This window comes from Anomalospiza imberbis, chromosome Z (assembly GCF_031753505.1).
Source record: "Anomalospiza imberbis isolate Cuckoo-Finch-1a 21T00152 chromosome Z, ASM3175350v1, whole genome shotgun sequence".
In the NCBI taxonomy this organism is placed as follows: Eukaryota; Metazoa; Chordata; class Aves; order Passeriformes; family Viduidae; genus Anomalospiza; species Anomalospiza imberbis.
This window is the reverse complement of record NC_089721.1, coordinates 19675625-19819803: the sequence shown is the minus strand read 5'-3', so window position 1 is coordinate 19819803 and position 144179 is coordinate 19675625. Positions and strand designations below refer to the sequence as shown.

Genomic DNA, 144179 nt, shown 5'->3' with positions numbered 1-144179 from the left:
TTGGGAATTACAGCATGTCTCCAATTTTAATCAGTAGGATAATACAAAAGGCTTCAGGTAAGATGCTAGATTGCTTAGAATTATAGAAAGGCTTCAAAATGAACAAAGACTGCAATTTTAGTAGGCTTCAGAGGAAGAAGAAACACTGCTAAAGTTTCCAGAATAACAAAAGGTACAAGGATGCATATTACTGTACACTTCAATATACAGCAACCTCAAAGGGCTTTGAAGACAGCATGTTCAAGTCTTATCACAGAATGTGCTGAAGTCAGGGAACTCCCTGTGATATGACTGATGTCAAAAGCTTTGTAATATTAGGATGTTTATAAATTTATCTTATTAATGTATATTCCATTGTAATAGCTATGGTTAAAACACAGAGATATAAGCTGTCATGTAACTTGGCATATGAAATTCCTTGTGATGATATGTGGGCAGGTAATGAATTAGACAAGGTCAGTGCTTTATCTGCCCATCTGATTCTCTGTGTATACCAAAAAAACAGGACTTTTAAAGATATCTTGTGTGAAATTTTCTTCCCCCTTTCTTTCTTATGGCATCACTATACGTTCAGTCTTGAATTCATACTCTTATTTTGGCATTAATGTCTTTCTTTTTCACTTACGCTGAACAAAAATTAATTGGTTAATTGTAACCACTGATCAATTTTGCAGACAATATTTTTAATAGCTATTAGACACCAGGAGGTGTTTTTACAAAGTTTTAACAGTTGCAAAATCTAGTGTATCTGTGGGGATGGAATCAGAGTGAGTCTATTGCTTTGAGACTTCTAATGAAAACATGTCAGTGCTGAGCATTACGGACAACAGCTCTGATTAGTGAGCACAAGGTTCATGAGAAATGTGCAGAAAACTTTAAATAATTGGAAAAAACATTGTGCTGTGGACTTTGATTCCATTCTTCTTAAAAATGTTGTTTGCTCTCACAAGCACACAGTTTTGTAGAGATCTCCCCATTTCAGATGCTTTGGAATATATATGCCTAAGAATAGTTCATGACCTGAAATCTTCAAACATGTTGAAATTACCTTTTTTGTGCTATTTAAAGAATTTATTCATGCATATTTTTTAATCTGTTTTCGTAAATATACTTGTTGAAATGGAATTATTGCCACAAATTTGTGTAGTACTCTGACAACAAAATTAGAAAAAATACATAGGCAATACAACTAGAAACAAGACAACATTTAATTTAAATAAAAAACTTTATTAACAATGTAAAACGTTTAGTATCTTACAGTCTGAGATAATTTTGGCATGCCTTATAAGATGAATACTTGATATGTAGATGCCATGCTTTGAATTCTATTGGCAACAAAATGGGTTTGGCATTGTGTTTTACATTGTTTATTTTAATACACCTTCTTTTAATAAATTATTTATTTTTTCCAAAAGCTTGTAGATATACTATTGGCTTAAAAGGAAATTTGTTGCTTCTAATCATTGTACAGTTTGTAGATATTATGATTTCTCTGTATTTACAAGTCCTACCTATTTTCATATATGGTTTTTTCATCATAAATTAAGATATTTTTCTGTAAAGCTTTGAAGTTGAGATACAGTGGAAGACTAAATATGAATGAGAGCACAAAAAGCAACTGGAGATTTTGTACAAATTCTGTTACAATATTGTTTGAATGTGTTAGAACTTTAATAGTTTTGCTCTTAAATAGTTCCCTCTTCTTAAAGACTGTGAGTGAATGATCAAATATTCTTCTATGCTTAAAGACTGTTAAGAGTATGATTTTAATATGATACTATTAAGAGTACTGTACTACACACAAACTTTCAGCTGCAGCTCAAACAATTAAAAATACCCTCTAAAATTATGAATCATAATTCACATGTCTTCTTTGAATGATTGAAAGTAAGCATGCAAAACATACTTTAAAAAGTTTTAAATACTCTAGATCTATTCCACAGCCATTTTTTGACCACCATAATTTGAAAGTATTAAAACCCTTATTTGAAAAGAAGGATGGAGCAGAAGACAAAAATGAATAGCCTAATGTAGAAAATATGCTGTATAATCAAGATTAGCCATTTTTATCTTTTCAGTGTTCAAATAATAGTGGTTAATTAAAGTCATTATTTCCTTGGTGCTTCTGTGCCTAAACTTCTAACTTGAGACAAGACAACACAATCCAAAGAATCTTCGCTTCCGTCTTCTTACCAGTGGATATGGAGTCAAGTTTAGGAGGCTGCTATCATCTGTGATGAAAAACCCCACATTTTAACACAAGCGTGTACACATATGCACAGAAAAGAGATTTTATCATTTATATGTCCTAGCAGCACCTACATGATCAAAGAATCACAGAATCATTTATGAGTCTAAGACTGAGTCCAACCTACAACTGATCAGCACCACATTGACCAGACAATGGCACCAAGTGCCAGGTCCAGTCCTTTCGTGAACACTTCCACCACCTCTCTGGGCATTCATTCCAATGCTTGACAACCCTTTCTGTGATATGGTAGATCCCATAGAACACAGAAAAAATAATAACCTAAATTTTGCATTTGAGAGTCTTACAATGCTAATTAACAGGATCTCCATAATAATGATGATTACCTGATCCTGGGGCATATCTCTGAGTTTTAAAACCCTGGGATGCTTCCTATCCTGCTGCACAGGGGGTCAGTGGTTTTCTGGTCATTGTTAAAGGGCAGTGTAGACACCAGGCAACAAAGAAGAATTCTGTATGCCTGTTCTGAATTCAAGTTTCTCTATGCATTATATCCCTCCAATTTGTCTTTCCCTTCCTTATTTCCAGCACACTCTTTTGTTCTAGACTAAGCCTAGACCTTTCATCATTCTTCCAGTCTTCCAATGGTACATCTGTATCACAAGTGATTCCTTTTTTCCTTTCAACATAGTTTTCAATCAAGCTATCCTGCCATGAAATCTTACTTGTATAATGAATACAATCATTCTATATTCATATCTTAGTGTATTATGAATGCTGGGCTGCTTAGTTACTTGGGATAAGACCTAGGACACATTCAGTACATTTCATCAGTTGCCACTGTGCAAAGACTGCACCACATTTAAGGAACACCCATTATCAAGAAGAAATCAAAAAGAAAAATTATTATCTTTTTAATGCTGTTCTCACAAACAAAGAGAGTGCCTGTAGATGTGGAATATTTAACATGCCAACAAAAAGAAGGCCCATTACTAAATACATGCCTAGGATGGAGATACTGCCCAACTGTGTGTTTCTATGGGGTGCCTGATAGCTGTCTATGGGAAAAGCAGCCTAGTGGCAGTCTCAAGGCAAGTAGCTTTTCTGCAGAGTCAATGTCAGGTCACAAAAGCTACAAGCCTTTTAGGGGTAAAGCAAACCTCATCACTCAGAAGGATCCCTGTCATAGCCTGTGCAATTTACACCTTCATTGCCTTTGATAAAGAAGTACTCTAGATACTGGAAAGTAGTTCTGCTTCTGCCTTTGTATCACCAGGAAAAGTCTATTATTTTATCTATAGATACTGTATCTATAAATTCCAGAATACCTCATGTGAAAGTCAAGAGGCCGAAGATCTAGATCCTGGCTCCACTGAATCAGCAGGGAAGAGGTTTTGCCTAGATTTTTCTTTTTGTAGTTTCCATTAAAGGACCCTAGATTTTTTTGTATATAAAGGAAGGGAAACCCCTCAATTATCTTAATTTTTATTAAATAAAGAAAATTCAAAACTTACCTTGATTTTTCAGTGGTAAAGGCATAGTCTCCCTGAGTTTACTTAAAAGATTTTTCATTTCTCTCATATCTCTGTGGATACAACAGTTAAAAAAATACAATGGAACAACAGTTGAAGACTGCATGGGGTGTGACTCACAGTTTAGCTTTATATGCAAAAACAATGGAGCAATAAATACAAAAATCTATTGAGCAAGCATTTGGTTTATATACATGTATCAGAAGATGCATACCAAAAGAAAGAGCAATAAAACTAATAGGGGAGCACTTTTATGAAAGTCTCATGCTAACTTTTCCTTTTCAAATTTATGACCTATTCTGGCACTTGAGTATTTCATATAAAAGCCTCTGGGGGCACAATGTGATCCTAGTGGCAAAATACACAATATATCTTAAAATTAATATTAGCTAATACTAATATAATCTTCATACCCCTTATCAGCTTTTTGTAGCTTGTGCCATGAATGTGTTTCACCGTTCAGAAGAAAATTATAACATATGCAACTAACCCTTGATACTTGACACTGCACATTAAGCGAAAATTTTAGGAACAGGGCTATCATTCTCACCTGCCTTCGGAGGACTCTGGCATTAGATTTTCTGAAAGGCAGATGATGGAAAATATGATAACAACACATCATCTCCAAAAGCAAATCACACTTTGATATGTTTTGAAAGAGGCCAGAAATTTCCAAATAGTTTCTGTTTTGCACAGAGATGGCAGATCTACAGGCTTGTAATGTCTCAATGCTTTCAGCATTTAAATCCAATATGGTCTTGCTTCATTCATCTACACATAAAATGGTTCTCAGAAATGCAGCAGCATGATTAATAAAAAATTGCGCTGTTTATTCTCCACATTATGGCCCAGTAGAACAGAACTTGGCTTTATATATGACATGATATACATGATATCAATGATCATGATATCATGTCATATCATGACATGATCATGATCATGATATCATGATCAATGATATCATATCATATCATATCATGACATGATCAATGATCATGATATCATGTCATATCATGACATATCATGATCATGATATCATGATATCATGATATAGCATGATAACAATTCAATTCTCAGCTGCAACTTAGTATACAAAGCCTCAAAATAGGAATTTTTGCAAAAAAATGTTGGCCATCAGGACTAGTCTCTAGAAAAGGGTCTCATTTTTGTCTGTCAATTGCATAGTTAAGAGAGTAAAATAATACCGCTGCCACATTCCCCTCCTCTCCTAAAACTTCCAAATTTAAAACCATGTGCAGAACTAACTGAAATTCTGTGGTTTTGATTTTGAAATGCATAATTGGAGTCTGGCATATTTCAGGCGTATTTCACAATATCAGAAACTCTGTTAAATGTACCAGAGAAGTTAACAGGATATAATTTTCATAGTAGCAACACTGGCTGTCAAATTAAAAAAGACTAAATAAATCCTAGAAAGAAATTTGTTTGTTTAAGAATGAAGTACTACACATACCTTTCAGTGTTTTCAATATCTGTGGAAACCTGCCATAGATGCTGCTGAATATCTGTTGGTGATAATGACGTGTCTTCTAAAATAGGTACTTCAGAACTCTCCTCCACTTTAGTATCTAAGATCTTGGGTGGGCCACAAGGTTCTTTTCCTTTAAAATATTTAAACAAAACATGTATCCCTATTATTTATTGATTAAAACAGATACTCAAATTATCTAATCGATGCTTTGAACTTGACTTTGCACAATACAAATGGAGAAAAAGACTGCTTAGATGCAAACGCCAAGTAAGAACTGTTCAGAAGCAGAGCAGACAATGCCAAGCTAGAAATCAAGAGTGCTGCCATATGTTACTCTTACCAATTTAAAAGGATTCAATTAAACTCCAGTGGCTCTCATGGAACACAAACTAACAGCCAGAAGACAAAACAGAACAAACTAAGTGAGGAAACTACAATACACATTCTGGAAACAACTCTCTGACAACTCTGACAACTACAGAACACTGCAATCCATGTCTCCGAGTATACAGCAATACTGAGGGAAAACCAAAGACAAACGTGAAATTTTGTACTTTATGATTTAATAGCAATATAAAGCTGCCACCACCCACAGCCCAAATGCATTACATTCTGAATTTCTGTGTTGACACCTACCTAATTCATGTTCCCTATATGAAAATTAAATATAGTGTTGAAATTGAAGGGGTGGGGGGCTTCATGACAGATCTTCCAGGGCTTTTTGTGAGGAAGAGAATGCGATAAAAGGATTGGATCATGATAATGGAGCATTCAAGAGAGTTAACCATTGGAAGAATATTTTGGTAAAACTGCAAATCTCCTTTCTGACTTCTGACAGAATTCCTTTTCTGTAGTGGCAAGTACAATTCTGGCACCAAATACAGAAGAAAATTCACAGTGGAGTGCATCCCAGACAACTGTCATTTAAACCATAAAAAACGTTGCATAGGACGTGTTTTTTTCTTTAGCAATTTTTGCAACTGGAAAAGTTTTGACATCAGTACAAATCTGTGTAGTTCCTGTAAGGTTTGACAAAGTACATGAAGAACAAAACCAGCTAATACAGGTCATTCAGGCCATTTTTCTGGGACACTAGAGGCCAAAACTGTAGACCATGGTATACTGCTCTTCCATGTCACAAATATATATCCCAGCTGTCAGGCAGGTAACCTTGTTTTTTAAAATCTAGAATTTCCTGAATCATAATATTTTTGGGTAAGTTATCTAAACAGTTTCATTCTGGTAAATTATTCCCTTGAAAAAAACTAAGAAAAAAAGTTATTCTTAGCTACCTGTCTCAAATTAGATGTTGCCTATGCTACAGAAGATACCTGTTTATGTTTTAATGCTCTTCAAAGCCACTAGGAAGCCCACAGTTACCTAAATGAATCCTAAAGAGTGCATGACATGACCATAACAAATTTAGCCTCTATGACTATCTCCTGTGTCCTTTCTTTGCTGCTTACTGGCATCCACTCCTAACTTGTGCTTTGTCAAATCCTTCTGTGATCCACTTTAGCCATTGAAATGATAGATTACCCCAACAAAAGGAAAAAATAAATAATGTGATATTTTCTGATGAAGTGGTTTAAGTAAGGTCAGTCAAAAACCCTACATGTCCAGGAGCAAGTTCCAGAGAAGGAGGATCATATTACTCTTTTTCCAAAAGCAGAGGAAATGAAGAAGTGAAGGCATTATAAGGGAGGGGAAACAGAGACAAAGAGACCAAAACCTTTCTGTTGGTTACGAGCTGTTATGCTGAAAGATTACTCAATTGCTTGTGGAACAGCAGACTAAGCCTGCTTCACAGATTACATGTTTTAAACTCTGTAGGTTTAACTTTCAAAATTTTCTTGTCCTTAACTGCAGCTTATGCTGTTATTTTAAGGGGATTCATATGGTACAGTTTTCATTGTTCAGTCATATAAGCTTCATTATTTTTTCCCATCACAAGAAGTCCATAACACAACATAATGTTACCAATATCTCACACATTAGTTTTTCACTAAAAAGGTTTCAGGTAAACCATCTAATGTGTCACTGATATCACAAAGCATTACTTATGAAACAGGGTATTAGTGGATTGTTCCATTATCTTTAAGTGTTATGGTGGAACCCTGACCTGACCTTTGGTGACATGCTGTAGAGATGCATCCTTCAGGGATGTGAAAGTTTTTTCAATGGAAATAGTAACAGCACTAGATTAAATAATAGTAAAGGTTCTTTTTCTCAGCTTGAGAACAGAAGCAGAGACTGTAATGTTCTTTTCATCAGCACAAAGACAAGCTCTTGCTGATTTGGCAGAATGAACCACACAGATCTCTTTTCACCTGGAAAAAGGTCTTTACCAGTAATTCTGTTGTATTGTGAACAATTCATGAAACCTTTCTTGAATTTCAGATCATTTGCTCAGTCTCTTGAAAGCAGTTAAAGAGTCGGCTAATAATAAAGGCTTTGATTGAATAATGTATGACTCAACCTTAACATTTCTACCATGGTCACAACCTATAGGGAAACAGAAGCTTCTAAATCTTTTCATCCTTACAGTCACTGGTACGGATATCTTCTGTTATAGATACTTCAAAAAATGGATATGAACCCTTAATTTTACTTTCAATGTAGTCAGCGGAAAGATTTTAATAATTTTAGTTGCAATGATTGCATTCTTTCTTTTCTCATCAGTAATTCAGTTTGGATTTTTTTTTTTTACTGTAAGAAGCATAAAATGCTTTTCATATGAAATAAAATCAATTTAGTTAAATAATGCTGAGGATCAAACTTGAGTGAGGATAAATAAGAGGGCAGAAAATTGTCAGTTCAGTAAGGTCACTTACATCATGTAGTTTTATGTGTCTCACCCGTTGTGCCCCTGATTGTTTCTGTGCTGATCTCTGTGTTTGCTTCCTTCATGAAATCCTAGGTACCTACTCTTAGACATTTGCACAGAAACTGTGATGAATGAAAAAAAAGAAAAGACAAAAGAAATATGTCCCTCAGTGCTAGTTATATTTCACTGCAGAGGAACTAGACATCTTTCAGTAGATACCAGACTAACAAAACTGAGAGAATCCCTCTCTCAAAAAGAGAGCAGTGTTTACATCAGGTTTCTAACCTGCCGATTAAGAATAAATGCACAAGCTATGTATTACAGCTAAAGTACACAAGCAGGAAAACCTAGAAAGGGGAATAGGAAAGATTTGTGCAGGAAGCAATAAAGGTATTTGATAAATATGGCTAACGGCCTGAAGAATTTAATTCTGCATTTACACTCAGGACCTGCCAAACTTGGATGGAGACTGTCTCACTGGAAGTACTATTATTAAAGAAAATGGAATAGGAACAACAATTTTGTAGTGAAAGTTGTTACCCTCCTTCCATGGCTGTTCTTATCTGATTCCTTTGCTTCTTCATTGTGTCCATGTAAGAATGGCTCTACTAATTCTCTCTCTTCCTATTTTGTAGACTTGTTTTTGACTTGAGAAAATAATTGAGAACCAGAGTTAAGCATTTACAAATCTCCCATTCTTACTTTCATAATAAAAATATCCCTGACTTTACCAGTATTCTACAGGTAGATATGAAAAGTACGCAACAGAACCTTTTAGCATGACAGGAAATGCAACAGGTTCATTACAAGATCTTTATTACAATTAATTACAGAAATTTTCCTTGCTTTTCCTAGTTTTTTACTGATGAGATACTGTCTGGGGAAAGAGTAGTTACAATCAACACAGATACAGCCCTAATAAGCCTGTATCATCACTGAGCAATGAGGTTACTAAGTAAATTATTCAGTAAATTATCAGCATTTCTACATCTTCCTTTCAGCAGGCACCTAATAACGTATGAAATTATTAGAGAGCTGCATTTTCACTGAAGTGAGGACATCTCCTTTCAGTTCCAAGTCTAGTATTTGCTTTTATAAGGGTGGGCATTTTTTGAACCATATTTATCTACCTTTTGCTATGGTAGTGTTTTAGGAATGATACTCCCCAGTTTAGTGCTATCACTGACATTCTACCAAACCACAGGCCACTCTCTCTCTCCCCCTCCTCTTTCTGTTGGGGCAGGCTGGAGCTGAGAATTGAAGGCACAAAAGGTAAAGATCACAGGTTAAGATAACAATTTACTGGAACCAGTAAGAGGTAAGCAGCAGTGAGATAAGAAAACTAATAGTAACAGCAACACTATTAAAAACATATCTTGCCCGACAAATATGTCTAATAACATTACTAAGTTTGCCCACTCCTCTGACTAATGACAGCTAAAACTTAAGGAACGACTCTTTTTAAAAAAGAATCAGACTTTTAAATGGCGAGGACATTAGTGCTACATACCTGATAAGACACACTTCTGTAAGAATGATGATAAACAGAAATAGAGCTCCTTTTTAGTAACTGAAAACCTATATATCTCTATATATATATATATACATATATAATTTATTTTACAGTTTGGTGCTTGTTGTGATTTAACCTTGGACATCAATGAAGCCCCACAGAGCTGATAACTTGCTCACCCTGGTGGGATGAGGGAGACTACTGAAAGGGTGAAAATGAGAAAACTCCTGGGTTGAGGTACAGACACTTTAATAAAGCAAAAATGATGCATGCAAACAAAGCAACACAAGGAATTTATTTACCACTCCCAATGGGTAGACAGATGTTCAGCCATCCCCAGGAAAACAAGGCTACCTCAGGATGACTTGGGAAGACAAATGCCATCACTTTTATATCCTCACCTTCCTACATCTTCCCCCTCTTTATATGCTAAGCATGATGCCATATAGTCTGGGATATATCTCTTGGGTCAGCTGGAGTCAGCTGTCCTCTCACAATTCCTTGGGCCCTCTCAGCATCCTTGCTGGTGGGATGGGGTGAGGAGAAGAAACAGTCTTGACCTCATGTGGGTTTAGCAATGACTAAAACACCCCTGTATTATCAACGCTGCTTCTAGTGCAAATTCAAAACATCGCTCCATGATGGGTACTATGAAGAAAATTAACTCCACCCCAGCTAAAACCAGGACAGTGTTTTGTCTTTCATGAATACCCAGACATGTCCCAAAAGATTGTTTTTTTCTAAAATAAGTATCTGCATATTTGTGCAATTCAGTACCTTTCCGATGAAACTGCAGTGATCCTAGCAGACATATGGACTTTAGCATTTCTGTTGTGTACATTTCTAAGCAACATTGCAACTGGATATATAGTCTACAGATTTCAGGATGGATTTCACCATCTTCTGGGCTGCAATAAAAGAGAAAAAAAAAACGTAGTTAGGAATGAGACTAGAAGAATGTGAGCGTCAAAAAATCCACTTCCTTACTGTGGCAAGCAACCACATCACACTCTGCTTCACAAACTATTATGCTTTTTCTACCTAAAAGTATTTACAAACAAGTAATTAGATCTATCAAATTCTAGGCTTAACATAGCTGAACTTGGGCTGTCTTTGGTAAAACTGCATGTCCTTATTATCTCCTCAGCAAGGTTTTGGGAAATGGGTAAGTAAGTGACTGAGGTATCTTCTCTTTAAATACTTTGGATAAGTATTTTCTGTGAGACTGAAGCCTTCTTTTGCTATCCAGTTTCAGTTACCCTTGGTCTTGACACACATGCAGGAGATTACTGGGCCACTTCAACAGTCCCTGTTCAGATTACAAATTCTGTATCAAGTACAATCAACCCTACTTTGAAGATGCTCTCATCAGAAACAAGTAAGTTTTAGCCTACTCATTCTATACATTCTGCCTGAACTTGTTTCCCCCCATATTTAAATTAGTAGTGATATGAAACTGCACTGTGAGGAGAATGGGATGCACAAGACTTTTTCCAGGAAAGCAGTAACAATTTTGGAAACAAAAATTGAAATCCTACACCTCCATTTAATTGCTTAGGAATTATTACCAAGAAAATAATTTACCCAGACTCGGGAACCAATTCTCACGCCTGGTTGTAAAATCAGACATTAAATATCACTTTTCTAGGCTGGAATCACAGAAGTGGAAAGCAGTACAATCACAAATGTGATTAAACAAGAAAAAAATTAGGCTAAAAAATAAAAAAAAACCCAAAACACACTAAAGATTCAAGAGAAATTATGCTGGAATTGGAAGAGACAAAGAACTATTGGTTCCACCTGCCAATCCATTACAAAGTAGACATCATCAAAAAGGCAGGAAATTACTGGAGCATAAATTACCATTGCTGTGGTCTGTTACTATAGGAGCTACACCAAACACATGGCAATAAACCTGCCCATCCTAGGATGTTTATTTCTTTTGGTCAGACTGTTCTCCTAAGCCACATCTTCTTTTCTACTTCCGAAGTGAAGTCTTGATTTGTTGAAAAATTATCACGCACAATAATTTCTGCATCTTATCATAAATAAAGAATAAAGCTATTGTACAGAACAAAAAGTGTTCAACCACAATTCTGCTTCCCTTCCCACAATGTGTGCATCACTTACTGTTGCAGCCCTTTTCTCAATGAGCACATAGTTACTTCCTTTAAAGGAAAAAACTTTAGAGTTCAATTTACTTTCCATATTTAGGATGTACATCCAAAATTTAGGTCTTCAAACTTACTGCTTATTTCATGCAATACCTAAGTTCTGAAGACCCACCAACAGACACACAGGCTTATTCAGTTTCTGCATAAGTTTCCTAGATGTCTGAACATTTCTCTGTGACCAAGGATTTCTTCTGCCCTGAAGACACTGACTTCTCTATTCCACCTGAAGGGGATTTGCCCATACATGTTGTGTAAAGTAGAACCCCTAAAAAATTTAAGTCACTAGAGATGGTAATGATTACCTTTTTCTGCTCAATGATGAAAGCTCTTTTGATTGGGAGATAGTTTTACACCTCTTTCTCATGCAAAACAAGCTGAATCTGTCTAGCTCGTCTGAAAACTAGCATTATTTAACCACAAGTCTATCCCTAAGAGAAACAGACACTATATTGTGACAAGATAATTTCCTTGTAGCAGACTTAGATAAAACATAACTATGGCTGTTCTATTTTTCTCTGCACTATTTCAGATAGTCAGAAATCTTCAGACCCTCTCAGAAGTCATGGCTACTACAGGAACATTGTTTGCAATGTTTATTTCTAATTTACAACATTCCTTTCCAGCTGTCACTGACAAAAAGATTTCAGGGTCTGCACACAGGTGTAAGGAAACAGTGTTTTCCTTATACAGCTATTAAATTCCAATAAAGCAAAAATGGTGAAAACTTTTCTTTAAAACATTTTTGCTTTTAGTGATAGAATTTTTAATTGTGAAGACTAGGAAGGTGGCAATTATAAATAAGATGCTTGACTCATGAGCCAATTCAGATTTACCACATCATCAGAAATCTAGTGTGGTTTTTTTTTGCAAACTATATTTAAGAACAGTGTAAGAGTAAGAACTAGAAATATCAACAATATATGCATGTTCTGACCCATTCTTGTTTTCTCAAGAATATAAAACATTTCTAACTGGACTATGGGCAAAATTCTTCTCTCACTTGCATATCCAGAGTAACAGCAGCAATACCCAAGAAAAATATTATACAGAGATTATATAATGAGAATAATTTCCAGCCCAGTATGCTCACTAATTGTCTCAAACTATTTAATTGCTGTTTAGTTGTAATAATGACCACAACAATTCCATTGGTTTGCAACCAAACAATTTGTTTCTCTGCATGTATATAGGCCTCATTTTCATCTCTGAAAGCCAAACACTCTGATATGAATGCCTACAAAGATTTCTTTTATAATCCCTTAATTCTGTGTACAGGGGGTTAACATTTCCTTTTAAAGTATTATCAATTTTTCTATTTCTATTTTCTAATGCCATGCAATGAGAAATGCTGAATAGGGGACTAGTACAAACATAAATTTCAGAATGCTGGGGATGATACATTTATTATTAACTATTATTAAATATTACTTAATAGTTTTATACCAAATCAGTAATTATATACAAAGTTCATACAAACTTCTAATATTATCCCCCATGTCAGTTGTTCAGTTAGTCCAGCTCATTTTTTTATGAAGACCACTGAAGTTATTCAAGAGAAGCCTCATATAACACAATCTTATACAATGCGGTGATAAAGTGTGTTTGCAACAGAGCTATTTAATAGTTTATGTGCATCTGGGTATATGAGAGCTAACGCAGCACTGAGCACCTGCCCATGAGACGCAGACCAGCAACTGATTGTTGACGGTATAAAATGTAGTTACAAAAGGGAAAATGCTGTATTACTCCTACATAAAACAGCAACTTAAGTTATGCAGTTTATCAGCCTGCTATTAATAGTATAATTTTTTGTAAAGACAAAAAGTAAATCTAGAAAACCTTTAATAAATCTATTACATTCTCTTACTTTAACCATTGGTAAAATAGATGGCTTTCCTTCCATAAAATCCTGCTGTTTAAAAATCATGTAATGTTGATCAACTGAGTATGTTTATAAAGCACTGCCAAGAAGTGGAATTTCCTTTCATTTTCCTAAGCTGAGATTTAAAATAAAACCTATAGAGGGAGCTCTTACACCAACCATATAGTACCCAGTATCATTATGAGATAAAATGCAGCTATTATGGTAATTATTTTAAAATAAAATAAAAAAAATTAAATACTCCTCCTTAAATGCAAAGGAAAACAGTAAAAACTAATTAAAAAATATTTCCCCTCTAAAATAGTTGACAGATGATTTTACTGTACTGCCAGAATGTTGGTTACAATTGAGAAGCACCTTGAGATTTTCCTGAATTCCCACAGGTGCCCAACATAAGACTACTAAAACTGAAAAATTATTACGGTCTAACTCTCAATCTAACTTAAAAATTTTAGTCACGCATTTACAACAGAATAGCATTTTACTTTTAGTATCAACAACATTAAAAAAATAGATGTACTATCTCTGGTTAAAAGAGTAGCTAAGCTACATGAAGGGTTTGATAAACCTTTTTGTAAGAGCATTGTTTTGACAAATTCTATGCTTAAATCTAAATAAAAGTATTAATAATTCCAAAATACTATAAGCCAAAAGAACTATCTAGACATATAATGAAGTTTGTTAGTCTTCAAAGTCAAAGGAAAATAAACTTTTGTGCAACCAGAAGTGAAAATTGAATAATCAAATTCTGTCTTATGCTCCATATGTGTACTTCCCTTGAAAAATAATGTAAGTTGGCTTGATGAGCTGTGAAAAATTACTGTCCACAAATATTACCCAGTAGATTGTATTTTAAGTTACTGTCTGAAACACTGTAGTTAAGACACATAAAGCAGTAGGATAAAAAAGATGAAAACCAAAACTTACCTCAGACATATGGTGCTCTGTTCGGATACAAAGTGTGACAAATACTGCAGAGGAGATACACTTAATCCCCTTATATACCAAGTACCAGAAGCACCTCTGATTACAGCTCAGTTCCACAGTCTACTAAACTTGCCCCTGCTTTTGTATCTTAAACAGATTGCTTATATCTTTATCATGTAACCATACATGATAACCATAATGTTCTCATTTGTATTCCTTCCATTTACTGGGGTTATTTTTATAAAAATGTACACAAACTGCTGTCAGCTTCAGTGCCATGTGTTGGTTTGCTGTTCTCTACTTATGCAATACTGCGATACAATTGCTATTCCCCATCCAGTCCAGCCGGGAAAAAAGCAAGGCTTGTTCTCCCTAGCAGACCCATAAATGACTGCAGTGCTGCTCTTATTAAATCAGATTGTTGTTTTGAAGCAGTTACAACAGCAACTCTGTAACTCTGATAAGGCTGATGGAGTCAATCTGAGTATATGATACAACCAGCAGAACAAAACCACAGTGCAGTGACTCATATTGTAGACATTGCTAACTCCTAGGCTGATAATATTTTAGATATTTCCGTGCTAGAACAATTTAGATACAACTGTAATATTAAAAAAAGAAAAAAAAAAAGAGGGTTTGAAACTATCAGCATCACAGACCAGAATTTTCCAGACTTCTTCCCTCAAAATTCAGTTTCAATGGCTGAACTAACTCAAGGATGGGCAATAGGTAAAATTACCAGAGCATTATCCAAACTATTCCACTAGAGGACAAACCCAATCATAAATCACTCAGTAGATGAGTAAAACAGCACTGAAACAAGAGATTTCACGTAAACTCCACTCTAGGTAATACTAGGTGTGCTGGATGCAGGAGTAAGGTTTTGGTAGTGATGGTGGCAACAGGGTGCCCTTTGTAGGATGAGGTGAGAGTCCTCCCTGTGCTGGACACAGCCAGTTCCTACAGCTCTGCAAGGGATCCTTGGCAGGACACACCTGAACCTATCTGCCGAGCAAAAAACTTATTTTTAAAAAGGGCAAAAATAGCCACAGGGAGGAGTGTGGGGAAAAAAAGGAGTAAGAAACAAAGAGGGAATATCAGGGTAAGAGAAAGGAGGAGGCTCTCTATGGCAGAGCAGATCTTCCCTGCAGCCCACAGAGTACACCAGAGCAGATGGATGTTCCTGAAGGAACTGCCACCTGTGGAGAACTTATGCGCTAGAGCAGATTCTCCTAGAGCAGGATTGCTGCTTGTGGAGAAGCCCACACTACAGCTGAGGAGATGTGTGAGGAGGAAGGAGAAACAAAGCAGATTGGTTATGGACTGTAACCCCATATTCCCATCCCACCTACACTGCTCAGGAGGGTGGGGGTGGGTAGAGGAGTCGGGAGTGAAGTTTAGCATGGAAGCCAGGCAGAAAAGGTGCTAGCTTGATGCTTCTTTTCTCTTCCCATTACTTGAATTAGTAATTATTTTTATTTTAATTGGCAATAAATTAGGGTAGTATTTCCCAAATCACGCCTGCTCTACAGACAATGTCCCTACCTTTATTTCCACTTAATCTTTCTCATTCCTGTTCTTCCTGTCTTCTCATATTCTGCTGAGGAATGAGTGAGCAAGCAACTGCGTGTGAGTTTGGCTGTTGTCTCAAAATAAGCTAAGCTTAAAATCCCCAGCAGGATATTTTAAAGTACTCAGAATTCCAAATGAAATTGCATGTGTGTTTTCAATTACACTTTTGAGTTCTCATAAATTAAAAAAAAAAACAAACAAAACAAAATGCAGGGCTTGACCACCACACCCTAACCCCATTGTTCCATTCTTTAGCTGTCCAACCCTTACTTCTACTTTAGACAAATCCAGGAGACTTCTCCACTAGTCAAATATTTGCTGGATAGGGCCTTTTTCTCTGCAGGTTATTAGACAACTTGATGAGAAGGTGGTGTCCAGTTAGATGAAAGAAAACTTTGGGTGAGCTCTCAAGCCAGCCTTGTTAGCTTTAGCTTCAGCTGAACAAAAAATCTCACAGCCTCAAATGATATGATACCAAAGAACAGATAAATCGAAACCATTACATGGACGTTCCAGAAAAGATCTGTGCTAACCAAGAAGGAGACAGTGACATTAGCTGTATATGCAATAACTCGTAAGCTTATCAAAGAAATTCCTATTCAGAACACGGCCTTGTCAGCATCAACAAGTTGTTCTCAAATGAATTTGATAAAAATGTAGAGAAAGCACAGATAAGTTTTTGCTGTCCAACAGGCTCAAGCCCAACCTCTTTTAAATTCCCTGCAGGCAGCTGATAGTCATGCTGCCCGCGGATTTGCCCTTTGACTTTAGTTAAGCTTCTGTGTTAAAATGTCCGTTAATCACTCACCATTTGTTAATGAATTATTTATAAACTCTACCTTTCAAAAGTCTGCAAAATATATATGGATTCATACGTACACTCCCATCTAGTTCCTTTGATTAACAATTGTACAGAAATTTTATAAAAACTAGTATCTGATGTGAGGTCATTCATGAAATTGGTTCTGATGTGTGTGCACAAATAGGGTCAAACTTTCCAGAGAGCCTGAAGGAAAGTCAGATGCTTCAGGTATTTGATGCTGTAGGATCTAGGTCACAATGAGATGGAAACATACTGGATTTAGAAGGAATTCTGCTGCAGGCAAGTGATGCCATCTGCTGTTAACCATTCACAGGACACTAAACCAGATGATTCCTCAGATTTGTGACACTTCCTTTTTCCATTTTATTTCTGTCATTAGTACCTTCTTTGAATATAAATTTCAATATATTTTTTTCTAAAAGGCATTCTATAAAGCATTAGAGTGATCTGGATATCTGTTATCTGTTTGTAACTCAGATTTCTGGTTTTCCATATTTCAAAATGAGAAAACCAGAGTGGTTGTGAAGTTATGTTAAAATGAAAAGAGGCAAGGAACAATATATTTGCTTTTCCTCAAAAATATTACAAACTACCTATTTAACTCTTTAAATTGCATTAACAGTTACTGAAAAAGCTATACATTTTTATAATTTTTTTTCTTGTCTGTTGGTCAGATAGATCAATACTGTGACTGCTACAATTCTAAACTGGAAAGAAAACAGCACATCTAGTAGATATTACTACTTTGTTCAGAATAAGGTAGTGTTAGGGATTTTTTATGTATCAAATGCTTCTAGGAGTGCCTTGAATATGTCATGCTTATAGCTCAGAGTATTTTTTATCTTTAAGAAAAAGAATGTTCAAATACCTCCATATAGAAGTATTCCAAGTGAAAAAGAAATTGTGTTATAGAATCAATAGAAGAATCTCACACAGCTCCACCAGATACTTCACAGATCAAATCTGTAAGAGTAGTTAGAAATCACAGCTGAGAGACTGAGAAAACTTGAATGTGTCAAAAAAAGAAAAAAAATAGAAGGAAATAGAAGGAAAAAAGAAATAGATTAGCTTCCTGAATTTAAATTCATATATGGAGAAAGAAATTTTTAAAACCATCTGTTGATAAAATGTGTTCAGGAAGCAGTATTCTAGCAAAAAGAACTTTGTAATTTTTTCACTTCAGATTTTTAATCCTGCTTTGGTCTCCACTTGACTTTATGAACTGGCATTACTTTTGTTTTTTTGCCTCTTTGGAAAGCCCTTTTTTCTGCTTGGGAAACAAGGATATCTCCATGAAGCCTTCCTCAGGCATTCAGTATTGTATATTAGCAGCTGCACAGACGTGCTACTTGTTTCTGAGTCTTGAATTATGCAAAATGAATTGCAAAAGGCTGTACACACACTACTTTGGGTAGGTCTGCAGCTAAATTATATCCCCAGACTTTGGAATGTCCACAACTTTGCTGCACTGGGGCTCTTCGCTCTGCATGAAGAGACTGTTTCTTCAGCACACAGCCTCACCCAGTGCTCAGTCTTACATACTGTGGTTGCAGCTGTTATAATATTCCCAAGCACCAAAATGCTTTGTTGGTGTTGGGGCTTTTTTTGGGGAGGGCTTGTAAACGCATATGGGTGGATAGTGCTGTTTCACCACAATAACAACTCCAGAACTGTTGGAAATAATTGGAAGCTGCTGCATAAACATGGCACTTTTAAATATTTTGCCACTCAACCATTTGCCATGCTGCCAAGGTTACCAACAGTACATTTGCAATGATCTGTCTTGTCGTGACAGACAGAGATATGAAGTGTCAGCTTCTCTTTGCTCAGACAATAAATGCAAACTTGTTTTCTTCTGAAATAGTAAAGCAGTTTCTTCAACATCTTTGAGCACAGAATTTAATATGCCAGTATTTGAATTCCTATGCCAGATCTGTGCTGCCAGGGAATGTTCATGACAAAAGTATTTTTATGAAAGATAAAAACAGCAAGATAAAAAATGGAATATAAGAGAAAAGAAGACCTCCTATGTTAATATACAAATAATTAAGTATATTATTTCTCCAATAGTTAAAAATTATGTGGAAAATGTAAATGTAGATCTATAAATATTCCCATCAAGGAGAAAATTCTATCAAATAACAGCCAATGCTTCAGTATATTTTAATTTTAAACATTAATTTGAACAGCATTTAACTGGTAATACTGGAAGGATTCTGGATTAAGGAATGATTCATTTAATGATGTGTTGAGATCTTAATGCCTAGATAATGGCTTCAAATATTTAATTAATTGTTCAGAAACAGAGTGATAAAGCAATTAGAAAAACTACAACAGATTTTGTACACCTTGTTGAAACTGGTTGGAATTTTTCCAGTGGAAGACTGACAGAACTGGTACCTCCAATGGCTGGAGATTGATCTTGCAAAGTACTGATGATGCTGTTAAGAATAGCTACTGTTTGGTACTCTTACTAGAACAAGCCTCCATGTACCATGCAGCTCATAGTAAGTGTAAAGTTTTTCTTTAATTGACTATGCAGAAGTGCAGCACTTGAAAGAGCATGATTAAACATGGGTTGTGAGAAGGACGTGCTCTTAATTACATGGCCCTGCACAATAAAATTGGCAACACCATTGGCAGATTTCAGTGAGGGACAGAGAATCAAAATGGTTCCTTTCTAACTAGAAAGCAGTGTTACAGAATGTTGAAAAATACTGAACATTAGTAAAAGCATTTCCATTAACCAGCAATTCTCAGTCCAAGACTTACAAAAAAAGATGCAAGAAATCAGAAGCAAAATCCCAGTATATGTGGAATTCTAAGAGCTCATGCTGAAGCCTTTCTAATGCATAACTCCATTATCTCATGTTTTCACTTCTCTTAAGATATATGAACATATTGTCAACATAGACTGGCTTTTTAAGAGTCAGTGAGAATCAGAAGTAATTTCTGAGAAAAATATTAAGCCAAGCTAAACAGAACAAAGATAGGCAAAGTGTCTATCACCCAAAATTGCAGTCATGTGGGATTTCTTAATCAAACAGTATTTAGGAAAATCATCAGGAAAGAAGCACTTAAAACTCATCACTAAATTCTTAGCTTTAGCTGTGTTTCATTAGAAACCTACAGAAGAGAAATACTGAAATATGCTATTGAAACAGGTCTCAAAGCAGTGGGCCTAATGGGGACAATGAAGGCACTCCTCTTGGCCATCTTGGTTACAGATTAGCACAAGCGCAACTTTTATTTACATCTGTGAAGATAGGTATGAAGTGTATATTATTTTTTTCAGAAATACTGCAATGAAAAAGTTTTTTTGGATTGGTCTAACATTAATTTTGAACCATGCAGGCTTCTCTGGTACTCCTAATTTTTGTGGGCATAGAAATTAGCATAACTTGAAAGGCTCATTATCAGCTACGCTTCTATCTTCAAATACCTTCTAAAATTTATCTCCAGATCCCCTTGTGAAGCACTATTTACTAACATAAATTAATAACACTCTGGTTTTTGCTTAAGAAGATCTTATTAAATGATTCCACTTGTAACATGACATGATAAGACATAGCAACAGGAGTTGCTATGTGCTGTTACATGTTAGGACTCAGAATTCCAGCAAACTGACATTTAAAAATCAATTTCAAAAAAAATTAATTATGAAAACAATTATAAAAATGTAATATCTACATGTGTTATTTAGAAAGCACTATAGCAATAATAAAACAGACTATTTGAAAACAATGCTTTTCCTTGAAAGACTCAAATATGTTGTAAAATTACTAAGTATTTTTCAGAGATAGTAAGTACTGGTGCACCTATTTAATAAGTGATTCATCTGAAACATCAGAGGTTGAATGAGATTTTCCACACTTTTCCCAAAACACAGGAGTTTGAAAAATTTATTTTTGTTAGCCATATTTACTACAGTAATGCCACAGATCTAAAATATCAGTGGATTCCAGGGGGCTTGTTATATGTACATTCAAGACTGCCGTGAGGAGTTGCCAAATAGTTAATGTGGCAGTAGCAAATCACATGTTAATGTCATTACTATTTGGAGACAAGTTATAAGGAAAAAAGTAAGAAACAAAAACACTGAAAAAAAGGAATGACAAAGGAGAAAAGGGCATGAGAAAATCTGGAGTGAAGCAAAGGTAACAGCAACTGTCAAAACAGAGTCCATGCTTAAGTTCTGTGGACTTCTCAAAATCCCCACAGTTCCTGCTTCTAAAGATGTACCCAACTGCTGGATCCTCTGGCTGATTACTCCCTGAGAAAATCACTTGCAAAGTAAAGGTGTGAAAAGCTTTTTATGTTCAACAATGAGAGCAGATCTTCTGAAAGACAAAATGGGGCAAGAGAAGAGCACAAAGTTACGGATTGCTGGCAGAGAAAAGGAATTTTCTGCAAAAGGTCAGCTCTGATTCTGCAGCATTTCTAAAGAGACCCAATGTAATTCAGTCCTCAAATCTCCCTGGTAACATATGTTGTTTTCCTTCTCTTAAATTTCTCCTGTAAAGGTTTGTATACCTCAGAACAGGAATGTGGAACAGGTTGGTTATTTCAATCATTGCTGCAGATAGTCTTACCTGTAACTGGAATATTCCATTATTAATGAGTAAGAGCTTGAGAAACAATCCTTCTAAAATCTAACTGTAGTGGAATGCTGCTTATGCACAGGAGAGAACAGGCCATTGAAGGACTTGAATTACAGTAGTATCTTAGTTTTTGGTATTTCTTTCCAGGAATCCGCAATGGGAGTGGTGAATCACAGAATAATGAGGTTGGAGGAGACCTCTAAGATCATCAAGTCCAACCTATGCCCTAACACCTCAACTAGACTATAGCACCAAGTGCCATGTCCAGTGTTTTTTTAAACACATCCAGAGATGGTGATTCTACCACCTCCCTGGGAAGACAATTCCAGTACTTTATTATTCTTTCGGTGAAAAATTTTTTCCTAATATCCAATCTGTACCTTCCCTGACGTAGCCTGAGACTGTGTCCTCTTGTTCTGTCAGTTACTGCCTGGTGAAAGAGACCAACCCCCACCTGTCTACAACCTCCCTTCAGGGAGTTGAAGAGAGCAATAAGGTCACCTCTAAGCCTCCTCTTCTCCAGGCTAAACAACCCCAGTTCCTTCAAACGTTGCTTATAGGGCTTGTATTCCAAGCCCCACACCAGCCTCGTTGCCTTCCTCTGGATGCGCTCAAGCGTCTCAATGTCCTTCCTAAACTGAGGGGCCAGAACTGGACACAGCATTCAAGATGCAGTCTCTCCAGTGCCAAGTACAGGGGAAGAATGACCTCCCTGCTCCTGCTGGTCACACAATTCCTAATGAAGGCCAGGATGCCATTGGCTTTCTTGGCCACCAGGACACACTGCTGGCTCATGTTCAACTGGTTGTCAACCAGCACCCCCAGGTCCCTTTCTGCCTGAACACTGTCCAGCCACACTGTCCCCAGCTTGTAATGTTGTAGGGGATTTTTGGGGCCAAAATGTAGAACTCAGCACTTAGACTTATTAAACTTCATGCTGCTGGACTCTGCCCATCCATCCAACCGATCTAAGTCTCTCTGCAGAGCCCTCCTTCCGTCCAACAGATCAACACAAGCTCCCAGTTTAATTTACTAATGAAGGACTCGATGCCATCAATAAAGATATTAAACAGGACTGACCCCAGCACAGACCCCTGAGGAACACCACTGGTGACTGGCCCCAGCTGGATGCAGCACTGCTCACCACCACCCTCTGGGCCTGCCCATCCAGCCAGTTCCTAACCCATCAAAGAGTGTCCCTGTCCAAGCCGTGGGCTGCCAGCTTCTCCAGGAGTGTGCTGTGGGAGACAGTGTCAAAGGCCTTGCTGAAGTCCAGGTATGCAACATCCACAGCCCTTCCTGCATCCACCAGGGGGGTCACCTGGTCATAGAAGGAGACCAGGTTGGTCAGACATGACCTACCCTTCGTAAACCCATGCTGCCTGGGTCTGATACCCTGGCCATTCTGTAAGTGCTGTGTGATAGCACTCAGTATGAACTGTTCCATTATCTCACCTGGTACTGAGGTCAGGCTAACTGGCCTGTAATTACCAGGATCCTCCTTCCTACCTTTTTTTGTAAATGGGTGTCACATTGGCAAGTTTCCAATCATCTGGAACCTTGCCAGTGAGCCACAACTCTTGATAAATCATGGAGAGTGGCTTTGCAAGCTCATCTGCCATCTCCTCATCACCCTAGGGTGGATCCCATCTGGCCCCATTGATTTATAAATATCCAGGTGCCCCAGCAGTTCTCTGACTGCCTCTTCTCGGATAATAAGAGGACCACCCTGCTCCCTGGCACCATCTACCAACCCCTGAGGACAGTCGTCTTGAGGACAAACTGCCTTACCACTAAAGACTGAGGTGAAGAAGGCATTTAACATTTCTGCCTTTTCCTCATCTTTAGTTACTAGGTTGCCTGCCTCATCCCATAAGGAACAGAGGTTGGTTATACCCTTCCTTTTAATATATTTGTAAAAACTTTTATTATTAAAAGAAGTTGCCAAGTTAAGTTCAAACTGAGCTTTGGCTTCCCTAATTTTTTTCTACATGACCTAGCAGCTCCCTTAAATACTTCCTGAGAAATCAGTCCCTCCTTAAAAAGGTGATACATCTTTTTTTTATTTCTAAGTTCTTTCAAAACCCCATTGCTAATCCAGCCTGGCCGTTTGTCCCGTCGACTCGTCTTTCGGCACACAGGGACAGTCTGTTCTTGCACCCTCAAGATCTCTGTTTTGAAGCTTGCACATGAATGCAGAAGGCATGTTAAAATGGCAGGTAAACCATTTAACCTGCACGATACTCTGATCCTAGACCAAGGTACTGTGCAGGTGAATTTACAGTTTGCCAGGTTGAAGATATAATATACTGAGAAACAGTCAGCCTTTACCCGAGTTCTGAATCTCTGCTTCCCTGTGTCTTTATGTGCTTTATCTGCTTAAAACATAGGGAAAAAAAAGGGAGCAAGGATTAGAATATCACAAAACAAGTTCCCTAATAGTTTCCAGTGTTTACCTGCAATGGCACTGCTTGAAGTCCAAGTAAAGAGCAGACCTCAACATTGTTTTGCTTCCCCATGCAAAATACTCTTTCCACCGGGTTAGATGATGACAATGTGCCCCCTAATTCTCCAGAACTACCTCACAGCTTCAGGTCATGTCACAGAGGAAAAGCTATGCTGCTTTATGTTTCCCAGGGAGAATACTGCTATTTGTGGTGATCCTCAAGCATGGGCAGCATCCCTGGCTGCTGGGCTGGGACATGGCTTCCCTGCCATTAGACAGACCCTTCATGCAAGTGACTGGCTTACCTAGCTGGCTTACCCAGCAGTCCTAGAGCTTCTCAGCAGTGGCAGCACTGCCCTGGAAGGGGCTATGAATGTGTTAATTGAGCGTCAGATGGAAGAAAGGGGCAAATAACTGACAAAAACAATGTCTGTTCTAATTTTAGCACTCATTTTCCCCTTTTCTCACTTTCATCCCCTTTCTGGGACTCAGGTGTTAGTGGTCTAGAAATTAAGTTTGACTCACCTTCAGCTTTGGCTAAAAGAAAGTGGCAGGGGCCACTGTGTTTTCTGAAGAGCCCAAAGTTGTCAGTGTCTGCCAGGCTCTGAGGATGCTCTGCCAGCACCTCTGGGAACAATGTTGTCAGAGCTTGGACAAGCAAGAATGTTGTCCTTCTGACTGCTAGTGAGGTTTATCATTAAGCAAGATGCTATAAGCTCTTCCACTTTGTCAAAACTAACTTACGCTGTGTTACTGTAGAACTTCCAGAATTTTCAGAATGCTGTTCTGAACATAGAAAAATAATAGAGTAATAAATCCACTTTTAGGTCTGTTTGCCCTTTACTAAATCTGGCCTCCAGTTATGAAAGAGAGATCTATAAAGGGAGATATTAATACCTTTTATCTTCAAGTCCCGAACACCTATTAAAGCACCTCCAAAGACAGAGTTACAAAGAAAAAGTCAGTCTATAGAGGTCAGCTATTTTGAGAATTCTAGCCTTAGTAAATAACCTTGTTTTTCTTCCATTATTTGCTTTCTGAACTTGAGGTAACTGACTTAAACGGTTTCATTTTCAACTTGCAACTTAAATTGAGTAATCACATTTTATTCTTAACAAGCAAACGTACCTTAACTCAGTTCCACAGAAAATAGTTTTATCTTTTTGCTCTCCCTTGCCATCATTTCAGATGGATGTGGATTGTATAATCAGAGAATTTTTTTTACAAGCATTCAGAATAATACATGTGCATCTTACCCTCTTGTGAAAGGAGTAAGGTACATGGATGATAAGGTGGTCCCTTAAGGGGACCCTTAAGGGGTATGTTAAATTATCCACATCTGAGCTTGTTTATTGAAACATTCCCATTCCCATTCCCATGCAGATCAACTCCCATTAGTTAAAATAGGATTTTGAGTCACTGGAACAGGTGTAGTTTCTGATACACAGTACTGAATTTGCAACCACTTCAGGATGTAGAAATCAGTGAATATATGACAGTCAAACAAAGTGGAATAAACACTGTCATAATTTGCTTCTAGAATCTGATATGCTTAAAAATACAAGAAAATTTTAAGCATGTAAGAAAATTCCAGTAAATGTTTACAGAAGCTGAATGTCAAAGTGAAAGAAAATGAGACTTTATATGATAAGAATGTTCAGTAATCCTGAAAAGCTCTTCTTTGAAGGGAGACAAAGCTCTCCCTGACTTTACTCATTTCAGACAGTCATAGTTAAATCATCAGGACAATTTCCTAAGTAAAGTACTATTAAATGATTGTAAGAATTGCGAGCTCTAGGATGCCACATTGAAACAATTTACTGAGATGCTTTCAGTATAGCCTGTGAGAGCAAAATAATGTTTTATATTTCCAAGAGTTTTCTGAAGTGAAGGATCTCAATGTTTTTTTACTTGACAGGATTTTTAAGGTCACAACTTAAAGCTGCTACTGTTTAAAACATCTGCAACATTTTAGCAAGAAATCACAAAACCTTGCATGGATTCAGAGGGCATTAAACTACTGGTATTATAAAGCATAACAGTATTGATTCTTGCAGTGAGTATTGACTGCTTTCCTTGTTTTCTTACATATCATAACATTATTTTTGATATTTAACTATACTTTAATCAGGCCACATTCTGGTTATCATGCTACAATCTCTGTGAAGCACTTACCTTTTTTCTTAACTTTCATCTGACAGTTGAAAACAACAGTAACAACTCCAACTGAGTTGAGTACAGCCAGCAGTGCCTGTGATTCAGAGCCCCATGATCGACATTATCACTCTCCCCACCTCTGATACATACACTGAAAGGAGTACCATGACAGTGACTGCAAAGATGCCTAGGAAGGACAGAGATCTCCATAAATGCTGCTCAACTGGTATCTAGCTGGGGCAGACCTCTGGTTTGTTGCTCCCACTGCTGGCATAAAGTTGGTTTTGAATTATGATTATAAAAATTCTTCCCTGTTGAGCTAAGTGTTGCTGTGCTTGGTTTCTGCTCAGCTAATACTGATTGCCAGCAGAGCTTTATTTAACATATGCAGTTAAACAGTTAAAAGGATTTCTGTTATACCTATCTTAATACAGCCTTCATTAACTTACAGCTCTGGAGTCTTCTCTTCACTTTATCTGTAAAATATTTTGAGGCAGTCTTTTTTTTGTGTGTGCTTTAGAAAGCAGATAATAATTTTGTAGGGTTGTAATTGAGGGAAAATTCAAACAGTTCGGTAAAAAACTTGCCACAATTGGGTATGAGTAGAATGTTTTAAAACAGCCTTAGGAAACAGTCTAATATTAATTAGGTCTGAGAAATTACCATTTGGTGCTTACTGAAAACGTGAAATTCCTACTGTAGACTGCAAAGAAAAACAAAAATAGAAATTACATAAAATTAAAAACTTAAAGCAAGACTATGATAGTCTTTCTCTGCAAATGATTGCAATCGGGATGTGATTTTTAGCTGACTTTCTCAACCTTCCATGAACTTAGGGGAACTTAAAATTACCAATTATAAAAGTAACAGATGCACATGGGTCTCAAATAAGGAAACTTTTTTTGAATTTTCCCAGGGAGATCTATGATGACTTCGTCACAGGCTGGAAGGGACACCTAGAACTAATTTGGTCCAAGCCTCCTGCTCAAAGCAGTGTCAGCTACAGAGGGCTATGCAGGGCCATGACCAGTTGAATTCTCAGTATCTCCAAAGACAGAGACTCCAGAACCTCTCAGTGCACCTGTTCTAATATTCTACCTGTCTCACAGTAAAAAAGGAGTTTAAAAATTTTTAAGTCCATTTTTATTTGTATTTCAATTTTTACCTGCTGTCGTATCACTGTATATCACTGAGAATAGTTTGATTGTATCTTTTTTACACTAGTTCATCAGGTAGTTTTTATGCATATGGATAATATCCTCCTCTCATCCTTCTCTTCTCCAAGCTAAACAATCTAGGTCTAGCAGCCTTGCTTTGTATGTGGGATGCTGCCTAACCATCTTTAGGTAGCTGATTAGACCTGCTTTGGATGCCCCTTCCTCCTTGCTACTAGGGAGCCCATTGCTGGACTCAATATTCCAGATATGGTCTCAACAGCCCTCATTCTTGAGTAGACAGGAATGGTGAACTCCGTCGACCTGCTGGCAACGTGTCCCAAAGAAGCATAGGAGGCTGCTGGCCCTCTTTGCACAAGGGCACAGCACTGGCTCATGTTCAACCTGATGTTCACCAGAACCCCCAAGATCCTCTTCTGCAAAGCTGCTGCCCCACTGTGTACTAGTGTAGAGGTTTATTCCTCCTTAGATTTTGGACTTTGCAACACCAGTCAGAAAAACAGAGAAAAATTGCTTTTAGAGCTATGCTCTCACAGATGTACATTGCCATGCACCCCTGAGCTCCTCACACAAGTTTTGTTTCATGCAAAAAAAGTCACTGCCAACATATATATCAGACTGTCACAGAGATACTGCCAGTTCTGGTCTCAGTGTGCCAAGTGCACACATTATGTAAGCATATCAAGTGCTTGAGAATATGTAAGGACGTTTACAAAAGTGTGCGCACAGTTGTGCAGACCTGTATCTTAAAATACAGTTCTGAGTTATCTTTCTGTTGACATCCCAGACTCAGTGGACTCCACTTATAAAGCCAGCTGATGAAACCCTGTTTGATGAACTCTAACAGATCATCACTCTATCATTCCATAAAGCAGACTCCCTTCCATAACAGAAATCTGCATCTTTCCGCCCCATCTTCCTACTGTTACAAATACTTTTTCCTTTCTTTTTCTTTGGAAAAAATCATACTGACTCATTTTCTTGTTGCTGTGCTTTCTCCAGTTTTGACCATGACAACTAATACTATAAGGATGCACAATGTAAACACTTAGAGATTTTTAATTTCTGCTGCATTATACAGCAGATAATGTGATGAAAGGACCAAACCTTACTCACCTTCTTCAGAAGACAGCTCATTAAAAATCACTAACAACTTTTAGTATAAAAGCAGGAATTGACCTAAGTCCTGAGAAAACCAACACTGAAAGGAGGGTTTACTTTGATTTGCATTCCAAAAGGAACATTAATTAAAATTAGGGTATTTCAATTTAGATTATTTTTATTTCTAATATTTATTCCCCATTGCTAATATCTCACTACTTCTATAATAAAAAGATATCAGAGCAAGTAAAGAAGAGGATGTAATATCTATGAGGCCCTATTAAGTTGGAGAATTAATTTGAAGTTTACTTTTTCAGTAATATTTTTTTAGTAAATAGGTTTTTAAACACATCACAGTGTAAAGATGTCTTTATTCAACCTCAGCTTTTTTTGAGTAAAAGATCTTCATATTTAGAGAAATCACATTTGTCAGACACGGATTGTTCATATGCAGTCTTTGCTTACTGAGTGCTGGGTAGCAGCCGAGAGAAGCCATTGCTCTAAGCACAACTTATATTTTGTATCTTTGCGTATTTTTTAACAAAATCTCTGCTACCAGCCATTAGGTTTGAGCTATATGGGGTGATATGGTCTACTCCAGTGTGCACTTTATAACTTTTTATGTTTCCTTTCTACTTCATCGTCTTTATCTTTCTTTCTCTCAGTTTTTAAAACATAAGCATGACTTTCACTTCCCCTGCTTCTATAGCTGAATCTGCTTTTGTTGGCATATCAGTGTAGCCTTTTTCTACAGGTACACTTGCAGCTTTCTCTTGTTCACATTACATCACTGTCCTACACTGATGTATGCCTAATACAAAAAATGTATTTTTTTTTGTCCTCATGACTTCTATCCTGCTCAGTTCCTAATGCATTATCTCCACTTCAGCATTTCCTTCCCTTCCCATAATTTCCAGATTTCTTCCCAGAGCTGCCTTCTGCAGCACTAGAGGATTTGCTTTTGTTTCTTTCTTTCCAAGTCTCTGCATTTTTCCTCCTTGTTACCTTGCTTAGTCTTGTAGAACAAGTGAATTAGGAAAGGAAATAGGTGCCTCTTCTAATTGTCCAAGTCAGGTGTGTATTTAAGAGTCTCAAATGCACTAGTGCCAACAGGAGTTGGACTAGGTGATCTCCAGATGATCGCCAGAGGTCCTTCTAATCTTAACAATTCCATGATTCTGTGAAATCTCGATATATTCAAAAAGGAACAGCACAACATTAAGATGTCTGCTAGTTTTCCAAGGAAAACACAGCACAAACAAGACAAATGAACTTTGTATTCTCTTGGACAGTGACACCAACTTCTCGAAAGTAAGAGAGCCATGCAACACCTCAGGTAGATCACTTAGAGACGAACTAAACATTACTGATTGCCTTAATTAATAGAATGTTGCTCCCTCGTGAAATGTTATAGTCTGGTGACATAAACAGCTACTTGCTATTATTATTTTTAGGTGAAAAAGCAACACATTTTCTTTAATAAGTTTTGGAAGATAGAACTTGTCATGCTACTCACTGCAGAATTATGCATTTTGAACTAAAGCAGTGAACTAAGTAAGCCTTCATCCCATATGCTGAATAACAGTGGATTCTGAGCAGCACACTACCCTCCTGACTATCCAATACTAAGGATGATTGAATGCATTCCTGTCCCTAAGCATTTTTCTTCCTGATACTTTTTCTTCTTATCCAATTAGATTCCTATGCCACATCCTATTTCATATGTACTACATCAGTCTTTTTGCTGAAACAAAGACTAAATTTCTGAGACTATTTATTACTCCTCTCCTTCTATTTATTTTTGCTTTTTTTAAATCTTCATTTCCCACCTTTCCTCACAAATATACCAAAAAAGTTAATGTCTCGCATGGCTTTCCTCAGCTACAGAAGGGTGGGGATGCAAAGCATATCTTGTAAAATGTGTGTCAAACCAAACAATTTCCAGAGAGTTTCTAACACCTACCAGTTGTTATGGATATCACAGTATTATCAGAGTTATTTAAAACAGTTTTAGATTAGCCAAATGTCAATCTCGCAGCAAACAACCTTCAGGACATTTGTGTATATGACAGACTTCCAGCTGCAAAATAATTGCTTAAAAAACCCATGTACCTTCTAAATGAGCATGTACCAATTGTTTTCTTTACAGGGGAAAAATATTTAAAAGTTACAAAATAGGTTCAGCTACTCAAATGTATTATTTTGGTTTATATTAGTTTTTCTTTTGAGTCTGAAAGCACAAAAGATAAATTTCACTATTGTTTGTTTTCACATTTTCAATGTACTGGTTAAAAAGAACTGTGTCTATTCATTGCTGGTGTTTTTAAAAGTTCCTATCGACGTTAGTATTTTAAAAGCATGTATTTTGTTTGAGGAACAAATCAGAGGTCACAAAACCAACTTAAGTGACTTTGCATGAAGTCTTACTTGAAAATGATGACAATTCTACTAAAATATCCAACCAGTATCCTCTTCTGTTTGGTTTGTAAGTTTGGGCTCCCGTTATATTCCAAGCCTATACCAGATTTCTTTTATATATTACAGTGATGAAAAGAAATTAAATGGGGATTAGGCAGAGCTACAAAAAAATAAGGTGTTTTCTTTTTCTAGTGGTGCAAAATAGCTTATGGTAGGTAAGACATATGCAGAAAGTTCTGACAAAGTGTAATCAGAAAGACATGACTCAGGGGGTACATGTATAAATACAAATGTCCCAGTCACCATACTGTGAAGAACCCACATGGAATTAGCTGCACGAATTCCCATTTTTCAGGAAACAGCTATTTATGCTGGTTGATCTTGCACTGAGGCATAGTCTCAAGTATGCAGTAATACATTCTGTCACCATGGAAAGCAATGTACATAATGTAATACTAAAGAATAAATTAAAACATTATATGCTGGCCAAGCTTTCGTTCTTATTTCAACACAAACAAGGGTTTAAAAGCATGCAGAAGGTAAACACAAGTTATTACAGTAGTTTTTGTATTCCACTCACTCATTTTGCACCTAATTTTGGTTTAATTTTGTTGAGTCTCTAGTTGAGCTGAGCTAGTTGTCTCTTAACTATTTAATTAGGCATACTCAATGAAAGACTGGACAGAAAGCTACTGCTACTTCACCCTTGAAGGGCATGACTTCCCCCTTGATCTGTAGTGATATGCAGTAAAATCCTGTTTGTCTGACATAAAAGCATTCAGTGAAATCAGAAAGATATGTTCTTGGTAAGGGGACCAGGATTTATCTAAAATTGCATAAGGATATAGACATTCTGCAAAATTTGTGGTCATACACCTCTACGCCTAAAACAGAAAAACACAAGGTAATGCTTTTCCTGAAAGTTTCCATAATGAGTACTTAGCAAAGATTTGCACATGAATATGACTTTAATTAAACATAAGTTGCCTCCTACCCAGAAATTGCTGCTAGTTTTTGATGAGCCTGATAGGCCATCTCACATCCTCGGGTTCGAGTTTTGTGCAATTCTGCATGCAGAGAAGGACAGGTGACGGAGACATCCCCAATAGAAATGACCAGCTCCCGATAGAGAGCCACCTGGGTATTGAACTCCTGGACAAGCTGAAAAACAAAAATGAGTTATATGCATGAGAATTTTTAACTACATTGGTAAAAACAATCATTTTTTTTAAAAATGTGCCCAGTCTAGGGCTTGTTCCTGCTTCTCACAATTTCATAGCACACAGGATCAAGAGCACACGATTCAGTAAACAACTAGAGACTCCATGGCAGCTGCTTCTTCTGTGAGCTATAAATGTTCATCTGTAGGAAAGTAGTGTTTCTGCTTTTAATATCTGAATGTGTTTGAGTTATTAGTATTAAATATTAAGCAGACAAAAAAACATCTGTTTTACTAGTAGCATGAGGTTATTTTTTGCTATCATGAAAGGCGAAAATATCTCCAGAAATTACTGCCTTTGCTTCTCCTGCTTCCTGATTAACAGCATCTACAGGGACTAGAATGTAGCATTTGCTTTTGAATCGGCAATTTTTCTAATTTATTTTGTAATGATTTCTGTTCTGTCACTTTCCTTCAACCCAGATTTCTGCCTTAAAACTCATCTGCTGTTACTGAGAAGATGTACCAGATAGGCACTTTCCTGTTAAAATTCCAGAAAGCACCTTTTCTACAGTGCATGTGGGAAAAAGAAACAAATGAGAAAATAAACACTACAACCTGTACAGAAATCAAATATCCAGCAGATATACACAGATATTATTGGATAAATGGGTAATTTCAGCATAATGGAAAGATCATTACTGTTTAGTTCCACTGATCATGTACATGGAATGATATTTTAAGGAAATGAAGCATTTGCTGTCTTCTGAAAGAATGCATATAAGATCATTTGCTCCACATGGTGGTGGGGGTGGAAGGATTGGAGTAATAGAACAGAATATTTATTTATCTGTGTTTTGACCTCAATTTCCAAAGTACATAAAAACAGACAAGAGTAATTGCTCATAATTCTGCAGTCATCATTACCACCAGAAGTTCAACATATCCTAACATAAAAACATACTAATAACCTAGAGATACCAATCTTTAAAGTCAAGTCCTCAAATTCTCATGCTCAGGAAATAAACGAGTCACTTCTGAAGTATTATATTCATACCCTTCATGCATCCCACTGCAATTGACTGTATAGATGAGAACTGGTATCAAAAATAGTCCTGACCATGCTTTCTTAAATTTCATTTTAAGAACAGCAAATAAGTTCCTCTGCTTCAGGAGCAGCAAGTCAACCCAAGTACATTTCAGTACATCTGCACCCTCCCACACCCAGATCCCAAACAAACCCAAAAGCACACACCAAACAAAGCCCTAGGCACAATGTTTGCTAAACAAGTCCTCAACTCTTAACATTCTGTAGTTTAAGAGAATGCAATGGAGGCAATGGAGAGGAAAAAAAATTGTACTGTGTTGTGTCATAGTGTGATTATTCTGCATTAGGAAGAAAAGTGCTGCATCCTGCAACTGGTAACTGGTTGCACCAGATACACTTTGCCAGTTCTCACCTGACATTCCTTGTTTAAACAGACCATCCAGCCACCTTAGCATTGCCCAGGAAAACAAAACCACACACATGCTGCTGAATTGAGACATAGAAAAAGAAAAAAACCACATTGATTTTACCTCCCGGATCCTATCATAACTTGATAATCCACCAATAAAACATATTTTATTTCTAATCACTTAATTCTAAAAACTTCTCTGTAACTAATCACATTATGGTGTTGGGAATGAGAAAAAAAGGAGAACCTAGTAAGATCCACTTGTTGGGTATATTTATAGAGCTACTGTGGCAGCTTTTGTTCCTTCATACACTGGGAATTGCTCCCAGTCTTGAAGCATCAGAGTGGATAATCTCCCAGCACATTTTTCAGCACTAGAGTAAAAAGAATTGCCAGAATCCAGCAGATTAGAAGTAGCAGCTCCATTGCTACTGGACAGAGCTTTAGCCAGGTACAGATTTGTCCAGAAAAGTAGCAGCGACTTCATTTTTTCTCTACATCTGTCACTAGCTAGAGGGGTCATTTTGAGGCCCAGTGTCAGGCTGACTGTAGCTCAAGGAGCCTGAAAGGGGGAATACGGTGCTGATATGGAGGAAAGTGTAAGGATGCAAGCATTTTGAACATGACTGGAGAAAAATTTCATACCAGAATGTGACAGTCCACAAATAACACAGACGGAGGTGTTTCACCTGAGGTTTTACAATTGCAACCAGCTACTCTGGGAAGACTGGTAACAGGTACCATATATATCAGGGACAGAAATTCAGGGCCTCTAATTCTGTGTCTCCTTATTTAGAATGATACTAGAGCAAGCATGCGGCTGCTGCACAAGACAGCAAGTAGTGCAGTAATTCATTGGAGGCAACTATTCTACCCATTTATTCTTCAGTACACCCAAGCCTGGGTACAGATTTGGACGGATCTACTAAAAAGCAACTCCAGCTGCTTTGCGGTGTGTGTACGAGGGTGAGAACTCCTGCTCTCGCAGAATTGTCCAAGCGCCCGGCTCCGTTCCCTGTTCCGCAGGTCTCTTCGTACCTCCCGGCTCCCGCTTTGGAACCGCGGCGAGTTGGGGTGCAGGGCAGCACCCTGGAGGGGACTGCGGTTTTGAAAACAGTGCAACTGCACGTGATGGGAATAGCCAAGGTGGCGAGAGGAATGGCACCGCTGCCTGCGCCGGGAGAGCCCGGAAAAGGTAAAAAACTATGGCAAGCCCGCCCGAGGTACCTACCATTTTACAGTCGTCCAGGGTTCTCTGGGTCTGATAGGCACTATCGGAGCCGCTGCCCCGGCGTTCGCTGTCGCGGCCGTGCGGCGAGGTCCTGCTGCCCTGGAAGATGGAGGCGGCGGAGCGGGGGCGCTTCCTGCGCCCGCTCGGTGCAGCGCTCATGCACACGCATCCGCCGCGCGGAGCCGCCCGCGGGCGCGGGCAGCGCCTTCCCCCCCGCCGCCGCCGCCGCTGCCCCGGGCACGGGGGCAGGCCCGCGCCGCTCGTCGCCTCGGCCGGACCGGAGCCGCGCCGCTCACGGCAGCGAGCGCGGCTGCTGTGGGCGATAGCCTGGCGGCTGCGGGAAAGCCCGGGGAGCGCCCTGCAGCATCGCCTCCGCTACCGCGGGGAGAGGCGGAGGGACTGGCGCCTGCCCTCCTTCAGCAGCATGTCAGTCCCCGCGGAACCGCCCCGCCGGTGGCATGCTCCGCCGTCCTCCTTCGCGCAGCCGGCGGGTGGAGGAGGGGGGAGCGCGACCGTGCCCGCTGGGGAACAGCTCCCATGCGGCGCCCAGTGCTCCCGGCGGGGAAGCCCGACCCGCTGCGTGTGGCCGGGCGCCCGCCGGGAGCGGCGCGGAAGGTCCGGAAGGGCTGGAACTGTCACCGGCACCGCCCCCGCGGGGCGGGCGCGCAGCGTCCGCGCCCGCCGCGCCCCGAGCCCGCCCGCGCCGTGAGGGGGCAGGGGCAGGGCCGCGCGGCGCCGGGCCCAGCCCGGGGAGCCGCCGCCGCCTTGCCGGGAGTCGCCCCGGCGCACCCCGGGATCGTAGGCCACCGCCCGCTTCGCGTTCGCCGAAGTTGATACCGATCTTCAAGAGGGGTGCTTAGGCGTCGCTTTTCTTTTTAAAAAAATTTGGTTCGCTGCTCAATGTTTATCAAATTTAGTCAAATGTTAGAGAGTGCCCCAATGAGGGACACAGGGATGGTTGAGGATCTGGAGGGAAAGCCTTATGAGGAGCAGCTGAGGTCACTGGTTTGTTCGGCCTGGAGAAGAAGACCCTGAGGAGAGACCTCATTGTGGTCATCAGCATCGTCGTGAGGGGAAGCAAAGGGGCAGGTGCCAATCCCATCACTCTCACAACCAGTGCCAGGACTTGAGGAAATGGCATGAAGCCGAGTCAGGGGAAGTTTATGTTGGATATCAGAAAATTTATCACCCAGAGGGCGGTGAACACTGGAGCAGGCTTGCCAGGGAAGTGTCACAGAACCAAGCCTGACAGAGTTCAAGAAGTGTTCGGAAAACATTCCCATTCATATGGTGATATTATTGAGGTGTCCTGCACAGGGACAGGAGCAGATTCAGTGGTCCTGAGAGGTTCCTTCCAACTCAGCATATTCTGTGATACTATGACTTACTTTATGTCTGTAAAAAAAACTTCATATTTTGGGGCTCTAACAAAAAGTTTGGTGTTTGTGATACAAGAAGATTGTATTTGTTAATTGTAGGAAAGATTAAATAATAATTGAGTGGAGAAACTCCTCTGTGCACCAGCAGCACAGTGCAGTTGCAGTTCACCAGGCTGATGCTCACAGTCCTCCCAGGCCGTGGGCACCAGCCCCTCCAATGCAGAGGGCTGTGGGGCTGTGCCCGTTCTCTGTCTGTAGCTCCCTGGGGGCTCTTGGGGACTGCACTGCCTCAGCACGAGCTATGGCTGGAGCCGGCTTCAGCTTCTGCTGGTCCTGTTCCTTTCTGTACCCAGTGAGCTATGGCTGTTTAGCTCCCTTCGGGTATAATTGTATTTTTTCAGACCGCTGAATAAGAGCTTTTTTGTGTTTCGGTAATGTTCTTGAATGCAAAGCAACATCAAATACATCACACAGAGAAACCTAGTCTTGCCAGGGAGCTTGAATATGCCATCAATGGCACTCTGGCAGCTTGCTTGAGGAACTCTTTTCAGGCTGTACTGAACATTACTGTAACACAGACAATCTACTATCCACTTTAATCTGGATATGGCCTATGAATCTACTTTGAAACTCTTTAGACTTTTCCTGCTATTTTCACAAAAATGTTAGTTACTGTATATGTGGTTGTATGGATGCATTTGCAGCACTTGCAAAAGCTGTCATCACATTAGTTAAAGCTAAAAGGACCTTGCAATTGTAACTTTACCTTTGTAAACATACTACTAGATTTTCAGAAATCTGTGCAGAAGAACTTGCAGTTTGCTGGTTCTATTTTAAGGACATCACTTTTTTTTTTATAGTTAATTTAATTCTTTTATAGGAAGTAAATGCATGATTATGCTTTGGGCCAGGACATCATACTGCTACAATATAGAGAAAAGACATTTCCTAATGACAAGAAAAATATTTTTAATATTGGTAAAAAGCAAAATGAATACATCCTCTCCTCACATCTATATAGGTAAAAAAAAAAAATTTGTAAAGGGAAATAAAATATAACACTATGCTATACCAGTGCTAGTATTTTATTTGTTGCTTAAGGATCATTTTAGTCAAATGTTGTAGTCTTTTTTCAGTCTATTTCTAGTCTTATTAAGAGCTACTCTAATAGCAGTAATGAAATAATGCTAATACTAAACCCAACAACAATAACAATAAATCTATCAAAGAGTACAGCATGTTTGCTTTTACGTTACCTGTCTTGGCTGAAGCTCTGGTGCCTTGCAATCAGCACCAAAGTCCCACTGACTTTTAAGAAAGATTATAATTTAGTTCTGGTGATATATCTGCCCTATATAAAGCTGAGTCATAGCTGAGTTTTGTCCATCAGCCAGCATCTGGAACAGTTTTGAAGTTCTAGTGACTTCTTTCACTTCACGTGGTGTTTTCAGTATGTCCACATTTGGAAGTCTATATGGTGATTCTTTCTGTAATATGTAAGACTCCATGTTTTCATAATTGTTCTGGCTGACCTCTGAAATCATCACGGAATGTGGTGAATTTGATGGCACTTCATCAGCATAACCCAGGGTTATGTTGGAGAAACATGTGAGTGACAGATGCCTGAAGTGACAGTTATCAACTCAGTCTGGAATATATAAGAAACAATGATTTTTGTAGGCATCCCAGGAATGGGGATAGGGAAAACAGCTCCAAGCTAAGCCACCAAAGATTGTTGCAGGGTGGGCAGTGGAAGCAACAAAACTTGAAAATACCAACGTTTGAAAATATATATCGCCAGGAAGCAAAGCTCTCTTTTGAAAACAGATGTATGTAAGTATGTTGAAAACTTTCCTGAAGAGAGAGACATGATTCTTTCTTCTTGTCTGAGCTAGTGTTTCCGTCAACTTTTCCTTACTCTAGCCATCTCCTGATGTTTAATGGATTGCAGGAAGCAGGGGCTTGTTGCTCCCTCCAATGACATCCTCTCAAGACCACAGGCAGGTGACCTTCAAATAAGTTCAGAAAGTACATGGCCTGTTACAGTCAAATTCTTTGCAGCTCTGTAACTCATAATGAACCAAAAGTGTATATGTGGGCTTTCCTCTGCCTAGCCAGAATGCTAATTTCAAAAAATCAACTGAGATGAAGTTTTTTTTTTTTAACTTGTGGGTTTCTCTTGTTCCATTTTGTTGTAATCTTTGTCTGTTGTAATCTTTGCTTTGGTTGTTGGCTTCTGATGATATTTCTCAAGGGTGTGTAGAATGTAATGGACTGGATAAGTTATGAAAGAGAGACTAATTTCCCAAGAAATGTGAAGAGAAGTCCTTGTAGGTAAAAAAAGAGGAAGAGATATGTAAAATTTAAGAGGAAAAAAGGCCATTTCTCTAGAGACAGATACATAGAGAGAAGAGGAAACCAAGAAGCGGGTACTGAAGGAAAAAAGAAAGTATTTCTGCATGATCTTCATAAGACAGAAAAATAAACTATATGTTTTAAAGTTAAATTGAAAATGAAAACAAAAAAAATATAGACTTTTCTAAATTTTTATAAAATATGTATTATAAAGAAATTGAAGTGATGTAAAGACAGATTTAAGACAGCGCACAGATTTATACCCTGAAAATGTGGGGTGAGATCAGTGTCTGGAGATAAAGCACTTGAATTTTTGCACCAGGCTTCCTGTGGAGTAAAACTGTTTAACTATCATGAATAATAATGTAATAATGCATTTGAAAGTCACAACTTTAATGGCCATTTCTTTTTCATAAATAATTTCATAAGACTGGGAAGTTAGGGAAAGGAATGCCACAAGAGGGACTGTTCCATACTGATTCCATAAAATCTTTTATGTATCCAAAGTGTCAGTCTTCCTGACTTCAGAGGTTCTCCAGCAGAGACATCTCCCAGCACCCTTTCACTTCAGCCTGTGCTCAGTGCAGTGCTTACCAAGTCAAATTATTTTGTAGCAAAGATTACATACATTAGTGTATTTTCAGTATGTACCAGTTTAATAGCAAGATATATAAAAATATAATATTCAGTTTCTTTAGAAGTCAGTGCTTTTAACTGCAGGTGCATTCTGAATCTAAAAAAAATTTACATAGATACCCTTCAAATCAAAGAAACACATTTGTGTTGAGAAATTTATAGTCAGTCAATTCCACAAACACAGGCAGTCTATCAGTTAAACTTTTGAAGAAGACAGGAACACTTTCCTAAGTTCTGTAGTCTTAGAAGTCCCAATAATTTCTAAGTTAATTTAGGAAGTTAAGTGTATTAGTGAAGTGTCCATGAAGTGTATTAGCAGCGGAGATGCTGATGAAAAGGCTTACTTTGCTTGCTGTCAAATTTAAAAAAAATGTAATCACTAGAGAGACTGTAGCTGTCAGCCCAGTACAGGCATATTGCCCTTGGTTAGGAATGCATGAAACAACATGCTTAAGCTAGCAAAAATGTAAAAATGGCTAAGTATGCTATACTTGCCTTCTCTGTAAGTGTTGCAAAAGATTGTAATATTTAAGTAATGTCTTGAGGATTCTAGAAATTATTATGGTTAAGATATTTGGCACTTAATAACCATTGCATTCTTTAAACCAGAGAATGAAGGAAATCCTAAATCAGATAACCCAGGATATGTTCCCACCTTCTCTAGTTCTTTACCACATATATTTACAACATGAATTTACACAGAAATATCTGTGGGAACACTCAGGAAGATAGCCAACTAATTTTTTCAAATTTATCTGCATTTGCCCAGCACAAGATAGGATTTAATGGCAAGGAGGTCTAAGAAAATGTTCCATAGAATCATATACCTATTGCTTTCACCTCTATATTTTTTTAAACACAGTATCATTAATACCATAATATTAAAGCCATCAGCACTTCTGTTATTAAGTGGGGGGGAAAAAAGCCTTCTTTAAAAACCCAAACATTATTACAGAAAGTCTTCAAACTGCAGAAATGAAGAATTATTACTGAAATGAACAAGGTTAAGATGAGTTTCTCATTATGAAAGTATGAAAGTGGATGATTTACTTTTAGCTCTAGTGTATTCAATACAATAGAGAATGACTATAAATAGTGTAGACAATGCAATAAATTAATACAATTTTTCCTTAATATGACCTAAATTTTTTATTATCATAAAAAATCTGACATAAAGCCACCCAAGAAATGGAAGATAATAGAGACCACTGATTAATCTTCCTGTTAAATTCTGTAAAAAAACCAAGAAAAAATATCATTAGTGTCATAAAACACAAAGCCCAAAATTATTAAAAGATATGTGTAAGAACTAACAATTAAAAACTAAGTTTAATGATATTATTAAAATTCCTTAAGAGACACAACTCTCATGACAATTTAATAAAAGACTGCAGAATAAAATATTTTAATAAAGTCTTACAATGAATCTGTACATTATTAATTGACTGGTAAGATTAAACTCGAAGTAAAAGATTACTGTTATTAAGGAAGAATAGGAAGAGCTATGGAAAAGAAAACACAATGCATTTGTGAGGAGCTCTTAGAGAGACGACTAAGAGAATAGAGCTTTAGGCAAATGGATGTTTAAGTAATTAAAGTCTTTAGATGTATCAGTGCTCTACTACTTAGAAAATGCAATGTTTGGCATATATATAATGCAATGTTTGGCATCAAGCACTTTAGAGAGTGCTTGATGGATGCAATAAGATAAATATGCGAATTTTCTGGTTTTGTATTAAATGTATAAACTGCAGTAATTTATGCATTCAGGGAACACATACTTAATTCAAAAAACAAGTATGGTCTTTCAAGAATCCAAGATTATTAACACCAGACCCAAGTACTTTTCATCTTGCTTATGTCTGCAGGAAAAAAGCCTGGATCAATACAGAGGCCTCGACTGCATCTTCAGAAGCATAAAAAGTCCTGTACTTTATAAAAGTGGAGAGATGGCAAAATTTGCGTTCATTGTCATGTTCATGGCTGTTCTGTAGTGGTGACTAGAAATAAAAGGCCTATACAAAATCTCTGGTTTATTCAGTATAAGAAACGGTTTTGCCACTGTCTATACTGCCTCCTGGTCACGCAGTCCCAGAGCTCAGGAATGGAACAGAACACAGCATAAACTATGCCAACAAAAGGAATCTTGCTGGTAGGCTACGTGTTTACATTTTTTAAATAAATAGTATTTTTATAAACTTTTTACTGCTCTCTTTCAAGATTTTTAAAAGCAAAGGTCAAATAACATTTAAAAAAGGACGAATCTTTTCAGACAGCAAAGGCAAGTCAAGGATAGTAAAACTTGCTACTGTATCTAATGTAAATATAGCACAAGAATTGTGCTGTTACAAGGAATAATCTAAATGTATCTATGTTTCAGAAAAAGTGACCTAATGAAAGTGTGGATGCTAAATCAGACTGGACACTCAGTAATTTTGACAAATTTCTATTTATGTTATTCAAAGATGAGAATACAACTCAAAATAGGTAAACTCATTGGAAGTAGGAGTGCTCTGAAACCTCTTCTACTTGTCATCCAAATTTCACCTGGTGAAACAGCCTTTCTGGTCTAGTTTGTATCTCTGCTCCTCTGGTCTCCTTGATAACTATTCACTAGCTACATGTTAAAGATCTTGTAGCCCTACAAACTATTTTCTTACATCAATTTCAGTTACTCTGTTGTGTCTGTTATCTGATTGGAAGAGATTTTTGAAATGATCATTACTGGACTTTAGAATTGACATGGTATTGAAATGAACAGAAATGGATCATATCCTGTTAAGAACTATCATCTGGATTGTTACACTTCAGGTTAAATACCCATTTGAAAGATGTATTTCAATAACCATATTTTCATAATTTCTTTAAATGAAAGCCTAGATCTCATGAGAAGTGATGTTGTTTCTATGTAAGTGTCATTACAGCACACCACCATGACTTAATCTACTTTTGGTACATGGTAAGTACAGCATAGTTCATTTTTACATGAAAAAGCAGTTTGGATTGAATCAAATGCCCAGTGGGGATTCCAGGGGGGGAAGCTGAGCTCTTACTCTGCCTTACAAGATTTTTGGCCTTGTTGCTCTTAGTAACTGCCCTGAAATCAAGACATTCTTGGTAGGAATACATATTGCCAAACGTGTTTGTTGTACTTGTCCTTAATGAGTCATCAACCTTCTTTCCTTAAGCTCATCAAGCTGCAGAATTGACATTTTTTAATTAATGGGTAAAATTTTCAACAGGCAGAGCAAAACCTGTAATTGTTCTTGATGAGCACTATGTATTTCCAAGAATCTGGCTGTGCATTGTGACAGACAAGGACAGTAATGAGGATGATTTTTTCTTGTTTGCCTAACTTTTGAATATTACTATACTCTTTCAAAAATCTAGAAAATGCTTGAGGGACAATGATGGTGTTACCTGGTGTTAATCCAATGACATTCACTTGAAGCAGGGAGAATTTTAAGGAAAACTAGAACTGAATAAACCAGGGAATTTCAGAAAAATAGAATATGAAAATAAAATAAAATTTTAAAAAACCCAAATCCAGCCAACCAACCAAAACCCCCAAACCAAGAACAACAAAAAAACCCACCCAATCCAAAAGAAACAAACAACCCAAACCATACATATCATCCATGTGAAAGCAAATGAAAGATTCCCTCTGTGCCCCCACTCCACATTATCTTAGTATAGTGGAATGGTGGCTTCTCAGAAAATACTCTCCAGAATTTCCAGTTTTGTTGCCTCATTATATGCACAATTCTCCAAACTTTACTTAGGTGAAGATTGCTTTGATTTTATCCCTTTACCTGTGTAGAAAGGTTGGTAATCATTATTGAGATGTGCTGGTTTGCTGGTATAGGCTTCTAGATTTACCTTGTTGGTTGGTTATTGAGGTGTGGAGAAATTCATAATGAAAAAAGTGTCCTTCTGTTTGTGGTGGCAGGTGCATTGCTTGGAAACTGAGAAACGTGGATGAAGGCTCTGCCTGGCAATTTCCTTCTATAATTCTTCCTCCTCCTTTCTTCTTTGCAGGTGAAACAAGAAGAACCCTTTCTAATGATTCTTCACTGGGCTTTGTATGATAATGATAAAGAATCAAGAAGTTAAACACAAGTATGAATTCAGAATAGGTAGGGTTTAGGGAGACATATTCACAAAGACCAGTGTTTCTGACAATGTATTTCAAAAGAGAAAAAAGAAAAAGCAAAGCATCTTAAGTTTTAATGAATCTTCCTTCTTGAAATTTGTTTGTAATATCCTGAATGAGCCTGTTGTGCTGTCAGTAAAGAGCTAAAGATCTGAGAATGTATGACTATTTTCCTAAAAATATAGGACTGAATTACTTTGTAGGGGCAAGGAATTTGGTTCCAATGTTATTTTATGGACTTGCATTTTCTTTTTTTGTCTTTTTTTTCCAGTTCTTTTTAAACTTTGTCCTGTTGTTTCTTTGCTTTATGTTCTTCACAGTTTATGTCATATATTTTTAATTGGCTAATTCTTGTCTTCTCTTTTTTCTTGTAGTCTTGTATTATCCTTCTTTGAAATGTTTTGTACTTAATTTTTCTGGTATTGTTTCTCACTCATTTCTCTGTTGTCCATACTCACATTTGTTTTTTCTGTGTGATCAAAGAACAGTTTTGTATTTTGTTCTTTTAAATAACAAGTGAAACTATAGCTGTGAGGTTAGCATGTCACACCTCCAAATATGAGCAAAATTCAAAGCTTATCCTACACAGGCTAAAACTTATGATGAGAAAGGAAGATTTATTATACAAATGAACTTTAGAAACTACATTAAAAATTAATATATAGAACCAGACTACACTATATGATAGATTTATAGGGCCAGAACCTTAGTCCCGTGTTTGTCTACCACACATAACCACAGAGGACTGGAGAAATCCAGTGAAATTCATGTAGGATGTATATAATATAGATTAGTATTTGCCTATATATTATTTCTTCGCCTTGTCTCTGGGGAGAGCTACAGTTGAGGGAGGAAAAAATAGTTTGAACAACAGCTCCATATGTAATCAGTGGGTTACTATTAACATGGGGCTAGTGTGAGTGGAGCTCAGCAGATACCTGCTGAGATTCCAGCTCTCAGTGTTCAATGTTTTCTGTGTTCTCCAGATGGTGGTATTGGGAATATACTTATTAATTTAGATGGCACAAATGTGAAAAGACACTGCTGGAACTCAGCTGAGAATTCATTGTGATCCTGACAAGCTGAAGATACCATCTTTATAAAAGTTGTGAAATCTTGTAAAGAAATGTGTAAGTTACTGCAATTTGGTAGAAGTTATCCATCATGGGGTAGGTAAAGCCCTGCAGAAAAAGAACAAATTCATATTTTTGCCTGTAGCCTTTTTCTATTTTACCTTCCATTTCTATTTATAGAACACCTGCTATTGACATTTGAAAGAGAATGTAGTGTTCTAAACATTGTTCGTCTGTTTTGTTTGTAAATATTTTCAGCTATTTTGAGGAAATGCCAAATGAAATCTTTACCAAACATCAATCAAGAGGATGCTACACATATAGATAAGCAGCATAAAGAGTATGAAAAATGGCCATGGTGGGTTTTTTTTTTTTTGTTGTTTTTCTCAGAGACTTGCAATAGATATAAAAAGTTTGCTTCCCTGAATGCACTTACTGGTTTTAGAGGAGATTGCTTAAATTCATCCGCTTTATGTGTAGCAATAGCACGATTCCTGCAGATGTACTTCCCATTTGCTGTCTTCAATAAGGAAATCTAAGTTGAATTTCCTAATACCTGTGGTTTGTTGGTTTATTCCAGGTGTGTGAATTCATCTGTGGCTTTCATAAGTTGTCTCAGACATATTTTTACATTCTTACTTTTAATGCAGCCTGTGGTATTTTCTCTGTCAATACAGCATAATTACTTCACATAATGGGTAGAAAAGATATTCTTTTTAACTAGTGGCCTCTCAAAATAGCCCTTGTCACAGCAGGACAAGCATACCATTTGTATAGTAGCAACATCTTGGTAGCTCTTCCAATCCTCAGGAACAATTACTTCAGGCAAGATGTAAATCCAAGACCATTTGAACCTATGCAAGATCTCTGGTTTGGCTTATAATCTTCTTTGAAATTAACAAGGAAACCATATAAAGTATGCTTTTGTACAGAAATACTTTTTAATAAACAGAGTAATTAAGTCTTAGTTAAAGCAGACTTTGCTTTTATTTTAGGCAGAAAGTGTTCAGATTCCCAAATGAAAATGTGACAAATAGTAACCAACAGAACTGGCTGTTGAGAATAGCAGTGCAGTAACCCAGGAAATGATAAAGCACAAGTTAGTTTGGCAACGACATTTATATGTAAAATAATCTTTAGAGTTGTGAAAACACATAAGTCCATTTCAATAATACTGGGACAGTCTCCCCAGGGAAGTGGTCACAGCATCAAGCCTGACAGTTCAAGAAGTGTTTCAACAATGCTGCCAGGCACAGGTGTTACTCCTGGGGTTTCCTGTGCAGGGCCAGGAGTTGAACTCGGTTGTCCTGATGGATCCCTTCCAACTCAGCATATTCTATGATTCTGAGAACACTGGACCACAAAGCAGCTCCATATTCTTGGATGTAGAGTTTTATGAGTTCTGCATCTTGACTTCACATCTGATAATGCATTTAGTTGGTGGGAAGCTGTAAGTACTCTCTGCTATATTCTGTATTATTCTAGTTGTGATTAACTATACTGTGTTACCATTGTAGTCCTGGGATTCTCCTGCTTTTTTAAAATAAAGTTTACATTTATTTTTAGCAGGAATTTTTGAATTAGTTTACCTGTCTATCTTGGAATGAGATTTATACTTTCTCCTAATACAACTTGACTTACTTCAGTAAACTTGGACCACAGAGGAATGTAGTCTATTTTTTATGTATTTGTTTCAGTCTAATTCTTAATGGGACATTACTCTAGTGGATCTATGAATTGATTATGCTTAACAACCATAGAATCATCGAATATCTTTAGCTGGAAGGGGCCCACAAGATCTCACAATGATCACTGAGTCCAATTCCTGACCCTGCACAACACAATCCCAAAAATAACACCTTTTGTGATCATGCCTGAGAGCCTTGTCCAAATGCTTAAGTTCTGGCAGGTTTGTGGATGTGATCACTTCCTTGAGGAGCCTATTCCACTGCCTGAATATCACCTGGATGAAGAACCTTTTCCTGATATCTAACCTAAACCTCCCCTGACACAGCTTGGTGACATTCCCTCAGCTCCTGTCACTGCTCACCAGAGATAAGAAATCAGTGCCTGCCCCTCCTCTTGCCCTCATGAGGAAGTTGCAGACACCAGTGAGGTCTCCCCTCAGTCTCCTCCAGGCTGAACAGACCAGGTGACCTCAGCCTCTCCTCATACAGCTTCCCCTCAAGGCCCTTCACCGCCTCCATGCCCTCGCTGGACACTCTCCAGTACCGTCCTTCTTATGCTGTAGCACCCAGAACTGCCCCCAGCACTCGAGGTGAGGCTGCCCCAGAGCAGAGCAGAGCAGGACAATCCCCTCCCTTGCCTGGTTGTGATGCTGTCCCTGATGCCCCAAGGACACGCTTGGCCCTCCTGGTTGCCAGGGCACTGCTGGCCCATGTTCATCTTGCCATGGACCAGAACCCCAGGGCCCTTTCCATGGCACTGCTCTCCAGCCTCTCATTCCCCAGTCTGTCTGTACATCCAGGGTTGCCCCATTCCAGGTGCAAGACCTGGTCCATGTCCTTGGTAAGCTTCATATAGTTTGTGATTGCCCAGCCAACATCACATCATCAAACTTAGTCTTAAGCTCAACTATGAAAATGAGATTTAGAAATCTTGCAATTTATGCAGTTTGATTCTAAAATATTACTTTATCTGCATAATATATGAAAGCAGATACTAATAAAACAGTACTCTGTTGAGTACTGTTGCTGACTTCTCGAGAGAATTTGTTGATAAAAGGATATGAATTATGTAGCATAGGAGTTATATGAATAGTATATGAATTAATAAGAGGAAATTTATTCTTGACAGCTACTCATTTAACAGTTGGAAACTGTTGTTTGGCAGAGTGAAAGAATGCAGCATCCAATAACATTTGTTTTATAGATATTGGGACTTTTTATTAGAAAGACTGACATTTATAAGGACTTATTTTATTATATTTATTATTTCTTTTATTACACGTATTAGTAGTACATAATGCAATCCCTAGACCTTTATACTTGAATTACCTATGTGGTTATTGCTTTTGAGTTTCATTGTGCATTCTTACTGTGAATAAAATATTTCTTACAAAATATTACTTTAAAATAATCTAATTTCTCTGATATACAGCACTCCTACCATTCACAGTCAACTGCAGGTGCATTCCTGTAAGGCCTATGTCTAAAACATACTGGACTGGCATGTCAAATGCTCTATACAGAGACTATATCTCTCAGAAATATTAGATAGTCTCAGAGGGGACTCTGGAGAACATAAGACAATTTAAATTAGATCATAGGTACTCACAAGGGATGCTAAAAAACAGCAAGCATTACAGTAAAACTTTGAGATTGACTGTGAAGTTGTCAGCAGTCCCTGATCTTAAACTAGCAGAAGTGTTTCTGTTGTTTACCACAGGTGAATTTGTTTTGAACCTTTAACTGGGAGAATAGTTAAGAAAATTGTTCAGGAAATGCTTGTGGGTGAGAATGGTTCCAAGAATGGATTTAAGAACCAAGCTTAAAATCTGTTAATTTGATGTACGTGACTATGAGCTGTTTTCATATATTCTCAAGTTCTGTCTAAATTTTTCAGTCTTCTCTATAGGAGTCATATAGTGTAATTAGAATCCTTTTACCTTCCTTTTGAAGAGGAAGCATGAAACAAACAAAAAAAAAGAGTGATTTTGACTTTTCAAAGCTTGTAAGTAAAATCCCACATACTCTTTGCAGGTTAGAACTGATTCCTGCATGAGAACAAATTCCCCTAGTTCATTCATCTTCCAAATTGTCTCTTGCCATCCAATCAATCTTTCTTCCTAAGTACAACGATGGATAAAACTTTATTTTTTACTCTTGGGGAAATACCTTGGGTTTCTCATCTTACAATAGGTCTTCATCATTTCTACTGTCTACTATTATTACTGCAAATCACATATATGTGATACAATAAAGGAAATGCTAGACTGGAAGTCCCCCTGCTTAGATAAACTTGAGTGATATATTTTGTGGCTTTGCTGGTTTTGTTAAATTTCTCAAAAGCATGAGCATAAACTAGGTAGCTTCAGAAGTGTTGGCACTACTGAAGGGCAAAACTAATTATGCTCTGTATGGTTATTCAGATTTGTGGGACTAAAGAGATAATACATATTTTTCATATTTTTTTTTCTGCTGAAACTTACAAAACTAATCTGTTTTTTAAAAAAGATTTCTAGAATTAAGGAATGTTTGCTGTAAATATATGTCATAATGATTTAGTTTGGAGTAGTTCTTCCAAAATATCTGAGTAAGAGCAAATCCAGAAGTCAGGGATTTGTAACACAAAAGGAAGCATTACAATACAGTACTATTAAAAGAAATTGCTGAAGAAATTAGGAATTTAAAATTAGCAAAAAAAAAAAAAGTAAATATTAATGTTTTATCTATCAGTATGCATACTGAAAATATCAGCATGTTAACACATGAACTAATCACATAGGCTAACAGCTACAGGTTATTATTGAAGTACAACAATATATTGGTGCATAAATGAACACATAGTCTTAAAATAAATAATTTAAACATTGGTATATATAGGTTCTAGTGTATTGGTGAGTCCTATACATTAAATATCTACTTTTCTGTACATGTTGTTTTGTTGTTGTTGTTTACTGCAACAACAGTATGCAGTTTTTACTGCACATAAATATGTGTATACGTCTTTGTGGTATTGACTCCAACATCACTGTTAATTGAATGGCTTTTTAATACATATTGCCTCTCATTCAGGATAACCTCAAACCACAGCTGACTTGATATCTTTCAACAAGATAAGGTAATATTTAGCCAAATATTTATGGAAGAGAAATCGTACTAGAAATGTCATAATTATCTGTTTTGATTTTGTACATTCCCTTTGTTTAAACTGAGCATAACCTGCCAAAGATTTTACAATGTGTGGTTTTTTTGCTATCTTTGCTGTTTTAGATCCCCTGCTAGGAGTTGGAAATCCACTGAAGAAAACTATTGCAAGTTTTTTTAAAGGTGTTTTACAGTTATTGAGCTCTTGATGGAAAGTCTGTAGAGTGATCATCTAGTCTGTTTGACCTGTGTATAATAAAATTTGTTTTCTTATATACTTAAAATATTTCACACAGTTTAATTTAATCGTGATAATGGTATAACAAAACTTATATTACACTTTTGCAAAGGATGATTATTACTTCCCTATAATAAACATTTCTAACATTATTACTAAATAATATAAATATAAAAATGTAGACACTTTCCATTTGGTAGTGTCTTAACACAGATATCAGTTACAGACTGCTGGCAAAAAAGGTTACAGCTACTGCTTCAAATAACCTTATGATACTGAATATTTGGTGCAAGTATGATCATTCATCTTATGTTAAGAGTAATGTCTTTTTTGCTCTGAGTCTGGCTCTTACACTGTTGTTCTGAATAGTTCATTAATTTGATTTATTCCTATCCAGTATTTGTGGATAGGAAAACTTCTTAGCTTCCAGATTTCCTTAAGTGGCAGGAATAGAATCTGTGTTCCATCCAGATGCAGAACTAGGATGTAGAACTGTTGAAGACTCAGGGACTACATTTGAAGGAGAGCAACATCTAACAACATGTTATTAAGAAATATTTGGCTAATGTAAGTTTTGATATGCTTATTATTGTTATTATTTATGATTGTGAAGCAAGTAAAATATGATTGAGTGCTAAATCATGACAATATATTGGATTATAATTTGATGTTTTCAATTTTTTTTCCATCAGTTTTAAAATTTGTTGATTTCCTGACACTCCTATCTGTGCCTTTAGTTTGATAAATATTCATCTTGCAGACGATTAAAAAACATTACATTGTTTTTAAAACTCTTCTACTTGCCTTCTAGTAAAGTTCACACATGCAAGTACTATTTTTGCATATTCAAATCAAGTATAGCTATTTGTAGTCACAGTCTCACTATCTTATCTGCAGGCAAAATGTACATGTTCAATCTGGAAGTTATTTAAGAAGGTAGCTCAAAGCAATTTCAACTCACTTTTCAAAGGAATAAATTAAAAAAATACACTAAATCAAAATTGCATACTTTTATTACTAAGGCTTTGTTTTTTAGAACCTTACAATTTAATGTAATTTTGAAATAGGCATTTAAATGTGTACTTTTACACAACTGTCATATGTCAGAGTGTGACTGTTTCTCTAAGAGACTTGGGTTTTGTGGTCATCTTTTAATCATGCAGTGTATTGGGAATTTTAATAAAACAAATAAAGCTGTGTAATACAGAAAATAGAAAATACTTGGGCACCAGTCTATGGGAACTTCACACACTTTCAGAGTGTACCTGAGAAAAGGCAGAAAATATCTGTGACAGCTTTTCAGTACTCGACTCTCCACAGAGCAACTACGTTATGAATACGGTAATAATTCCTCAGATAAAATCTGCTTTACAGGCTTTTCACAGTTGATCATTTGGGGGCAACCACTCCTGCATGCATGTAGAGATGTGTTCTGAAGAGGTATGGAAATGGACTCTTAAGGAGGTTAAACCCTGTTTTGAAATCCTAGTCCCCTTGCAGGGACATGAATTAGACATACAGAGGCTTTGGATTTAGCATATAAGGCTTTCAAGGAACAAAACCTTTCTGAAAAATTTGCCTCTTTACCTTCACGAAGAATCTGTGGCAGAAATTTTTTGCAGGATATAAATCTGCTGATACATCCTAGCACTGTCACCATCTATCTCCATTTCTTTGTTAGCCTCTCAGAAACTTGTAATAAAAATCCATAAATATCTTCAGAGAGCAAATATTTACTGTTCTATCTCCTCCAGACACCAGTGGCAGAAGTTTTATTGTACCGTGTTTTCCACGGTTACAAAAGTTGGAAATAACTTAAAATCATTTCAATGCCAAAAAAGGTTAAATACATTATTCTTATTTTCATACCAATAAACTATGCCTTTGTCAAGGCAAACTCCCAAGTTTGACATGCAAAAGAAAAAGCTAAAATTTGGAATTTACAAACAGGCACTTTAAGGCAAGGAATGAAATCCTTTCAATTGTCCATAAGTCACATATGTCATAAGTTTAGTCAAACACAGTGATAAGGGCAGTAGAACAGAACAGCATCTTATTCTGATAAGTACAGTAGAACAACAACACAGCTGTGGAGAAATAGATAAATGATGTAACTCAGGCAAACAGAACCCATACAAAATGCAAGCAGGATGCCACCTTAGCCCTGGGAGGCTGACAAAGCACAAGTTTTACAAAAACAATTATATTATGCTTACTTGGAAGTGGGGGTTGACAGTCAGCCACCTGAAAAGGACACCAGACATTGAAGAGAGATCCCAAAGAACCATAGAAGGACTTCTGATAAGGGGTGCGGCTATATGAACAGAGTGATCACAGACACACCAAATAAGCAGGGATAGCTGATGAATTTGTAATCAATGTGTATAGTAAACACTCTTCACCTGATGCTTGGCACACTCAGTTAGAGGAAGGATCTTCTGAGTGACCGGGCTGCAGTAAAGAATGCCTGCTTTCTAATATTCAAAACTGTGCTAGAAAGTTTCTATCTGGCTGATTTCAGTATCAACAGACAAACTTTTCAAGAAATGAGGCATTATTTCTTGTCATCTACATTTTTAAACTTAAATGTACAGTTTACATGTTATGTTCTAATACTCTAATACCTTGTGTATTGATCAATTTTCCCTGTACCCTAAAGAGTATGTATAAAGTGCTGTGTCTCACCTTGCAAATCTGCAATGATGCCTCTTATTTAGGACATTGTTTTGCTTCCTAGAAAGGAAACGCAAAATATGGTGCATGGTTTTAAAACGTACTGTACACTGTACAGAGAGACAGAGAAACCACTTAATAGTAGAAGCAATAGCAAGTATGTTTTAATCTCTTCCAGAACAGGATGGGGAAGTCTATAGTCTACCTGACATTCTGCGATAAGTACGTGTTACACGCACATGTTTGATCCAAAGAAGGGTGTGAAAAGCAAAGACAGCTGAAACCATTTTCACAGGTCTAAATTATGTAAGCCAATGGTCACATGCTCCTATGAATGGTGCTTGAAAACACCAAAAAGTCTGTCTCAAAGCATTCATATAAGCTAATATTTTCTATTTGCAATTTTGGTCAAGTAATTTTTAACCCATATGTGTAAATGTTTCAAAACTTCTTTTGGCAGTAGATGGCGTTATTTTTAGAAAGGATGAAGGAAATCAGGTCAAATCTACAAAAAAAAAAAAAAAACAAAACTGGAAACACTATTAGAATTTTGTAATTGAGAGCTCTAGATAATGTAATAATGAATTAATTGCTGATCAAAGTAGATGTCTCAAGGTTCAGAGGGAAACCAAAGCTCCTCATTTACCCTCTAAACATTTTCTTTTGCTGTCTTCCCTTAGGTTCATTGGCTGTGCCTCTTTATCTCTGTACTGCTGTGTGAATGCCTCAATTCTCACATTTTTGTCTTTGAGAAGCTAATGAAAAAAATGTCATCTTTTTTTTTTTTTTTTCCCTGCTGTACCTACTCCTAGGTAGGTACTCCTGTACCTACATCTATCCATTTTGATGGATGATAAAAGTGGCATTCTTTTCCCTATTGATGCTCTTGCAGCAAGTCATTCTATTCACAACCTGGGCAAAGCTAACATAGTCCACACATTCCTTTAAATGCTCATGAGAACAGTGGGCTAGGGCTCTCTTCCTGACATGAACACAGGACAAGCCACCTTATTCCCCCTCTCTGAATTTCATACTGTCTCCCTCCTTATCACCATATCATATTTAAACTCCTTTTCCTGACAGTGAAAATTAAATTACTCTTTTTCACAATTTTCTCTCTTCTTTCTTGTTGTCATACTTTTTCAACTTACTTTCCTCTATGAATTAATTGATCATCATATTCACTTTGCAAATATGTGTACTGTTTTGCATCTGTGTATCAGCAGTTTTTGAACTTTGAAAAGCTCCTGGGCACTAAATGGTCATGTCCACCCTATGCATTAGACTCAGCATGTACATAGATCTCTAGTGTATACACTGCATGGTATGTTAATGGTATTTCTGAAGTATCTTCTTTTAAGCTGTGCATTTGCAGTCCAAAATCTTAAAACAGGACTGTATATACCTGGCATGTAAGAAATGCTTAGAAAAAAGCAGTAGTAGTTAAACTGAAGATTAACTTTTAGCTAAAACTCATAGAATGATAGAATGGAATGGTTTGGGCTGGAAGGAACCTTAAAGATCATCTTGTTCCAACCCCCTGCCATGGGCAGGGACATCTTCCATTAGACCAAATTGCACAAACCTCCATCCAGCCTAGTCTTGAACATTTCCAGGGATGGGGCATCCCCAGTTTCTCTGAGCAATGTGTTCCTGTGCCTTACCACCTGTAGAGTAATTTTTTCCCCATTTAAAACCATTATCCCTTGTTCTGTCACGACAGGCCCTGCTTAACAGTTTGTCACCATCTCTTTTTTAGATGGTCCTACTGAAAGGCCACAGTAAGATGTCCCTGGAGCTTTCTCTTCTCCAGGATGAACAGCCCAGCTCTCTCAGTCTTTCTTGACAGGAGAGGCGCTCCATCTCTCTGACCATCTTGGTAGCCTCCTCTGGACTCTCTCCAGCAGTTCCATGTCCTTCCTGTGCTGGGACCCCAGAGCTGATGCAGCACTGCAGGTGGGGTCTCAGCAGAGCAGAGCAGAGGGGCAGAATCCCCTCCCTGGCCCTGCTGCCCACACTGCTCTGGATGCAGCCCAGGGCACATTTGGCTCTCTGGGCTGTGAGTGCTCAAGGCTGGGTCATGTCCAGCCTCTCATCCCCCAACACCCCCAAGTCCTTCTGGGCAGGGCTGCTCTCGATCCACTTGTCTCACCAATATTTCCAATATTTTTCCATATGACAATTTAAAAGAGAAGTATCTGCAGGGTTTTAATTTGATATACTCTGGTTTTGAAATTCTTAATACTATAATCACACCTTCTGCCAACATACACCAACTATAAAAAGACCTACTAAGCACATTCGTATACTATAGCATTAATCAAATATTAAGACATTTTAAATAGACAGTGGTTTTAGCTGCATTTATTTAATTTTTAAAGGATTGCACAGAAAGTAGCCTCATCAAGTTGTTGCTGCTTTTGGACCACTGGAAAGTTTCTTCTAAGACGTACAAACAAAAGTTGTTGTCTAGGAGCTGAATTAATAAAGGATCATGATTTAAAAAAGCTTAAGGTATCAACATACTCAGATCTTCTAGTTTTTCAGCACAGATGACAATAGTCATCTCATGACTTGGGGAAACAGCTACTAGAATGTGAAAGGCATATCCAGGAGCAGCATTTGCCTCACTTCCTCTTCTCTCATATATTCCTGACTAAAGCATTTAACTTACAGAATAAATTTCAGTGAAACTGAAACTTAGAAACTCCATCCTCTGTACTTAATTAAATTTATTTAAATGCAAAGACTATTATTGGGGCTGAAAACAACCCTTAAGATCATAAAATCCGGCCAATACAGAGCCTTTCTTTCATCTGACACTGAAATAAAGTGGTGTTTCTCCTTGACATACCTATATGTTTATCTAGTGCATAGAGCATTTCCTGTGGACAAGGAAAGTTTTGATTGAAGAAGGATATGTTTAACCCATTTTCCTGAAGCGCTCTGGCCACTAACCTACAGAAAAAGATTATTGTTATCTGTGATTAACACATGCATTATTATCCATCACAGACACCGCTATTCTAAGGGCAGTTAGGTGTCAAGGATCTTTGGAAAGTACAGACCTAATTACTTTCATGTTATTGTTCATTCCTCCAAGTAAACAAAAAATATTTGGGTAAGTGCAGACACTCAATATCCACTTTTAAAACAGTCACTCAGAGCCTATTCTGGCAGACCATGGGCAGTTTGCATTGTCACCTGACCATGCTGCCTGCCATCTGTATGATTCCTAACGCCAAATGGTACAGCACACAGCCAGCTATACTGGCTCTAGTCCACACGAGGATTCCTGCATGAAAAGGTGGAAAAAGCAGAGCAATTTCAGGTGCAGTACGACTGTTGCAGCAGTACATAAAATGGCCTAGTGAGAGAGTAGATTTGTCTGTCATGGTTAGGTTAAAAAGAAGGGGCTGATGAACAATGTTCATTGATGAATCAGCACTTGATCCTTATCTATTTGGAAGACTCTCATTTCTAGGATTTGATATTTTTGCTTTTAAGTGCTTGATTTAGTACATTTACTGTGACTTGTTACTGTGCAGTCATTCAACCCACTGCTATGCCTTTCAGGAAGAGAATTACCCACAGTTGTTGCATTTTGAAGATTTAAAAAATTTTAACACTATTATTACATTTTAATTAATATTACCTGATAAGGTTACCGATAATGAAGCCTCTCTATTATTAATGTTTAAAACCCAAATATCTACAATAAAATTAGAATTTTTGCATTCATCCTAGGTAACAGCTGTAATGTTTTTCTGACATAATGCTGATTATGATAGTGTTTTTCAAAGAGACAGTCCAAAGTCTTTACCAACATCCTTTTGAATAAAAAAGTGTTTGCTATGATCTCATTGCTGATTACTGATTATGCTAACAATGGAAATATTTATTGACTTTGTGTAATAACTCTTGGATTGCTTTACTTGTATTTGTAAAAAAGCTGACATGTGAAATAAACTCAACTTTTCAATTGGTGCAAAAGCCAGAAACAGTGTTTACTAAATAACATTTTGATTTATATTTTGCTGCCTGAAGCAATTCGCTCTGTTTAAGAATTTAGACATTTTCTCCTTTTCCTGATGAGGGTACTTAGCTAAGCAGTATGTGGAAGCCAGTAGAAATCTTCCAGAAATGTCCTTCCAGCCACTGGGTCACAAACATTCCTGAAAGCCTTTTAATGTAAAATTTCCTGTAAAGCAGTAAATGCTACCCCAGCGGTAGGGGCATGTTTTGGGGATTTTTTAAGTAGAAAAAGAATTTATTTAGTATCTATACAACTCATGCATCTATAATCTGGCTGCCCTTTGATTTAAATTATGGTAATAAGATAATTTAGTTACTGTTTCCAAAAAATGTGTCAACCCGTTATATTAACACTTGCATTTGCATATTCCCCAGTGTTTGTAAGAGTGCCTTTAACTTGAGAAGCTCCAAGTGATTTGCACATTGAACGTTCTACTAGACTCTGCATGAAAAATGGAACAACTGAACAATTTGTTTTTAGAGATTAAAAATAATGAGAATTGGACCTGCAAATTACTCTGAAAATAAAACAATTCAAGAATAAAAGCCAGGGAAAGAGCAAGGTGTCTTGATTTACACTATTGTTATCATTATACTATATTCCCGTCTTAAGCAGAATTAGAGACAAAATAGTAGTATGGTTTGACTGTTTAATACCATTATGTCATTTTCGTAGTTTAGAATTTAAATCATAATCTATATAACAAATAAAAAGTAGTTTGTGAGGCTTGATTCCTAGGTGAGGGTAATAGAAAACTATCAGATGATTTTGTAGGTCTTGCAATTGCTGTTCATGTAAAATTGCAGTATATGCATTGGAAAAATCTGTGACCATAGAGCTGTTTATTACCTTACATGTTCTTTTAATTCCCAAGTTTTAAAAAAGATAAAAAGTGGAATCCAATTCTATAAGATGGAACCAGAGAGGGATATAATCTGACTGTAACATTAACTTCTTACACACATTCTCTGCTTGATAAGATGTAAAAGAAAATTTGCATATTCTTCCTCCCCTGAAATTGAATTCAAATTATTTTAGAACTAGTTCAACTTTTGACAGCTGAAATGCATACATTAGCCATCTAGAGCCATCTAGATGCAAGGCAAACACATTCTTATCTCATATGTTTCTAATAGGAACGTGTTGTCTTGCAGGCACCATTTGATGCCACGATTTGACTGGTAATGAATTCTGGATCATGCATCTCCCCAAAGAATTTACACTGCATGGATTAAGGACAGGTTTTTGAGAATTTCAGTTATTTTCACACTTTGAATGTAAGTCTAAACAATATTTCTTGGGTAGCAGCCTGATTATATGAAGAGTTACTATCCCCCAAACCAGGGGTTACTTTAGGTAGACTGGTATTACATAGGATTTTTTTAAGTATTACATTTCCATTTAAATTTATCAGGATGGTCAGCTAATTTTTTCTGTCAATATCTAATATCATTCACTTTATACAGGTAATACAGAAAAGCGACATGAGATTTCCTGTCTCCACAGTCTTAATTTCATTATTGAGCTCAGAAACAGTGGAATACATTACATGATTAGCATTTTTAACTGTTTTTTTTAAATGAGAGAGTAAAAAGAATTTGAAATAATTACTTTTTAATATTTTCATCAAATTACTTACCATCATCCTTTTATTGGTGGCATTTACATTCTCTGCTTCATTGTCTTGTTTGAGGATAAAATATTGCATATGGAGTATTTTTAAATTATTGCCCGATTACATTTTAATGATTTAATGGAAATGTGGAAACACTTCAACTAAATGCTGAAAATTTTTGATGGAAAATGAAATAGATTATTAACAAGTTAAAATGGTATCTACTGAAAAGTCAGAATATACTGCAGTTTTCTCACCCTAAAACCAAAGTGCAAATTTAAATAAGCCATCACTAATACAGTAGCATAATGATTTGTATAACTTGTATAACATAAATCTAGAAATCCTGAGAGCAAATTTATTTAATTTTTAAATTTTTAAATTAGTATTGAGATGTCAAAGATAAGAAGCTGAAGGAGTCTTTCATTACATTGTAAAGTAGAGTGGACAATAAAAAATGTGGCTGAGGGAAGGCAGCATTGCTGTTGAGTACCAGAGAGGGATCTGTAGTATTGAGTTCCAGAATATTTTTAAACTCAAAATCTAGTTAGATAAGTGCGCACAGGACAGTGACTGCTGCTACAGTATTACAGGAAGTGCTAACAGATATATTTTAAATTTTGAACAGTCCCGTGCGGCCTTTTCAGTAACATTTCCATGTATTATGAACAATCCTGAGTGAAGCAGCATACTTTCCTGACCAAGGACCAATGTGTAAAGAGCCCTTAAGAAGATCAGGTCTGTGTGGCAGCAGCTCTCTGGCCACAGAGAGCAGGCACACACTTTCCCAGGCTTTTTCCTGGGGAAGGCTGTGAGAAGAGCAGAGGAAAGAATAAGAAACAATTCTTATCTCCACTTGCACCTGCTGTTGTGCACGTGTGGAACGTGTCATGGAGATTTGTTTACCAAAGAGTGATTTCTTAATTGGACACTGGATGGTGTTTAGATTAATTGACCAATTAGGTCAAAGCTGTATTGGACTGGCTGTAAGGGATACTGAGTTTCCTAATAAGTGTAGTATAATATACTATAAGATGATAAAATAAAGCAATTGATCAGCCTTCTGCAATCATGGAGTCAATGTTAATTATTACCTAGCTGGGGGCTTGCAGCGACAAGTCTAGGCAGGCTGAGCCAAGACCCTGAGGGATTTCATCTTCACAGACACAACGAGCAAACAGGCTCTTAAGCCACCCTTTTGTTCCTTCCAGCTGCAAACAGAACTGAGGGAACAGTCAGTTGTTTTCTAGACAGTGGTCAGTAAAATAATCTTGTGCTGTTAACACTGATCTTGTGTTTACTAAGCCAGGCTGAAGGGCATTCAACCAGTATCTGGCACTGCTACCTAGTACTGATATCCAGTACCTCCCCAGAAGCAGTTGCTTTCCTGTCCTTTGCTTATCTGCTATTTTACACCTTCATGGCTGCTTTATTGCAAGAACCAACCATACTCTGGCTCTTGACATGTTTTTCACAGGGACACAGAAGTTCCTTTGAAAAAATCTTGAGGTTTTATTTATATCTAGTACAACAAGGAGTTTTGTTCCTCTTTGTCATACATATATATATATTTTCCTTCCATTTATATATGCCACAACTTTCATTAAAGGCTGTAGAATAAGTCAGGTTAAGATTCCCACCTAAGTAGAAGTTCAGAATTTTGGGAGAGGGGTATGTCATGCCTTAGCAAAAGCAACTGATTGAAATAGAAGAGCAGCCCCAAAGGACAGAAAGCAATGAAAAACAACAGTACATTATCTTGCCTACTTTGGATACATTCCAGCAGTCATAGTTGAACAAAAATACCTTAAGAAACCTGGAAATATTGGGGAATCTTTTAATGTAGCAGAAAGGGAAAATCAATGTGTGCCATCAGATACCCTGTATAACTCCTGAGGACTTATTATAGGACACCTGCTCAGATGAGGACCCCAGAGTGCTAGAGGATACTAGAGAGTGCCCTGCACAGCACTCAAAGGACAAGGAAATCCATTTGGTCTCCTACATAACTGCCCTGATGAGAGTCCTTCCTTGAGAAGCAAGCCCTGAGCTATTTTTTTTCCAGTGTCAGTCTGATGACTTGTCCAGAAGCATTCCCCTGATCAAATTTGTCGGCTTAGTCAGGACATTTTCTGCAGTGTTCATGAGAGATGAAGTTTGTCATGTAGGATTTGTCTGTAATAAAATCATTTTAGTAAAACCAAAATATGGGATTATACATACCCTCAGTCTTCTTTTAAGTACCTTTTTTTAACAATAAAAATGATCAAGTGAAAAGTTGAATGTCCTCAATTGTACATTATTACATTTTATGATTAAACTTCCAGAGTGTAATGGTGGAAAGTACTTTCAAATAGGTCTACAGTTTAGTGCCTCATCAGAAATGTAGAAATATTTCAACCCAAGAAGGTGTTTGGTATAAAATTAAATAGATTATTATTGAGTTATTTTTAACTAAGTAATTTTATTAAGCTGACAGTATTTATTTTCCAGGATTATATCACAGCAACAAAGAAATCCTAATACATTTAAGACTCAGGAGGTTTAATTTAGTTTCAGTCATAGAGAAATGTAAGTAAATATAAAATTCGAACTTGCTTTCATAAGAAATTCGGAAAACTCCAGAAATGCCATCAAAATATGTTTTACAGTCATAGAAAAAGTTTGTAAGACACAAATCCAGTTGCAGGTGTATATGAGAAACTAGATTTTACAGTGATGACTCTCATTGATTCTGCTGGGATCTAGATCACTGCTGAAATCTATCACAAATACATATATTTAAGGCTTTGGATCCCAACATAAGAAATCCTAAAGAACCAATTTTGGAGAAATGTGATCTTCAAGTCTGCATCAGGTCACTTTAGAAGGAAGGTCTCATATTGGGGATGAAAAATTGAGGCAGACAAAATTAGGAGGTATTGTTTGAAATTTGAATTCAAACTCTTACCTGTAAAAAATTAGATTTTAGACTTTAACATTTAAATAATAAGTTTAGATATAAAGTTGGCATATGGATTTCTGACACTAAGATGACTAATATGGAAATAATATAACTAAACCTTCTGCAGTTCTTTCCTTAGTACTCTTCTGAATACTGCAGAGAACTGCAACAACCACAGCTTTCAATCAGTTTGAAGAAAAATAACCCCTTAAAGATTCAACTGGTTACCAAAGAAAGACTGGTTGTATTGAATCAAGATAACAGTGAAAGAAAAGAAAATTGCAATTAATTCTAGATGGATATGTACAGAAAAGTACAGAAATGGACAAAAATGTGGGCCAAGTTTTTCCAGGACTGTACTGCCTTTTGTTATTAAGGGAAAACATGATATCCTCAGATATTTCTGTTTTATTTACCCCTTATTGAGGAATTCACTTACTCTAGTCCTCAACCAGTCAATTCTTGTGTGATGACTTCACAGAATTACTCATATGACAGAGACTTCATTCCCTTAATCATTTCAGAGGTCCTTTGCTGGCATCTCACTAATAACTCTGTATAACTTTTGTACAGGGCCGACTAGAACTGGACACAGCCCCCCAAAGATGGCCTCATCAGTGCTGAGCAGAGTGGCAGGATCATCTTCTGTGACCTGATGGCCACAGTCTGCCTAATGCATCTGGGACTCCATTAGCCTTCTTGACTCAAGGATGCACTGCTGGCTTATACTCAATTTGAAGTCTACCAGAACTCCCAGCTTTTCTTGTGTAGAGCTGCCTTCCAGCCGGGTTACCTCCTGCATGTATTGAGGCATGGAGGAGCTGTTTCCAGGTGCAAAACTGCTCTTGTTGAACAGCATGATGTTCCTGTCAGTCCTTTTCTCCAGCCAGCCAAAGTTCCACTGGACAGCAGCACAACCTTCTGGTGTATTATCCACTTCTTCCTATTTTGTCCTCTGCAGCTTGCTGAGGGTATGTTCTGCCCCAAAATCCAGGTCATTAATGAAGATGATGAACAGAATAGTACCCAGGTTTGTTCTCTGGGATACACCACTAGCTACTTGCCTCCAGGTAGACTTTGTGCCACTAATCACAGCATAATGAGCTCGCTCTTCAAGCCACTTTGAAATCCACCTCACAGTTTGTTAAGGATCCTGTTACTGAGAGAAGCCTTGGCCTGAACTAAGGTGCAAATGGGACCATATACTGAACTGATTTTATTTAACAATAAAATGAGAGTGAAAGAGAGAGGGAGAGAGAGCAGAAGATAGTCACCATCCATGGATCCAGAGGTGTCCTTTTGGTCCTTCTTTACCCAGGAGTTCTCGGTGGTAGGAGTTCTGAGGTCATTCAAAGCTTTTCACCATTTATAGATTTTTGTAAACGAAGGAAGTAATGGTCATTGGTTACACAGTTCTCTTACTCTATTCGTTAAAGGATTCCCTCACTTCTAATGCTAATTAGTCCCATGCTCAGTCTTCCTCTGGGTTGTGAGTTGGTGGCTGCAATCTCCACCTGCCAGAATTACCTTTTACCCAGCCTGAGCTGACTTCAGCACAGTTGGTAAGCTGGCTTTCCTTGTGGCCCATAAATTCAGCCATTATCATTGATACATTCTTATTCCACAGCTTTGTTTACCTCCCCCTAGGCCTGAGATAACACTCAGACAATAGTACCACCTTTACCTTGTCTCATGTATTCCTCATGGTGTCTTAATTCACAGCCCAAGTTTCAGGTATCCACAGAGGCATATTTTGCGGGGCAGGGTCTGGTGGTTGCAGATGCCAGTTGTCCCATAACCTGCTGATCAGGATCTTTCTTTGACCAGTGATAAGCATGTGAGCAGCACTTTACACACTTTGTCGCAGTGTCAATTTTTGTCTGGATTACCCAGGATGTGCTAACTAGTGTCGCCCTGTTCTTTCAGATGTTGTACTACGATACGAAATAATTTACGCACATTCACACTAGATGTAAAAGGGGGAAAAGAGAGGAAATTTATTTCTTATCTTGTAATATATAGAATTTTAAAAGTGACAGTGGATTGGAGGATGGAATTGCTACCTCTCCAACCACACTGGTCAAACACAGTTTATCAATTTTCTCTTCCTACAAAGAAGAATATAAAACAATTATTATTTACATGAACATGTTTGAGAAACTCTAGTAGAAATATGTAAATATTAGAAGGTATAGAAAACTTTTAGAAGAACTTTAAAACTTTTAAAAGAACAGAGCGACAAGCTAGACCTTGCAGGCCTAGTTAGGCCATTCTGTCACTCCATTCTGTGCTTATCTCATGGCAAAGTCTTTCTGTGGTAACTGTGTTTGAGACAGAAAACTGTGATCTTTAAGTCCTTATGATATTACTGACTGCCTTGGAACTTTTTGCTAAATAAAAGACATCTCTGAGGATAGCTTTGTGTCTTGGTTGAGATCCAGAGCAATCCAAAGCATCCTTCCTCACAGCCTCTCCCTGGGTATGGGGCTGAACACCAGCAGATTCTCTTAATATCCTACATTTCTTTTCTGTTCATCTGTGACCTGGAATTCTCCAGAGGAGAGTGCACATCTCATAGTTATAATGCTGACAGGATTGCAAAGAACAAAAGATGCTGAAAACACATCCACAAAAGCAACATTACACAACATGAAGACAGTTATTTGTCAGATGATAGCTACAGTAGATAATCTTACTCCCAGACTTTCATGTTATCAGCAAAAATTTTCTCTAAAAATGACAAAAACACACCTAAACTCTGGTTCTTCCTTCTTTTTCATCTCAGTATCACTAACTGAGGCTGTTGTTGACGTGTGATAAAAACCTGAGGTGTGTATGTAGACTACTGGAAAAAGCTTAACCTGGATCTGAGCCTCTGTAGGCAGGCACAAGCCATGAAAGACTCTGTTGTGCTTCACAGCAGCTGCTCCCTGAGCAGCTATTGTTTTGGACTTTTTTTTTAGACTTGTCTCATGAGAGAAGCAAGATGACTGAACCTTTGGCAGGTAAGGGAGCTACAAACATACCCATTGGTTGACAAAAAAACTCACACACTTCTGAGTAGGCATGAAGTTCCCTTGCCTGTAAAAGTGATACCTAAGTCTTGTCCTGGATTTCTGCTGTCTTCAACAGCTAAATGGTCTTGACTAACTGCACCGGTACTGAGAATTCTTCATTATCAGAATATGTTAAGATCCAGACCATGCCCCCAGGTAATTTCTGACAAAAGCTGCCTGGAAAGTACTGAAACAATTTCTGACAAAAGCTGCCTGGAAAGTACTGAAATACAAAGTTGCTAATATAAAATAAGTTAATCCCAGTAGTACAGAAATCAGCAAATCTTTGCGGCACCCCAAGCAGAAACAAAAGAGATATCACAGAACACAATGAATAAAAAAAAATAATTCCACCATGCAAAATCTAGTGAAATTACTGCAAAATATTAAAAACAACTCAAATTTTATTGTAAACATTTTAATACTATGGTATTAAGAAATACAAGCTTGTTGATCAGGATAAATTTAACCAGAAAACAGCCTACAAAGGACCTGCTCTTGCTCCAAGAGATATTAATAGCATTTTAGAGCACATTTCAAGGAAAACCAAATTTGAGCCTTTAAACTGTTTTTGCATTTTTACAAAAGTATGTATCTCAAAAAAAAGCCAATATATGACAAAAAATGTGTATCACCACTCTATACCTCTTAGGTGTTTTCCTATGGAGGATCGATCTCTCAGAGTTGGAGTAGTCTTGATAATGTAAATTTTAAATAATTTAAAAATAATCTTTCTCTGGAATTAATAACAACCCATATAAAATAAAACAATATTGCTCAATAAACAGTTTAGGCCTTGAAGAAAGGTAGAGTTAAACAATTAGAAATTTCCTGCAAAATTGTGAGTGCTACTAACTTTAGAAAAATGTCTCTCTCAGTCATCATTTCTTGTTGAAAATGTACAAAAGAGGCCAATATTAGATTGTATTTTTACTCTTCTTTGTGGCCCATTTTCAAATAAAACCATGGTTGCATGCTATTAAACAAGATGTAACTTTTTCTTCTATAACTAGTTAGCTTCTATATTACATTTCTTATGTCTCTATATAGTTTTGAATATTTACTGAAAGATATTTCTTTACCAGACATCCTGGTTAAAAAAATTAAATCACATTATTACTGGAACTTTAGACTATGTCACTTAAAGTAATTTTTCATGACATTTTTTCTATTTTAGGTTTTTTGAGATCAAAAGATAGAAGCAATTTTTTCTTAACAGGGAGTTGGTCCTTCCCTTTTCTGACATATGAACAGTAATTTCAGAAGTTTAGAGAGGCAAACAAAAATTGCAGTTAGAATGGCAGTCCTGGCATATATGAAAGAGCTGTTTAAATTTATGGATAATATTTTAGCATACACACCCACACATCTGCATGTAGCCAAACAGGAATCTATGACTTATACCCCCTAGTTTTTAAAATACTTCCACCAAATGTTTTATTACAGTCTTAAAGCTTTTAAAACATTATGCTTAATGCCACTAATAATAGAGCCAGTCACTTTTAGGCAGAGACAAAGTAACTGAGTGGATTATTCTTATTACAAAAATGCATTTTTGTCAAAGCCACAAGTATGTGGTGATGGTAAATTTCAGTTCTTACATCTCTATAAATTTGAATATATTAAAAAAGATGACAGATTATTTCGTCTAGTCATTGTAGTTAAATTTGTAACTTTTAATTCTACTTATATGTTCTTGAAAAGATTTTTTTATGCAGCCTGTTAGAAAACTAAGTATTAGTAGCTGATTTACTGCTGATTTTCAGGTTAAGTGGAAGTTTCTGGTCCTGATCCCTTCATAACCTGTAAGAGGCTGACCATGCTGGAGGTGCTGCAGTAAAAGAATATAAGATCATGCATAAAAAACTCTGATTTCATTCCATCACATTTGGCAGATGGCACCTTTCACAACACATTTCTCCTTGTTCTCTGCTAGAACAGGGGAGTACACCACCTACTGAAAAACCACAGGTCTCCCCCACAGAATCTGATACAAGAGGGACAATATACATACACTCACATGCTTTTCTAGATGAAAGTACAGTGTACTTTGAAGATTCATGCCACTAGAAATAAAACCTTCCTTGTACCTCCCTAAAAAGTAAAGCTGTAAACTGCCTTGTGCCATTCTTCAGAACCCAACTCCCATATTAATTTCTAGTATCTTTTACTATAATTTAATAGATGCTCTTTCACTTTCACTTAAAAATACTGTGTAAAGCAGCAAGTCTGGAATGATTGTTGAACTGACTGCAGTTTGGTAGTGTAACTCATCAATCTATATATAGAATAACTATAAAGTGCTTTAGAATAATTTCATAAGAAAGGTGCAAATAAATACTGTGCCCTGTTATGTACTCTCCCATGAGACATAAAGTCCCGGAAAGCCCACATTTAGAAGTATCCTCAATTTTTACAGCAATTTAATAGATACTGATTTCTTCCACTGGAGAATGCTTCTGTCTCCAGTATTTATTTGGGTCAGTGTCTCACAGCATCATAGCCAGCAGGCCTGCTGGTTGCCCTCCATTAGTCTTGCTGGATCCAAACACACTCATCTGAATGGGTAAAAAAGGTATGGTGCTACACTGGGAATCTGCACAAAAATGGTCCTCTTATAGTGCAAAACTTGTGGTTGTTAGTTGATTCCTTTTGATTGCTATTTGCTGAAAAGATGAACTGGCAGCACAATGCAGTGTAATTTTTCTTTTTGGTTAATAGGCTCAAAATATCACAGTGGAATGCTGATACGTCTATCAGTTGTCAAAATTTTCCAGGATTTGGATCATGGCACTGAAATAGCTCTGATGAATGTCTATATAATGCATGGTACAGCACTACTCCAGCTCCCAAAAGATCTGAGTGAAAATGGGAAGCTTCTTTATAGCGTTTATGTATGAGGAATTGAAGCACCAATGAGTGAGCGAAGTGTGTCAACACAGAGTCAAACTCCTAAATGACTCCATAGATTACATTCTTCTGTAGTACACAGATCCCCCCTAAAAACTAGGAGCACTTCTACAGAGTAATAATTTTATAAATTAGGGGTAAATTCTTTTCCCATCAAAATCTCCCAAAGGCAAAACTCCCGCTGAATGAACTATGATATGGATTTCACATTACATTTGTAACCAAACTCGAGTACTTTGTTACATATAGCAGAAGTATTGAACAGCTTTACAGCATGCTTGATGAAGTCTATTCCAATACTGAATGATAAAAATGCAATATCAAATATTTTACCTTTTTTCAATATTTTTTCTATTCACAATTTTTTGTTCACATGACTGTCATTTTCCTTAACTGTTACTTCTACAGCCTAAAGAGGGAAAAAGAAATAACAAAGGAAACAGAAAACAATAAATCCTATTATCCAGTTGACTGAATAAATGTAGATGATCACCATGTCCATATCAAACCGCCATCCACGACTATCATCCTCGAAGTCCATATAGTCCATCCTGTGAGCAGCATGTGGGAAATGCCTCCTTGTTACAGTATTTGAGTGCCTTCGAAAACCTGCTGAAAAAACAGACTAGGAGATAAAAATATTTTTAAAAGGAACCAGATTGACTAGCAAAAAAAGTTAACACTCCTTCCTCCAGTTATCAAAAAGACAAATAGAAGCAGGAAATCTCACACCTCACTGCTAAGTTTCATCACTTTGTGGGACAAGAAGCTATCTTTGGAATTGATTTTGTAAGATTTAAAAAGTAACATTGTGTTCATTAAAAAGTAATTGTGTTCCATGTCTAGAAAATAATGTTTGTTTGTATTTGGAATTTTCCACCATAATAAAGTAATGATATCTGCTTATGTTATCCAGATGTATGTACGCCTCTCTTTTGGTGCCTTCTTTCACTGAGTTTGACTCAGTGATCTAGAAGTGAAAGCCTCCATATACTGTAAGGAATCCCTTTAGTAATTAGCTAAAATGGGTTCCCTTAGTCTATTCATCTGAATTCTTCAGTAATCAAAAATATTCACATTTGTACATACATACATAGTTCAACAGGTGTTACACATTTGAATTCCTGTTTCTAGAATCTGAGATTCTTTTTCAAAACTTTCTTCTAACTAAATTGTGCTCGCTCTAATATGATGTTCATTATGTTTACTATAATGCATATCAGGTTAAAATTCAATTCTTAAATCACTGTTTGCATGCTGATAACACCTTAAAAATATACAGGCAGATGAAAACAAGTCAAGTGGAAGTAAAAATCCTGTGTCTCCAAGATGGCCTAAGTATGGGGTCCTGCCAAAAAGTCTGTCCTCTTCATTGTTCCCCAGACTTCTCCATGTAGCAGGAGAGGTACTGTAGAAGCATACCTCTTCCCTATGTCAAGACATAAGGTTAGAGAAGAGTCTGTGCAGCTGTGTCAGACAGTAGTCTGTGACACAAAAAAGAGCCTGGGAGCTGTGGTGCAAAGGCAGAAAATCTGTCCCATTCTGACGACAGTTGTACTCTGGATTTTTGCTCTGTTTTCATGTAATGAGCACTTTTTATAATGCATTCTCTATTCTTTAATAAATTCTGACAATAAAAATAACCTTGTGTATCTCCAGACAGAGTGGAAGTAAACCATGTTGTTTAACCATCTGCAGATAAAAGCTGAGAGCTGTTGAGTCCCTCAAAAAGTGAAGAGCAACACGGAGTAGGGTTTGAATTATGAAACAGAAGACCTGAGGGAGCATCAAACACCTTCTAATGTATTTTCTACTTCTTAAAAAAAATCCTATCATACATTACTTCAATTCCCAAATAATACAGTTCCCAAATAATTAATGCACGGGCATGTATTTGTGAAAAATTATATTTTATTTAACTTTCTTGCACATGCCTGTGTTGCTATACTCTGAACAAGAACTTCTTCTCAAATCACATGAATATGCATGCACAGTGCTGGCAGAGCCTGGCAGACTGTTAGTGGGAACCTGTTACTAGATAACAAAAACAATGTTGTGTGCAAATCGCACTTTTATATGCACCAAAGTGTGCAAACCAAAAAGGATTTTCAGTAAGCATGAGTAGGCACATCTTTTGCACTTTGCAACCTTCTGTTGAAGAACTAGCAAAACACAAAATAAAACTACAAAAAAAAAAAACTACATAAAAATTAAAATATCCTCCCAATTTTATAAATTGACCTACTTTTTTTAAACTTAAAAATAGAAGGTATAAGATAGAAAATTTTACTCTAAAAATACCCCCAAATGAATAATACGCAAGCTACAATATCCATTTACATTATAAGTGCTCAGGTAAAATTAGATTATGTATGAACAAGTGTTCTGAGGTTATCAGATATACCAAAGAACATAATTTTGGCACAGTCTCTTCTTTCTGCAGTGGATAAGAAGAGCTATTGAAAGACTGTGAGAAAAAATGCAAGTACAGACTGAGACCTTCCCATATGTGCCCTTGCAGCACCTGCCAGCTTAGTGCGCTAGATCTTTGGAAGCTGTTTTCAGAATAATGTGTCAAAACAGCATTGCATGTGTCTCTGCATGCTTTTGAACCAGATCTCACATTGACTCCATTTACTGCACTTTGTGTCCCTTGATGGAGTAAATAAATTGTTTTCCTCTCAGGTAAAACTAGAAACAGAAGATGAGTTCTAAGAGCTCAGAAGTGTTCCAGTAATATACTTCAACCACTAATGGGCATTTAGCCCTTGAGACTGCAAGTTGTCTCACATGCAAATGTGGACATCTGACCTCACAGCATCAATTTTTGTGCTCTGTTATAGCTGATATAATTGCTAATGCAAGAATGCCTCTGAGAGACAGTGAATAATCTTTCCTACAACATCTTTATGCCATTCATAATTTTACAGACCTCTTGTATCTGCTTTCTCTAATATGCTTTCCAAACAAAAGAACTTTTGAATTTCCTTTGTATGGAAAAAGCTTCTAAACTTCAGACTATCCTTTCCACACTATGCTTCGCCCTCTTTTGTCTTTCTCTGAGATGATGTAATCTCAAATTATATGCAAAATTTGAGTTGTGGGATTACCACAAATCTAGACAATGACATGACATTTTGCTATGATTCCTGCTTACCTTTTTACTGTGGCTGTGAATGAAATGTTTTCAGGAAAATAATCCCAGTATTATCCAATATAATATAATTTTCTGAATACATATATATAGCCAATATAATATAAATGTATATCCAATATAATATAAATTTCAGAAAATGAATCCCAGTATTATCCAATATAAAATTTAAAAAAAGTATTTTTTTAAATGTCAATAGCTAATTTACAGCACCTGATTGTCCCTTATAGTTGAAGTGTTTTCTTTACTTGCAATCTGAACTTTTCACATGCCTTAATGTTCATCCTCTTGCCACACACCATTGTGAACAGATGGTCTGTCCTCCTGGTGGTCTCCTTATAGGTATGATAAGGTTAAATGGAGATCCTCCCCAGAGCCTACCCTTCCCCAGACTGAAGAATCCAGTTCTCTCAGCCTCTCCTTCCAAGTCAGGTTCTCCAGGCCTCTGAGCATCCCAGCTGAACCTGGGTTGCTCTGTTAAACCTGCTCCAGTCTACTTCGGTCTCCCCTGTACAGGGGAGGCAGGCAAAGCTGCAGGATTTTAGATGTGGTGTGGTGTGTTGAGCAGTAGGGGATAAAAGCTTCATCTACAGGTTTTCATACATCATATTCCTGTTCACAAAACCCAGGATGCTGCTGGCCTTCTTTGCTGCTAGGGCACACTTCCAGCTTGCGCACAGCTTGCTCTCCATCAGGATGCCCATGTGCTGAGTCTCTCAATCTGTCCTTAACTTTGCTGTTCTCTGCAGGTCTGATGAAGATGTTACCTGTTACTTCCTCTAGGTCGCTGATCAAAAGAACTGTTAGCTGTCAAGTTCATATTTACTATCATTAGTGAAGTGAATAATTTAATATCACTATAAATTTTACCAGCTATATATGTATCACTTTCTCAAATCACATATGAATGTTCTGAACTACCCAGACCACTGTGTCATTCTGACAAGGTCTCAGTTTGACTTGCTACGTGGTCTTTTACACTGTATTTTCCATCTCCTACTTGGGTCTGTTTTCCTTTTTAGGTGCCTGGAAAAAGGGTCTTTGTATGATGGAGCACCTGCATTTCTCCAAATTCTTGTTCTCTCTGAATAGCAGCTCCACTACTGAGTCTGCCAATTTGTTGTCACCTGCAGACTTGATGACAGCATGGAGGGAAAAAATCAAAATTTCCAAGTATTCTATAGTTTTTCAAGTATTCAGGTGTTTTTATGTTGCTTTCATGCTTTGACAAATGAGGTATCATGCCAAACTTCTTGCATAAATGCCAGCTTTCTCCCATATGCACATCAAGAGGCATTATATTTGGGATATGCTAACGTAATAGCTAAATTGCAAGATATGCTAGTTAAGATGAGCTGTGAGATTTGTATTTCCAAGAAAGAAAAATCATATATTGCCAGAAAGGTTTATGAGAGAACAGCACTTATCCTGTACGAATGACTGCAGGCATGTCCCATTGACTTCTCATCTCGTGCTCCACGCTCAAACTCAGTCTCAAGCTCTCCACTATAACTCAAGTTCACAAAGTATTCAGTTCCTTCCCCAAACTAAGGCCATTTGATACAGACACCATCCTTCTCAGATCCAGTGATCCACTTCTTCTACATGAAAAGCTCGAACCTCACCACCCTCTTGCCTCAGTATTTCAGCTCCACACACCTGTTGTCTCAGAAATCCTTTTTTCTAGAGAGAGACATGAAATTACGAACTCTTCTGTCTCCAGGATGCATACCAGAACATTCAGCTTTCCTATGTTAAAACTTCTACTATCACGTTCCAAGGCCTTTTCTACAGCAAAATCATCTTTCCACATCTCCCTCACTATCCTGCTCTTATCTTCTTCTCACTTTCTCTCTGCTTACTTTGCATATTTCTCTGCTCTTGCCCTTCTGATTTTACCTGTGGGCTCTCACTGGCTGCCAGCACCTTATACCCATGACTAAACTTACATGATAGCCTAAACATCTCTCCTTTTCTTTTCCATCCCCAAAATCCAAGTCCTACTTTCTGATAACTGCTGGGCTTTAGAAAACCTGAATGTAATATGTACTTAAGGTGTAAAAATTTACTTTCCTTACCTGAAACCATTTTTACATTCACTGTGTTGTCTGTCTTATCAGTTGTAGACTTTTGCTGGTCTTTTGGTTTTAGTGCTGAATTCTATCACAGTCTCAGGGAGGTTAATTGTGTTTAAGCAGTAATTTGTGCATGCTTAAAATGTGTTTTATTGAACTCACTGTGCCTATGATACAGACAGCCTCTGCACATGAACAAGTCAGTTGCATGCAAGCGATTTAGTGAGGAACACACAGTAACTGCTTTTTAAAGGTGTTAAAAAACTCTATCTAAAAGAGTCTAAAAAAGTCTGGATAAGCAATCAGTTACTGTGAAAATCTGAAAATGCCATGTCCTGAGGCCTTTCATATGGGACACAAGACTTGATTCCATAAGGGACCCTCCTTTCCAAAAGGCAGAGTTGGGAACCACTGTTAGAACTAGATGTCTGCTTTGTGACTTTCATAAGGTATTTAACATGAAAACAACAACAACATGCTACAGACAAAACTATGCAGAAATTCCAAAATGTGGAAGTGTCACTGATGTACCTTTCATTTCTCAAAACAAAAGGCTTGTAAAAACTTCAGTCCTACAGAATCAAGCACCAGGCAAACAAGGCTTCTTGCTGTCTGGTATTAGCAAAACTATTGGCATTTATATCTAAGAATAGTGTCCCCTCTCTTAAAACTTTATAAATCCTTCATGGATCTGAGAAGAGAATATACCAAAATGAACCAGAAATATACAAAATGGAAAGGATAAAAAACCACAACAAAAACGAATAATAGAAGTTCCTGTAACAATGACAGTTCTTAAAAATATTTATTTTATACAGTTCTAACTTCCCATATTATTTTCAAAATTATAAATATAATTTTTTTGGTAGCTAATCTCAGAGTTTTTCTAGAGAGGTGTGTGAACAAAATAACACCAGAATTTAAGGATATTAACTACAAATAATAAAAGCCATACTTGAATTTAGCATTTCTTTGGATCATTTTTGGACAATCCCTTAAATTAACATCTCTCAGGCCTTTAAGACAGAGTGCCAACTTGTCATTTGAACTTTTTCCTCTGTGAAATACTATAAATTGCATTCCATCACAATTACAATTATTTTCACTTGACAAAGAAATTTGACCGTTTTACTCTAGAGTGGAAATAAATATAAGATCATTTTCCATTCAAATACAGCTTGTTAGATATCAGCGAGAATTATTTATAAGTGAAGTTTTTTGCACATTCCTATTATTCGTTTGAATTCTATGAAAAAATATAGCACCTCTTTACCAGTTAACAATGATGTTCAGAATACTAAGCAAATAAAGAAATAAAAGGTCTGAAGACAATTACTTCTTGCTATTTTATAGCTAAATAATTCAGCTTTTACCAATTAAAATATGAACCTATTAAGTTAGCTTGTATATTGTGAAAAATAAGCAGATTGTGGGAAAAGAAAATAAAGAAGTTTGACAATTAAGGCCAAAATTCATAAAGCCACCTTAAAAGCATGCACACACATTTTACATTGGCTATCCTGCATAACTAAATATCTCCCTCATTTATTAAATAAGTATATTTACCAATTTCATGAGATTTATTCAAGAACTACTATGTCCAGTTCCTCTAACAAATTCAAGGAAAAAATAGAACAACTCATAATTTCTGTCTTGGGCTGCTTATTTTCCTGAAAATAAAGGAATCAAGAAATGAGAGGATTGTGGGAGGGCATAATGACCTTAGAAAACATGCTCACCCTGTGATTATTATCACAGAAAATATAATCATCTGTGATGATTCTATAATTATCAATACTCACAAATAGAAGCCACTTGGCTAGCTTAATTGCTAGGATATGTATAAAATGGGAGTAATTAATCCACATATCACAGTGTAAAAGTCCCTTGACTTTGGAAGACTTGAAGGAATTTTGGAAGATAGTCAGCAATCAGATCTTTTTTTAAAGTAACTAGGTGAATTACCTTTTTGCTTTTCCTTTCTTCCTCCAAAACACAGCATAAAAAGTACCAAACAGTCATAATATTATGTAACAGCTGAAGACTGATATCGAGGAATGAAGCTGCATGGTCTCATGCATGTCATGAAGATCTAAATGCATAGGTTGCATACATTCTAGACCTTAAAATGTGTTGCTTTGATCTTAAAGGTAAGAGTTGTACATGTATATTGATGACATACAAATTACAGTTATGGTAATTTTCATACATTTGCTTTTAAGAGGGGGAGTTGTAATGACTTTTGTTCACGTTTCCTTTTAAACAAATTGTACCTCAACAGTAAATTTAACGTGGGCAATTTCTCTCTTTGCCATGACAATACAGACAATGAAAACCAGGGAACTTTAATTTGAGGTATTTAACTTTCTGTGGTATGTTCATCAATAATCTATACGAAAAAATAATCTTCAAAAGTATTCAGAATATTCTAAATCAATGAGTTTTAATCTTATTATTAATCTACTATCAGTTTCTCTTCTGTTCTATCTAACCTCTTACTCATCATCAACATCATTGATCTCTCTCCTGCTGTTCCTGCATTTTACCACTGAACACTTCTGTACATCATGCTGTATTTGTCATTTTCCCAGATGACCAAATACTGTATTTCAGCTGCCAACAACTCCTGCTAAGTTATCGTCACAAAAGCCTTCCCCTGTTTGTGTCATATTGCTGTAATGGCATCAGCTCCCTCTAGTTTCATTCCTCCCTCACTAAGTACTTACATCCCTTTAGGCTCTGTTTGTGCAGACTGCTACCTCACAATATATAGAGAGGCAAACACTATTGATATTTATAGGTGGATTTATTATATAATAAGAGATGACTGAATAAGTATAGAATAGCATTAAAAAATATGTCATATTGTTTCTTGTCTTTACTGTGAATACTACTTGGCATGCTGCTTAATTATCTCTAGATTCTTTTTTTATGACCTGTATTTTTTCAAAACATAATGTTTAACAGGAATAATGATTTAACAAAAAACTTTGCAGAGTTTTGTAACTACTGTCAAAATTCTTTCAGTGCTTAAAGCTTTAATGTTTTAAGCCAGTGTTAGTGAAAACAGTGGATAATAGTAATGTAAATACTTACTTAAAAATAAATTCATGAATTGGCTCTACTTCTCTTAAGACAAGGACAGTGTGACAGCAGAGATCAGAAGGAATACACATAATAGGAGTGCCTCACCACACCCCTCTGTAAGATATGGCTCTGTGCATTTACACAAAATTTCCAGTTTATTTGAAAATCTGGCAACATGAGTCCCTTAATTTCTCTGGAGAAACTGGTGAATGACCTATCTTGGACCCATGCCACCATCTTTAAAAAAGGCACATTCAGCTTTAGCTAGTGTCAATGCTCAAAATTCCTATCTCCCATCTGAGCAAACAAAAGAAATGTTCCTCCAGATAATGAAAAATCCAAAGTACAAGATTGTGTATTTAGAAAACTGACACAGTTTTTCTGAACTGAAAGTTTTCTGATGCTGACAGTACTTAACCAGTTTTTAGGAAGTTAGCCAAGACTTCACAGAAAGAGCTGTCTAAAAGCCTTCATAGTTGTTCAACATAAATTTGAAAATTAATTTTCACAAAGCAGGGTTATTAAAAAGTTAACCAGAAAGAAGTTATTTTAAATAAAAAGAAAATGCTTATGAACTGTTAAAAATTCCTTCCTTTAATTCTTGATTAGATGTGTAATTGTTGTTATCTCTGATTTTTTCTGATGCCATTCCAAACATTCAACTTTATCTACTCAGTAAGTATATATTCACCAGAGCTCCTGAATTTGCTCTGCTATTTGCACATTTCTGGCTTCTTTAAGAAGGTATGCCTAGTCTGATTCTGAACTAATTAAAATATGATCACCTTTTCTTGCTTATTATTCTCACACATCACCTTGAGTGCTTTCATGGTTCCTCTTTTGTCATTCATCAAATTAAAATGTCAGCTTTTGTTTTCACTTTAAAGGGTCTCCACAACTCTGTATTGCCTAAAAAATATTGCCTAGCTTTTTACAATTATGCTGTCCAATAAATGCTCCAGAATCAAAGTGAACTTGTGTTTATGTCCAAATTCGGAATGGGCACAGAGTTATCTGTCACTGGTACAGGTGAACGAAGAAGTAATCACAGGCGTTAGGCAGGAAAAACACCGTACATGGTTGTCCTTCTTTCTTCCCTATCAACTCATTGACAGTGATGAAGCCAACTGATACATCTACCATCTATCATCAATCACAAATTATTATTTTTAGAGCAAACAGAGTTTATGTGAGGTATCAAATAAATGGACTGAACACCAGGCAAACTTAACTTTTGAGTTAAGATGCATTTACTCTAGCACAGTGCAAACTGCTAGTACAAACTGCTCTCCTAAGCAGTGCATTTTAGTGCTGGGGAAGAATGCACAACATAAAATTTATTAAACATAAAATTAACAGCTATAGCTAACAGCTAATTAAGAGTATAACCATTTTTCCCCATTGCCTATTCTTCTTGGCATAGTTGGCAAGGATTATTCCTCACTTCCACTAAAACACATTAAAAACACTTGCTAATTCCTGTCATTGGTGAAGAAAAAAGGCATCTTTGCTTTCACTTGTTCCAAATCAATCCAAACCTGAACTAATCACAGCAGAATTTTACACAAAACATAAATATAAAAATCAAGAGATATTTTATGCTCTGAACAAATTCTGTAAAGAAAGAGTACCACTTCAAAAAATTAATAATTCAAAGTATACCCAATGTGGTTAAACTAAGATTATGTATTGTTTTCAGTCATCTCTAGAAAGCAAATAGTAAATATTTATGTGATCTTATTTAATAAATAAATAAAATAAAACCTCTTTATGATGGCTTAAGTAAAATTGTAACGGAAGACACTATTTTATCAAACTGTAGAACATCTTATAAAACAGGTATATTGAGTAGCCTAAAGGTCTTCCTACCCTATAATTCTTTCCCTGACAAGTCAAACTATGAGGAATTGGCTGGGATTGAAAAAAAGTAAGAACAAGGCAAGCATATTGCAACACTTTTCCCTCTCAGTCCCAGGGACTTGCATTTCCAGGGTCTCTGCAGACAAATATGGTACCTTTGAGTTTAACAGGAACAAGAATGTGTCATTACTTGAACCCATGCTTTGGGGAAATGATAATTTTATTTAATGCCTTTTAGCTCTTTTGCAGAGTCCTAGTTTGCGGTGGTTGCCCGTTATGACCTCAAGCAATAAGAGTGCTGGCTAGCACTGCTTTGTGAGGTTGTAGCCGCCATGTGAGCGGGCACTCCAGGGTTGCGGAGTGCCCTGGTGAGGGTAAGCAGCTTTGGTAGCTTCACACTGAGAGGAAGCGAAGGGACGAGAGAAGGACACTTTGCAGGCAAAACTGAGAACTTTTATTCCCCCATGCGTGGTCTGAGTGAATCGCCCTCAGATCATTGCAAGGCAAAATGGCCCTGGACAAAAGATTACAGCAGATTGAATAGGGGGTGGGCGGATAGGGGTGGAAACCTGTCATGCCCTATCGGGTTAAACTGAGGTAGGGCTTCACAACCAATGGAGACATAACAGAGGTGGGTACAGCATTTTGAAACGAATAGAAAGGCTAAGGTAGGGTGACTAACACAGAACTTCTTGTGAAGAAGCAGGGAGTTGTTACAAGATTGACACCCCAACAAGGAGTGACAATACCTGATTGACAGAACCATGTAAGGAGAAAACTGTGTGAGGTGAGAAGATTGACAGGTGAGCTCCCATGGTAAACAACCTGGATCAAACCACTCTGAGGGAAAATAGGGGTACAAGGAACATGTCTAACTAACATTAATAAAATCCCTGACTAAACCAACCCAACCTACAACACTAGTTCTTTTATTATGAGACAGTGAATAACAGCAGCACACATACACTTGTGTCATGCCTTTCGTGATCTTAATTACTGCAATCATCCCCCCTCTTTTAGTAATCTATTTCTTTGTGTGAAGTATTCTAGTCTATTTACATATTCCTCATCAGGAAACAATTTAAAACTGTCTTTTTCTTTTATCTTGTCCTTGTTTTGTGATGAAAAGTAAACAATGTAACATTGCTGAAGAACACTAGGTATCAAGACAGTCTCCTGCCACTGCTTACACTTGGTTCTAATTTTTATTATCCTGAATATTTCATACTGTAAGCAAGTCTTACAACTTCATATCTTGTAAAAAATACACTGGATAATACAAACTGTAATTTAGACCCATATAGGACCCATATGATATATCTTCAGTGAGAAAAATTAATCATGTATTTCTATTCTTTCTTTGGCCTCTTTTAACTGGCTATTAATGCTTCAAAGGACTTTCCCTCTTATCCTGAACACAGCTATATTTTATTACTCATCGTTAGAAAAGGACCTTCTTAACAGTTTTTACTAAATGTAAGCTGCAGAGTCAAAACTGTGACTGATACCTCTAACTCCCCTACAAGTTCATTTGGGTGTCTCTGGTGCACCTGCAGGCCATGTTTTCGTAGGAGGTCCAAGATGTTCTTAGTTTATTTCACTGACTAGGATGAACACTTGGCTGCCTAAGCAGAACTAAAGATACCAATCTAATGTCCATTCAGGAACATGTCAGATGGGGAAAGGCTACAGTATACTTTTTTGCCATGGCCATTCTATCACAACCCTTGGTGTTGCATAGTTACAGCTGTCAATATTCCTAGTACACCAGTCTTACAATATCATGGTTAAATGGAAACAAGTGATCCTGGTGACACATACAAATTAGACAGAATTTGATTCCCTTCAGTGCATTGATAAACCAATAGAGACAAAACAGCAATCATAATTTCTGAGTAGTAAATTGCTCTCCTACACAGGCTAGTGCTGGAGGCAGTCTTTAGGACTGGAACATCCTTTTCAATGAGAATGTGGCTCTGAAGGAGTCCCTAAAGAACAGCCTCTGCAAAATACCTTAAAAGATAAACAAGGCTATTGATACACAATGTTTTGTACTAACACTGTTGGCAAAATAACAGGAAAGGAAGCAGCAGCCCTGAAGCCCTAGCTTAAGACATGTCTGTGGCAATGACCTTTTTATTTTAAACTTCCCCTTCCATTTTCTTTTCCTTACAGGTTGACTTCTACTGGGCAAGGTGCAGAAGGAGAAGCATAAAGGCTATTTTTAGAGCACCGTTGCTACATGGGACCCAAAGGGGACTCTGGAATCAAGAAATCAATCTTGCATTTTTTACCAGCAGGAGCAGACAGAACTTGAGGGCAAGGAGTATGGGTGCAAGATTTAGAGTCAAGTGCTCACAAATCAGTGAAATGACAAAGTGGCCATCAGTGGAGCTGACCTAAAACACTCAGCCAGCAGGCTTGGATTCTGTCTTTTCTGTATTAGTGTACTATAAGCCTAATTAGGCAGAAAATTCACTTTCTGTGAAGACTGCAGATTGCAAATACATTTTGTGACAAATAGATGTGTGCAAATTAACTTTCTGTGATTTCACAAGCTCTACTGAAGAATCTTGTGAGGAGAGGCTGAGAGAGCTGGGCCCGTTTAGTCTAGAGAGGAGAAGACTGAGAGGGACGCTCAATAACACATATAAATATACCAAAAGTGCGTGCCAAGAGGATTTTGCCAGACTGTTCAGTGGTGTCCAGAGACTGGGAAAGGAACAATGGCCATAAACTAAAACACAAGAAGTTCCACCTCAACATGAGAAAGAACTTTGTGTTGACGGTTGCCCAGGAAGGTTGTAGAGGTTCCCTCTCCAGAGTCATTCAAAACCCAGCTGGATGAGTTCCTGAGTCCCCTGCTCTGGGTGACCCTGATAGGATAGAATAGTAGAACTTGAGAAAAATAGTCTGAAATAAGGATTATTCTGGGAGCTTTCTGCCAGTATTATTCTTTATAGCTAAAATTAAATACTGCACCTACTATTTTCAGTAACACCTGTCTTGTTTTCTTCTCACCAGATCACAGTATCTGAACTTAAAAATGAGTATCACTTTATTTGGCTCTTTTAAACAAGGAAGTATGAACTTAAAACCTGTAAATTTTCTGTTTTCAACATAGTGCCTTTGTTGCCTATCAAACTGAAATCACAATATCAAGAAAGTAAATTTTAGTATTGTACCCCTACTTGAAAGACAGAAATACAAATAAATGTACCAAGTGGTATTATTAAAAACTTTCTCTACAGGAAATTGTTCACCATTTTCTCTAGAGAATGATTAAATAAAAGGACATGGCAGATATGACCTACTGAGGTGGTGGTAATTTCTACCAGGTTTTAGTAGGCTTGGACAACACTCTATTGTGCAATCCTTGACTGATGCAGAAGTCAGTGTTTTTATTAAGTACCTAAAGAGATGAGATCAGGAAAGAATATACACAGATTTCATAGTATGCAACACTGGGGGAATGTCTTCTAGATTAAAGATTTGAGAAGTTAGAAATAAACATTCTATTTTTATCTATTCTATTCTATTTTAGACTTTCAATTTAATTGCCATGTTTTAAAGAAAAACATCAGCAACAGTAACAGTTGGAGGGGATTTCTATTAGCCTAGGAATAATCATGATTTCAAATAGTAACCAAAGGCTGTAACTCAGAGGTTTTATAATCTCCTTCTCCTATTCTGAACACCTACTTTTACTTTTCTTGAGCCATCTCTACAACCTTAGTCTACATGCAGGCAGACAGCATCCATCTACAACTCTATCATCATTATCCTGACTACTTTGTTCTCTATCTCTTCAATGTATTTCTATCTCAGATTTGTGCAAAAGCTTTAGAAATAACACTTTTTGGCACAGTGTAGTAAATGCCTCAGTCATTTTTAATTTCTGCACTTGATTACACCAAAATCACTGTCAAATTAAGTGTCATATTTGCAATTTATATTATTCTAATCTCTTATTTTAGCCCACATTTCTGTATCAAATTACTGTTGGAGACTTACCCTTAATTGGTGAACTTCCTGTGACTGTACAGCTCTTACAGAATGCAATTCCACTTTAATAGTATACAAAGGCCTCATTTAAGTTATTCAGTTATGATGTATGATAATACGATCCAATTGAGTTTATTTGGTATTTAACTGTTCAAACTACTCTATTTATCTGTTTTAAAATCTATTTGAGGAAACCATTAATTGAAATGTTATTTTTATTGTGCAATTACATTTTGTTGAAGTTGTCAGTACTCAAAAGAATAAATAATATAATATCTCTGTTTATCTCATATGAAACAGAAGGTATTTTAGAGAAATATTTAAAATTAGCTTTTTAACTTTTCCATGTAATAAAAATCTAAATGGGAAAAGAAGATTTGCTTTCCTTCATGAACAGCAATTCCAATTTACAATTAACTTATCCTTGACCAAACACAGCATACCATATAGAGAGCAATACCATAAGCAAAGTTCATGAAACAAATGGGAATTCTGTTGATTATTTTATTGGAAAAAATACAGTGCAATACAAGAGCAAACTAATCTGGAGCAATTTTCATCAGCTTCAAGCCAAAAAGTGCTGCAGTTATGAGGTTTCTTTCTTTTTGTATAAGAACTGAAAAGCTATGGTTGGTTGTATTATTAAAGATAATTCTACATGCCTCATGGGAAATCTCATATGAAAGAAGAGTTACATGTAGATAACCAAATATATTTGGCTTAGTGAATCAGTTCAGGAAAAAAAGTGAGGAAAAAGAGGAAAAAAAAAAGATATTTTATCTAGCAGCCCTGCACTGTTCATAAAGTCAAAATTTGTTAACCAGATAAATTTTGTTTATAATCTAGACTTCCTAACAGCCATTTTTTATTCCTCATATCCCAATCTAGTTCTGGGGTCTGATTTTATCTAGCATCTCTAATGAGTTATTTACTGGCTAAAGTTTACTATTATTATATCTGTGGTATTAAAATTATATTGTGGAAGAGGTTTTGTCACAACGAAAGCTGGAATCACACGAAAAGAGCTTCTAGAGTCTCAGTGAACACTGCTGGATGTGAAGGTGAAAGATCTTATGCATTTCTAACACAGCTACAGAATTTCTTCTTTGACAATGCAGTATTGTACTGCAGTATTTGACAATGCACTCCTGTATAGAGGTGGTTATTTTCATGTTCAAATTTGCAAGATTTCATTGCTTTCTAAGCACAGTAATCATATATCTTTTCACTCCAGTCAGTCTACTCATGTACCCACTCTATTCCTTTTCCCATTCTTTATATTTGATTTCTGAAGTTATAAGATCATATTAGGCTATTAGGTTCTTAATTAACTGAAAATTAATCTAAGTCTCCTCTTTATCCCTTCATATCTCAGTTGTATCAGGGTTTGCCTTTGCAATGGAGTCTAATATGGTGACAGAAGACTTTTGCTGTCACTATTCTCAGTATTTTATGCCTGTTAAGTTCCTAGTAGCAACCTGAGCCAGAAAACACAAGCAATTATATAAACCAAATCTGGAACTTTAGGTGTTGCCAAGCACAAGTTAGATATAAGCCCAAATAAATAGTCCAGGAAGAAAATACTATATATTTGCATTTGAAAGCACACAAACCTTTTTTTTATTGAAATAAAAAGCAATAATTGTTTATTGAAATAAAAAGTCAGAAGAGACACAGGGCAGCAACCCTTTTATTCAGGAATGCAAAGACAACGTTTCAGACAGCTTTGTGGTTTGTGTGTTTTATTAACTAGATCTAACCATGCTCCCATTTAGTGTGGGACTTTTAGGCTATGTATTCAAAATTACCTTTGTTGAAGAATATGGCAAATTTTCAGGTGGCACAATACTGAAAGTGTATGACCTCTCCAGATCTTTCCTTTATTTCTAATTATTTATGCTTTGTACAATGCTTAGCATTGTGAAACATATTTATGAAAAGCATAATTTGTATAAGACTACAAAACATAAAGGAACTATGTCACATACATAATATATATTAAAATAACCATATTTAAAATAAATATGGGTGTTAATAAGCCCAGCATTAACACCCATACTACATTAACTCCTGTTAGAAAAAATAAATAGTCATCTTAGTTTTTCCTGCCAACAGTTTCTTCTCTGAGTAATACCAAAGATAATCTACCAGTCCTCAAATTTCTCAAGTCTGTTATTTTTGATAGCCAGGAACATTTCTTGATATTTTCAGTATCAAATTGTGACATTACTTGACATGATTTTATAAGTGGAGTTCCAGAATTTATCAAATTTCACCTTTAAAAAGGCCTGAGTAGACTTATAAAAGAAATATAAAATGGCCTGTTTTATTTTTTCCACATACTTTTCGAAGCAATCTGCTCTTACAAACAGGAAAAGTATATCTGCTAGCTACACTCAGCATTATGAAAAGTATATGCAAGTAACTAACTGTACTGAGGTCAGGTGAAGAAAACAGGGAAATATGGGTAAACAGTGAATCCTGCATTTAGGTGGTCTAACTTAAATTTGTTCAGTTCATGATCAGTTAATCATGAAAATGTTTAGTGTTAAAGTAGCAAGAAGGGGACTAAACTTTCTTCATATAATAAAGAGAAAATTAAATATAAACACCCATACCCATTACTCCATTTCATATGCATTATGTATGGAATAATACATATTATTCAAATCTTTTTGTTTGACTTCTTTCATAAAAGACTGATTTTTCTGATTTTTTTTTTGAGATGTCTTTATTGACCACACTCAGAACTAGTAACTTTTTTCCTACAGTAATTTTCCTTATTCCACAATGCAGAAATTTTTCTAAGGAGGAAGGTACATAAAATTATCCTGATAATGTGCACAGAATTAAAGATTCAAAAAGAAATGAAAAGGTACATACACAATTGTCTTTTTACACTTTGCCATTTATCTTTAGATTCAGAGCACTGTGTATGAATCACCCATGAGAATTAAACTCATCTCTACTTTAAGAATCATCCATCTGTTTGCCAATGGCATGTATTAATCAGAGTCTTATTTTCAAATATTACACTTGAGATTGAATGACATTTAGGCAAAAATTAAAAATCTTACCTTCAAAAACTCTGAATGCTTTCTTGCAGCTTGGTAGAGGCCATTTAGCAGAACTGGATTTTTGAAAATTTTCCTTTAGATTCAAATATTCCATAGGGAAAAAAGATCTGGTAGAGTTATTCAGATCTACAATAATTAAGAAGAAAGAATACATACATAAATACTCTAAATAAAGCATAATAATAATTAGCATAATAATTTGCATACATTTGTGCAAAATAAAAATGCCTTAGCTACTGTGTAATTCTTCTTCTAACATCTATAAGAAAGCAAAGCTTTTTTGTGAGCAGGCTCCAAAAAAAAAAAAATTATCTTGCTTCCAGTAGCTTTTTCTGTGTAAGACAAAGACTTTAACAGATTTGAAGTAAAAACCCCATGCTAGTCTGACTCTAAAAATTATCCTTTATTTCACCATGTCACAATGCAGGTGGAATGAAGCTACACAATGAATGAAGAGCACAGAGTCTTCAAATCCTCTATCTCCTTATGTGAAAATAGAGCTACTGCACATATAAAATGCTGTCACTAAAGGAAAAAAGGCCTTTTTCTCTCTTAAATGTAAAATGAAGAAATTGTGTATTTTTCACTATTGTTTTTTTAAATTTTTATGAAAGAGCTTTATATGCTACTGAACATATTTGGATTAAGTACTATTCAGATTCAAGCTTTTGATGAGCCTCTGCTTGCCTCTCATAGCATAGACAGAGAATATTTTATTTTCCTGCTACAGACCACAGAAATCAACACAGTTCTTTCAATTTTATTCAGGCTTAAATACTGAAACCTCTGGCGAGGCATCTAATTCCTGTTTTTCAGAAAAGGCAGTGGTGACAAGTCTTACTGGCTTCTACAAGGCTGCTTGGCTAGGCTTTCAATGAAAGATCTCCTCAGGCTGGCCAGGTCACCTGTCCCTCTATATGTACATGACTCTCTTTCCCTGCCACATGCCTGAACCTCCTTGCACAACCACTACCGTCAATCTGCATTTCTCCAAAGTAGTGGATTTATTGCACATATGTGTCGGATCTAGTCTTTCTTGCAAAAAACATAAATGAAACTTTATATGAATGGAAGTGTAGAAGATCTTGGCCTGTAATTGAAGCATGTAGAAGATACTTGGTAACTTAGAAAGTTACTTGGTGGAATCAGCTCAAGAGCTGTTCTCTCAGGCATGTCCTGGGCACACTGTCATCTGATCAGAGATGAGTTTATCCTGATGGGAGAAGGGCTTCTAAGAAAGCCTTTAAGAAAGATGGGAATGCATAGTAAGCACCATCAGAGCAACCTATCTGGACTGGAACTCATGCTTAACGGATCCTGTATAAAAGGCTTCATTGACCAAGGCAACTGGCCAGAGCAATTACCCTCGTGACTCTTTGTAGCTCTCAGTTAAACACTGTTTTTCTCCATAATTGATGGATAATTGACCTCTTAGCTCCCTTTTTTTCCACACTTTACATGCATCCTTCTGTTGCAGTTATGTTCAGTCTGCAAAACTGTACAAGCTAATAAGTGAACTTCTGAATATATCCTTAAATGTTTTTCTTTTTGAAGTATTTTTGTAAAATAAATGCACATATACAAAAGGAAAGCTGCAGAAAGCATAAAAAATGAGGGAAATAAGACATCCAAATTGCAGCATTAAAGAAGTATGTAAAGACTACAAGCAACTTTGCTTTGCTGCCTGCACAAACCTATAGCAGTAGTGACTTTAGCATAAGTTTTCAAAGGCTTAAGAACTCTTCTGAGTGGAAAAAAAATTTACTATGCTTAACATTGCTCTGGCACTATTCATCTTCTTAATGATTTTACTAATTTCTCTAAGATATGATAGCATGATCAGTATCCCTTAGTTCATTTAAAAGTTGCTCAGTATGTTATGCACTAGAAAATTTCAAAATATTTTTCTTAATATATATAATAAAGCTAAATCACTGTACATATTTTTAAATATATTGCTAAGTCAAGCACATATTGCTATATACTGAATGGCAAATAGCTGCGGATTTCTCTCATCTGAAGTTGTTAATACAAAACATATTATATACTGTTATGGTCCACTATTTATGGTCCACTATTTATTTATAGAGTATAGTCCACTCTATTTACAAGTCTATGAGACCGTATTTCCTCCTTAGGCATATAAATTCTCTTCCTCAAAAAAACAACATATCTATTTAATATTTTAAGAGAGTGGGTAAGGTTGAAGGGGATGTCTTGAGAACAGCTAGTCCAATCTGCTCAAGTAGGGTCAGCTGCACAGGCACACAGAACCATGTCCAGCTGGATTTTGATGGGTGCTCCACGGCCTCTCTGACTAGCCTATTTGACACCCTCACACGAAAAAAAAGTGGTTTTTTATGTTCAGATCGGATCTCATGTGTTTCAATTTGTGCTGCATGCCTCTTGTGCTGGCAGTGAGCACCACTCAGAAGAATCTGGCTCCTTCTTCTTCATTCTCTCCCACCAGGCATTTTTATGCATTGTATGTTAAGTACCTAAAGGCTACAAATAATCCTAGTAATATTTCACTTAGACAGCTGTAAGATGTTGAAAAGTTTTGCAAATACATTTTAGGAAGCATCTTTATTCTCCTTTTATGCTCTCCCAGTAGTAATTTTCTGCAGCAAATCTGTTAAATTGGTTTTTAAAAATTTAAATAGCCCTAGAAAAACCTAACTCTCTATCAGTGAAACACACTTAATCTGTACATCAAATTGAAGGGAGCATCAAACATTAGGGAAATGAAATGAGAACAGCTTGAAATCTCTATACAGCAGACAGGCAGGGGGTTGAGAATGCTCAGGCTGCAGCTTTCCACCCGTTTTTTCTGCTGCAGTGCATCAGTGCAGAGATAGCCAGTATCTATCCCTGGCAACCAGCAGCTGCTCAGTGAATCATCTTGGGGCAATAGGTTCATCTGAAAAATGCCTCCTTCCCACCCAAATGAGTTCTTATTTATCCCAGTCAGTTCCTCAAACTGACCTGCCACCAAATCATACGAAGCCAGGCCTGTACAAAAGCAGCATCAGTGCACAACCAGAAATAGAAGGTAGGCAGCTCTGCTGATCAATCTGAAGCCATACTTCAGTCTGCATCCCTAACCTGTCATCACCACAGCACTCACAACAGCTTAAAGAGGATCTCTGCAAGATCTCTGTAGTATCTAAAATGAAACAAACATTCCTGCTTGGCTGAGTCATTTCCATTAGTTTGTGAACTGTCTATGCACAGTTTTAAGTGTTGTAAATGACCTAACTCCAGATACCATAGTGCAATTCTACCAATGGTACTTGAATCTACCATATAAGCTTTGGACATAAAAGATTGACTCATGCTGTTCCAGATATTCTATCTGCAGGACTACTTACCCTCTTCCATTTCTATACCCAATCTCACACCAAATACCCGCTACACACCGTATTTTTCTACTGTTAAGAGTAAGGAACACTAGAGATGAGGGTATAAGAGGCCAGGACTGGAGAATTTAAGAAGATTATCAAGGGTTCTGACAGGCTTTATTTTCAATTGTGTTCAAATTTAATGTCACAAATGAAAAGAGCATTTTTTTTTGTGTACCATTAAATGAGCAATTTTAAAAATACTTTTCCAGTAGGATAGTTTGAGAAATGTTTATTAAGTTTGGAGCTTATTATTCAGGAAGAAAAATAAAATAAATCTATCAGAATTCTACCAAAAAAAGAAAATTATCAGAATCTCATTTGTAAAATAAGAAGTTTATAAAAATTTATATGCTCCAAATAGCTTCTTGACATTGAAGAGAACCTGCATGGAATGTTCTTAGGAGGAACGGAAATGGAAAGAAATGGAAAGAAAATCTCACAGTGGATAAACATTACCAAAATTTGCTTTGAATGCATACAAGAAGGAAAAGTACAAATATTTTTTATGTGTAAAAACTTTCATTTCTATACCTGTTTGGAAGAAGACTCTGGCAATTGTAGTGCGACACAGTGGACATGGAGTGCTGCTTGGATTGTCTTTGGCAAGCATCCTTAAGCAAGGCTCACAAAAGATATGGTGGCATGGATAGCACATGTAAGGGTTGAAATAAACATCCAGGCACACAGCACAGAGATAGCTTTCTTTATCTCCTCTGAGTTCATGCTCATCATTTGTATGCAGGTTATCATTTGCAGGCTGCAAGAAGAAAAAGAGAACATATTTTCCCATTCAGCTCATAATTTGATAAACCAACTGTCTGGAAGATCATTTTCAGTAATGATTAAGAAGACAGTATACACAGATGATATTCTTAAATTCAATACAGGTTACTTTTAACAAGATGATGAAACATAAAACAGGAATGTCAGAAAAAGTCCTCTGTGGGAAAGACGAAAAATCACAAGACAGTAAAAGAAGGAAGTAACAAAACCAAAAAGGCTGAGTAAAACTGTATTATGATCAGATTTCTTCTTTTAAAATTATTTTTTACAGTTTATATGTATCTGCATTACAAAAATGCAGAAACATATGCAGAAAGGTGAGTCTTGAACTGGACCTTAACGATCATCTAGTTCCTACCCTCCTGCCATGTGCAGGATACCTTTCTCTAGACTGGGCTGATCAGAGTTCCATCCAACCTGGCCTTGAACATTTCCAGTAATGGTGCATCCACAACTTCTCTGGTCAAACTGTTCCAGTGCCTCACCATCCTCACAGTAAAGAATTTTTACCTAATATAAAATCTAAACATATCCTATTGCAGTCTGAAGTCATGTTCTCTTGTTCTATCACTACATGCCCTTGTAAATAGTCTCTCTCCATCTTGTAGGCTCCATTCAGGTACTAAATGGCCACAATTACATCACCGTTAAGCCTTCTCTTTTTCCAACCAAATACTCAACAAACAAACTTTGAACAAACCAAATACTCAGTCTTTCCACATAAGAGGAAAGACTGAGTATTTCCATTCCTCCAATTATTTTTCTGGCCCTTGTCGGAACCTGCTCCAAAGGTCCCTGTCTTTCCTGTGCTGGGACCCCAGAGCTGATGCAGCACTGCAGGTGGGGTCTCAGCAGAGCAGAGCAGAGGGGCAGAATCCCCTCCCTGGCCCTGCTGCCCACGCTGCTCTGGATGCAGCCCGGGACACGTGCGGCTTTCTGGGCTGTGAGTGCCCATGGCTGGGTCAGGTCCAGCCTCTCATCCCCCAGCACCCCCAAGTCCTTCTGGGCAGAGTTCTTGATTCCTTCATGCCTCAGCTTGTATTGATATCAGGGCTTACTCCAACTAGTGCACATTTCACTTGGTCTTATTAAACCCTCATGATATTCCTGTACACCCACTTTTTGAGCTTGTCCATGCTCCTCTGGATGGCATCCCATCCTTCAGGCGTGAAAATACCTTTACTTTGCTAAGAAATGCAAAATACCTTTACTTTGCCAAAATAAAAATCTCTAAAAATAAACTGTGAATTTTTCTGCCTTTGTAAAGTAATTTATGAAGGCCATGTTCCAGCAAGAATGAGTTCAAAACAAGCCACAACTTTATTACTACAAAGCACAATATAAACCTTAGAGTAGAAAGTCTAGGAACTTCTACCATCTTTAGTAACTGCTTGCTTTTGTCAGCACATGTGCTCCAAATTTCTTTGCACTGCTATATTTGCAGGAAGACATAGTTGGACTTCCCAAATGGTGCTCATCCCATATGAATGTAACAACTTGTGTGCATTGCCATGTTCCAGCTTTGATCCTGTAAGATGACTAAACCTTCCCAAGTAATCTGAAGATCTGGTACTAATAGCACCCTGGGTTTTTGGCTGTCATGACTGAATGGTACTCTTCAGTTTAGTGCTCCCACTGAGACTCTCCAAACCATGTGCCACTCAACTTGCTCCCCCTCCCCTCTGTGGAGGGCTGGACAGGAGAACTGGAGGCACAAAAGGTGAAGATCACAGATTGAGATAAGAACAATTTACTGGGAATGGCAATGAAATAAGAATAAGAACATTAACAGCAACAACACTGAAGGCAGAGAGTATAAGAAAAAACAGTTATTGCTCACTGTGGCAACCCCTGACAACAGATAAATACCTTACTGCTCCCTCTGGCTCAGAACCAGCACCACCTGACTGCCCCCTCCAGCTCAGAACCGATGTTATCCAACCACTCCCTCCAGCTCAGAACCTGCACCATGCTTACTCAACTGGAAGGAAGCCCTTCTCTTTGGAAGAGACTCCCTTCCCCTGACTCCAGCAATGACATGAGGTAGAACAGAACAATCCTTGTAGGTCTTAGCCATGCCCCCTCCTGACTACAGCAAAAGTTAACCCTATCCTGATTGGAATGGGGATATTGGCTTAAAGAAGCAACCAATATTTTCATCTTTATGGGAGACACTCAGGAGGAATTTACTATGCTCTGCCTCTTCTATCCATCTTTGTTTCTGTTTCTGGTTTTCTCTTTCACAGCTCACAGAATCCAATATACTCCAATAACCAAGAGATCCACCTTGAAAAACCAAGATAGGAGCATATAAAGACACTGCTGAGTGTCAAAACTCTTCTCTCATCACCCTTACTCTAAACTCTCAATCTTTGCCTCCCCTGTGCAGCTGTGGAGGGAAGTGATAGACAAGCTTTGGTGGGTACCTGGAATCAGCCAGGGTCAATGCAACACACCTATGTATTACAGAGGTCACTTTTGACACTCATAGGCCATGACAGATCACTACTGCCTGACACTGGTACCAAAAGTTAATGAAAATTGTTAATATTGTGGTTATGTAAATGTGGAAATCTCTAGATGTTTCAGAGAAGATTACATTTATTGCTTATACTGGTTTGGATTGCTGTGTCTCTCATTCCTCCCAAAGCGTATTTCTCCCTATGGGAGATACAGAACTCTGCAAATAGTAAGTTCTTAACAGTATGGGTACTGTGGATTGCATTAAAAATACATAGCAGAAGGATTTAGCCAGGATTTATCAGTTCTGGACAAACACTTGTCCTGCCATTCTACCTTAGCCTTTGCATTGCAATTTACAGGATATTATGTGGCAAGAGGGCTTGTAAATTCTGAGCTGCTGCGCCAAAAAGTCATGGAAATAGTTACGGTTTACCAGTGTGTCCAATCACAAACTCTTGTACAACCATGCATGTCAGTAACTGTGTCTCTCTTACCTTAGAACTTACTGTTCTAAGGTAATCCAGTTTGATTTTCTCCCCTTGACAGGCCGCAGAAAACTTCAGCATGTACTGAAATTTACTACAGAGGCAACTGGGATGTACTGTTAAGCAGGAAGCATAAGTCTGGCTGCACTAACACCCAAAGAAGCTAGTAACAGACAGGAACAGCTTGGGACCATTACTGCCATCTCCATGCTGTACGAAAGGTTCTTAAGGCAACATTAAATACTAGAGTATTGCAACTATCAGTAAAACTGTTTAACTCAGACTATCTCTACACATACAGCACAGAAAACCCACACCAGAACAGAATGGCAAAGGGTAACAGAATTGATTACAGCTAAGCAATTTTAGAATGATAACATTTATTTGGGAAAAAAGTGGAAAATAATTTGGCAGATAAAGTGAGGAAAGTAATCTCAGGTAATTACATGACCAGTGACTTCAGCAGAAATCAGGAAACACTAATACATTGTGAAAGTGTCCTCCAATGCTGCCACATGGGCTTGGCAGTGATGAGTTAGTGTTTGAACTTGATGATCTTAAAGGTCTTTTCCAACCTAAATGACTCTAATGAGCCTATGTAACATCAAAAACATAATTAAAATCTAGCACAAAAACAAAATACAGGGAACAGAAAGCTTTTGCTAACTGCTTTTGATGAGAACTGTCTGGAAAGAAAATAAACCTTGTGTCCAGACGAGCTAACTGCAAGATCAATGTCTTTCATATGGCAATTAAGTGACTAAGAGAGCTAAAGGCAAAACTGCTGAGGACTCACAGGTAACAGTTGGTTCTGAGACAGGTTTGTAATAATGGGAAGATGCACAGACAGAAGTATCTATGAACCAATTGCAACTAGAAAGAAAAAAATTATTCTAATGTGCAAACAAGATCTAGTTAGGAGTAATTTTCTTAGTGGAAGAGACATCTTTTCTACAGCTTGGTGCACCTTTTTGAAAGATCTGTGTAGGCACATGGTATTATTCAGTACTGCAATGCTAAAACCAGAGCAATTTCCTTATGCAAGAAGCTAATGCACAATAATTTAAAAACTCATTATTTTTTTTTATTTGCAATTAAGTGGTGCCTATATATATTACTTGAGCCAGGGCTTTACTGTATGAAAACTTTAAAAGCACAAACCAGAATGGTTTTCTTACAGGATTATAGTATGAACGAAATTGAGAAAGGACATGTAAACATCAAGGACAGTGAAAGATTGTCAAATAGTAACAGAAAAAGCTTGAAAGCAAAATATTACTCCTAAGAAATGAAGGAAAGGTTAGAGCCTTTCATCTTCCCACACTGACTGGGAACTGCTAATACGGCTTTGACAGTAACCTCTGGTATAGTGGGATATCTGAAGGATAGTAACAAAAGAAAAGAGAGGAACAGTAAATCAACTTCTGCTTGAGAAGCCTATAAAGCATGTTAAGTAACAAGGAGTCTAATACAGCCGTGGTTGAGAAGGGCCATGAAGATATACATTATGGATATTTGAGCTTGTGAGAAGTCACTGCAACTGGACTTCAGGAAAGTCATTGATTTAGTTTCTCATTCAGAAAGAATACATGCACCACTGGATATCTAATGCAACATGATATCTAATGTATGGTTTACCTGTAATCACGTGGAAGACCTAGACCAAGTGGTCATACATACAAGAAGAGATTTTGTATGAATGCTATCAGTAAAAGGAAGTTCAGAGTAAAACCTGGAAGTATGATCAAAACAGTGGCAAAACCAAATAAGGCACATATGACATTTGACAAAGATGCCACATTATGAAAAAAAAATCAGGCTGCAAAACTATTCATTTTAATATGACCTATTCAGAATGATTTGTAAACTCAAAAATGTCCAGAGTTTAAAGGAATGATGATTGAGGGAAAATCAGTTATGTATTTCACATGATCATCTTACAAAGAAAACTGCCTGTAGAATGATTTGCAGCTCTTAACCAGACTTTAAGTCTTCAATTATAATGCTGAACTGGAATCATACACTTCAGGTCTGAAAAAGTGAGAAAGAATGAGTATTGATATAGTTTTATATGAAAACAGAACAAAAAGTGTCAGGATCTGTGCTATCTGGATGCTCCCGAGATTGTAGAAAGTGTCTGTCTTTCATCCCTGCTGCCAAAGAAGGAGTTGTAATTCGTCTGTGCTGGTTTTCAGGGTTGTTTATTTCTTCTTATCTAAAATGTTTTCTCTCTGACCTGCAGCAGGTCTGTCTTGCAGGACAGTGTCCAGGGCTCTGCCCCTCAGTGGGATGTTACAAACATTATATACCAAAAACTACGTGTGGTATATTTACAATAACGTGCCAGTACCTATCACCCATGTTGAACAGTGTGTCCCCAGCCTAAACCAAAAGAAAAATGCCAACACCACAGTGAATCATGGAGGGCATGAAGAAGAAGGACAAGGCATGCCCAGTTTCCTCCATCTTGCCTCCTTTGAACCCCTTATCCAGAATCCTAAAATTCTACTTTTGCACCCGTGCCACACTAATTACTACTTGTATGAAACACTCAGAGCTAGTAATTCATCCTGTAAGATTGAAAACTCTTTTCCATGGACAGAGATCAGAGACAGTGTCTCTCGGGGCTGTGTAAAGAGGGGCTCCTGACCCCCTGCCAGGGTCCCAGACCTTCCAGAGCAGCCAGAGGGATGCTCTGGATTCCCACAAAAAAGAAATAAATGCTTCTTGGTTGTTGCTGGACAAAAATATCAGTAGCTTTACATCGTTCCACAACAGCTCTAGAACCTCTTAGTCAATTGCAAACAAAACTGGCACAAGGGTTATTACATCAGGTACATTGCTTCCTGAAATTTTTTTAAAATTGACAGGTATATTTGGTACAGGGACTGAAATGACTGCTGTTGTTATGAGAAAATCTTTAAGTGGTATGTTGCTTCAAACAGAATTTATCTAGAATTATTTCTGTAGAATAAATTAGTGACTTTTAATGGTGTTTCAAAAGTAAACTCAGGAAAAAGAAATCCAATATTAAAATGCAGAAAAATCCTACCAAAAAAATGTTGCTAGCTATACTAGCAGAAGTTCTTCCAAATCAGGCCATAAGGTAGGCCAGGGTTTGTATGCCTTTGAACACTCTGTTTCAGTTGACTGGCATAATAAATACAAAAGGACATATTTTCAGGTGTTTGGCAAAACTAAGCCTGAAACATAAAAATCATAATAGGGTAGAGAGATCAATGCCCATGGCTTAAACATCTTTAGAAATCAATAATTGAGTATAAATTCCCTGCACTCTAAATTTCTCCGCACACAACATTTCAGAAAAGCTCAAAGCAAGCCAAAAACTTCAAAGCAGAGCCAAGATGCCTAAGCAGCTCTGTGGAGCTACCTGTTGCCATGTCCTTCATTTAGAATCACAGAACCACAGGATGAGTCAGGTTGGGAGGGACCACAGAGGTTCAATTCAATCAAACCTCCCTAGTCCAGCAGGGAATAGGATTGTGTCCAGGCAGTTCTTGAGTGTCTCCAGTGAGGGAGACTCAGAACCTTTCCAGACAACCTGTTCCAGTGCTTGCTCCCCTGCACAGTGAAAAAGTTCTTCCTCATGTTCAGGTGGAACTTCCTGTGCATGAGCTCCTGCCCATAGCTCTTGTCACATTACTCAGCACCTCTGAGAAGAGCCTGTATCCATCCTATTGACACCTTCCTATCAGACAACTGTGTACATTAATAAGGCTCCCTCTCAGTAATCTCCTTGAGGCTGAACAGGACCAGTTCCCCTACCCATCCTCGTAAGAGAGATGCTCTAGCTCTTTAATCATCTTTGTAACCCTCTATTGGACCCACTCGAGGAGCTCCATGTCTCTGTTGTCCTTAGGAGCCCAGAACTGGACACAGCACTCCAGGTGAGGCCTCACCAGGGCTGAGTAGAGGGGCAGGATCACCTCCCTCCACGTGCTGGCAATGCTCTTCCTAATGTACCCAGGATGGTCATAGGCACTGCTGACGCATTCAGACTCTCTCTGCTGTATTTGGGATTGATAAATTGCTCTAGGGGAAACAACTGAAAGAAATTTTGCTCATTATTCTTCTAAAGGAATTTGTTTCTAGAGCTAAGAAGCTAACAGTGGGTTTTGTTTATTTGCGTGTTGGGTTATTTTGGTTGTATTTTTGTTGTCGGGGTTTTTTTTTGGGAGAGGGAGGTTGCTTGGTTTTATTTGGTTGGCTGGTTTTTTATTCAGCCTCATTTAGAAGTTGCCTTAGACATGGGAGTTGCTCATTTGATGAATACAGGTTGGATGGAGTTCTGAGTGACCCAGTCTGGTGAGTAGCATCCCTGTCCATGGAAAAGGGTTGGAAGTAGATGATCTTTCAGGTCACTTCCAACCCAAAGCATGCTATAATCTTGAGTGATTAAGTGCATTATAGGCCAAGGCTTCCAAGGCAACTACTGAGAATACACATATAGCTTAAGAAAGAAAAGAATTATAAAATGCCTGAGACACAGCAAGTTAACCAATTTATCTCAATGAAATATTTTTACTTTGTCAAGAGACAAAGGCTTATTTTGTAGAAAAAGTGGGAAAAAACTCAAAAAAACCCAAAGGAGAAGAAAATGATCTAGTAACTTTTCCTTTTATTCATGACCATACCTCACAGAAAAAAAGAATAATGACTATTTTAATTTAATGCTGATTCATGTTATTTTAATCAAGTTGAAACAGGCCACACAAAACTGAATGTATCTTGTGCTAGACACTGTACACAAGATTATGCATTTATCCCCTTTCTTTCCAGGCATCTTATATAATATACTTCAGTTTCTTATTATGACAGATTTGAAATTATTTAAGCGTTTTTTGTTATGCAATTTGGCTAATCTCTGCACTTCCTTCTATGTAGTACCAGCCTTTAGGCTTTTGAAATACACATTTAAACTGGCAGTTCTACATATACCCTGGCAGCTCAGCATACCCTTTTGGAAATTTATCTAAGAATCATATTTGAGGAACATCTGTAAACATAGCTTTTATGAAAATATCTTGAAGATCCCTGCAACTACTTTATAGACGTATAATAAGATTTTATTCCCATTGAAATAATTCAATTATAAAGAAGAATTGAGACAGGCGACTGGAATAAATATTACTCAAAATTATTGCACTACAATCATCTAAACACATTAATATTTATAATCACCCTTAACTAGTATATAAGAAATTAGTGCCGTGTTACAAGCTTATCTTTTTTTATTTTGCATTTCATAAAACACATACATAGCTTATACAGGCATGTAAGAAGATGATGTCAGCTTTATAGTTAAGTGGCAAATGAATCTTTCCACCAGAAATGAACATCCAGGCACAGCTATTAGTGTCGCTAGATCTAAGAATAAAGAAAATATTAACAATTATTCATCTTTATCGTAACCACTATTTCAAACAAAGAGAAGGAAAATTCATTCCTAGAGGCCTGCAGAAAGTTCCGTGAATCTCAGAGAGCCTTGATATGATGCCTCAATGATAATAAAAGGATCTGTTGGCTCTTCTGGTGTGAATTCCTTGTAGAGAAAACTTTTTTTTAACAACTTCTTTTCTTTTTTTACAGAAGTTGTTGTATGTTTTAAAAACATATTGGAACTGGAAGGTCAAAATACAGTACTAAAGAAGTAAATAAAATTTTTTGTTAGTTAGATCAAAAGAGTTGCTATCTACACCTGAAGTCCCTCTCTCTAGTACAGTCAGTGCAACTCCTCTCTAGTACAAACCTGTAGTTGTTCTTGCTCCTGGTAAAAAGATATAGCCCTGTCAATTTACATACACAATGAGATGAAGAATCAAAAAATATTTTGGCTTCAGTTTTAATTTTTTACCTGCAAAAACAGATTTTTTTTTCTTTTTTTAAATTTTAGCAAAACGATTTGCAGCACTGAAATAACAGACAAGTGGTTATTTTTTAATTCTTTCTCTGGATTTCCTGAAAGTATACACTATTACTTTTAGGGAAAATGCTCATAACAAAACACCTGTAAAAGCATATCTTGAATAGTGCTGCTACACTTTGGCAGCTTTGCATAAGTATAGTACAGGAAAGAATGCATTTGAAATGCTTCTGGTCATTCAGTATAAACTTAAGTCAAATTACAGCGATGCAGGACACAATCTGAGGTTAACAGCATACAACAGACACTTAGTGAAGAATTCTGACTCTTACCATTTACAAAGGACTCTTCCCCAGCACTATCCAGCAGAAAGTGGAGTAGGCAACATGGAAGAGTGTTGGTCAGATGTGGAGGTTCTTTATTGTTCTAAACAGCATTTATATACTGTTTATAAATCTATGTCACCCCCTTTGTGGAACACTGCTTTCCAAAACAGTAAGGTAAATGTACAGATTTTTAGTTTCCTACCAGTCTCACTGCTCTTGGCATTTGCCTGCTCCAAGGTAAGGTTCTTTCCACCCATAAAGACTACAGTAACTACAAAGATTTCTCTACTAGCAATTAGCAAAAGATCAACATAATGAGAATTACACAGTTTTTGGCTGCTAGATACAGGTACAGAAAACTTCTTACCACTTGGAACAGAAACAGTTCAGAGTTTGCTGAACTAACTCTCAGAACAAGCTTTTTCAAAAATGTCTTCAAATGATTTTTTAACAAATTCCTCAGTATTATTACATAGCCATGACCATCCTTTCAGTAAGCAGCTATGGTGGTTACCTGATCACTCAAATTTTATTAATATAATAATAACATATTTCTAACACAGGTCACTGCTTTTATTTTTATTCACTAGGATGTGCATTATGGTACAACCAACTCTGACCCTTCTTTTGGACGCCTGTGGAAGGTGACATCCTTCTTTCTGGGGTGGGTGACCATTGTGCACCTTAGACTGAGCTCACTGTTCACCCCAAAATCAAGAGTTATGAATGTGGAAGTATCCTCTGTTTCCACAACTGAGGTATAGTTTGCAAGATATCACTTTAAAAGAAAGATTCACCTAGTGAGATGAATTGCTTTAAAATAAGATGCCCTAAAATTAGGAACCTAAAGCTATATTTAGACAACTAAAGGGCTGTCCCAGTTTTCAAAGAGTTTCCTTATCTGGCTGGAGCAACTGGGTGATCATCTTTCTTAGAACAATCAGGCCACCTATTTAAAGTGTGATGGCTAAGTTTTTAAAAACCAATTTAAATATTAATTGTTTAAATAGACTCCATCACTAAACAGTGTTTAGAGTACAGCATTCAACTGTTCTGAAAGAAAATTAAGACAAGCAAAGAGTTCAAAAAAAGAATATATAAGAGAAACTTAGGTAAGGGAATTCAGATTGCATCACTGTTACTTTTTTTTTTATGTCTACTAAGATGACTATGGAATAATCCTAGATTGATCAGAATCAAATATTTTATTTAATTAACTTCTTATGCAGTTCAAGATTACTTGAAAAATTAATATACAGTTTTCCCTTAAAATGCAAACAAACAAATCACCAAAATATAGAATAAGTATCTGTTTCTACTTAGAAAAAAAATCAGGAAAATTACATTAGATTTTCCATTACTACAAACTTACAAGAAGTACAGATATGTTTGATTTCCTTCAGAAGCTGTATTGCCTTTTTGGCAATTTTCTCAAAATTGTAAACAATTTTTTTAAAAGTAAAAAGTTATTTAAGGTTAAGACCCTAAAAGCCATCAACAAGACCATTATCTCCATTTTCATAACATAATTATCTGACTCAGTAAAAGTTGCAGTTTGTAATTCATCTGTAGTAGACATTGCAATGCTAGATTAAAACAATAAACAACCAAAATAAAAAAGTGTTTCAGATGTTCTCATGCATCAATAGAAAAAAAAAGTCCCTTTTGTTTTTTATTTTCATGCAAACCTTGGAGACATTGAAATTTGATCCTGAGATATTGGAGAAAATAATCCAGGTAATAAAGTGCAGCCTAAATGTTGTGTATATTGGTTTTTTTTCTGAAAAATAATATCCAGATGTTCGGTTTGATTAATCCTTCTCTCCTCAACTCTTAATCTTTATGATACTTTGTCAGAAAGTTTATCAGAAATATGATTATATATTGTGGTTCTGTATTGGCAGCAGTCAGCAAGAAGCAGTATATTCTTTCCTTGGTATTGTATTTGGTCATATTCAAAGTCATCCAAATTGTGCAAAAGCTTATTTTCCTTAAATATAACTGTAAGATGCCACAATGTGAAAGCGCTAAATATTGATGGATTCAAAGGGGTCAGCTGTCAGTATTCTGGTACCTGAATAAATTCACTTTCCTGACACTTAAATTAAGCTGCTGTTATCTTTTCTGTCTGATAAACTGGGCAGAAATTATTGCTAACTTTTTATTTCATAGAGTAAGTGAACAATTTTTTATGCATGCATCTTTCTGTAATTATTAGTAATTTCATATACATGTCTATAAACACTTCATCTCATGCAGAGCAAACTACAGTCCCTGAACAGCTATCGAACCATTGTCACTCTATTTTATGCAAGGCATAAATTTTCTCTGTTGTATAAGCAAGATATTGCAGAGTACTTCATTTTCCCCAGATGTTATTTATGAAGAGAAGAGAGTGAGGCCATTTTAAATTTTTGTGTGTCATCCTTTCCCATGAGCCTTCCTACAAAAGCCTTGAGGGGTCTGAATAATGACCTCTGAAGATTTCAGTCTTTTCTCTTTGCTACAGTTTAATAGTGCAGATTTTTCTTCTAATGAAGTATCTCACAAAGCCTTTCAGAAACTGATTATGAAAATTCACCCTTGCAGAAAAAAAAAAACCAACAAAAACAAAAACAAACCAAAAATGGAGTATGTAAAGCTTTTCTTTGGAATTGCAGGATGCTGCAAAATCAAGCTGAACATCTACTATGTCACATTTCTCTGCCTGTATTAAAAAATGAGGATACAGCTACAAATGTTGTTGCAACACACCAACAGAAAATTGAATCTTAGTAGCTACTATATACCTTTCAACAATGTTACCACAAAATATGATTTGCTTTACATGAAGGCAAAATTCTTGTTTGAGGGTTAAAATTTTTCAAAAAGGAGACCAGAAAAAACCCCATAAACATAATCATCTTCATAACCATCATCATAAGCATGGTCATCTTCTCATGTCTAAAATGAAGCTGAACTTCTGTATTTAGCTCAGCACTGGTAAACATTATCTAAAAAGCTTAACTGCTCATGCAACAAATTGCTATCTACATTCATTAAAATTCTCAAAATACATGGACTTACTGAAGTGAATTCATTGCCCTACTACTTCACATTTTTGACCCAACTTAGATATATGATGTAATGAATACTTGGATCTGGCTAGGATAGCCAACATGCAAAATAATTTATCATCAAAATATAAGACATCTCAAATATTTCACTGTTGACATCCTAAAAATACTTGCAAGACTGACATCAAGAAGATATAAAAGAGTTTGGAAATTTGTAGAAATACAAAGAAACTAGAACACACAACTTAAAATGCTTTCATGTGAAGAACAGTTCAAAATATATACAAGAAGAAAAAGAACACCAGGAAAGGTTATTTCAGACTTATTGTTCTACATGGCGTAAAACAAACTGCAATTTATTTTTGTGGCAAAAATACTATAGTACTACATGTACTATAGTTTGATATTAGAATATCTATCCCCTTTCTGAAAAATACAAGAGATTTCTAACACTGCCCACTACTATTAACATATTAGGTAAAGATTATTTTATTTTTAATTATCTATACTGACATGAGGCAAAGACACTACTTCATAATTTGCATCTAGTATAACAGTGAGGAGAAAAATGGAATTACTATAAAAATAATCCTATCAGACTGAGGTAGGGGAACTCACCCAACAGCCTCCCTCAAATTCCTAGGACTCTCCAGTGAGGTTTTAGAAACTTTCTGATGTTAGCTAATAATTTTCATCTCCTTAAGGTAGGCAGTATGCTATGTCCTAGTTTAGCAGGACAGAGAAAGTCTTTTCTAATGAGGAAACATAACAGGCAAAGACAAAAGACACAATACAGTGAAGCACACAATGCAAACCAATGCCGTTTAATTTGATTGTGCTGGGTTGGTTGCCTCCTTAATGTAAGTTTGTAGCTGACAAACCATGAGCATTTTTAGATGTATTATTTATATAAGTTCTTCAGGCAAAAGCAGGGCATATTTGGAACAACAAAGCTCACTTTTACACTGTTCAAAAGCCTGCCAGTCTTGCAAAGAATAAAACTTGTTCAGCTACAAACTTTTCCTTTTATGACTTTCACAATGCACTCCATGCAAGGATAGCACTTAATTTTGGATCTTAAAGGACACAAGCTAAAGCCTTTAAGTAGAATATGCAATATAAAGCCTTTGTGAAGGGTACAACCAGCACAAATTCTTAGAGTGCATGACAAATTCAAATATTCTAGCACCTAACATTCTGTTGCTAAAAATGAGTTTTAGTACTCATTCTACAGATACACCTTCAAAAGTAATAAAATTTAACTGATGAATAAAACCTGAAAGAAAAACTCAGTGATGCAAGCTCTGTCCTGCTTAAGCCTGAGTGCAGTCTTAGTTCTGAAGTCCATCAATGTCAACTTTAGTCATTTAACCGTGATCATTTAGTGGATACGCAGTGTATGAAACAGACTCAGGAAGTGGAGAGGCTGCTGGGAAGAAAATGCAGAGAAAAGCTGGAAGGTGTGTCAAAAAACTGACCAATTACAGAAATAAAAAAAATTCTTCATATATAGTATAAAGATAATGGCATGGATACATGTCTGTGCTTTGTATTTGTGGCCAAAACAGTGCTGATAGCACACCTGTGTTTTGGCTATTGCTTCATTCCTTGGAATGCTTCCTTTCCTATTTCAAACAGACTGAGACCAGTTTTGAGGTTGGGAGTTGATAGAGGCAAGATAGGTGACCTGTACCACTGAGCATCATGCTCAGCAATACATGCTCAGGGAGACAAGGAGGAAGGAGTCAATGTTTGTGGTTATATTTCTCTGTGCAAGCAACCATTACATGTGCTGAAGCCCTGATTCCTAGGAAGCAGTTGGACATCTAATTGCTGATAGAAAGGAGTGAATAAACTCCTCTTTTTGCTCTGCTTGCTCACAGAGCTTTTACCTTGCCTGTTAAATTGTCGCTATCTTGATTCGTGAGCATTCTCACTTTCCTTCCATTTGCCCCCACAAGAACGGCCCCTCTGTTTGCCTTTGCAAGAGAGATGAGTGAGCAAGGAGCTGGATCGGTGGGTGTTTGGCTCTTGCTGGGGTCAGCCTATCACAGCCCTGAAGGAATTGAGCAGATATTACCAAGTGTTTAATTATTCTTCCAAACACTGTATCTTGACAGGAATAAAGAGGCATACATAAATAATTTTATTAAAAAACAAACAAATAATCCCTACCAAAACAACACACAAAGAAAACAAAACAAAACAAAACACCCAGGTAACTTGTTCCATGATGATAGATGACAATTGTACAATAAAAATAAGAAATCATTATAATACTAGGTTAAATGACGCACACAAGTTTTTAATAGCTCTTCAGCCTTCAATCACAGTTCATTCACGCTGCTCCTTACATTACTGTATGTAAACATTAAGTTTCAACAGTTATTTTTTCAATGCCAGAAGAGACCAATTCATATTAAGTGCTTTAAAACATTATGTAAAAAGATCTTGTCAAAAGCCCAAACCAATTCTATAATGTAATAAAACCCAGTGAAATCTTATTTCTATGATTCTTATAAAATCCATTACCATAAGCCCCCCAAACTAAGAGGAAGGAAATCAATGACAGATAACATTGGAAAGGAGATGATGAACTTGTCCCTAGGTCTGTACTACATACCTGCTTTCACTAGTTCAACCTTTATTCTTCCTAGCACCAAATCTAGTCACTAAGATACTCCTGAGATTGCAAAGATAACACATCAACACAGAACCTGATAAATTAATGCCAAGAGATGATGCCTGCCTTGTCTCTAGGTGTCGTAGATTTCCAATGACTGGTGACTTTCTGGGTGCCTAAATGTGGTACAAACAAAAATTTAAATCAAATAGTGTAAACAATACATCACTGCCTTGGTAGCAATGACACTTTGAAAAGAAAGGACCTCAGACATTGCCCTTGACAAAGAATATGACTTTGTTCTCATTTTTCCCAGGAACATTTAATTTTCTGTGTTACAACAAAAGCACACAATCTGACAATCGAAATGATACAGTTTCCTAGGTCTGTATTTCAAAACAACAATCTTGCAGAAGTTTAAAAGGTATACACACTAACATCATACAGATGAAGGGGTCTCATTTCTCTCTTTACACTCATTTATAGAACAAATACCATCATTTAGCTCTCCACTTGTGTCAAATGAGATTACTTTATAATGGAAAAAGTTACTTTATAAAGGAAAAATACCATCAAATATTATTTCATAAAATGCGTAGGTGTACACATAGTAAAAATGGTCATATGGCTACCTTGTATAGTTTCTTGATCTAGAGCTGCAATTCTTTTAAGAATTCAAAGGTTAACAAAATTCTTAGAAGAACTATGACTCACTTCCATTAAAAATTACAACAATTTTTACAAGGCATAAAAAATCCAGGAAAAATCTTCAGAGAACACAGGCTCTCCCAGGTTTGAGTATAGCTGTTTTAACTTCAGTTTTCAGTATAGCAAAACAAATGTATGTTACCATTGGAAACTATCCTTATAGAAAGCTACTGTCTATGCTCCTAGACAGTTAAGTGTTAATTTGTTTTACCCAATTGACAGAGGTTATTTTCAAATTAAAGCTTTAAATAAAATTACTTATTCCAAAGATATTTGCAATAGTAACCCAGCAAATAATGAACCTCTTAAAACTTAAAATCTATTACCTGAATGAGAGCCGCCTCTTAAACACTTCTGATAATATGTATTTTTAGTTTTAGATTATTCTGGTTTTGAGCATATTGATTTATGAGTATCAAAATTGGATATTCACTTAAAACTTTCAAATACAGATAACAGCTCTGTGAAAGCATATAGTGTAATTTATAGCATAATAAATTAAAAACTATTTTACCTGTAAAATGAAACTAAATTAATAATTGAGACTGCTCCACATTACCACAATCAATGTAGCATCCTTATTGCATCTGAGAAAATACTACATAAAATTACGATCTTCCAAATTGGAGATGATTTGTGGTTTGCACCAGGCATATACTTATATACATACATACAAAAGAAAATTCTCTTAACTGGGTAAGATGATCATTCTATCAATGTTTGGGTTTTTCATCATTTTCATCTCTTGAAGTACCCCAGGATACCTAGTGCTCTGATGAAGTACCTACACTGTATTAAATACTCTCAAAGAAAATATTGCCTGGAAAATGTGACATGCTTAGTTTTGCATCAGTTCAAACTTAAATTTGAATTAGCATACCCTGGTCTTCCAGCCTCACCATAGCATGTCATTGTTCTCACACCAGTCTCTAAAAATTTTTCTCCAGCTGTAATCTCACTGAAGTAACTACTGGTCTTCAGAGCAGAGCCACTAAGTTGATCAGAGGGCTGCAGCACCTCTCCTTTGAGGAGAGTCTCAGACAGCTGAAGCTGTTCAGCCTGGAGAAAAGAAGGCTCCAGGGAGACCTCATAGCACCTTTCAGAACCTGAAGGGACCTACAAGAAAGATAGGGAGGGACTTTTTACAAGAGCGTACTGTGAGAGGATGAGGAGGAATGGCTATGAAACAAAGAGGGTTGATTTAGATCAGATATTTGGCAGAAATTGTTTACTGTGGGGGAAGTGAGGCACTGTCATAGGTTGCCCAGAAAAGCTGTATTTGTCCCACCCCTGGAGGTGTTCAAGGCCAGTTTGGATGGGGTTCTGAGCAACCTGGTCTAATGGAAAGTGCCCTGCCAATGGCAGTGGGATTGGAAACATGGCTTTTAAGGTCTTTTCTAAACCAAACCATACTGATTCTATGATTTCCAGAACACATTCTCTTTTCCAGAGAATATTTTTAATTTTCCAAAATTCTGACATGACACAAAACATTTTCTACAGAGATAAAATTAAAACGCCACTGACTCTTAAGACCTTGAAGTTCGCTGAAAAATGGCTGGGCAATTTTTCTGCTATCAAATGTTAAAAATACAGTCAGTTCTGTAACTTCAATTCAGTTTTAAAAATGCTTGTAGAGAGTAATTAATTCTGTAGTTAATATGCTTATGATGTACAATCATGTCCACTCAAACCAAATTTAGTACAAAGCAAGGAGCCAAAAACAAGAGTGAAAAACTCTCTTTCCCAAAATAAATTGAGGGCTAAGTTCAGTCTTAAGGTTCAGACTTTGGTTATCCAACATTATCAGCATGAAGGTCACCCAGGCACAACTGCTAGGTAGGATGCTCCTTTTCATTGTTCTTGCATTGTATTTTAAAATGTACCCCCACCAACTATTTTAGTATCTTAGGAAACATTGGATTCACCAGATAGATAGTTTGTATTGTACTTCTGCTGTGTTACCATACCGATTTTTTAACCCAAAATTATGATCAGTGCTTTGTGGAAAGAGGGCAATTGCATGACTAGATGAGCAGGCTGTTTTTAGTGGCTAAGTAGTTCTCTCTAAAGTGATCACTGTTAAATATTTCTCATTACAGAAGTAGAACAGACAGCTGGAACTGGGGGTTCAGATGTGTCCTTTCATAAATGAAAAAATAAATACTTGTATTAATATATTTTATAAATTCCGTTCATAAATGGTAGTGTGCAGGTGCTTAAAGTGATCTTAATTAAATTGGAAACAACACATTTTTCCACGATACTGGTTCTCCCTATTCCAGCTCTCCCCTCATCCCTCTTCCCTATCTCGCAGGTATTTTAAGATTTCTTACATAACATGGGAAGAAATTTACTTTCATAGTTTTTACATTTTTAAATAATATTTCAGACTCCATTGCAGAAAAAGTAGTCCTTCTCAACACTACTCCTACCCAGTAATCCCTATCATTTCTATAGCAGTATAAAAATGCTATAGAGGCAAATTATGAACTTCCTGACCATAGAGCAAAGCAATGTATCAGTGCATATGCCATATGATTTAAGCATGGATTGTTAAATACATTAAGCATGTGAGGCTAGAAAATCTCAAAAGCAGATACAAATGTCCATCTTCAAAATTTAGAGAGACAGAAGCTGGATCAATTTCATATTCAAATAATAAAGTCAGGGTTTCAATACACAATGATAATACTCTAGCCCTCAACTTAATTCTGTTCACAGCAAATCAGCTCTGGATAATGTCTCATAAAACTCCACTGAGAATAATTTCATTTTTATAGCCATCATAAGAAACATCCAGCAAGTGAAGATGATTTGCTGATAGGAAATAGTATGACTTCAAACAACCAAGATTTAACACAAGTACATTTCCTATCAAGATTGTTAGACTGTGGAACAAATTAGTAGCAAAAATCAAAAGTATAAGCCATATTTTCATGTTCTAGCTCAGCTGATATACCAGTTAAGATTTGTTTACCTCCAATCACATAATTCCAACTATATTATTATGCTGGCTACAGCAAACTAGTAACCCAACAGGATGTGATGTAGCAGAAAAAGCAATAGAGAAATATTTAGTTTTAGTTTCTTTTCCTCTCTGAACCAGGGCAACATGGGCCAGATGAGACAAAAGAAGCAGCCAGTTCTGGCCAGAACTGTATTGAAGGTCCTTTTCATCCACTTTGACATGAAACCACAACCAACGCTGCCTACTCACACTATCATTTAAACTAAAAAAGCAATCAGATACTGGTGTGTTTTGGCACTGCCATGTGGTTCTGATTGTGTTGGTATTTTGAACAAAGAACTGCAAGTTTCACAGGATATAATTCATAAAACTAAATTACAAGAGCATATCAGTGAGATGGCGAGTCATATACCTTTCACTGATGTTCATGCTTGACAAAAGCAAAACATAATTCCTGGAAATTTCTAGTTCAGTCACAAACACCCTGTGCCCATCCACAATTCTGACAGGCTGGTGTTGTTCTGACAGTCTAAAAAAATCCCTAGTAGGACCCCATAGAAGAGAACATGATGCAGCATAATACAATATAATACCTTTTATACTTTCTTGTGCCAAAAAAATCTAGCTTGGTCAGTAAATTGTCAAAAGGATTATTCTGTAAAGTAGCAGGGACCTTGAACTCCTAGTCAGCTTCCACAGCAATGTGTCACAGAAGATGCATCTCACACCAATAGGCTCTAAATCAGGAAAGGTGAGCTACTGGCATTGGTAAGAAGTTTGTACTTTAGCACAAATTTTTGGTGAAACAAAATTTAAACAAATCACTGTTTTGTTTCCGAATAAATTTGACAGTAATCACAAAAATCTTATAAACATAAACAGTCTACACTAAATTAGGGGGGTGGTGTCCTTAGATCAGATGACAAAATAGGTGACAAAACAGGTGAAGTTCTCGTGCAAACTATGGAATGGCTTCACTTTGGTTTTTATTAATATGTCTTCTTTCTTAAAAGTAAAAAGATAGAACTAAATGAATAAAAGACACTCTCCATCCTGTGTTCCACATACACCCACAGGTTCCTGGTCTATTTCTTCAACTGCAATGTAAGTGCAAACTGATGGGCACCACCCTGTTTCCTACTTAGATTTCAACAGTGTAAGTAGTCATAGCCTCCAGTGAGCTTGCTCTGTTTCACCCCATTCGCCTTTTATTTTTTTATAGTCTAGCTTCAGAAAAAAGCACAGTAGAAGCAGGAAAGGTACATGCATTTGCACTCAAGCTCCACTACCTTTTGTTGTTCTTCCAACTTCAGCTGCAGTTCTATGTATCATAGCAGGAGAGCTAAAGAAAGAAACAAGAGACAGCTAAAGAAAAAAAAACCCTGAATTTATTTTCTTAGGTTAACTGGTCTCACTCTTGGATTCTAGAGGCACAGTTTGTCAATGAACTTCCAATCAGCTCTGCCTGTGCCAGGTCTCTTCCCTCTCCACACATAAAGGACTGCTTACAAACTAGAATGGGACACAAAGGAGTGCAGACAGTGATGCTATGTTTGGGTCATAATTCACTAACTGAGGGGTTTTGCTGCAGAATTTCTATACCTATGGCACTAAAATGCGACTGTTCACATTCCATACACCATGTATATGGCTGGAAAATATTGACAAAATTTCTTATGGTATCCATTTTGAAGTATAAGAATTGTTTTCTTCTACCATGTGCAAAATCCCATTTTCTACCCATTTTTCCTGAAGAATTACTTGAACAACTGAATTCTACGTACAATAAATGCTGATAAAAAGCACAGTGCATACAAAGTACAACAAGTCTGTTCCCACAGTGCATGCACAACCATATTTGAAAAATGACAAAAGATTGATGGAAGACATGTGGAAAAATACTTATTTTAAAGTTCATATAAGAAATTGAAGATAAAATGCAGTGAAAACACATGAGAATTCAAAAAAGCAGCTTCAGTAGTCCAAAGTCTTTTGATATGGTGTCATGTACGTAACATGGAAGGGCAAAAAGGGCAAACTGCTGCCAAGAACAAAGGTAGACTATTAGGTAGAGAAACTTAGGACAGATAAACAGATACTCTGAATCTCATCTAATCATATCACTGGATGTACTGAGATTCAAAATTCCAAATGAAATCCATCATAGAAGCAAGGGAACAATGTATTTCTGTGTGGGAGACCACTCAGGAAATAATAGGGCTGGGATGCCTGGGATGACACCTGTGTCTAGCACAGGGTGAGAAATCAGAACAACCTCCCATGACCCCAAGCTCCCCATGGAAACATGGTCCTGTCTGTTAAGAGATGTTCACTCCCCCGTTCTGGAATATTCCATGCTCTCAGCTTTCCCACTGGCCCTCCTCAGATCACCACTCCCTCTCCATTCCCTCACTGGGGCTGTTCTCTAAACTACATATTTGATATGCATCACAGTAGAGGAATGAAAGCAAATTAATCTGACTGAAGAACAGCAATTCCTATGGAGGAGGAGATGTTGCTACGGGATGTGCCTGCGCTGACTGGTCTGCTGCAGTAGGGCTTGATGTCTACAGATTTTTGCCTTATGACTTGTATCTTTCTCTATTACAAAGCTCCTGTACAGCATTTCACATAGAGCATTTAGGAGTCTCCTATGACTATGTAATTTCCTAAAATTTCCTAAATATTAGAATTATCTGAAAAAAAACTTATCAAATCATATATTGTAGCTGGAATGAAAAAAGAGGGCAGAAAACATAGAGGAAACACACAAAAAGGAAGATTGTAAATTTTTTTTGCATACAAATGATCAGCCCACAGTTTTTAGTTTTTTCCAGAAGAATGACTGACACGCAGTTTTTACCTTCTTCCAAGAATCACAAGTGTAATGTTTCATGCTATTCATACATGTTTGTTTGTTGTTTTTTGTGACAAATGTTTTGCTACATCCAATTGGAGCACAGTCAGAATGATCCAGAGTCATCTATTCTTTCCAATTCAAGGAGCCTACTCAATGTAATACTCCACATTGCCTGGATTCTTTCACTATTTAATGTATTTTAGTTCCTTCACCATGTCTGACCTTTTTGATGCTTTAATGAATGCTATTTGCTCTGTTTCTTATTAATTAAATCATATCCATGACTTATTTTCTTAACCTGTAAATTGCTTGGCTTGAAAACTAGTATGACAAGAAAAACAGTGGGATAAGCAGACAGATGGAGTTTTGTTTTTCTAGTAAAGAAGAAGCTGCACTATAATTTCAGAGCTGCACTATAATTCTAGCTTTCCTCTTCCTGAGACATACTAATTTTAATCTGAAAATGGAAACTGAGATATTCTAGATAACATCTATTTTTGATTTTCTAATTTTACTTTTTAAAAAGCCCCTGAAATTCGTGTTTCTTACACATTTTTGGTGTGTGTGTGTTTGTTTTTGTTTGGCAAGGATTTTTTAGTTAGTCATTTCTCCAATTTCTATACATCTTTTACCAAAACGTGGATTAAAATTTTTGCATTTAGGGAAGAAAGTGAGAATCATCTTTCTTCACCAGTTGCTTCCTCTCAGTTTCCCTTAGGTAAAATCCCATTTTAGTTCCCAAGCTGCTAATTATTTTCAATTTGCTTCAGAATCTGTATTAGCAGTGCACTTTAGCAAAAAGTCTAAATCCAAAGCAAAACTCAAAATAGCTTTTAAAAGCTATTGAACAAAATACAAATGAAAGAGATAATGCCATTACATTTGGGAGAAACATCAAATTATTTATTTAGTTGAGTGTTCATAATGTCAAATATTTATTTGATTGTACATAGTTCTACTAATCATACAAGACTGATTAGTCTAAGTAGTGCAATCTCTCCTCACACTGTAGACAGAAGAAAATCAGATATACAAAATATGAAAATAAGATCTCCAACTTTTTGACCTACAAATATTTAGATTTGATTAACCTTTTGTCAAAGTTTTGGATTTTTTTTAATAAAGACTACAGGGAGAAAGCCTTGCCTAATTAGTAAGTTTCTTCAGACTGGTAGCGTTTTCAAAAAGGTAATATAATCAATGAATCAGGACATTTATTTTCTTCATTTTCAATACCTCCAAATGTTTTCTTGCTCATACTCCAATCTCTAGCCTTTAGAAACAATATATCCTATCTCCTAATATTCAAATGAAAGGAAAATAACTTTAAATAGAAACTTGATTACAAATCACTAATAAGGGGAAGTGACAAATTTCTAGCATTCTCACATAAAGCGCATATACTCTTGAATGCAAATTAACAGAAACAAGATCAGGATTTTGCCAAGCTACTTGGTAAGAAATCATTATATCAGAAAAAACAGTGTTTCAAATATAATCTTGGCAACAGCTAGCTTTAAAAAATGATGTCACAGCTTTACAGACATAAGGGTATTACATCATAGCATAGGAAACTTTTGTTTTATCTAAATTTTTGGTATAGACTTGTTTTTTGGATGTTAAAAAGACATTCTTATGTCCGAAAGACTGCCAGCTTCTTCAGCTGTAACAACAGGAACTATCTTTCCTTACTTCTGAATTATTTCCTTAATTCTAAAATGCTGTTTCCATACAACACCTCTGCAGTATTTTGCAGTACTATATATAAAATTTGTTACTTTAACTTTGCCATTTCTGACTAGAATCACTGACTGCTTATCAACTGCAGGAACAGTTTGTATGAAATCTGATCTGTTCTATTAGCATGATGTCTTTTGGATGTGTACAATGACTTTTGCTCAGTGACTGCCTGCATAATGAAAGAAATTTAAAGAAAAAAATTATTTTTGGATAGCATTATTTTCTCCCAGAAGAAATGATGATGAAAAAAAATGCTTTGGAGTTGAATACCATTAAAGTTAATAAGAGATTGTGCTAAATAACATTCATACACACATTGACTGCTACAAAGCATGAAGAAATAGCTGTGGTTTCCTTATCCCTGGAAGTGTTCAGGGCCAGGCTGGATGCGATGTGAGCAATACGGTCTACTGGAAGGACGACAGAGGGGCAGAGGGGTGAAAATGAGATTATCTTTAAGATCCCTTCTGATACAAACCATCCTATAATTCTGTGAAATAGCAGAGAGCTTTAAATCTCCCAGATGTTAGGATTCTTCTTCTCTTAAAAAAAAAAAATTGGAGAACCAAGTCCTGCACTCAAATTTCCATACAAGCCATATTTAATTTACCTCAGTTTTATGTATTCAGAGAGTTTAATACCCTGAAAACTAATCAGAAATACAAAACCTACTTAAACTCTTAGTCACTGAGAATGAGTCAGTAACAATTCGTAGAAAGGAAGAAGTAGGAGCACAAAATTCAAGGGGTTTTTTTGTAAAATTCTATCTTAAATTTTCTCCTTATTGTATATTTGATGTTTTTCTTCTAGTTATATACAGTAAAATTTGTAATATGAAAGCACTCTTGTATCATTGTTCCTACCATTGTTGAACTTTGATTTTCGTCTGCCACAAAGCATCTTATGTAACTGCAATCTAGTGTGCTCGTCACTCTATCCATGTAATGAGAATCCCTGCTGAAATTATGGAATTCACCTAACTGCACAATACTGCAACCTACCTCTGTGAACAGGTCATTATTTTTCTCAGCTGAGGGACAGCAAATTTCATAAATTCTTATTATCTAAGTTGTCTGTAAGCTTCTAGGGAAACTAAAATAATAGTTTTGAAACCTTACAGTTCATAAAAGAAAAAAAGCATCCAGTACTTTTATAGTTCTATCCTGATCATCAGTATTTTCTTGGAATAGCAATCAATAGAGCCTTGGAACAGCAGCAAAGATTCTGTTATTCTCTACTGACAAAACACTGGTTTTTGGTTGTTGTGTTTTTTTTTTTCCAGACAGCAATAAAATATGTAATTAATTTCAATGGGCTGTTTCTTCCTTTTGTTGTTTTCATTCAGCAAGATACAGTGCCTGTGAGGATGGATCAGGATCTTATTTGGATCAGGATCTCATTGACCCTTTGGGTTGTAGCACTATGAGTACATTATTACTTAAGGCAGAGGTGGCTGTAGTTGCAGACTTTCTATGTCCCTCTTCAGAAAAACTACACATTACCAAGGATGCAAGAAAAGCACAAATATGTCAGTGAACACTATTATACCTTCTTAACATTCTGAACACCAGTGGTGGCCTGGCACAGCAAGTAGCAGATGATCCCCTCTGTCTTTTGCAAGATGGGTAACAGCTCACGGAATTCCACTCTGCTGTGATCATTCTATATATCCTAAAAGCATTTTATAGACAAGCAGCTTAATAACCTGTATTTCATTTAAATTAAGGAATAAATTCACAGCACAGCCAGCTATTTTGGCCTTCATTAGAGCGACTATGAGAGTGCAGTTACACTATATTCTACTCTAAATAATCTAGCTTCAAGATGATCATAAAATATATTAAGACAATCCTGATATACTGTTTCTATCCAGTAGCATCCTGAGCAATTTTCCCTCCTTCCCAACATAAGTATTGTTTACAACACAACTCATAACCAAATGCAAGCAAAGATTCTTCCTACAAATTTGCAAAACTATATATTCCACTTGTTATTATTCCACTTGTTATTATTAACACCAACCTGCGTAGAAGATATGTCTAACAGTAGAAGAGGTCAGGTCAGAAAATGCCCTCAAAAGCTCTAATCACAAATAATGTCAAAAAAAGACGGCAGCTAAAAGTAAATAAAACTCTAAAATGTTGACATTTAAATGGCTGCAACAGACATTGAGGAGCACCTCAGAAAACAGTAGCTGTTACATGCTATTTTACTCAGATACAACTTCCACAGAAACCACAACTGCAGTTTTACAAAGGTACTTCACTCATTTGGGTATGAATCCATCATTCTTAATACCATCTTCTTAATCCAGTCAAAATCAGTGACAGAATGAATGTGCTAATAACAGAGCTCATATAGTAACAACGGTTACAAGCAGTGCAAAAGCAAAGAGAAACTTTGGCTCAGCAGCAACCCATGCCAAAAATTTATCCCGTCCTTTTATCAGGAAGTTAAAAAAGACACTACTTCATGTACCCCTGTAATGCAGCACTGCTGCTGTAAGAACAGCCACTGGTTCAGCACTGACCTCGAAAGGCACCAGGGCTGAGGCTAGCCATGCTTGCTGTGGCTGACTCCCCTTGCCCTGCCTGCTGCTTAGCTTTACTTTGTTTAGCTGTGACAGCAATTTCTCTAATTGACCAGATGTCTGCAGTTAATTTGTTTTACTTTTCTTATCCTTCTATGATACAACAACTAACAGCAGTTATTCCATATGTTTTTAGCCCCTCAGCAGCCAGCTGAGAGATCCATACGCAACCTGAGAATAAATCTTGCTATTAGCATCATCACAGAAAGAGTGAACGAAATCTGGGTACATAAATGCATAACTAGACACATGAAGAATTTAAAATTTCAAGAAAAACATAACCATGCAAGAAAAAGAACTGTAAACTATTGTGTTCATTAACAAGAGACTGACGTAGATGAAGCTAACTTTGGTCACAAGCTAAACCTTGAAAGCCTGGCACTTTCATTACAAGACTGTCAGTTGCTGGAAGGTATCAGTATGAACTTGAAAACTCAAGGCTGTGGGGCAAGATAAAAGCACCTGACAGTGTGGATAAACAACACTATATCTCACCCACCTGTTTATCCGGAGTTTAGATTATCAGTGGGAGCATGAAAAGCAAACTGACTTTTTGGAAACTGATCTCTAGCTATCTTGTCAGATAAAACACTGATGTTTTCAAAAAGATACAAAAGAATCAGTGAAGTGTCATTAAGAAATGAAGCAAGACTGCCAGTATTTTTCCCTACAAATCAGGATCCTTTCCAAGAGGATACTGTAGTTTTGAAGCTGACTACAGGGCCTTCCTCTGTGTAAAATGATTGTGAGAAAAAATGCAATGTATCTGGAGAAATCACAAATCGTATTTTTCTGAGATCTTCCAGAAAACTACAAGATTCCTCATTAGCAAACAATATAAAATATAAGATACACACAAAATGGAATTTATAAAAGAAGTACTTCATCTGCTTAGCTACAACAACCATAACAAGAAACATTACTTTACGTAATTAACTTGTGCTAATAAGATAATCATACTCTAACAGAAGCCTAAAAATCCCCCATGAACACAGATGTGCACACCCAAAAAATGCAAGCATCTCCTGCACAGGCATGAAGAGCCACCCTTTGCAGAACAGAGAGAGGAAGCTTGGGTCCCTCTACTGTTAGCTAGCTAGTTCAGTCCTGCACCTACACCTCAGAACTTATATTAATGCAAGCCTCTGGATGAAGTGTAGGTCAGGAGCTCACAGAATCGCTCCTATGCTCAATTTAATAACAGAGTGCAATCTGCTGCCACACAATGTTTATGGCTGCACTTTGCTTTTCTGCAAGACAGAAGAAAACCTTTGACTGATAGTTATCTCATCATAAAATAAAGCAGCCTGGAGCATTTACAAAGAAATTCCAAAAGAAAGTCTGAACAAGTTTATCATCTTAGACTGCTCTCCAGAAAAGCATTAATTAAAGATAAAAGTGATATGCTCAGTGCTTTTGGGGCACCTTTGAAAATACTTACTTCACATCAGGGTTCTGCTGCACTGAAATAATTCTTAAAAGAGTACTTAAATGATATACTTCTCACTGCCATTTATTAAAACTCTTTGACTCCATCCAGCCAGAGGTTTACAGTTTTTTTCGTGGCAGAGGACCATTGCCATTTACGACATGTCAGGCTGTACAGAGGATGTGACTTTCTAGAATAACATTCTCCTGGGAAGACACCTCAGCACTTGGAAACACAGCTGCACTAGCCACATGTGCAGCTTGATACAGTCTAAGAAACTACCCATTTAAATATTCCATGCCATGATTGCAAACTCTCACCAAGGATAAAATAATCAACTCAAATCAAAGTATCTTCTCCTGAAAGCTTGAAAGCAATCACTTAGTTTACACACTAATTTTGAAATTTTTGTATTTCTTAACTGTGCTTCCTGATGAGAACTAACATTTATAAAATGTATATAATTTTCTATATAATATTGTAAAAGACTTAAAGATCAAAATTGACCAACTATCAAGACTATCAACACTATCAAGATTACCAAAGAACTTCACTGATTCTGGCAAACCATATCAAGAGGCAACTGCCCCCCACCCTAACACTGTTGGATATGCCTTTGTGAATTCCTGGAAATTTGTACTGTAAGTTAAGTCATGTGACAGGAACTAGAGATAAGATAAAGGTGGTAATATTGTCTAATTATCTCAGACTAGGAAGAGGCAAACAAGCTGGGGGAGCACTGATAATGAACATACAAGGAATATATGATACCTTCATAATGAACACACAAAGAATCCACAAGGAAAGCCACCTCAGCAATTGTTCTGAGCTCTGACAGGGTCCAGCTCAGAAGGAAGAGGCCATGGTCCACTGACTCAAACAAAGAGGAAAACTGAGCGTGGGACTAATCAGCATTGGAAGCAAGTGGATCGTTTAACCGAGAGAATAGGAGAACTGTGTACTAAATAAGCATTGATTCCTTTGTTTGCTAAAGTGTACAAATGGGGAGAAGTTTTGAGTGACCCTGGACACCCACTACTGAGAACACTAGAAGAGGACCAGTGGGATGATGTCTGGAACCATGGTTGGTGATACATTTTTACTTAATCTGTCTCTCTCACTCTTTTTCATCCTCCTCCTCTCTTCTTCTACTTCTTTCTGTCTCTCTCTACCTCCCATTTACTGTTAAATGAAATTCATACTATTGCCTTCAGTATATGGTCCCATTTGCACCTCAATTTGGGTAGAGGCGTCTCTCCAATAATCAGATCTTAACAAATGTAACTAATATAATGTAGGAATAGGTTAAGCATGTTTTAATGAGAAAAAGGTCTGAAAGTATCTTTCTTTATTAGCTATCAAAAATTCAGAAAATTTGTACAATGTTTTATTCTTGAAAGTAGCATCTAAGGATTAAAGTGTCTGGAGAAACTGTGGGTGACATGATGAAAATGAAATGTATACATTGTGCTTGTGCATCATCATTTCATTTACCAAAACAATGAGATCTGGAATTTTGAAAGCCATTTTAAGGATCTGGTCAGCTAAGAATCTTTTTAGGCTTATTAGAAAACAAATATTCAATATTAAGACATCCAGATTCTCAGCTTTAGAGATTCATTTTATAAGAGCAAGTTTTCAAAAGGTCTCAATAGCAGTTTAAGTCTTAAAGCAAAACAAAAAGCCTTCCTACAGAACAAAGAAAATATGCATACCATACTGAAAAGACTCATATTTCCCAGAGCCATTATGTTTTCAAGCTGGTTCTCACATATAATTGAGAGAGACACACTCTAAGTGTCTCTATTAAATCTTGAATTCACAATGACAAAGCTACCCAAAACAGGAATAATTGCATGAGTAGATACTATTTCTCTGATTAGTTAGTAAGTTTGCTCTTGCTTACTCACACAGTTATTTTTTGCAGGAAATTTATGATGAGAAATTGTCTTTTAAAGGCATATTTTTCATTAGTCATTGTACTAAATTTGACAGCAAACCAAAATTGGGTTACTAATTTTATGACTGGCTTTTCTTCCCAGCCTTCTACCAAAAAATTGTGACTGCTTATCACCTTTAATTCTGTTCTGCTTCAGATGGTTTAAAGAAGGAAACCATTGCTGTACAATTGATAAGAATATGTAACAATCTGTGTAAGATTTGCAGGCAAAATATCTACCTATTAAGGACTAATATTTTAAGTATTTCATATAAATATTTATATTATTTAAAATATTTATAAATATTTCATATCTTACAACAAATAATAAAGGCATTTAAAAAATTCTTAACTGTAAAGTAAACTCAAAATGCCATTAGTTTAAAGTTAGAAAGTTCTGACATGGTAGGGTTTTTCATTTAGAAGATTCAAATTTTTAGTTTTTCTTTAATCCCACTGATTAAATTTCACTGTGTTTTTTCCCCACTTCAAATTATTATTACATCACAAACCAGTAAGAAGGCCAATGAAATCCCATCATGTTTTGATTTTGCACAGAAAGAAAACCTGATACAATGGAATTAGAAAAAAACTGTATGTAGGAAGGGGGTCATAAATCTTTGCTTGCATGACACCTGACTTTAGACAGTTCCACATTAAACCAGTATTAAAAGACAACATTAAAAATAATCAGAATTATTTCTAAAAGCAAGTCAAACTTTACCAAAAAAGTAGCATAACTAATTTTAAACACTTACTTGCTTCTGTAGACATTGCTCTCGCCTTCTCTGTTTTCTCCTCAGGCTTTTTGACTTGTTTCTTTCTCTCTTACTCAGCTTTTGGTTGAAGGAAATGCTCATAGGCTGTGCAAGATCACCAGGTGTGATGCACTGTTTTTCTTCTACAGCCCTTGTAGGCAAGGAAAGATTCATCACAAATGGTGACCCATCAGCAGTGATACTCCCAGAAGATTGTCCAGTAACTTCAAAATCACACTCAATTTCAGTGTCTCTGTGTAGTAATGTGGTAACGGAAGTAACTTGAAATTTGTTTTGTAGTAAGTCAGCCCTGGAACTATATAGATTCTGAAAAGAACTACCATCTCTCCTACTGGACTCTAATTGCAAGCTCCCTTGTACGTAAGCAGATGGATTTTCATTTTGGCCACTGTAAAGTGTTCCCATGCTGCAAGTTTCATATAGCACAGGTGACAAAACAAGTCTTTCTCTGATATTTAAATCCAAGCTACATGATCTTCTGTGAAAAGGTTTTACAGTGCGTGTATCTTTCATAGGATAGGAAGAAGGGAGATTTCTTTTTTGATTTAATGCCTTTAGGGGAAGTTTTTTACTTTCTATCTCATATCTGGGAGCTCTTACTTCTAGACAAAGTGCTTCTGTTAATGTTCCAGCACCATTATTACTTCCAGCTGTGTAGGAAAGCCCTTGATTTATGATTTCCAAAGTTGCAGTTACCACTTCATGGCAGGTATCCTTTTTAAAACCCGACTGAATTTTGAGAAGCAAATGTTTCTCTGATGATTTTGACAATTTAACTGGATTCTCAGTCCAAGTTTTGAAGAAATGTATATTTACTAACTGTCCACAGGAACACTCTTTGTTGCAAACAAAGTTAAAGCCCCCTAAGCCGGCCTCACAGAATGGACAGTACAGTTTTCCAATTGTCCACTGTGCCTATTGACAAAGAGAAAAAAAAACACAAACGCAACATGTTCACTGAAAATAAATGAGCAAGAAATAATTACTGAAGTTAATTTCTTATTTAGTAAGAGGATTTTCTTCTTTATTTTTCAAATAGAATAAAAGACACTGTACAGCAGAAAGCAAATCCACCATAAATAATGTTCTGGTCAAAGCTTGGCTTGCTACAGGGAAAACTAACTCTAAGAAAACTAAAACACACATTGTAAAATCTACAAGCTTTGAAATGTTTTTATAATTTGTCCACAGATAAAATAATGCTACAATACTAATGGAAACATTAGATATTTAAAGCAGTGAAATCAATTTCCCATGTTAATCTGGATTTGGCAAGCACAGCTTCTCAGCTGAGTGTTCTGAGTGCTGATACGTTTTTTGCTACATTTCTTACATTTACTAAGTACAGTGGAAGAAGATTTCTTACAAAAAGAATATAGCTTTTCACTTTGATTACCCCACAAAAGCTTAAAATGGTATTTGTATTTTGGTGTATATAGCATTACAACATAATCTCTGTGCAGAAACCATGTCAAATCCTTAATACTCTATATATAAGGAAACAGTTATTTTCATTATTTACAATTCTATTAATTTCTTTTCAATCTTGAAGGCACTTTTTCAAAGGGAAATACATATCAAAGACCTATAAACACCTACACATTAATACAGCTATTAGTCCTCCTATATATTTAGACAACTATTAGTATTTTCAGCAATTACATTCATCTGTCAGCAATACTGTTGAGGACTAAAGTTATGCAAGTGTTTGTAGGATCAAAGACCAGAAGAGAAACAACATTATCAACTCCAGTCACACTTCACTCACTTGAGTGTTTAAAGAACCATGAATACAGAAGCTGCCCGACATTTCTAGTTTAAGCATTGCTTTCAGTTGCAAATGTCCTTCAAGGTGATTTGGAAAGCTGTGTCCATAACTGATGCTTGTCCTATTGAAAGCTACAGAAAACGTCAGAAAGACCAATTTAGCAGTTTCAGAAAAAAAAAAAAACTCCAGCAACTTGTGTGGGAAAAAAGGTTTTTTTTCACACATAATGCTAGAAGTTCTGGAAACACTTACTTGAGAAACTTACTCCCGCCTTGCGGGTTAAAACCTCAAAATTACACAAAATTTCAAAGATGTGTCTTTCATTGCACCTATGAGAATCCATTTAAATCTGGTCAGTTTTTTAACTCGGGAGAAAAAAGAATAGTTTACATATAACCACAGGCTTTCAAGTTCTTGAGAATTCTGTAAACATGCACAATCACACTCAGTTTATAAGGCTGACCAGTGTGTACATAGGCCATTCCCAAAGAAGAATTAAGCTTGTTCAGAGATTTACTCTTAAGTCTCCCACACTCCATTTCCCAGATGCCAGGGGCTAGACGCTAAAATTAAGAGAAAAGCAATTTCTAGTGACTTTATTGAGTCTCTCTGGCATGGAATAGCATCCTGAATCTTCAAATGGAGAGGCAGAGTGATTCACGAAAATTAAGAAGGCTAGAAGCCTGGAAAAAATGGACATGCAAGACACAGTATGGAGGAAAAAGGACATCTCTATGTCCCACGTGCACAGAGACTGGGAGATGAGGTGTGGTACCAAGGAGCCCAGGACTGATTTAGCATGAGTTTGGCAGTGGAGTGTGGAAGCACTGACTCAGTAGAAGAAGAAACAGCCTACTAGTGGAGGAGGTGGTAGGGGGAAAATCAGCAAGATCTGAAAGGGAGCTGAGGGTACACAGATCTAGTGATGGACTGCACAAAGAGGAAAAAATGGAAATGGTTAGAAAAAGAAACCAAAACAATTGCGTAACAGAAAATCCAGGTCAACAAAGGTCACTAGCAACACTAGCTACATATTTGTAATTACTGAGGATTAACTATACTAATAGGTACATGAAATCCAAGGAGATTGGTTAAGAACAGGGACAGATGGCAAAAAAGAACCGGCTGGGAAGCAGTGGGTTTTTACAGCCTGCAAATAGACTTTGCGTTTATGCAAAATCATTTAGCCTTTGATTCAGGAGTCATACACATGATCAGAGAATAACACATGAGAAAAATAACACGCTCACAAAATTATTCAGAGCTCAGGAGGATCTGGAGATAAAATCAGAATCGTTTAATACCCTGCATCCCCCTGCACTTATCCATAAAAGCACAGGATCTTGCCAGAGGAGAAAAAGTGAATGAGGCAAGAGTTCCAAGGTTATTAAGTGACACAATGAACACAAAGATGTCCAAGGTGTACACAGAGAATTGCATTGTCTGCCTTTTTCACTAGAGGAGAATTGCTCCTCTGTAGCCTTAAGCAAATGTGTCAAGCAGTCTATGGGTTTTGTATTTCCTCAGTCCCCAGTTTGACCCTCTAGGTTTTCGAATTTAAAAGCTAAAAGTGAAAAGAATTTATTACTATCAATATTGAATCCAATTATACTGAAATAATTTAAGAGGAAAAAACCTGTAAAAAACTGCCTTACTATTAAAGATTCATGGTTATGCAATATTGTAAAATGACTCATACTATAACTCATAACTCATGAGCTGGAATTTTCAAACACACCTCCAAGATTAGTGTTTCTGATCATAACTATTCTGTTATATTCATTGAAATAGAAGAGATCACTAATTTAAAAAAGTTTAATTAATGTTTAACAAAAAAACCCCACAGAGAGCAATACAAAGAAGGAAGGTTTTTTAAATTCTGAATGCTTAGTTCCACAGTCATAACAATTTTTTTTTCTCTTTGTGCATCATTTTCAGTATGGGTTTGCTTATGGCAGAAATTACTTAAAATCTAGCAAAATTTTACAATGAAGTCTAAGAAGTAGTCTAAGGAATGTAAATATAATTTACTTATCAAAATCAAAGATTCATAAAAGAAAATCTGTGTGGCAAAAAACACTGCTTCTGCTTATTAATATCTATGCCACAACACTAACTTCTAGATCTAAAACAACTTAGAAAAAATAACCAACTGAAGCAGTCAGTACAACAGGATATTTATGAGATGGTTTGTAAATTACAAATGGGCAGTTAAAACTCAAAAGCAGTGATGCTGGCTTGTCATCAGACCTTTGAATTTGCAGGAAGGTATCTATTTTATATTCATATAAGAGCACATTAAGTATAAAAGACTTACATATAAAATACGTCATATTTCAAAAACTGATCTCTTAACAAATCTGCAGTCCACTTTTATGGGGAAACATGCTTCCTGTTGTCACTGTCAACCTATATGTTACTACTGCAAGATATGATGATCAAAACAAAGCAAACCCCAAAGCTTAGGTAATAAATATAATATTAAGCATTGACAAACATGCAGATATGTCCATGACAGTTATCTGGACAAGCATAAACACATTCATCTGTTATAGGGCAGGAAACAGAATTTATCACTTGTAGCACTTATGCATATATTAAAAACAAAACAAAATCAAACAACATTTAAGAGAGGAAAAATACATCTGTAAATGGTAACGAGAGAAGTTCCTGATAAGAATTCCCTCAGTCATAAAGTCTCTGGACCTTGCCAGAAAAGTGTCCTTGAAATTTGTCCCTCTTAATTATTTTACATGCTAAATAATGAAGATGCAAGAAAAAGAAATCTACCTTTTCAATGACACATTTCACCCACTCTGGAATGGCTTCTAAGCTCACATGCCATACATTGCAAGAATTCTGAGCAGCAGCTGACGGTTGTGATATCTGTTAATAAAACAATTACATTCATACTCAAAATTTATGTAATTTCTTTTTCTTTGAATATAGCCAGAAGTCAGCTCCCTAAAACCAGTAAACATTAACAAATAATAAATCACAAATATGATGTACTTCTTTAAGCTAAAAATCAGGTAGATATTGCCAGTCATTCTCTCCTTCTGAACCTAAGAATACTGGGCAAACTCCTGTGGAAATGCAGGAGTCTGGAGGTGGTTTTATTTCGTTTAAAAGAACAGAAAGTATGCAGTTTCAGGCCTTCCAAGAATATCTGAAATTGATTTTAGTATCACTGTCAGCTGGCATAATTTTTCAGAAAAGACAAAAAGTTATCGTTTACATGAAGACTGTGATCAGCAATGCGCAAATGAAATGAGTAGAATTAATTTTCTCATTCTTTTTAAAATAACTAACAGAGTAACCAGGTAATCCTAGCAACTTTAGAGTTTTTACAGCAACAATGTGATTAACTGAAGAAAAAAGAAAATCTAAAAACCTGTAACATTTCACTAATTGATACTAAAATAAAAGCAATTACCTAACTAAATTAGTGTTACAGGGATGGCTAAAATTATAAGGAAACTCTGGCAAGAAAGTGCTAAAATCAGCTGTTAAAATTTATGAATAAGGAAAGTTGTGGACACCCCTGTTATTAAAGTAATTGAAAATTAAAAGTGAAACTATAGACAGAAGATAGAAGCTTTTAAAAATTCTCCAAGTATTGACAGAAGACAGACAAATCCATTTATCATGTCTGTGCTGGCTTTTTGTCCTATCTGTGAAGACCACCTTCAATATGGATATAATTATTAGTGTTTATACTGTGTTTATAACTTCAACATTTGTTTTAAAATCTTTTCCACAATTTATATCATTCATTATTCAGCTATGTCTTTGTCTGAAGGTCTAAAATTCATCTGTGAAAACATGTTTAATACATTAGTCTTCTCATCATAGTACTGTCTTTCTCTCCCAATCTCTTTAGATACAGTGTTAAATTACACTTTTTAATTTGATATCTACATAAATGGAAAAGAAGCTACTTCAGTTCTGTGCAATGATGGGTGGATCTCCACTCACAACTGAAAGATCCACCATGGGGAGCTTGGACGAAGATATCTCTCTCTTTTCACTACATTTTTTTCCATGGAAGGAATTGGAGTTTCCACATTCCCCCCTAAAAATCACTTCAAACCATGCACAAAAGAACCATCAAATATAATGTGTGAAAATTATTCTAGAACTTCAAGCTCTGTAAGCAAAGTGATTAAAATGGGGTTTATTGATAATACTATCATGATCTTAAAAACTATGTTTCTACATCTATTGCCCTCTCTAGTGTGCAAAAGAATGTTATTGCATTACTAACATATTAATAAAAAACATCACCACCTTCTCTTCTATTTGCTTTTTAATTTTGATTCAAGAGGCTGTATAAGCCTTTTTGGCACGTTTGGAAAGACCCTAGCTCTTTATTATTAGTAGCTGCCATTACAAAACAGTAGGAAATACTCTGTTATGGTTTTATTCAGTGTAATTATCCTACTGTTTATTTTAATAAACACAATATAAATTACTGAGCAGGGAATAATCCTGCTCAGGGCAGACTAATCTTCTGAGCTATTTTTGTGCACAGACTATGGCCCATATTTAAAAAATCAAGAGCAAAATTTTCTGATGTAGAGATATTTTATGCACAGTTAACTACCACAGTGGAAATTAGAACCAATCTTTAAAATACACCTTCTACACAAAGAGTTGTCCATTAAGAGATATTAAAACAAAAAAAGGACTGCTTTAAAACCATCAAAACCAAACCCCATTTTTATATTAGAAATATAAATTAATTAGTGCTCTATACAGGCTACTAGTCAAGTGTCCATGAGCACCAGCCTGCGTGTGGCAGAACATGAAGGTGATCACTGCCTTCTTGGCTTCACTAAAATTACTTCCTATGCTAATCTCTACAGAACTGTCTCTACTTTACTACTTACCTCTACAAGAAATTAATTACAAAGTGAGTCTAAGTCTAATACTTCTCCTTCATTTAAAATAAAAGGGACCAGAAGAACTTACAAATTCCCTCAGAAGAAGCGATACTTACTTTGGATGTTTTTTCTCCATTACATTTTGCAAGAAAAACAGAATTTCCTACATATTTCCTACATCTCCAGCAAGAGAGAACACCAGCCTCTTGGTTGTTCATTATGTCAACTTGGGATTTTGCAGCTCTGTATGTTGACCTGTAAAGACCACAAAGCATACAATTTAGTCACCTGTTGAAACACCACTTTACTCTTGAGACCTTGAAGTCCATACATATTCTCAACACTGTAGAGGAAACTAATACTGTACTTACAAATATACTCTGATCTTGTATAGCATGCCATCTAGATGTTTTAAATAGTAATGTGAAACAGCTGGTTTTATTTCCAGGTTGCAAAAAGAACGAGACAGCTACAACAAGAAAACAACTAAAACCAAAATAAAATAAAACTAAACCTACCAATCAATGAAACAAAAAGCTTGTCCAATATTTGGACAAAAGATAAGCGAACTCCAGTTTTTCTGGAATATGTCCATAGCAGTTAAGTCATTGCTACCCTAAGCAATGAATAAACATACACACATATAATGCCACATAACAATAATGAATGCCAACATAAAACCAGAGATGACACTCTTTTCTCAACATGCCCCTGGAGGCTTGCTCCCTTAAATTAGTTTGTGCGCAAGGATGAGCACTATACTTCAAGGACCTCTGTATTAACCTCTCTGTGAAACAGGACCTACATTAAGGACACGACCTACCAGAAGGACAAGACAAATATTCTGTTTTTCTCTTGTTGTGTCTTGCTGTATCCTGACTGTCTCTCTGGCGTTCTCTAGATTGTTCCAAAGTCTTCCCTTTTTGTCATGTTTTCTCCAGAGATCCTCCACCTTTTGTTTCAAAGTACTTATGTTTTTACCCCCTTGTTCTAGCTACATGAAAAAAAACAAACTTTCTTTCATCTACCTGGCAACTCAAGCTCTATACTAGGGTTAGGCCTACTCAGAGTGCTAAAGTGCACAGCATTCATTGACAGGCATGCTGGACTATAAAACTAAAAATCAGCGTAAAAAGTTTCAGAGTCCAAACACCTAATTTTGCAACAATTTTAAAATTTAAATTTTTTTAGTTTTCACTAACTAAGGCAACTTTGAGGTCTTCACTAAAGGTTGTCTGAAGAGCAGTTTGCCTTGTTGAAACATACAGACTTTTGCATTTTCCCCATTTCTACCTTTCCTTTTTCTGCCTTGTTTTCTGATTTAATCAAAGACAATGAAACAGACAGAGAAGTTACTTAATATCTTTTATTTACATCTGAGGTCTTCATTCATTGCATTTTTTACTTTTCTACAGAAGTAACTGTCTGAAATATAGTTTGACAAGGACAAGCAGAAACATGGGTACATACAGCAGACTCTGAGCTCAAGTATATGTGCAGTTTTTAATAATCAGATCCACTCTCAGCTTAAGAAGTGAAATTAGGGCAAACATTAAATATTTTCTTGCAATATCACAATTAAAATTAATTTTTATTAAGGGTTGATTAACGAATCCTGAGACAGACAAGTAAAAGATCATGCAAAAGACACATAAAAACTAAGAACTCATACTGCTAACCTGTCTTGCTCCTGACAAAAATTGAATTATTCAAACACTTTGACTTAAGCAGAACTTCGGTTTTAACTAAAACTTAGTTTTTTACTATCCTACCTATGTCAGTGCTGTTACTTTCTGTATCAGACACATTTCAAAAGTGGAACATATAATATAATGAACCTATGAATGATTTTTTTTTAAATGTAAATTATAATTTTTAGATAATTTTTAGAAGTACTTTGTATCCCTTTGCTGTTTTAACAGTAGGCACCACAGGGTATTGAGACAATGATTATCAGTTATGAATTTCAAACACTTTAAAGCTGTTCTAATTAATTTATTCTTCACAAATTCATCATATACTTCTAGAATGAATTCAATTTTACAACAGTTCAGTGTGACCCTCAAATCTAAGATCAACCAGGATGGACTGAAAGACATTTTGCATGCAGCTAGCTCAGACATTCTTTTTAGGTACAGCATATCCTCATCTACTCAAATACCTTCTTGATATGACGTGATACATCCCTTGCAACAGTTTTTTTACTGTATTTTTTTAATCCAAATTGCATATTTAAGTCTCTCTAGACATTCTGTTCCCCTTAGAGGATACCTTGCTATCTTTTGAACAGCTGCTTCATTTGAAGCTGATGATTGGAGCAGGGCAAAAACCACTTGGTGACAGACCTCTCAACAATCAGATAAAAGACTGATGAATAAATGCACCTCCTGTATTTAAAAGACAAGGTTCAAGTCATGCAAACAAAGGCTCTCTAAGGATCACTGGCATTTGAGCTGATGCAAACATCCTCCTCATCTATATAACATCTTACAAGATTTACTGCAAAATAAAAGGTCTTTTATTTATTTATTTTGTTTAGTTAGTTACACCCTTTGAGAGGTTCTTCTTAGTTCAGCATGTATCTTTTTTTTGAAATTACATAAGAGAAATGAGTGCATAGTATATGTGTAATGACACACATAGCATGGTTGTATTTTGTTATATTTTGTGTAACTAAGAGTGGTGATAGTGGACTACATGCAAAAAAATCCAACTCTAGTGGATACTTTTTTAAATATTATGGTAAAGCAGGCTGAAGTGTTCTTCTGGCCTGGGAGTATTTAAAAATTAAGTAGGTGTATTAAAAATCAGCATGTCTGTGTCTTTTGCAGTCCTCACAAAAGGACAAAAGAAACTCTACAGATGTATGATAACACACTGCAGAGGTTTCTACACACATCATGTTTCTCACTTATCACATTGCCATGCACTTTTATTTTGTTTTGCACATAAGTTCAAATAAATGCATATGAATACAGGATTTTGAAGGTTTTTTGTTCTGTTAAATGCAGTTTAAACTCAGTATTTTCGATATATTTTCTTAAGTTTCATTTGTCTTTGTTTGCATGTAAGACTATTAAAAGACATCTTGCTTTCCTTCAGCAAAAAGTGCCAACATTAAAAGTTTTCTATTTGGAACTCCAGAAATAGTGTCAGGGTCTGAGTGGGCCTTTTTATCTTAGTACTAGGTCATGTGTGTTGTGGCTGTACTGCTTTCAGGTCAGTTGCCTTGTGTGAGCTCATTTAGTCCCAGTAAAACCAGTAGCAGGGTCCCAAGACTTCCTTTCCAAGTCAGTCTCAGTTCCCTTTCTTGGAAACCATTGGTCTAATCTTCTCTTAGAGACCTTTGATGAAGTTTTTACAGCCTTCCCAAACTATTTCATTGTCTTTTTATCTCTTATTACTAACTTTTCCCCTAATAGTTAAACTAAATTTTCTTCTATATTCCCTTATTTGCTGTGAATACAGAGAACAAAATTGCTGCTTTTTTCCATGCAGAATATTTTACAACTAAAAACAATTATTAGATATTAGCTCCCCTTCAGTCTTGCCTTTGAACTAAATAAATCTTTTTTTCCTCAGAGATAATGCTTTCTTGATCTCCAACTACCACTGCTATTTTGTGAATTCCTTCACATAGGTCAGCTGTTCTTGCTGAATGCAAGTTCTGGATGCAGAACTCACTAAAGTTTTACCAGATGAGAAGATTAGACAGATTATGTAAATTTTCAAGGGGAAAAAATATAATGCCTACTTATATCTAAATTTCTTATAAAGTCCAAATTGTATAGTATATTACATTTTGGTCATTCTGTCTTCAAAAAGACTGCTAAAAAACATGAAGTACAACTCCTATTAAAAATTTTCATATGTTCACAGTGAAAAACTAAACACAATCCCCTAAATTTCTGTTGAAATCTGGTCTAGAATTTCAATTAACTTGCCTTTCATTCACAAATACATAAAAATGAGAAAATAAGTGTAGCAGCACAAGTGGTTATCAATGCCTTTTCTTCAAAAATCACCTATGATCCCTTCAGAATATTGCAGCCATGAAAATTACAATAATAATTAGATTGCAGTAAGAAACTAGGGCACTGAAACTTCAGCAACAGTTATTGATAGTCTTAAAAAAAAATGAGTGTCAGCTTTGTAGGAGATTGACAGAGAAAATGAGCTGTCCTAGCCAACAAGAGTCCATACCCCAAGTTCCTGTTCCCAGAAAAGGAGGAACTGATACTTTACCAGACAGAGAGACAACCATAGAAGACATTAGGGTACACTTTAAAAACTTCCTGCTAGTTTCTGATCTCCAAAGTATTTCTGATGAAAGAAATGCTTAAAAAAACCTACTTCAACAATGTGCCTCAATAAAACAGCAATGAAGATGGGGAGACTGAAAATTTAAAGAACTGTCTCCAGGCTGCCAAAGAAGGGAAGCAGAAAGATGCGTCATCTGCTTCTGTGCATCTCCTCATCTACGAACTCTTCTACCAGTTCAGCCATTGCGTGATCAGCTTCTGTATGATGGAAGTTAATGTCAGAAGGTGGCCAGTGTGATACTTTTGTACCAAGACTAACCCATGTAATAAACAGAAGTTAAAAAAAAAAAAAAGTTAGCTGCAACATATTTCTTGACTTGCTGGCATGTTGCATACTACCTAAAGTCGTCCAGGCGCAGCTACGATATGGAGTGTGTAAATGGCTTTGACAGGGAACAGACCTGGCGGGTCACTGGAAGACCACGGATCCGTGTGTAATCTCGTTTTTCCAAGAGATCACAAGGCCAGAGCTGCCTGTTTAATGCTCTTACACATACAGGCATTAGCTGTTGCACAGTGAAGACCAAAACAAGCAGGAGCAGAGTGCTGCTGTCCCAGCACAGCGTGGGACACCCGGCTGTGCACTGCCGCAGCCTCAGGACACCCCCGAGCCCGCCCAGGCCCGACAGGGCGCGCCTGGTGCTGAGGGCCGGCGGCGGCCCTAACCCGGGGCAGGAAGGCACGGGGCTGCCCCTCAGGCGAGCGCCGGGCTCACCCGCGGTTGGACGGCCCGGCCGCTCCCCCGGCGGGAGTCCGCACCGCCGCGCTCATCCCGCGCACCCCCGGCCCGGACCCGCCTCGGCCCCACGGGCGGCTGCGGCGCCTCCCGCCGCCCCAGCCCAGCTCAGCTCACCGGGCCGCGCTGTGCGAGGCTGCGAGGAGGAGGCGACGGCACTGGAGCGACCGGGCGGGCGGGGAAGGGGTTGCGCAGCAGCAGCTGCTCCCGCGAACGGGAAGAGACGGGAGACAAACGGCGGCGGAAAGCGCTCCGCCAGCGCGGCTCCTGCCCTCGGGAGGCACACGGCGCCAGGCGGCCGCTGCGGCCGGCGGGGGACCCTCGGCGGCGGCGGGGCCGGCCCTACGGTGGCGGGTACGCCATCAATGCCCACACCAGCCTGCGCCGCGCCGAGCTCTGAGGCTGGCACGTCCTCTCGTCTCCTCACTGGCAGAGATGGAGCGGGGTGGGGTCAGCGCCGGCGGCAAGCTGTGACCAGGAAGAAGAGAGGCGGAGGGAATTAAAGGAATGAACGCTAACTTTTTAATGGGCCCTGGGAAAGAAACTGCGTTCCTTCAGGCCCGAGGAATCAACCCAAACGCAGAGATCGTACTCTCAAAGAGCGAGACCAGGGACATGGCAGGGACCGGCGAGCGCCCGCCGGCCGTCACCTGCTAGGCTGGGTGTCCTCAGCAGCCCCCTTCTGTCCTAATGTACAGCAAGAGAAAGGAGGAAGCATTAAATGAAATGGGGCGAGGGAATGAAGAACACTTATCGTTGTCGAAAGTTGCTGCACATCAGGCGGGGCTGCACGGAAGGAAGGGCGGCACGGCGGCCCCAGGCCGGGGAGCGTGTGTGCCGCAGCAGCCAAGAGAAACATGCTGGCGACTTCCATCCATGCCGCGCCTTTTGCACCTCAGTGGGGTCTTTTCCGGTGACACTGTGGCTTGACCGGGAGCTGATACGTGCTCTTAGCTGACAATCTGCTGATGATTCTAATGACAGTCTTCAGACACGAGAATGGAACAATCTTAAAGCAATGTGAGAGTAAGAAGGGCTGGAAAATTGCTGAGAAAATTAAGTAAGAGTCTGTTCACTTGCTTGCCTGTGGAGGTGATTTGGTAGACTGAAGCCTCCATTTTAGGCTTTCTTCTATATTTATGATATATAATTTCCGTGATCTTTCTTGGATTTCAATATACAATCCTTGCAAGTCAAGACAAGATTATATTATCAGGTAGCTCTTTTGGATAATGTAGGACACAGTAAGATCTGGGCTCTCATGGAGACCAAAGTGCACTGCAAAGATTGCGAAGTGCACAAAGATTACAACGTGAGATTCTGTCGTTCTTGTAAATAAAAGGGCCAGGAGACCTTGTGCTCCTTTCTTGATAAAGCCTTTATTTAAAAGCCTAAGGGGGCGGGGGTACAGGGGTAGATTACGTCTTTGGTCTAAGGGGGTAACTCCGTTCGGACCTCTCTCAAGTCATGGCGACCGGCTCCAGGGGTGTTGAAGGCTGGCTCCGATTCTTTGACACTTCCCTGTCCTGTAGATGTTGATTGTTGAACAGTCCTTGCTTTGGTTTGCGGTCTGGGTCCAGTTTTAGTCCTCTGCTGGGGTCCGGCAATTAATATGCGGCATACGCTAAGCCTCCTGGGAATTAAGAAGTCACCTCAGGGAGCAGTGGCTGAGCTACCCAACGCCATGAAGGGGACACAGAGGGTTCAACTTGTTAGGTTTAAAGGGGTTCTAACAAAGGGGGTTAACCCCAGGGCATATATATATATTGAAGCTAGAGGGATACAACTGGAGTGTGAACTGGGCATAAGGGCAGACACATCAGGTAGGGGAAATACGAACAGGGGTGAAATTAGTGAATACATTCAAGCGAACCTCTAAACTGTGGAACGAGCAGACAAATAATTTTGAACTGCGGAATAAACAGAACAATGGTTAAACATACAACCAAATGGCTAAATCCTGAATTTATTCATAACAATCCCCCCTCTCTTACTTTGACCGGGCGTAGGCCCGCGTCAATTAGCAGTTTCCAGCTCCTGATAGTAAAACTTCCTCAGTCTTTGGTATTTGTCGTACACTTCCTTGGCTATCATTCTTTCTGTGTTTTCAAACCTCATTATTTTATTCTTTCTTTTTCCTCTCTTTGAGGAGGTTTCTAGAGAAGTGGGAATCATGCTGCCTGATTGGATTGCAGATACAATTATTTTAATTAGGCAAGGTATAAGGCAGGGAAGGAATAACAATCCAGGTAACCCCGCTACTGCGATAAATGCTACCTTTTTCCACCAACCACTCTTCCATGACCAAAAGTTATCCCACCAATGTGTATTAACAAGTGGAGTCCACTCTTGGGTTCCGACATAAGCAATTTTCCTGATTTCCTTAGATATGTTACGGATGACTTCACTCCTGTCATCTATCTCAAGGCAACACTCTGTGGTGTTAAACTTCCCACATATTCCTCCCTCATCTGCTAGCAGGTAGTCAACAGCTAATCTTATCTGGTATACAACAGTGCGGGTTTGGGAAAGTTGTTCACTAACATGGTCTAGGGCTAAGGCTGTCCTATTTGAAATGGTTTCTATTACTGCTTGGAGTCTAATTATACGTTTTAGCATGCATATAGGGGTCCGGTACCCCCACGAGCTGTCTTGCGCCCAGGTGGCAGGTCCATAGGTCTTAATGATCTCCTCAGGAGTCCATGTTTTTCCTTTCCATTTTTGGGTTCCTCCCAATTCTATAAAACTCCTTTTTTCTCTTTTTGAAGATGTTTTCAGATTGTCATATAAAGGAACTCCTAATCCTGGACCTGCTTCTTTGGGAAGTAGGAAAAAGGGTGGATTAATGATTCCTATTGTGCAACTGCCTGCCCAATCCCCAGGTAAATGCGTGTAAGCTGCTTTTCCACAAATCCAAAAAAGATCCCCTGGAGACTTCCAGAACCCTTTTTCAGTTTCATGTGGGAATTCCCAAAACTTTGATATGGACCTTGTTCCCCAAAAGGGGTTAATTCCTTTATCTGCACACTAAGGCAAGTTGTAACTCTCATTGTATATGCACCCCCTTTCTCTTTTACTCATACTCCAATACCAGTTAGGTTCTTGGGGGACCCAACTCATGATGAATGGGGTTCCTTTAGTTATTAAATATCGCTTACAAGCCATCTTTCCCACTGGGGTGCGGAACTTGTTTCCTGTTCATAAAATACATTCTTCTCCGATCACAATGTTCTTTAATTCCCACCTCTCCTTTCTCCTATTCTCTGGTGTTATTTGTCCCTCCTCTATCTGTTTGTTTTCCAGAATTTCTCTTGGTTTGAGGCTTATGCCTTCCCAAGGCCACACATCTGACATTTGTGTACTTCCACAAACCCAGCATCTGGTGATGTTTAATTCTTTGCTGATCTTTTCTACTAAATCAATGAATAAGTTCTTCCCACCTAGATCTTCCCATTCTTTGTTACCAGTTTCCATATTTACTTTCTTTTCCTTAATTATATCCACTCCTCTTTCAGTTATAGCTTTTTTCTCAAAGCATAACCAGTTATCTTTCATGGGACAGTCCCCTAGGACTCTTTGCCTAAAAGAGGCCGTATTCTTCGTGATCCAGTAGACCTTCCCTCCTTCTTTACAAGTTTCCTATTGAGACTGATTGTAGCAGGAAGGACTCAGATTGGTATGTGCTCTTACTAAAGACTCCAAGTTCTCCCCGTCATACAAGGGATGGTAACACTTGGTACTGGAGTCCATTCCTCCTGTACTAGAGAGACCCATAATCACGATTATCATCACCTTTATAGAGGGTCGACTCATTTTCCTCAGGAGTCTGGTAGGAGTCATTTTCCCTTGACCTCCCCTGGCCTTGCGTCCTGGGATTATCTTACGTATCCCTACCGCACGGGGGAACTGAGTTTTAAGGTCTTTAAACCTTGTCATTCCTGTCTCCCTCCCCTATTTCCTGTTTTGGAATTTGCTATTCCTGAGGGGCAGTTGTCCAAGGAAAGATATATTTTCTAAGGAAGCGGAGCTGTCTCTTAAGGGGATTTTAAGGCAACAGTTTTCAATATGTTCAGAAACCTTACAACTTATTCACTAAACTTACAACTTATTCACTTATAACGGAAACTATACAGACAACAACTATTACTGGTGCAGTTTAACCACTGTATCAGTTCTTGGGAACTTTCTTTAATTTCACCTTTAAGGCTCCAGTGGATATAGCAGTCCACGCTGGGGTACTGTTCGTTGACCCAGTCTCTTCCTTTGGGGGTTCCACTGGTCCTTTAACTCGTGAAATGTGCGTCCACCCTTTTTCCCTGGTCCTGACGGCTGTGTGTGTAGTAAGTAGGACTTGAAATGGTCCTTCAAATTGGGAGGTAAGAGGAGCAGTAGTCCAAGATTTAATTTGAACCCAATCTCCGGGACTGAAGTTATGGGTGCTTATTTCTAAAGGAGGAGTCTGGGAGAGATATCCTTTTTTCCTGAGTTCCCCTAGTGTTTTTATGATTGTTTCTAGATATTTCCGGGATGCTTCTTCTCCCTCTACATATTGTGCAGTACTGCAAGGGGAGATTAGAAATGGGAGATCGAACAACATCTCATAAGGAGACACTCCTAGGTCTGCTCTAGGTCGAGCTCTGATCCTAAGTAAAGCAAGGGGGAGACGCTTCACCCAGTCCAATCCTGTTTCTAAAATTAATTTTGTAAGTACTGTCTTGATGGTCTTGTTCATCCTCTCTACCCTGTGAGAGTTCTGAGGATGCCATGGGCTATGTAATAGCCATTTTATTCCCAGGGCTTCAGTAGTGTCATGCAGGATGCGAGCTGTGAAGTGTGGGCCTTGATCAGAATCAATATTATTGATTAGCCCATACGGGGGGATAATATTCTCTAATAAAATTTTTACTACTTTCCCCGAGGTCTCGTTTCGGGTGGGGAAAGCTTCTGGCCAATGAGTTAGGTGATCTGCGATCACCAGGAGATGTTTATATCCCCTTGCTGGGGGCATTTCTGTAAAGTCAATTTGCACATTTTGGAATGGTCTCAGCCAATTTTCTTTCCCCCGGTATAGGTTTTCTCATCACCTTTTGATTTATCTTCTGACATGTTACGCAACCTTGTGTGATCGCCCTTGCTATGTCATATATACCTATACAAACATAGTCCCTCAAGAATTGATCACACAGCCCTTGTATCCACCAATGAGTAAGTTGATGCGTCTCGGCTAGAATTCTTCGTGCTAGAGCTTTACAGATAAACTTTCTCCCGTCTGGGAGAATCCACTCCCCTTGGGGCCCTTGTTGCAGTTATAATTCTTGTATAACTTTTTGTTCCTGCTCTGAGAATACCATGTGTTCCTTTAAGATATCCCCTCCCCCATTTATGTTAGTAACATCTGTTAATTTCAGGACTCTGACAGGTTCTTTTGGGTCTTGGGCTGCTTCTTTAGCAACTAGATCGGCTGCCTGGTTCCCCCTCACTTCTAGGGTATTACCTTTCTGGTGCCCCCTCACATGTACCACTGCAATTTCCTCAGGCTTCAGTAACGCCTCCAAGACGGACTTAATCATCTCCCTGTGGACTAAGTTTTTGCCCTTAGAATTCAGCTAGCCCCTTTCTTCCCAGATTTTGCCAAAGGTGTGGACAATACCAAAGGCATACCGAGAATTAATGTAAATTGTTGCACATTTTTGGTCCAGATTAGAGCTCTAAAGCTCTAATCCCCGCTTTAGAGCATACATTTCACATAATTGGGCAGACCAGTGTGCTGGTAATTTTCCCTTTTCTTGGACTTCTAGGTCTTTCTCATCAGAGACTTATATCACTGAATATTCTGACATCCGCTTTCCATTCACTATTCTTGATGACCCGTCACAAAAATATATTTCTCCCTGTCCTAGGGGTGTATCTCCTAAGTCCATTCTGACTTTTGTCTGCAAACTAATAGCTTCCACACAACAATGTTCTAAACCGGGGGCTGGTCCTCCAGATAGAAATTGGGCAGGATTCACTAATCTGGTTGTGACTAATTCCAGATGGTCTGAACTCATCAACATTATTTCATACTTCAGTACTCAGGTGTTGGAAAGCCACTTGTGTGCCCCCTGACTAAGGATGCCCTTAATATCATGCGGGGTATATACTCTGATTTTTCCTTGAAATGTCAATTTTTGAGCCTCCTCAGCTATAAGAGCTGATGCTGCTATTGCCTGGAAGCATGTTGGCCATCCTCTGGTTACAGGATCTAGAAGTTTTGATAGATATGCGATAAGCTTTTTGTGACTGGCCCATTCTTGAGTTAAAACCCCATGTGCTACCCCTTCTTCTGCATTAACAAATAAATGGAATTCCTTCTTTAAATCTGGCACCAGGACTGGTGCCGAGATAAGTGCCCCCTTGAGTCTCTCTAACCTCTCCTCATCTTCTCTTGTCCATTATATTGGGTCTGGAAGAACCAGCTTTTCATATAAAAATTTGATGTTCCGGGTGTAATTTTCCAACCATAATTTATAATAGCCGAATAAACCTAATAATTTCCTGATGTCTCTTTTCGTTTTTGGGGCCGGAATAGATATAATCCCTGAGATCCTCTCAGGATTCAACTTTTTGTACCCATGTCCAATCATGTGCCCTAGGTATATTACCTGCGGTTCCACAAACTGTAATTTGTCCTTTGATACTTTTAGTCCAATTGTCCCTAAATAGTTCAGTAGTTTTATGCTGCTTCTCCGGACTATTTCTTGGTCCTTCCCTGAGATCAAGAGATCATCTACATACTGGAGTATCTGTACTCCTTCTTTGGGGGTGAATGCCTCCAATACTTTCTCAAGAGCTTGCCCAAAAAGGTTAGGAGACTCACAAAAGCCCTGTGGCAACCGGGTCCACCTTAGCTGCATCCTTCTATTCCCCTCAGGGTTTTCCCACTGAAAGGCGAACCAGTCCCGACATTCCGGAGCTAATGGACAGGCCCAGAATGCATCCTTCAAATCTATGGTTGTGAACCATACATGATAATGAGGGATTTTGCTTAGAAGGGTATAGGGATCTGGTACAGTAGAATGTCTTGCTATTGTTCTTTTGTTGACCTCTCAGAAGTTTTGTACTAAGCGATATCTTCCTTCAGCCTTTCGAATTGCCAGAACCAGGGTATTATGTGGTGACATGCACTGTTCTAGAATGCCCTCGCTTAGCAAAGATTGACAATGGGCTCTAAGCCCCTCCTGTTCTCTAAGGACAATGGATATTGTTTGACCTGTATAGGAGGTCCCTCTGTCATCTGTACCTTTAAAGGGGGAATATCTAACTGCCCATATTTTCCCTTTCCAGCCCAAACCTCTTGACTTATTTCCCCTAAATCTATTTCAGTCAGCCTCAGCATTTTAACCACCATCCTACCCCCCTGAGGAATTATTCCTATCCCTAACTGGACCTGAAGGTCTCTACCTAACAAATTAGTATCTAGATCAGGGAGGTAAACCAAGTCTACTTGACCAGCCCGGGAATTTCCTTTTATTAGTATGTTTTCCAAAACCGGTGCTGAAAAGGGTCTGCCCTCTGCCCCCACAACTTCACAAGTCTTATCTCCCATGGTTACTCCCAATGGAACTTTATTAATACTCGAACGATCTGCTCCAGTATCAACTAAAAATTCAAACACTTGAAAATGGGGACCTACTTCTAAAGTTATCAAGGGCTCAATAGAATGGTACATGAGGTCCCCCAACATATAGAGCCCCTGACACCCCTAATCCTGCCCTCTTAATATTCTTTCAAGGGCCTCCTGCTCTTTCATGATGGCTTCATCTCTAGAGGCCTTCTGACAATCCCTCTTAAAATGTCCTACCTCTCCACAATAATAACATTTTAAATCCTCAGGCTGCCTGGGCCTCACTCGCCAAGTTGCTACTGGAGCTTTATTAAAGGGTGCTCTCCCACTAGGTGGATTGGGGTTCTCCTTCCCTTCAGCCATTTCTTTCCCTACCCCTACACTTTCTCTTGCCACTGCAATCATCATACGTGCTTTACTCTTGTCTTTCTCTTCTTCCCTGCTCAAGTACACTCTTAAAGCCTCTCTTAGCAAATGATTGATTCCTTTTTCCTGACAGTCCTCCAGCTTCTCTAGCTTCCTCCTAATGTCTGGCCATGCCTTGGATACAAACTGAACCTTTAGCAAGACTTGGCCCTCCTGGCTCTAAGGATCTATGTTTGAGTACTGCTGGAAGTTCTTTTTCAATCGGCCCAACCAAGCAGCGGGGGTCTCATCCTTCTCCTGACAACAATCAAAAGCTAACTTAGAGTTGGTTCCTTTGGGGACTGCCTCTCTTATCCCTCTGATTATCAGAGGGATATCAGAGTCCGGTACTCCTCCATGTTCCTCCTATCTTGCGCCTGGTTGGGGTTCCAACCTGGATCTTCTACAAGTAATTTACGGTCTGCAGGAATCCCAGTTTGATTTTCCCCTGTCCCTAATTTTTATGGCAGCAGCTCGAACCAACTTCACTTCCTCAGGGTTAAAAATATTTTTAAAATGGAGGTGAGCTCCCCCCAAGTATAAATATTAGGGCCAAGAAACTGGTCAAGTTGTTGTGATACCCCTACTGGGTCCTCTACTAGGTTACCCATTTCTTTCTTAAAACCTCTTACCTCTGAGGAGGTAAGGGGTGCATTTACGTATCCTACCCCACCAAAAACTCCCCCCATAGGTACTTCTCTTAAGGGGAATAACCAGTCTGCCCGCACGGCCCGGGATCTTTTATTACAATATGGACCCTCATCTCATCTTTCCCATGGGGTCTCACTGTGGGGTTGGGGAAGTTGAAAATGCTCAGCTTCAATAGAATTATTTCCTGAGGACTGGGGTTCTCCCCACTGACGAGGGGGCTTAGGAATCACCTTTGGTGAAGGAGACATGAACATAGGGGTAGCAATTTTTGCTAACGGGTGTTTAGAATAAACTAAAGAACTCAGAGTATATGGGGAAGAAGTAGGGGTAGAGAAGGAGTCAGGAAGCTGAGATGGGGCGGAGATGGGAACCTGGAGCTGGAAGGCTTGAGACGGGTTACTGGGGGCAGTAGGGACAGGGGTCTGTGGGGATGACTGAATAATTGGTGGAGACAAGGGAGAAGACACCTGAGAAGGAGAAGGGAGTACTGGAACAAGAGGTTGTGGAAGGGAAGTTTGAGGAGCGGGGGAGGTTGTTAAGGGCGATAAAGTAGACAAGGAACTGGTAGTTTGGGGCAGAGGAGCTTGCGACATAGAGATAGGATCAGGGGAAGAGGAAGGTAAAGGAAGGAGGTTTGGAGGAGGAGGAAGAGGTATAGGAGTAAAGTTTGGTCGAGGAGGTAATGGAATAGGATTTGGTGGTGGTGGTAAGGGTTCTGGAGGACCTATAGGATGAAGAGGAGGAGGCAGGTGATCTAGGGGGTCCCATGGTTTACTCCTTTCTTTCTGTTCCCTGTCTGGCTCCTCCTTGCATTCTTTTAACTTGCAGATCTTAAGTGACTTCCTTCCAGATTTTTCCTGCCCCCAACAGGCAGCGTATACCAGTTGTTCTTCGTCTGGCTTGGGTTGACTACGTAAACTCTGCACTAAACGAGCACACATCAATGTGTCCTCTGACCCAAACCATGGCCATTCAATATCTAGCTTTGGCCATACTTCCATATAAAGATAGATCATTTTAATCTTATCTAAATCCCAGGTTACCTCATTCATTTCCCAGTCATCTAACATTCTCCCAAGGGGGCTGTTTGGGGGAATGTTCTTAACTCTCTTGGCCTTTCTACCACGGGAGCTCTTTTTGCTAGTACATTGACCCATTATGAGGGTATCACAAAGAAATTCTTAACGTGCTCTCCCAAAACACAGACTACTGACTAACAACACAAATTAGACTAAAACTTATCTCTCTGAACCACTGATTTACTCAAAACAAACTTTCTGATAAGAAATCACTGGAACAAAATAATACTGCAGTCCCCCTCAATCCTTACTGCACCCGACTCACACTCCCCCAGGGTCCCAAGCGCCCAGGTTAGCCTAGGGCTTGCAGGTCAACTCACCGCCACTTAAAAACCCTTCCACCTGCCCAGAGGGTTGAACAAACTAAACCAAAATACACACACTTAGGTCTGCAGGTCAACTCACCGCCACTTAGAAACCCTTCCACCTGCTGTCCTGGGGTGACAGGACATTTTCATGCTTTGTATCCCAATCGTGTATTCCTGTTCCCGTGCTCTCAGTTTGTTTTGTCTATAGCCGTGTCCCTCCCCCGGCTGCTTGCTCTGGCTTGCTGCTGCTAGCTTTAGGCCTGCTTCACTTGCTCTGCTCGCTTGCTTTTTTTGTTTTTTTCTTTGCTTGCCTTATTTTGCCATTTTTCTATTTTTTGTTTTTCCCTTCCTTCCTTCCTCCCTTTCCCTGAAGACATCGGACCTGCTTCGGACCTTGATTCGGGAACATCAAGGAACTCCTCCGGAGTCTGCATTACAGAGAAGCTCAGCACCCTCCTCATCAGACTGCCCAAGCCGTTCGGCCTCTCTTGGACTGGTGAAAACGTTTGTTGTCATCTCGGGCTGTTTTTTCTTGTGTTGGGGAGTGTTTTTTGTTCTTGCTTAATAAACAAGTTTTTTCCACTTATCCTCCGAGGAAATTCCTCCCGAACCCGGTAGTGGGGAGGGGGGAGGAGTTGTGGAGGTTTGTTTCCTTTAAGGGGCTCCTTTGGAGATTTTCCCCTAATTTGTCCTAAACCAGGACACCTGCCCAGAGGGTTGAACAAACTAAACCAAAATACACACACTTAGGTCTGCAGGTCAACTCACCGCCACTTAAAAACCCTTCCACCTGCACAGAGGGTTGAACAAACTAAACCAAAACACACACAAGAGGATAGGGGAACCACACCAAATAAAACCTAGGGGTCCCTCCCCACATCTTCTCCTTCTGGTTGGGTCCCAACAGCCACCCCTAGGGAGGGAAGTTTTGGAGTGAGGTCCTAGCAGGCTAATCCTTCCCCCAGTCCTCAACTCCCCCTTTCCCAGAAACCCAGAACCCGATCCCAACGGGGTAGCACTATCCCCTTCCAGCACTCCTGGGTCCTGACCTAGAGGCCGGGTCCTAGCAGAGATCTCGGGGTCCCTCCCCGTACCTCCCATGAGGCTAGGTCTTAGCAGGGCCCAGGTTGTCCCTCCCTCCACCTCACAACTTAATCAGGGGAAGCTAAGCAGCTAACCCCTGAGGGAGGCATCTCACTCGCTTCACCGGGCCCGAATCGGGCCTCTCTCGCTTCTCCCCATTCCCGGCCGGCCCTGTCGCGGGAGTCTGGAACTGTGGTACTAGGGGTCCTTACTCACCTCGGGGGTCCGAGCTGCCGGCGCCCGTCTCACTCACTCGCCTCGGGGGTCCGAGCTGCCGGTCCCCATCTCAATCACTCGCCTCCCTCGGGGGTCCGAGCTGCTGGCCCCCGTCTCACTCACTCGCCTTGGGGGTCCAAGCTACTGGCCCCCGTCTCAGTCACTCGCCTCCCGTATCCCGCCGCCGGAGGTCTTACCAATCCGGTGCTCTTCAGCCGCCAACTCTCCCCGAAGGCTGTCTTCGCCATCCGGATGTGGCCAGCTGTTCCCCGAAGGTCCAAGGCGGATGGCCAGTCCTCCTGAGGCCTTGTGGGCGTGGCCTATCCCAGACGAGCCCCCAATTGTTGTAAATAAAAGGGCCAGGAGACCTTTTGTGCTCCTTTCTTGATAAAGCCTTTATTTAAAAGATAGCCTAAGGGGGCGGGGGTGGGGGGTTCGCGATGCCACCGCTACTCCCAGATTACGTCAGGGTTGGAGTCTTCACCCTTGGGGGATACGTCCAGAGACTCGATTATGGCTCGTTGGTCTAAGGGGGTAACTCCGTTCGGACCTCTCTCAAGTCATGGCGACCGGCTCCAGGGGTGTTGAAGGCTGGCTCCGATTCTTTGACACTTCCCTGTCCTGTAGATGTTGATTGTTGAACAGTCCTTGCTTTGGTTTGCGGTCTGGGTCCAGTTTTAGTCCTCTGCTGGGGTCCGGCAATTAATATGCGGCATACGCTAAGCCTCCTGGGAATTAAGAAGTCACCTCAGGGAGCAGCGGCTGAGCTACCCAACGCCATGAAGGGGACACAGAGGGTTCAACTTGTTAGGTTTAAAGGGGTTCTAACAAAGGGGGTTAACCCCAGGGCATATATATATATTGAAGCTAGAGGGATACAACTGGAGTGTGAACTGGGCATAAGGGCAGACACATCAGGTAGGGGAAATACGAACAGGGGTGAAATTAGTAAATACATTAAAGCGAACCTCTAAACTGTGGAACGAGCAGACAAATAATTTTGAACTGCGGAATAAACAGAACAATGGTTAAACATACAACCAAATGGCTAAATCCCAAATTTATTCATAACAGTGATAATTGCTACTTTTTCTTTCTTAGTGTAGACCCAGTAAAGCACATCACAAGTAGGATGCTCCCAATAATTTAATTCTGTTTTACTCTGCCATGTGCAGTACAGTAACTACATGTAGAAGTAACAGACTATTTTTTCAAATAATTTATAGTAAGCTTAAATTTAGACTAAAATTACTATTAGATAAATCAATATTTATAAGTCAAAGAATTGCAGTTTATAAGGCAAGCTTTAACAAACTTAATTGATAAAGCTATAGAGCAACACATGAAATAGATGAACAGAAGAAATAAAATACAGATTAAACAGTGATTTTAAGACATTTCAGCCTCAACTTCTGACATAAAATAATGTTGAAAATATTAGGAGAGAGATACTTTAATTTTTTTTCCATCTCATTTGCAGCAGTTTAAGTAGGATGTAGGGTTGGACTACTTGAATTTAATGGAATCTCACAGATAGAGAGAAATAGTAATGAAGGTTGCTCTGGGTTTAAGAGATGAAAAGGACCATATGACTCATGTCACACCAACAGCAAATGGAAGGAGGAAAAATGAAACTTTGCTGCTGGCTACAATACTATATTCAGAGCCATTCAGGTGTACTGTGTGTTTAACTGTATTGGTTATGTTATAGATAGTGTTTGTCTATCACAGAGCAGCTGGACTGTGGAAGACTAAAGAGGATGAATTGTGCTGTGGCTTTAGGACTCATGACAGGCTGATGCAGTAGTTAATTCCAAGGCAGGCTATATATGAAATGCCTTTTGCTGGGATAGCCCCTTAAGTCTGTGGTGGGAGTTCAAGGATGAGTGCCAAACTAACACAGTAAGTCAGAAACCAGAGAGTGTCTTTGCTGTTCTGAGGCATTGATTGTGTCTCGGGAAGAATGCATTGAAGGTCTGTGCAGGGGGTCATTGTGCACTGAAGCACCCAGCAGGGCTGCAGTGACTGGTGCATACACAGTGGCACATTCTGTTTTCATGTCCATGACAAAGGAGAGTGTATCCAGCTCACTGGTACTTTATGAGAACCTCTAACAAGTGGTCATGTATTCCAATGATGACACCAGGAACATGTCATTTCCATTCCAATTGTGTTGATATAACTGCCTAGGGGGAGGGATGACCTAATTGTCATTCCTATAGAGTTTCTTTACCAAAATACTTTTTCATTACAAGAAGTTACATTTTCTGCAGATATTTGGTAATGCACTAATGACTACCCAAGGCATTAACCCAGTCTATAATCCCTGGTTCTTCAACCCATTAGGCTGCTCCATTATGTGGGGTCATCTCCAAGACCTCCATATCTATTATTTGGTCATATGTTCTGGAGGAAGATATCTTGGAAAATGGCCAGAGAGGGAGCATTAGGAGAAAAGAATGAAAAAGTAGAAATTGTTGGGTAGAACTTTTGGGACTTGATAGTGAGCATAGAAGGAAAATAATCTTTGCCATTACCTGCTGGGTTTTTTTTTTTGGTTGGGTTTTTTTGGGTTTTTTGTTCATTTCTTTGTTGTTTGCTGTTTGTTTTGTTTTGTTCGTTTATTCCCCCCCCCCCCCCCCTTTAATTTTTTTTATAAGCAGCTTGAATATTTGAACAGCATTGTATCAGGAGAAGCCCAATGAGCAACACTGGCCTCTTTCACCCTTCACTATTGGATTAACTGCTGGATAAACTTCATTAACACTAGGCACTACAATATCCATCAAGCATAAAGTTTTTACTGTATGGAGATTTCATTTTTGTGTATTATAATCCTATTGAGAATACAGCCTGACTTTCTATTCAGAACACTGTGGAAAAGCTTTTCCTATTATAAGGTAAATTGTAAGAAAATGACATTTTGTACCCTTTTACTTGAAGATAATGGTTTATATTTGATTTGTAAATCTTGTCATACTCCTGTAAGAAATGTAAAGTCTATATGGAATATCCATCAATTAACAAAACATTTGCTTTGCTTTGCTTTTTGCTTCTTTTTGAAAAATAATTAAATCCATCTAAAATTGTGATGATAGGCTGGATTATAGCTAGGAATTTTTTTTTAAGTCACATAGATCTAGATCTAATAAAGTAATTCTTTATATAGTTTTTTAAATTAGTGGTTGCTTATTCCCTGGAATGGAATTCAAAGCTATGTTAAATGTA

The 144179-nt window shown here is 37.6% G+C and overlaps 2 protein-coding genes across 6 annotated transcripts; both read right to left on the bottom strand.

The window, feature by feature from the left end:
• Positions 1-1206: 1206 nt before the first annotated feature.
• Positions 1207-35387, bottom strand: RGS7BP (regulator of G protein signaling 7 binding protein). 2 transcript variants are annotated; one of them, XM_068176322.1, is made up of 6 exons: positions 34697-35387; positions 31844-32010; positions 10351-10481; positions 5216-5363; positions 3724-3794; positions 1207-2231 (listed from the first exon to the last, which is right to left on the bottom strand). In XM_068176322.1, exons 1-6 carry the CDS (start codon positions 34853-34855, stop codon positions 2140-2142), a joined length of 768 nt encoding a protein of 255 aa, XP_068032423.1. In that variant the 5' UTR covers positions 34856-35387; the 3' UTR covers positions 1207-2139. The 2 variants fall into 2 exon arrangements, with proteins under 2 accessions (XP_068032423.1, XP_068032424.1); XM_068176323.1 differs by lacking the exon at positions 31844-32010 and having other exon boundaries at positions 34697-34827.
• A 28682-nt stretch (positions 35388-64069) lies between these two features.
• RNF180 (ring finger protein 180) lies at positions 64070-129951 on the bottom strand. Of its 4 annotated transcripts, XM_068177471.1 has the most exons (8): positions 129721-129828; positions 129269-129373; positions 124662-124800; positions 122450-122545; positions 117871-118806; positions 87787-88012; positions 83852-83977; positions 64070-67205 (listed from the first exon to the last, which is right to left on the bottom strand). In XM_068177471.1, exons 3-8 carry the CDS (start codon positions 124761-124763, stop codon positions 67003-67005), a joined length of 1689 nt encoding a protein of 562 aa, XP_068033572.1. In that variant the 5' UTR covers positions 124764-124800; positions 129269-129373; positions 129721-129828; the 3' UTR covers positions 64070-67002. The 4 variants fall into 4 exon arrangements, with proteins under 4 accessions (XP_068033572.1, XP_068033575.1, XP_068033573.1 ...); XM_068177474.1 differs by lacking the exon at positions 129269-129373 and having other exon boundaries at positions 129721-129951; XM_068177472.1 differs by lacking the exon at positions 129269-129373 and having other exon boundaries at positions 64070-67202; positions 129721-129848.
• Positions 129952-144179: the final 14228 nt, after the last annotated feature.

Excerpts from the sequence above, each read along its gene's own strand:
- RGS7BP (XM_068176322.1), bottom strand. The coding sequence starts at position 34,855 with ATGAGCGCTGCACCGAGCGGGCGCAGGAAGCGCCCCCGCTCCGCCGCC. Across the intron at positions 32,011-34,696 it reads CCCTGGACGACTGTAAAATG|CTTGTCCAGGAGTTCAATAC; the intron begins GTAGGTACCTCG and ends TTTGTTTTTCAG. Across the intron at positions 3,795-5,215 it reads GATATTGAAAACACTGAAAG|AGATATGAGAGAAATGAAAA; the intron begins GTATGTGTAGTA and ends TTGTATCCACAG.
- RNF180 (XM_068177474.1), bottom strand. The coding sequence starts at position 124,763 with ATGAACAACCAAGAGGCTGGTGTTCTCTCTTGCTGGAGATGTAGGAAA. Across the intron at positions 122,546-124,661 it reads ATGGAGAAAAAACATCCAAA|ATATCACAACCGTCAGCTGC; the intron begins GTAAGTATCGCT and ends TTTTATTAACAG. Across the intron at positions 67,206-83,851 it reads AGCATTCAGAGTTTTTGAAG|CAGGTTTTCGAAGGCACTCA; the intron begins GTAAGATTTTTA and ends CTGTTTTTTCAG.